This window comes from Mercenaria mercenaria, chromosome 10, assembly GCF_021730395.1.
Source record: "Mercenaria mercenaria strain notata chromosome 10, MADL_Memer_1, whole genome shotgun sequence".
Taxonomy (NCBI): domain Eukaryota; kingdom Metazoa; phylum Mollusca; class Bivalvia; order Venerida; family Veneridae; genus Mercenaria; species Mercenaria mercenaria.
In genome coordinates, this window is record NC_069370.1 from 77,404,240 (window position 1) to 77,548,418 (window position 144,179).

The following is a 144,179-nucleotide window of genomic DNA, read 5'->3' on the forward strand; positions in this document are numbered from 1 at the left end:
AAGAACGTTGTTTTTTATTAGTTTGTGTCACTTTGCAAGTGAATATTAACTGTCAATCAAACAAACCGCAACAGAACAGTGTAAAGGACATGGCGGACTGGCATCGTATCAACATTTTATTGAAAACGATGGTAGGAGTGAGGACAAAGGCCAGCATCTCAGTGAAGGTAATTCAGCCTGGATATCTGGAAATGTTACATTTTCAGATAAGTTTGTTACTTGGCATGGATGCTATACTGGAGGCAACAAAAAAATATGGAAATATCAGATAGCAAATAATAGCATTTATAACTGTTTAGAAAAATGTAGTACAATATCTCATGAAACTATAGGGTACATTGGAATTTGGAATGACTATTGTTATTGTATCCCGCTTGCACAAATAGCAAATATTGAAGCAATACCAGACAAAGAATGTAAACGGCAGCTTATTGAACCGAACTTTTTTTCAAGAAATAGCGACTCATCCGCATCTACAATTAATGTTTATGGTATTATAGACCAAGGGACCATACTCTGGGACTCTCTTTCACCTGCTCCTTTTGATCAATGTGTTTACAGTTGGAAGAAAGATGACAAAATGCGCTATCAGACAGATTCATGTTACACTGTCAAAGACGGTTTCATATGTATAAACAGTGTTTATAAGTCTCTGAATACAAACTGCTCTGCAATTCACAATGATAATTATCAATCACCCACATTTTGTGCAGTCAGCATATCGTCCAAATGGCCGTCGTCTTACAAACAGTGTGGTCAATATCTCGGTAAACTTTCAACTCATATTTATATTGAAATACAGGTTAAAATTGTCCCAAATGTGAACTTTTGGACAGGTATTTTTCGTAGTTTCAAACTAAATGCTACTGACGTTACGAAAGAAAAAAGAGTTTGCTTATCACTTAAGAAAGTTAACAATAAACTTGTGTTAGATCCAGCCGATTGTTCTACTAACAAGAGATATATTTGTGAAGATAGCATTTCTGAAAGCACAGATTCAACAACGTTAAAAACAACTTATTCTCACAAAGAAACTGAATCAGAACCAAAAAGCAGTTTTATGACCACAACAGTAAGTAAAACGAATACTGATTACTTTGTCACTTTTTTCTCATCTCCAACTACTATGTTAAGTAAAGATAAAGAAACTTCAGACGGAGAAACAATACCCACTAGCATATCTATAGCTACAGGTGTTGTGTTAACACTCATCTTTGCTATAGTAATAACAGTTATGACATGCTTAATTTTACGAAAAAGACGCAAAATACGAAAAAGTGGACCTTATAATAAAACTAGATCTAAAGATGTTCATAAAACGACTGCTACTGATTTGGGCATCAGTGCAAGATCAGCAGCGGCTTCTCACTGTGTTGCACAATCACAAGTACTAATACATCAACATAATGAATCAGCGGAAGAATGTGCATACGCAACTCCTCACAAAGCGCTGATACAACATAATATACCCGAGTGCGAATATGATAGAGTAGATCTTAATGCTCCTGGAAAATCAACTGATAATACAACCAGCACGATGCCAGTGGATGCTAACGTATATGGCATTCATTCAGGCATCAGACATGACGGTGAGACTGGCGAATATGACCATCTACATGCCGTTGGTACTAAACAACTAGCACAGCCGAGGGATGGAATATATAATACAACGTCAGCAGTAAATGATACCTATAACGTACTGAGGTCAGAGAGTAAAGGAAAGTCTACTGACCGAACTATTGAAAAACAACCTCAAGTGGATGAAACTTGCGCCACCTACGACAAACTGGATTAGTTTGCAGGGATGGCCCTGAACTATGAATTTATTCTTTTCTTTTGTCAGGTTAACAGTAGATATTGTAAATATATTTTGTTATAGTAGTCACAATATTTTTTTTCTAATAGTCATCAGCGAAATGATGCTACCATTGGTAAAGTATTCTCCCCTCAAACTGTTGTGACTCTTCAAAGGCACCAGTAATGTTATTATTGCTTCTAGAAGTGTCGACTCGTCTGTAAATTCAAGCTTAATATGATAAAACCAACAAACGTGCCTACAATTTTTACACCAACGCTATTTTATGAAGAGCTAGTAATATAGTTCATAGAATACACCAATATTATTATGTTACCAGATATTCCATTTGTATATTTTATGTGTATGCATACAGTACAATTTCAAAGGTATATATTCTTTACTTTTAAAGCAGTACAAGTCAAAATATATGTTGTTTTAGATTTTTGAAAGAACTTTAATTAAGCTGTAGACAGAAATAATAACAAAGAAATTAAATGTGTTCCAGGTAATGTTTAGCAATGCAAACGCCCGCGTTATCTGTTAAATATGTGACAATGATCATATCTATAGATTTACAACATAACAGCATACTTTATATAATACTCATCAAAATCATCTAAAATACTACCGATTTATATTCTTAGTATGTTTGAATTTGATACTGTGATGTAGTGTACATGTAAGGGCATATCCTTTAAGGGTTATAAATGTACATTTATGATTATAACGTCTTATACTGTACTTCGTATGTTGTAGTTTAAATTGTCCAATAATATAAAAATGTTACAATAGATTCGTAAGAAAACCATCGGAAACTGAAACTATTGTTTGCGTCCAGGAATACAAAACTACCGTAATATAACGAGATTTCAATGGAGATTTCCGAAAACTCATTCAACAGTTTCCTTGTGTTCAGGAGTAGGTGGTATAATCATGATAGATACGTGGTTATATGCCTATATTTTGTATAAATCATTATACACATGTAAACATCTTCTCTGGACCCAATCAATTAGAAAAAAATAAAATGTAAAAGCTGATTTGTGAGGCATTATAACAGAAATTTGAGTATATATGCAAGTATGCAATGTGTAGAGCAGTTCGGACGTGTATATGCACGCCCGTCTGTACTGCTTTGCGCTTTGCCATAATTGGTCTCTTAAGTTGTGTGCGACGTCTGAGTATGACGTCTCAACGTTATGATGTCAGTGACATCGAGTCATGTTCTTATCACAAATCATGTGCCTGCGTTTAGACCTATGGAAAATTCTATAGATGCTGACAGAATGATACATATCAGTAATATAATTGCTAAATTCCTAAATAAAATTATGTTCAATATGCGCTTTGAATAAATAGAAAAAAATTGATTAAATGAAAGCAACGTTTCATTATAACTCATTGTAAAGTTGATTGACGTTGCTGATATCCGACGTAAAGCTGATGATGTAATAGCTTTTTCATGTCTCTCCATGTATACATGCTAGAAATGTACTGATGTTCTTTTATAATTATTACCAGTTACACTATTCTTTGCTATCGAGACATGATGTTATAAGAATAAGGACAAAATTTTGTCAAAAAATGAGTTGAAAGAGGTCCAAAGGAAATAGATCCTTATTTTTCCATTTTGTTTTTAGTATTTTCGTGTAGAACGGGTGCTTAAATCACATTTTTACACTACTAGTCTGCATTCTACATAGAATGTGACGGTTTCCGTGTTTATACTCGTTTAATCATTTGCTGTCTTACCTCTGCAACCACAGACTTCTGTAAATACACCTTTTTCCTTATGAAATAATCTTCCACCTGACATTCCAACCCTTGAGCAATTCAATGCCGCTGTTTACCCGTTTTTATCTTTTAAATCACTTGTCTTTACCTTCAGTTTATCTGGCGCATTTACTAATAATTTAAGTGTCTTCGTCCCGTTGTTCAGGGGTAAAAATTGTAACTGTAAATGGTTTAGTTTGGTAAGATTATGACAGAAATGACAATCTTATTGCAATTTTGCAGAGAACATGTAGAAAAACTAAAATATTTCAATTTCACTGCTTATAGTGTATTTTTTCCTATAAATTACTAAATTTTAGATTTCAGAGGTGAGATTGGGTATATTTTACAGTAAAAGTGTGTGATTTGAGTGCAGTTTCGAGTGAAAAAAATAAGCCCCATTAAGGAAAAGTGGTCATATATTAGCGACAGCTATTTTAGAGGAAATTTGGCACGCTAGCATGTTTCTGAAAAAGCCGTAAAATCTTCAAGGAAAATTAATTTTATCAAACTGAAACTGGGTTTTTATATGCATTTAGGTTCCTTTTACAATGTAAGTGAAAATAACACTTCAAAGTTTTCCTTAATGGACTGATTACACCAAACAGGAAGTGACTATATATATATATATAGCTACTCAGTGATACATGTGAAGTAAGCCACACTGTTGATGAAACCTGGTATTATGAATCATGTGAGGATGTGGCAACTATACTTTGGTTTAGTTTTATTGCTTATTGTATTGAGAAAAAACCTAGACCATTTTCATTGTAAATTTCCAGGTTTTAGTTGTATTCATTGAGAAAATGTCTACATACACGTAGTTGCTTAAAGTCTTGTTTTATGAGAGGATTTTTAGAGGGTGATGTTTTTCAGAACATATTACTTTTTCTCATATGTAATATAACATATGTCACTGATTTTTTTTTTTGATTTTTGATAAAGAGACATGTTATGCTAAATGACCATGTATGTTTTTCATCATTGAAATGCTCTAAAGTATTGAAAATTAGGTCTCAATATTTCGTTGTTTATCTGAAATAAAGAAGGAACTGAATTAGTATAAGTGTAACCTGTTAAGGGTTACAGTAATGGGATATTTTGTTGTGCGGGTATGAGCAAATATGCGTCTTTTAGAGTAGCAGACCACCATTGACTGGCATTTCACTATTCAACCCCCTATTTTCTTTCTATTTTTTTCGTCAAATTGTGGTAGTATTTTTATGAAAAGTAAGTGTAGGGAAAAGTGATGTTCTATAAAAACAAAGAGAAATATCAAACAGGGAATGTCACGCACCAAAAGCGCAGCCTCCTCAAAACGAACCCCCCAGCACGCAAACGCGTGCACCACACACACACACACACACACACACACACACACAGTCAAAGCTTACACATCAGGACAAAACGAACAACACACACACACACACACTCAAAGCCAACACATAAGGACAAGACGAACAATAAGCATACACACACGCGCGCACACAAAGTCAACACACAAGGACAAAACGAACAAAGGTACGTAAATCAGATCTGAATCGGTCGGCTTTCATATAAAGCAAAGAAGGATTTGAATTAGTGACCTTTAACCTATAACGTATGATTTGAATTTTAGATGTCATTTATTCTTGTACACCAAACTTAAGTCCATTAAAACTATTATATATGCTTTGTAAAATACGTCAATAAAATGAACATTTTTCAGTATCACGTGTTGTTATACTTTAAATTTCTTTTTTTATTCTTAGAAAAATTAGTGTGCTCATACTAGTTGTTTTTACTTCCAATGATTTTTGTTATTTTCGCATACGAAGGACGTAACAAGTTTGCCATTCCTGAAAGTATTAAAACTTTCCTCTATTTTCAAAAACTTTGTACAGTCTCTCATTCACAAATTCTGGTTATCTTTCTTAGAAATGACAATGACATCACTAAACCTTAAGTATGAAAAACATAGGTGTACTTTTGTAAATCAAAGGGAACAAAATGAGGATGTTGTTACGAAAGGATTGTTGATTTGCAAGATAATCTCTCACATAACTTAATGTTTTCCCTAAACGAAGCAAATTAGCAGTCATATTAGTGAGGATCGTAGAAATGCACTTGCGATACGGGGAAACCCTAGAAGCCACTTCGGCAATAAGCTCTCATATCATCTTTCTTCTGTTTGTTCAGTTTAGTCTTATAACGTATATATGTAAAGAAGATGGTGATTGTCATCATGATGATGGACATAAAATTCCTCCTCCATGAACTTTAGTATCAGAGCTTTTAAACGACTACTATGTGCGCTTTCTCTAAAAAATATAAATATACATATATATTGGGTCTATGTATTGTTTAAAAAGACCCAATGAATGGCAAAAAGAGACCCAATAAGTGGAGAATGACCCGGTAATTACTGAATGAATCTCATTGGAGACCCAGTTAGTTGTTAAAGATTATGTCAATGCCGCTCCTAATTGTTTGTATTATAAGTTATAAATTATTTTGATCATCACGGAGTTTTTCTATGATTTATGTTCTCAGTACTGAATTTGTTTGTAAGAACTGTTGATATCTGAAATATCTACGGGTAACATTCCTTTGTTTAACCCTTTCCCTGCTACATTTTTATAATGAACTTGTCCATCTTTCACTTTGAACAGTACCATCTGGTGCATGCCAAAAAGATACTGACTGAATGGTGAACAGTGCAGATCATGATCAGACTGCACGGATGTGCAGGCCGGTCATGATCCATACTGGTCGCAAAGGCAGAATTAAATGTGTCCAGCATGATATGGATAACTGATTTTCTCTAAATGCTTTCGATTTCGATTTAGACTGTACAGTTACAAGCTAATATTCGTTCATTAGAATATAAAAATAAAAGCATCAGAATAGTCTAGCGTTTCGTCCATTGTTCTAGGCTATTCCAACATGTGTATATAGTATAAGAAAAACTTTAAGGAAAAAATATGTATGTAGCATTGACTTATCATGATATTGTTTGTTATCACATATTTTCAAAACTATACACATTTTGGATTTGTTAAACTAATTATTGATAACCATGTTCAATCTGTTACATTTATTAATGTTGATGGTTACTGTTATATGTATCACATTCTCTATGTATGTAAATATGTTCAGCTCTTCATGTATATTAAAGGGAAATAAAATATCTATCTAGTATCAGAGTTTTAAAATGACTATGTGCGTTTTCTTTCAACTGTTTTACATGTAATGCAGTGTGTAAATGGAGAACTCAATTAATGATTCGGACGACGAAGCAAGATAGTAGAAAACGTTTCTCAAGTTGTGATGAATAATCAACATCCAACACTGAATGCTGTCTAATCTAATTGCATATAATATACACCCATGTAAGTTTCTAACTGGCCACATTACATAGTTTTTTAAATACTTGAAGCAAACTATTGATAATAGAATTTTGCTTATATTCCAACAGTACTTCAACAAATACCATTAAATTTATTTGTCAAGCTATATACCCACCAAACGAAAGTCACACAATTGGAATATGATTACTTCCCAGGTGTTTGTTCCGCTCCATTTTGCAACAATACCCTCTGGAATCCCCTCTGTGTTAAAACATGTATGTGTTAAAGCGAACATTTGTCGAATGTTTGTTTATTTCTCAGGCATGAAATTTTATAGAACACGCTATGTCTGTTTAAAAGTTTACATTTGAACATAGAGCTATATGTCTATGGAATAACTGTCTTTTATTATCTACCAAACGCATTCAACCAATCATTGTCAAACTGCTATCCTATTGTAGTGGGAATGAAGGTCACAGAGGTCGTGAGAGGTCATCTGTGGAGCTATTCAGCCAATCAGCAGCAGAGTCGGGCATCATGTGACCGTCACAGCCAATGACAGTGAAGGACGAAGGGTGAACGACCTCTTCTGATTCTGGACGCCATTGTTTGTTATCGTATCATTATTACAGCAGTGAAAATCCAGGCTAATCCTTGGTAAGTAGGCTGCAATTTGCATTGTTTATTCTGCCATTAGAGTCAGGAACATCTCCTGCCTCTAATTGGAGTGTTCATCCAACATAGCGAAGGGTATTTTCGCTATATTGGTGTCAGAAGTAATCGCGAACATCTCGCCTGGAAATTCCCTAGTAGGTCCCTGTCCGTTACGTAGTAGAAGGCGAAAGCCTTTGAACTGTCCCTTCGGCCAGGTTTTTATTGAACAGGTTTCCTGTGTAGGATTAGTAAAGGTTATTTCTGTAATTTCTAGCCCGGTTTAGACAGCCTGTGGGCTGTCGGAAAACAGGGGAATCACGGCGATTTGCTGACCCCGGTCGGTGCCGCCATTTTGTAGTGGTCGCTCATTGGGGTTGTAGTAAGTCAACCCTCACTGTTTCTTTGTCATTCCAATTACGTTCGATTTAACCTTAAGTAACTTCATTGGACAATTTTCCTTTGCTTTAGGCAAATCCTAGAGAGTCTGGTTACCATTAACTCCGGGAGTGTACACCGGAAGGGCTGTTACAGTAATTTCCCCTGGGTATTTAAAAAAAATAATAAAAAAATTCTAAATTCTGATTCATAAATTAAATTGTTTTGTTTCAGAGTGCTAGATTTCTACATCATTTTGCAATCTGCAATACAGTATACATCTGGACCAATTTCGGTTTGGAAACTCGTCAAGGGCATCCCTTACTTTTAACACGTAAGTCTTTTGGTTTGTTTGGTGCGGCAGCTTCTGCCTTTGGCACTGATTCAGTGCTGCACTTATTTGTATAATCTATTTTTATTCATTATTTCATTGTGTTACGCTGTGGTTACCATGGCTGCTAAGATAGCTCAGGCTTCCAAGCAAAAAGTGAAGATAAATTTTGAGTCTATCGACGGGCTCAACGCCTCGATCCCAGGGGTTGGGAAAAGGGGGGCGAAGGCAATTGGGCGTTTCCGTAAAAAACACGGAAACATTACGTTAGACAATTTGGAATATGTTCCAAAATTGAAAAATCCAAAGTATATAGCTTTGTTTCTGGACTTTTCTCCAAACCCTGATTGGGGGGATAATGTAGTTACGTCCCCAGTAGCTTGGTCACCGGACGACTCGGACAATCCGGATGATCAGGGGGAGAAAGAAATGCTCTTGGAAGAACAGGCTGAGGCAATGTTTATTATGGCACAAGGCTTGGGGATTCAAGATAACCCTGGCCTTGGTGAGGGGCTTATGGCCAATATACCTGAGGCTAGCATGTCTGAATCAGTCAAAATATCCTCTGCTCAGGTTCCGGAACTGGACAGCCAGTGCTCACCTAAGCTTGAAAGCTTAAACAAGGGGTCAAGGGAATATTCTCAGGGGTCTGTTCATTTCACCCCTGGGCGTCCTGCGGCCATTCCTAAACATTTCAAGTCGTCCAGTCGGATGCCGACGATGGGACACTATTCTAGTTATAGTGAAGATACTGATGATGACCAGCAATTTATGCGGGGGTCAGCTTATGGGCCATGGTCAAACCCCTCGTTAACCCCCACACACTGGCGGGGTGCGGATCCTAGGGGACCGTTACACACTGCCCCTCCCCCTCCTCCCTCTTGGCCGTACCAAGGCTATTATCCCCCTGGTTTGGGATATGGATGGCCTCCATCTGGGGCACCAGTGCCCCCACCTTCTCCATACATGGCACCTCCCCATTACATTACTCCACCTCCAGTCGTCACGGCTGCGTACACCCCTCCAAATGTGGCTGTCACAGCTGCTTACGCTCCCCAGACCCCAGTTGTAACCTCTGCACCTGGTTCCCCTCTCCCATCATCCCCGGTGACTCGTCATCATAGGGATGTGCGACTGCCAAAGGCCCTACAATATGACGGCCAAGGTGATTGGCAAAGCTTTAGGGCCAGATTTGAGAGATATGCGGTGGTTAATGGGTGGTCTGATGATCACAGTAAAGATCAACTATGTTGAACTTGATTGATAAAAGCCTGTGGCCAATATGGGCTATATTCAGTCTCGTCAACCGGATTTGAACGCTATAAACACTTCTAGATAAAATTAGAGCGTAAGTTTGGGGAAATAGTTACCCGAAACATATTTTATCAGTTAAACTCTGCCTACACAGTCATGGGGAAGCCTAGAAGATGGGGGGGCGGATCGGGCCCTCCGGTAGCTATAAGGCGTATCGTAAAATTAACCGGAAAGTTACGTGAATCCCAGCTATCATTAATTTTTTGTTTAGTTTATTGGATCCAGATCCAGGGGAATATTATCTAATATACGTTCCTGCCACTTGCAAGAGGCTGTCGACAAAGTGAAGTGGTTTCAAACATAATCAACGGCATACGGGGTAAAAGCCCTGTTGTGGGACGGAAGGTGTTAAGAATGACTCTCTTGCACCCAGTGGTCCGAGCAGCTCGAGGGTCAAAGCCCACGATAGCAATAGGTCACGACCCAATGGCAGTCTATGTCCTAGTCGCCTCGAAAAAGCTTGAGCATTCCTCTCCAGAGCGCCCCAACGGGAAGGGAACCTCCCCTACCCTTAAAGAACCTAGTAAAGTCAGTACTTTATCACCCAGGAAGATTCTAAAACAAAAGTCTTCACTGTTATGTTTAAAGGCAGTTGAACAATTAAGTCCAAAACGTGACCAGGGCGGACCGCACTCTCCATCCCCTTTAGGAGATCCGCCGGTAACAAATTGACATTTTTTAACTGCGGCGGGGTACCATCTCATTCCGCCGGATTGCCCAAAAACAGATGAACGTTCTAGTAGTCTGTCACCGCCGATAGGCGCTGTCCTTTAAAGGATGATGCAAATGAGGGAACAGTCTCTGGTCACAGGGGCCCCAGAGTGGCTTGTGGCAGATGCCACCACCAACATTCTGGTGTCCCATGGGGTTTGCAGGGCTACGGTCGATGTTGTTCCCATCGGAGCAGATCAAGTCAACCATAGTGTGGAGGAAACTTCACTAAATCAAATAGGGCTGGGCCATAGTGGGGTTGGGGTTGACACATCTGTACTGAGCCATCATTCTCAGAATTCCGCATCGTTACAGGATGTGAGTCCTGATCCCTTTTGCCGGGGGAGGCTTTACCTGTGAGGGCTATCCCTCCTCAAAACGCGATCTGAAGTGAACCCTTATGTATGTGAGGGCGCTGAAGTCTGATCTCTATGTTAAAGTTGCAGTGAAGTTGGGGGAAACGGGTTGATGCTGTGGTGAAGACACTGTCTGCCGAGATTACTCTGCATTCTGATCGCCTGTATTTAACACGTTCTGTAAGAGACCAACCGTCCTTAAAAACAAACAAAAAAAACAATTACACTTATGACGGCAGGCAGGGATATGCCTATTAGGGCCAAAATTGTAGGTCCAGTTTCATTAAGGATTGGGGGGCAATGGTTCAAGGAAATTCTGTATGCCGCCCCTATAGTGATGACATGTAACTAGGGTTCCGATTTTTATCTATTTCGGGAACGAGCTACGTGAATTACTTCGCCGGAGGTGTTGGACTTTTGGCAGTTGGGAAGTCCCCTAAAAATGGTTGGTGTTTCCACCCGATAGAGTGTGCCAGAGTGACATCGTAAGCGCATCTGTAATCCACCGAGGCAATCGCTAGACCCATGTGACCTTTTGGCTCTGGGGTTAGGTGTCTAGTAGTGTTCTGTGTGTGAACCTCGCATGGTTGAGAGTTATGATTCCGTGGACTTTGCATAGTGAGGGTAGTAATCCAGTGCTAGTCGCGGTTAACTGTCAGACAATTTCCAAGTAGTATAAAAGGCCAATGGCTGGCCAACGCGCCAGTGTCCCTGGATGGCTATCGGAAGAGGGGACTCTGTCCTCAGATGTGTCACCAGGGAACCAGCCTAATGCCTTAGACAGCTAAGGCCTGCCAGGGGTTATCAAGGGAGGGGTGGGGGTCCGGAACATATAAGATTACCTTTATGAAAAGGAATACGAAAGGCCGTAAAGTTAGAACAAGGCAGGAAGTGATAACCTTTTCCTATTTCAGGATGTTGTTTTGCGCGAGGGGATTTAGATTTGGGAGAGATTAAGGGCGGCGTAACATTTTCTATTGACCGCGGGAAGTGCACGTCCAGTAAAGCAAAGGGATGCGCAGAACCCCAGTGGGTTTTGCATACAAAGGAAGAAAATCACCTTACAAAAGGTTGGAGGCGGGCGTGAATTAGACCGTCTTTTCGAGTCGGGCTTCCCCGCCAGTCCTATTAAAAGAGGGATGAGAGGGGTTCGCTGGTGCGTGGACAATAGGGCTTAAAAAAAACGCGTTTCCGCCAAAGATGTTACCCGTTACCTAGGGTGGACGAACTGCCTGGACACTCTGGCAGGTTAACAAAGCGGTTTAGCAAGTCAGATGCTAACAGTGCCTACTGCAAATTTCAATTAGAGAGGATGAGACCGCCACAAAAACGAAGCATTTCTACAAAACTGGGTCTGTTTGAGCCATGTCCAATGGGCTTTGTCTTGTAACCCCCAGGGACTTTTGGCCCGTGCCATAAACTGTAATCCTTAGAGGTTGAATTGGAAAACATTTTTTGTGGGCTTTCCTTGATGACTATCCTGGGGTTTGGGGGCTGATTTCCAAGTCCCAATCTACAGAACTGCGAGGGGCTTTTGAGTCGCTTAGGAGTATTGCTTAAGTTGAAGGCTTCGTAAAGTGCGAATTCCTTTTCAGAAACGGGTAGATTCCTAGGTAGGTGGGTAGTGGAAAGGATTCTTTGGAAAAGGATGTGGACGGATATCAAAAGTAGTGAGGACCTGGCCGCCCTTAGAAATCTTAAAGAGCTTCGAGAAGTTCTTAGTTTTGGCCACTACCACAGGTGTTGTACGTGATTTCGCTAAGCTGCAGTTCCGTTGTATGCCTTGCACAGGGAGGGTCTTTCAAGTGGGGTTGATCAACAAAGCTCTTTGACGCTCTAAAAAGAGCACTATTAGTCCCCATGCTACACTACCGGATACCACCTCTGAATTCATATTAATACGGACGCCAGGAACTTGCAGTTGGCGCTGCCAACTGTCGCAAATGCAAGGGGGGGCGTAGAAAAGGTGATTGCTTACGGTAGTTGCGGCGCTCTTACACACAACACCCGCTTTATGTACCACACGGAAGGAACTGTATAGCTGTGGTGAAGTTCACCAGGCAAGAGTCCGCCATTATTTGTTAGGTAGCCTTTCTAGTGCGTACAGATCATAGTAATCTGGCGTGGCTATTGAGATTTAAAGATCCCCAGGGCAACTACCCGTTGGTAGAAAGGAATAACAAAGAAGAAAAAAAAACTAAGCCAGTACCCTATGGTCAATTAAGCACAACCGGCAAACGTCACACAAATGCCGACGCTCTATCCAGGTGGGGGGACTGAGACCTCCGGGGTCTGAAGTTAAGAATTGGGGGATTGATTGTAAGGACTTCCTATTTCCATGTAGTACTGTGCGAGAGTCCAGATACTTGGGGAAATTTCGTTAACCGGTAGATGACGACGAATCCGTTTGGGGAAGTAAGGCCATCGGTTGGCTTAAAGGAAAACAGAAGGTGCCCAGAGATTACAGAGATATTTCTTTAATGGTTGGGGGCAGAAGTCTGTTTTGAGGGAAGAGGGTTCGACTCATGACGCTGTCTGAATGACAAGAACAAGGGGGGGTGATCCAGGAGAGGGTAACAGTATTATCAATATAGAACTCTAACAGTAAGTCCCAGCAGTTGTTGCGTTTCCCCATAGAGGACATAAGAGAAGGCTCAACACGACCCCGACCCTTGAGTTTTCTAGCTATTAATTGACTAGAGACAGGGGTAAAAGCCCTCACAAGCTGAACTGGCCCTGGGAGTCCTGGTAGAATTCTTTATGGCTAAACGGCAACGGTTAGAGCTGAGGAGGGGCCCCTTTATATAACGCTAATCCCGAGGGAGGTGACAGGAGGCCCTAATAGTCCCTAATTCCTTGCAGATGAAGTTCTTAAGTTTTGTCATGATAGCCCCTCCGCGGGACTACAAGGGTGAGAGAGGGACATTGCACCGCCTAAATAGGAGGAAGTTCTTCTTTTGAGTATAAAATGGACAGAGTGTTAGGAATAAGTGGAGTCGTGTCGAGTGTGGAACCGTGAGTAAAATAGTCACTTCGGTGGGCAAGGGGGAAATGAGTTTTGTTAGCCATGCTCCTATGGAGCGGGTACATGTGGAATTTCCGTGGGCCCCCTGCCAAGACCACTTTAAAGGCCAATGAGTATGTTTGGTCATGGTTGATCAGTTCACCAAAGTGGAGGCGAGTTAGTCCCACCTTGCCGCCATGACAGCGTGCAATCACAGCTAGGGCAGCAGTTAATGAGTTCTTTTGCCGTTTTGGTTTCCCTTTTGGAAATTTTCTTTCTCAGATCAGGGGGGCCTCAATTTGCGAAAGTGGTCTGTTTTAGGTCCATGTGCGATGGTTCTCAGTAGCCTAAGGCACGCACTACTCCTTACAGACCGTCTGCAAATGGCCAGGTGGAACGGTAAATAGGTCATAAGTGGATGCCGTAAGGTGTTATTACTGGGTCAGTTCAGAACAAAATGGATGAGTTTTCTCCCACAAATCGCGTCAGCGATAGGCATCTGTCAATAGGCCTCAGGTTCACACCCAACCGTCTAATCTGGGAGGGAAGTTAATACCCCGTTACACGCTAAGTATGTCCCCTTCTAAGACAAGCGATAGCACCAGAGGGCAAGAGGAGTCCACTCCACCAACTTGGTGAAAAACTAATGTAGGCTCCATAGGGTCGCGAGCAGAGTCTTAAACCTCCCAAACATAAAGAGTGATTATGACCTCCGGGGGGTGTATAGCGCATAGTTTTGGTTTGGGTGATGTTGTGTAGTTCAGATACTGCTACCGTGAAAGGTAAGTGCCGTAAACTGATGAATCCTTGGAAGGGAACCGGGGGGTATAGGTGAGGGGACTGTCAGATTATGTATACAGGTGAAATTGTCAAATGCTGTGTTTACGGCACATCACGACCGATTGACAACTGTAATGATTGAGGGAGCTGCCTGGGTGGGTCAAGAATTTAAAGAGTCTGGGGGAAAATGGGAAGGAACCAAGATACCTCTGATCGAAGTGTTTGCTTGTGTCAAAAGACCGTGGCAGGGCGCTTCATGATTAGTGTGACTATAGACGCATGGTATCATGGTCATGCATCAATATATCCACCTACAGAATGCATTGAAGATAAGAAGTATCGGTGTGATTAGATGTCGTATGGGGATAAAGTCGGGGGAAATCCCCTCACAGTAATTTGGTTTGTTTTTCTCAGGTCATGAGGCAAGCCCTCCTTTCAGGATCTGGACCGCGTTGTCAGATCCAGATATTGAGAGTTGGAGACGTGAAGATCTGGATAGTCCCCAGAAACGTCAAGCACGGGAGATACTCGGTCTGGAGGCAACTCCCCTATATTTTGGGTCGAAAAGTCCCCGATGTTCCTTCCTTTAGGCCAAGTTAATCCGGCCTACCTCTCCAAAGGTCCAGACTTTTCAAGACAGTCCAATCAAGCCCCGGGGTTAGAAACTACATTGCAGAGGGGGGGCTCAGACTGAGTCCGTAGCATCTTCTGGGCGCGGGTTCCATCGGTAACATCAGGTTACCTGCTGAGGCGCGATGACATATCCCTTGGAAACTGTGGTTGCCAAAGGGGATAATGCTGATTCTGAATCCATGGGTCCCTATCCTAGCATCTGTCCAGGCTACCCGACTCAAACAGCGACCTCGGAAAAACCTGCATACAATTCACCCCGTCAGGGTTATGGGTCACACCCCAGTTGGGCGAGAATTCACCCACATCTTAGTAGTATTGAATAGAACGGGGGGGAAAGGCCGCGACTTCCCCATTTCTGACTCTCGACCGGTAAATCAGGAATCGGAATCATCCCGAGGAGCCGTGGGGTGGGGCAATACAAAGACGACTGGGGAGGTATTCAGCTCAGTCATTGAGTCCATCCATGATCTCCCTCAGAAGCAGAGAATGCATCGTGCCCACTGGGTCTGCCCTGTAGTTTTGGGTGTGGGGGTTGTGGTCAGATGTGCCTGGCCCATGTAAGAAAAGCAGCATTTTTCCTGCAGTTTTCGGACAGGGGCACGCACCCTACCATTCGTTAGGCAAATGGCACGCCTCATCATGGCGAGCACAACACGTAAGAGTGGGGGATGGATCCTTAGCACTCTACTACGTTACTGACAGACGATACCCGTTCACGTGAATAGGATTGGTTGCAGCCAGGTAGAGGCTTTAAGCAATTTGCAAGGGCTGGTGTTGGGCCACTGATCTTGTCCCCTTTCAAGCGATCCCCTGAATTCGCCGTCATGTTTGCCGACTGGAGTGTTTAGTGCGGCAATAAAGCTGTTGCCAATCCATCAAAGAGGTTACAGGTCCAGGAGGGGTTCGCACTGAGGAGGAATAGTTCATGCTGAGTTAGGGAGTGGACTTCGGGCCAGGAAACTCTGACGGCGTATAGTGTGTTTTGGTACCACCGGGACCCCAAGTTCTGGTGCCCAAGGATTAGGTCAACCAAATCAGGGAGTGGGTGCCGTAGGCGGAGGTAGAATGGGTGGTAAGCGGGGGGCATCATAAGGGACCCAAAGTTCTGGGCGCAGACAAACCATCACTGAACCCAGGGTAGTGATCGCAAAGGTCGAGTGTCGCCAGATCCAGGGTACAAAGGTCCGGTACCGTCCAAACCGAGGTTACACGACCGATTACGTTGCCTTTTTGTAGAGGAGCCCCAGTAAAAGGGGTTACTTGCCGTGTCGTGACTCACTTTACACACGACCGGCTGTGCAGGTGATATGGGGTGCTACGGGACCCAGCGCCCACGGTTTTTTGGCAAAGCCATGTAGGGCTACCCCAGCTGACTCGGTAGAGGTTCATGGGGCCGGTAACCTCTTTCTGTGATCCAGGTTTTTCCCTTCTTTAAACCCTGGTTGCAGACCCTAATGGACTGTTAGGATTGCCTCCACAGTTGGAGTGCACCCGAAAGTGGTCGTCGAATTTGAGGGAGGTAAGCTTGAACCTTTAGAATCCCCTCTGGAATTCAGGTTATCTTGCGGGTATGGGGAGATCGGGCTCGATAGAACCGTATCCCCATCTTATTGGTTGGCCATGAGGTGTTGGTAAAGGACCTTTTGTACCGTGTTCCCCGCCAAGGAGTATGTTCTAGTGGGCACGCCTGGGGTATGCCCCTGACTCCCTTTAATGAGGAACCGGGGTTGGGGGGGTGGGGGTTAGGGGGTTGTTGTATGCGCTGCTAGGTTTTGTGCTCTGCCGCAGGGAAGTCACATAGGAGTTCCAACTCATTGGTGGCAAGGGACCGACTTATGGCTATGAGCTGACTTGACGATTCCCCAATACCTACTTTAGTATTATTATGGGGTTCAAGACATTTTTCACAGACAAGAGGGCTGGTGAAGTGCTGCCGCCATGAGACTCTGCTGGAAGTCTGATGGCCCGCTTTTCTCTCTCCAGGGTTTAGGGACAAATGGCCACATCTTCTTGGGGGCCCAGCAAGCTAGTGCCAGGTTTTGGGGACAACCCCTGAATGCCTTATTGCACGACCACTCAAATGCCGAGGAATTGTTTCTTCGGATCCGATGAAAACAGCCCATAACTGTTGCGGGTATCTCAGGATGGGTGGGGATACTAGAGTCAATATGGGTATCCCATGACCGTTACTTGTAAATACTATGCTTTTTCCTCTGGATGTTCCTGAATTAATGTTGTTTGTTTTGGAGGTCATGTTGGTATCCCCATGACCTAACTTAAACTATCTGTTCTTTTTTTCTCTGTTGTCCAGAATTAATGTTGTTTGTTTTTGGAGGTCCCAGTGTGGGTAGCCCATGACCTTAACTAGTAGATTTGTATATCTTAGTACCTGGATATCTTCGTCTGTATCAAGATGAATATATTTACGTTATTTAGTATTCTAAGAAGCGGGTGTTAATACTTGCGTTATTTAAGGGAACAGTAAATGAGGTCAATATGGGTTTCCCATGACCTTAAACCTTTGTTTGTGGTATTCAGTTTACTCCCTAGTTTAGGCTGGGATAACAATTCTAGGTCAAACTGGGTTTTTTCCCATGACCTTGTCATTTCTGAACTTAGCTATGTGGTTGCCCTACATGGAAATTTAGGATAGCAAGGTTTTTTGGGTACTCTGGGTCATCCCAGAGAGGATGTGGGGTAAAAGAAGATATATGGGTATCCCATGACCTTCAGTAGGTGCCCTTTTGTTTCCATCCACGGTCCAAACAGCCCGTAGTCCTCTTATTTCCCACCTTGGGGACTGGTTTTTAGAACTGGGGAGTGTAGTGGAATGGAGTCACAGAGTCTCGAGAGGTCATCTTGTGGAGCTATTCAGCCAATCTAGCAGCAGAGTCGGGCAGCATGTGACCGTCCACAGCCATGAGAGGAAGGACCGAATGGGTGAACGACCTCATCTGATTCTGGGACGCCATTGTTTTTGTTATCGTATCTTTTTTACAGCAGTGAAAATCCAGGCTAATCCTTGGTAATGTAGGCTGCAATTGAATGGTTTTATTCTGCATTAGAGTCTGAACATCTCCTGCCTCTAATTGGAGTGTTTTCATTCCCCAACATAGCGAAGGGTAATTTCGCTATACTATATTGTACTGTATCAAATCGAGCCAAATGTCATGATGATATCTCCGCAGAATGTGTTAACATTATGATTATGTAAAGACAAAAACCTTTCCGTGTTTTCTTAGATTCTTGTCTGTATGTTTGACTCGGGTATTAACTCGTGTTTTTCGAAAGTATTTTATCTCACTAACAGCACCGCCAATCCAGACCGTGACCTCCTAGATTCTTTACTCAGCCTTGATTCTTTGCATATAACAGACATCTACACTCACATCTAGGTGGAGGACGAATGATTTAAGACTTGAAATTACCCGGGATATTCAACCTCGCAACCTCAAATAGTTCACGTAATTTACGATCACACACGAAAACAAACAAATGACTATGTACGAATATACACTTATTCAAACTTCTAAATACCTCCCCGCCCGACCAGCGATATTTCTTGCAATATTTTTTCATATAACATTTAGTTATTTGACAAAATTTTCCTAATATATTTAGAACAAAAATGTTCTAAATAAAAATTAATACATTCAAATGTCAAAACAATTCAAAGAGACCTATCATGTCTATTCCATCACTTCGAATCCTCTTTACAATTTAAAAAGTCACAAAAATACAAAAAAATTGTCTATAACTAACAAGCGAACGAATATCCGTAATGTTGCAGAAAAGTCCATGACAGAGGCATTGTAACAGATTTCTATGTTAGAATCAAAACTCAAAATCCATTGGTTCATAATATGACCAAACAGATAACGAAAACTCTTGCGACCAGTCCCTTTAACAAAGATAACTGCAATACGTTTATAGACAATGGCATTTTCTCCACTTAAAACATGACTTCTATACTTACTGATCCGGAAACGAACCACTCAGTTATTTGAAATAGATTAACAAAGACACGGGACGGGGCGAACTACTCCTAAAAGACGGGAAGTGTATCTTCGTATTGGGTATATTCAACTTTATTGTCGGCTGGACGATTGTCTAATTTAGAAATTAACAAAATGAATGTTTATTTACGCTATTTTGCTTTAATTTGTTTACTTACTCAAGTACAGTCTGGAATTGAAATTTGGAAGGCAGCTCGAACCAGTCAAAGAGCGCGAAATGATGTGTTCACCAAAAAGTGGTGGACTGGCATCATTTGAATCATTTTCTTTTGACAGACGAAGTTAATTTACACTAGAATCACAAGATATTGAGAAAATTTAGGTTTACTTGACGACGAGGCAGTTTGGGTCAGTGGATTTGCGGACTTCTCATCCTTTGTTAGCTGGCTTGGGTGCTTTCATTTAAATGAGTCGAGCGGTGTCAAGTTCACATTAAAAAGGGATGGTAATTTTTTGTACGAATGTTTAAAGAGCTGGTCAAAAAATATCGTAACAATTATCATGAAACGCAAATAGCATCGATCGATTACTTAGATTTTATATCGAATAAGTGTTACTGCTTGAACCAGACCTGATTCCGAGAGATGGGGCCTGACAGCAATGTGAACATAAAGAGCTTGAAGTGAATTCGGGTAGGAGAGAGTTGAGTGACATAAAATCTTACTGGTCAGTAAGTGTGTATCAGATATTTGACGGCAGGATTAATTGGAAATATTTGCCAGCAGTTCACCAGTGTGTGTATGGAATCCGCTCTAAAGATGTCGAAGATCCACAATTTGGAACTGCCTCTTGTTTGTCTGATTTTACATTTATCTGTGGAAGCTGCGTATCATAAGGCTGAAATGAAACTTGTAGGTGTATTTCACAACATAATAATTTAACGACTCATTCAAGATAAGTTGTTGTTAACAAGACGTCCACTTGATAGAAGCATACCATCATGGCCGAGACCATTAGGGGAAAACTTTTTGATAATACTCCGACGAGAAATATGGAGCCATTGCGACAGAGAAATAGTAAAACACCTTACTGGACCGCATTTTTGCGCACATTTAAAGACAAGGTAAGTCCGAGATCTGAAAAATCCAATGCATATCGCCAAATCGTGTTTTAGCAGTTAAAAGAGTGTGGTAGCAAGACACTTGATAGACCCTGACAATGTGTTCCAGCGAGAAACGATTCTTGTACGGACAAAATAGCAGGCATCATAAAAAGAAAAAACCTACAATAGTGTCGATGAGAATTTTAAACAATAAGTATTTCATCGTCTTTTGGGGATAAGCAGTCTTTTTGTTTGAGCCTTCACAATAGCTGTATTTACTTTATTCAAAGTCAAAACACAAAGATGTGCGAACAAAATAAACCTGGGACAGACAGAAACGATAAAATTATGCAACGAACATATTACACGATGGCACAAAACTGTGTTTCTTCTTTCTTCCGAAAAAAAGAGAGATAAATTCAGAGGAAACAATAGATTTACAAAACACAGAGCATATGATGTAATAGGTATTGAAATTCCGCCGCGTGCGGTGTATCGGAAGTTTCGTCGAGTTCCGGGTATCTGAAGAATATGACAAAATTAATTTAAAGGCATACGTGGAAAAAATTATAAAGATACAATATCTGAATACAAACATTTACAATCATACAAAGGAAGTTGATACTTATGAAGAGCTAGAGTAGTAAATCAATCACCACTTTGTGAAAAAACAGGGTATATCTAATGAAATATCGGTGTAGATGACAATAAGCTATCATGTAACGTTTTGAGATGAATGCATGTCTTTATTGTTGAACACTGTATCCCTGACGTTTTTGATTTTGAATTATAACTAACAATCCGAAGGAAATCTCGGCAAATATCGAAAAGCGGTCAGATTTTTATATAAAATATGAAGGGCATTAGTGTTTAAACATACTAAAAAGCTGGAAATAAGTGTACCACATGCTCTTTGATTTTTATTCATAAAATCGATTTTGAAAACAAATTTTTTTTATCTTTAATTTCAACTACCCATGGTCCAGGATTTATGGATGCCATCCAGTTCGTCATTTTTCTCTGCTATGTGTAAAAGTGTTATAATGTGTGTTTATTGATATTAAACCATTCATTCCGAAAACCCAAGTGCAAGCGATTTCTACTGTAAATAGAATGATATATTTTGAAATGATATTATTTCATTTTTGGCATAATAATAAATGGATGGACCCACATATGGTTTTTATTTTTCAATAATTTTGAAGCAAAAAGTTGTTGTTGTAGTGCTTATGCAGACGATATATCATCGCCGGCGTGATCATCGAATATCGTGATCATAGGTTAAAGTAAATGAATAATCATTGTCGTTAATTTGTATACGAATATTTTATCTCGACAAAGGTAAATATACATTCGCAGATGTAAAAATAGTGCATTGGCCGTCAGTTAAGGCTAATACCGAGGAATTTAATTGAATGTGTTGTGGTGTATATACAGGTTGGAACTACTCTGCATATAAAGCTAGATATTTCTAATTCTACGGATTATGTTGGGATGGCTGGCCAAACGGGCTTGTAAAATCGGCATGCGTTATCATTTGATGGGGCAGGCCGTAGTGTATGATGTTAAGATAGTTTACGAACTTAATGCTGTAGCCGACATCAAGGCGTTCCGTTTTAATTTGACGCTATCCGGCAAGGTTTATAAAAAGCTTTACTAGTCAATAGCCTGATGATGGTTATAGCTACTTTAACTGATCACATCTATTTAATATTTTAAACGTGACCTTGTCGGGTAGGTCTACATTTTAAAAATGGGATCTGTAGTCTTTATCCTTAGTTAAAATGGTGTATATCGGGAACTAAGATGTGTACAAGTACATGGCGATACCGTCGTTAATTTTTTTTATTTCGTGCCAATCTGGAATGTTTGCGCTGATAACAGTATTTGGATATATTATATTATTGGGCCAGCACAATAAATACTGTTAATGAATAACGCGATTCTACAATTTAGCTAACTTCTAATATACCCTTTTAACGCTAAATATGTTAAAACCAAGTTTACGTGCGTATTTATAATGAACCGTTGCGAAGAACATAAACTGGTATTGGAGAGTTACTGCCAGGTACACGGCTCATTGTGCTGCAGAGAGTGCATCACATCAAACCATGGAACTTGTGAAAATATTATACCTCTAGGTGAAGCAGTCGCCGGAAGCAACGTCACTGATGAGGTTAAAGAAACAGTTAAAGTTCTAGAAACTCTTGTAGCAAAGTTTGAATCAACAAGAAATGGAGAAAGAGATTCATTGAGGTCTGTGGATACACAAGGAAAGGAGCTTGAGAAAAGAGTGAAAACGTTTCGACAAAGTGTTGATAAGATGCTTGATAAACTTGAACTGTCAATGATAATGAAAAAAGATGAACTAGCCGGAGACGAGGTAAAAGTTATAAAACAAAGATTAGGAGTTTGTGAAACTGCAATAGAAAATCTAAAAGATGGACTGCAGAAAATGAAAGCAATACAAAGAGGCAAAAATGAACAAAAGTCTTTCATAGCAGTAAATACAGTGAAGGTTCTGAAAAACAGGTATGAAGATATTCTGGATGAAATTGTTGATGGGAAAGGTACCTTTAGTCTCAACTTCATACCAAATAAGGACCTCGTGCAAGCGCTTGATAGTCTGGGTTCTATCAACGTTAAATCAACCATTCGTCCTGCTGAAATTTCAAAGGATGATAAATTAGAGCCAAAGCTGGCTAAAATAGCTGAATTGAATGTTCGGGCACCCTGTGACACATCAGTATGCACAATATCTGGATGTATTCCTTTTTGTGAAGATAGACTTATACTTGCTGATGAAACAAACAAAAGTGTAAAAGTTGTCGGTCCTGATAAAACTGTAGTCTCGTGGATTAAGCTTGATTACTCCCCTTGGGACATTGTTGCACTGTCTGAGCCAGATATCGCTGTCAGGTGCAGCTTCTCTGAAACAGTCGAGGAAAACAACACAATTTACATACTAACTGTCGCTAAGGAGATAACAGAAAACAGAAGTATCGCTGTTGATGGCCGTCCAAGAGCCATTGCATATGACAGTCCGAAATTGGTTGTAGCTGTTTCGAAAGACGATAGAATTTCTATTTTTATCTTGCACGAAAAAGATGGGAGTGTATTAAAAACCATTAAACCTCGGAAGAACATTTTAAAGGAGCCGCAATACATTTGTCTTGATCCAGAAAGAAATATGATATTCATATCTGATTTCTATAAAGGTATCACTGCACTCTCTTTCGAAGGTGTTGTGATCTTTGATCGTGTCAACGGAAACACGACGGAATATGGAGGAATAACTGTAGATGATAGCGGAGACGTCTTTGTGTGTGCTGGAAAACCGTATGGAATATATAAGGTGGCTGTTGACGGGAGTGGAATGACGCCATTCGTCACGTGGGAAACAGAAGACATTGACCCACAGGCTTTAACCTATTGCGAAAATAACAGAACGTTTGTTGTTACTTCGTGCAACTCGGATAAAGCATTCGTATATGCTTACGTGTGAACGCCGTTCACGTGACTTGAAATACCAATTATACAAAATGTCAAGAAACACTAAAATGACTGAATTACTGCTTAGAAGTCTTTGTAGATGCAAACAAGTGGACATCGCTATCAAATTTTATCCTTAAATCATCGTTTGCAGTATTGGTTTAAGTTTTTAATATGCATGAAAATAAACTGCATTTTATAAAAATAAGGCAACTTCTTGTCTTGGTATGTGATGAGGAACTAAATATGTACCTTTCTGTCAGCAATCACGTGTTAGAAAAGAATTGGTATCGACTTCCGCTTCTTGTCCTAACAAAATCACTGTTTCCTACACACTTTTCTCCAGGTGCTCTTAATTTCTATTACGTATTTGTACGGTCCGTCTTTAGCGTTTTCCCGACTATATATAGTGTATGAGCGTATGTTTATATAAAAACTGCTACTTATCAATTCATATTTTAACCTATCCCACTTCCGATCATATCAATCTCTATCCGGACTTCTCTCGTCTGCCACTAAATCAACAGGGATAGCCATAAGGTATAGAACACAACATGGCAAAGATATCCCCGTGTGTGAAGCAAGCCCTAAAATAAAATTAATGATTTATTTCTAAAGTTGCCCAGTTTAGTCCGATGGTTAACACGCAATGAATAGTTAATAGAGTACAAGATGTATGCAACTACAGGTTTTGAGCAAGAAAAAAGGTAGTTCACAGTCGTCTGGAGGAGGCGCCCATATGAGTGCTCTCGCACGCATGCATGCACTTTTAAAGGACAGGCGCAGCGGACCCACTGGTGCATTTTGTAACACACCGAGCCTTAAACATACTTAAATTACTAACTTCACGTGTACAGGTGCTTCACACGCGCACTTTGTTTTATAGGGCAGGCGCAGCGGATCTGTGGTGCATCTACTCCTGAGCTCTATATTTAGGACAGCCGGTGGAGTCACAACCAAGGGCGGGGGCCGTGGCCGTAAAGAGGGACGTTTACCACCTCAGCTTACTATTTTTCATCGGACGCAGAATTTGGTATTCCAACGGGACTACGACAGCGGCATGACAAGACGCCCGTCTCGGCTCAACGATCGGAGATATTTTTGCCCATATGGGACTCCCGGCGGCGAGTATAAATAAACGTACTACTACTACTACTATGGTGCATTTCGCAGTACGTTGAACTTGGGCTCTTGAGAGTTTGAACACCCGTCCCTTCAACAAACTAAAATTAAACTTTCGGATAAGAGAGTCGTGTATGGGTGTTTCACAACTGGTACACTAAAATACATTGAAGCATCTACAGAGTTCTATATCTTGCACTGTCATCAAACTAACACATTCATCCACATAGGTAGCCGGGGGAGACAAAATACGCACACACAGAAGTCCAGACAGTATGTTCATGTAAATACATAGACTTTTTGTACATGGAATACTAGACGGGAGTAACTGTTATTTTTATTCAGAAAGTTTAGACATACAACCATAAAACATGGCACAAGATCTGTATAGATTTTAACTTTAAAACTGTGTTTTTTTTTCACATTATTGAAATAATGTGCACCTTAAAATTATATGTTGTATCCTAATGAAGGTCTAGGTTCATATTTAAGGCATGATTAAAGAACATATTTTGTATGTTTGTTTTGGGTTTAACGTCGTTTTCAACAGTATTTCAGTCATGTAACGGTGGGCAATTAGCCTAACCAGTATTCCTGGATTCTGTACCAGTACAAACCTGTTCTCCGCAAGTAACTGCCAAGTTCCCCACATGAATTATCAGAGGTGGAGGACGAATGATTTCAGACACAATGTCTTTTATCAAATAGTCACGACGAACTTGCGACCTCGCGATCCGTAGACCAACGCTCTCCCTACTGAGCTAAGCGGGCGGATTAAACACATTTTACCTTTTATCATATGTATATTGAATGTTCTGTAATATGTATATTATCATACATTGTATGCTGTGTATATTGACGGGACCTCAATAATATATCCATGATACACAGATAACAATCTGATATTTGACATCTGCCTTTATGTGACTAGAAGACCACAAAATACAATCTGATATTGTTCGTCACGTAATATTTTAATGTCCATAAATAGAAAGATAAATAGACAAAATATGGATCACCTGTGAACATAATAAATACATTTAAATACATTAAATAGACACTGAACTTACACAAATATTAATATACACACCATATAAAAAGTAGGTACATACTGCTAGAACAATTTTGGGAAGAGATTGGTTGGGCTTATATAAATGAAACATATTTAATTCATAGATAATTAAGATAAACAATATATCTTATTTTGACAGGAGCATTACGTATTTTTTGTCGTTTTTTTTGTAAAAGAGAAAAAATAGATATTAATATTCATCCATTTGCGACAATAGAAAAAGAATGTTACTTCCAATTTCCGTTTTTAAATTCACAAAACTGACAAAAAGTTTTTATGTTATATTAAGAGAAAAATGTAACCAGAACAAATCAGTTCAAAACGCTTTTAACTTATAGTTCTATCATATTTTAAGGCGACTCTGAAACAGGTTGAATGAACAAGTATCATCGTAAATTTGCAAACGTGAATGACTTAAGTTATGAAGTTAATGCAACATTGTTCTGCACAATATGAATTAAAAGAGGACTGCATCCAAATTTACATCTTTTCCTGAAACATATAAAAAATCTTTAATAGAAGTTGTGAACAAAGATTAAAAACATAACATTCACGCTTTTTTTTTATTTAAAAACGCAATTATTTGTATTCAAAATAAACAATCAAAGCGCTGTGCGGAGCAATATTCGCTAGAAGACATCTTTGAAGATGGCGGTGTTGAATAAATCTGTTAGGGTTCAACAGGAACGGAGTAAATAAGTGTTTAAAACACGACAGTGATCACGACTTTTGCCATCATTGACCTTTGATCCTATGACCTCAGAATCAACAGTGGTCATTTACTGCCAATGGGCAATATGTTTGTCTAGTGTGATACAGCAAGGTGCTCTCAAGACATTCAGATGTAATGGTTTTTGCCGCGTATAAAAATCAAATAAACTTTGCAAATTATAACAAGTGTGCACAAAAAGGGACAAGGCTGTACATAACATATTAGAAAAGTCCACGTTAGAGAATGGTGACTATCTGTATATTAATGTTGATACTGAATTGTTACGATATGATTCTGTGATGTGCCTCTCAAGGCATGCCTTTGTAACTATGTAAAATATTTAATTAATTTATTACTATGCTGACACCGGGTTTACAAAACCGGAAACGGCTATAAGTCATTGTGAATGAAATTCCATGGCACACGTGGTAGAACTGTGATAAATTGTCTTTTTCTTGGTTTTAAGTCTGATTTTAAATTCGGTGATGACTTTAATTTTAACACAACTAAATAGAATCTATGTTATGCAATCTGACTAAAGTACTCGATGTGTAGCGTTAATTAGGAGGTGGTTTAGTCAGCATTATCTATCATCACTATTCAAAAACAGAAACATTTAATGAAATGCTGAGTGACTAAGAACACTAAAACGTCCTGTGCATGTCTAAAATTTATTTCTCTTTCTTCTCCAGCACGCGATCACTACGACAACGATGATTATGATGACAACAAGGCCGCCAACTCCTGCTCCTATTGCTATTGTCCTTACAGTGTTGTCTGCCTTTACTGAAAATATAATTTTTTTAAATATTTGTCAAACAATCAGACTTTTTTCTTTTTTTCTATAAGTACATCGATATTAAGGGTCATATGAAAGTTCTACATGTTAAATAGGTTGGGGAAAAAACAAATACCCTAAGTGACTTGTTAGTCTCTGGTGGACACCGGAGTGAAACCAATTTATAGGCTTAAAACATATTCAACTGCAATTTTGAACTGTGAACGCCGAAAACCTCACTATTAGACGTCATGGTTATTTTCACTTGAATAATGTGGCCGAGAATCAATTTACTGTGGCTGCATAATGCGACACAGAATGACTTTTTTCAGGTAAATGATACACTCCTTTCAATATGATAATTACAGATCTACAAAACAATATACGAATATAAAAAAAGAGTCGATATACCTTTTAATGCATGTGACCTCAATGTAAACTTACAATAGACAGGAAACATAACCGAGAAGAAACATGATAAGCACAGCTGAATCTCTGTTACCTCCCTTCAATTACAATATTTCTATTATAATTATTCCAACATATTTCACGAATTCCGATTGTTTTTCTCTTGTAGTATTCATTTTCTGAAAACGCTGGTGACAAGTGTCATTTATCTTCGAAACTTTTAAGGACATTTTCTACAAGGCTTAACTTGACTACAGGTGTATTTCTTTCATCAATGATTGGTCAGTTAAGTGTGGCAATTTTTCTAGTTTGCAGATAAAATTTGGAAAAAAATGGTCCGATGTAGGACTCGCACCCACAACACCGAGACTGACAGCTAAAGGTTTTGTCCGCACAGCTACTTGCACATGCGACACTGGGTAAATTGTAAAGAAATGTATACGCAGTAGTTATGTCGCTATTTAGTTTCGGACACCGAGAATTATTTTCGGAAATATAAGGAATATTCATGAGTGCCAGGTCTTACGAACAATTCAGGTTATATGACGACGTTTCGGTTTTTGACGGTGGAAACACACTAGGTACCACTTCGAGCGTTTAACAGGCACAGGTGGACACCTTACACCTGGGTAGACCCACCGACCTCCCGCACGCCAGCTCGTGGCTTCCTCACATGAAAGAATTCTATACGAGGTTTTAAACCTACAGCACTGACGGACAAGTGACTTAAAGCCAGGTCCTAAACCACTCGTCAATGATGTCCTCTTACGTAAAGAAAGGTTAGATTGATTCAATCGATGCTTTACATAAAGACTATCAAAGCAGCCATGTAAGTAATTTTCCAAAGTGAAGAAATGATACGAATATGTGCCTGCATATCAAGAAAGCTTTGAACGCAGCATAAATAAAATTGTCTATAAACTGAACAATATGTATACTCCTACTTACTTCTTTCTGCGCATTTTGGACCTTCAAATTCATCCACGCAGCCATCCATACAGTCACCGGTTAAATAGTCACATTTCTGGTTGGCACAATTTCGGCTACACTCCGTACTACAGTTACTATCCCAGTATGTACTGTTTACACATCCATGCATACAATAGCCAGTTGTCTCATTACAAACTCTTGTGTCTAGATCAACAGGTCTGAAACAGTTGGGACTGCATGGGTTCTGACAGTCGGTGTCCCAGAAATGAGGAGTGCAGCTGTTTAGGCAGGAACCAGTCTGGCTACACTCGCGCTTTACACAACCTTCACTACAGGAAGCCATGCATTTTGATCCCGTCAGTACAGGAAGAACACAACCACTGCTGCATGTTCCTGAAATTTGAATAATTTAATTATATAAAACAAACAATATAGTCTCGTTACAAACTCTTGTTTAGATTTACACGTCTTAAACAGTCGTGGTTGCATGGTCTCTGACAGTCGGTGTTACAGAAATGAGGAGTTAGAGCAGAACCGGTCTGGCTACACTCGCGCGTTTTTGTTTTTTCAGCTGAAACAGATGTTCAAGTTTGAATCTTTAAAACATGTCCTAGGAAGTATAAAAAGGTTTGTTTTCCTATTTGACCTACATCAATAACTAGGGATTGGGCTATTTTAACTGAAGATACTTAAAAAAACATACAATTTACTGTTGTGTGAGATAGTTTAAGAGCGAAAGATATTTTCATCTTTCATGTTCATTTCAAGGTTTTCAAATGGTTTTGTAAACGCATTTCATCTATTTCATAATTCCATTTGATCACTGAAATTTCCTAATATACTTCACTGCTATATTCAAATAGCTCACTGAAAAAAAGACATGTAGAAAACTGATTATCTTTACCATCAACAGCACTGCACGTGTTTCCAAGGCAGGTACTGCTACACTGACTCATGCACGTGTCACCATAGTAGCCAGGCTGACATCCGAATTCACATCGTCCGTCTGTCTGTCTGCATACTGATAATGAAGAACTTTCATTCCTAGCGCAATTCTCACTGCATGGCTTACAGTCCCCATCACTCTGGTAATAGTCCTTCACACATTCGCTACATTCAATAGCGGTTACACTGAAATAATCGAGAGAAAAATCATGACAGACAGACAGACAGACAGATAGATATAATTGTGATATTTAATAAAACCCATACTGACCTCTTTTCAAAACGAGGCGCTATTTATTAGAACAAGACCAATTTTCCATGTACACCTTCGAAAAAAATATCGTATGGAGACGCCGGGCAGTTCAAACAAGAGTTCTCGCTTCAAAATTCATTTTGCGTAAAACACAAAAGTTCGTATTCAGGGATACATAATTAGAACGTCATTTAAAGGAAGTCAGTCTGATTATGGTCAAGTGACAGCTTTGTCTAAATCTTAAACACTTGTACTTCATAAATTTAAAAAGAATATCACCTCAAGTATTTTTAAAATTTGAGTTTCAGTCCTGAATTACCAACTAAGGCTGATCTTTTTCTAAGTACAGACTAGATAAACATATTTTGCATAAGAAATGATTCGTGTACATAAGAACAATTGCATTACACTTGTAAAATAATTATACTGTTTATACTAAATTTAGTAACTCTGCATGTTTGTAAAAAATATTGTTATCTCCCTTTGCCTGTTTTGGTTGTATGAAGATAACAAAGTAGTCCGAAGCTACGTGCTGTTTGGTGCAGTCGCAAATATAAAACTTGAAATTATATCGGAAAGAAAAAGCAGTGTTTTCAGCTTTATCAAATACTATCAAATTACAAATTTTACAACTACTCATATGGTCTAACTCTATTTAAAAGATACTTTTATTCCTTGAATAAACTTTTTAGTGAAGACACGAAATGTATACAAAAAATTAGAAACTATATAGCATAAATGAAATCTATTGTAATGGACAATTTCAGTTTAAAACCTTTACGGCAGATGTATGATTTTAAACAAACATGAACATAATCATTTACGTCTTAAAAGTACTGGTTACCGACATTGACAGGTTTCTTGATTCAACAATATTGCAGTTTTATCAAGTGTGTATACTTTGCATTCATAACATATGTCTAACGCCCTCTTTGGTTATATCAAAATTTCAACATTACATTTATCTTAACAATGTCGAAAATATATAATTATATACAGGACCATAACCACACATTGATTTTAAAGTAAAAGGTAACAGAGATGAAGATTTTTCATAAACATTTATCAAATATTTTCCATGATTTATTTGAATATTAGAAAGAAAAATATCTATTTTCGCAGTGAAGAAGATCAAATATATATTTCCACTGGCATTGAACAAGAAAATGGGTAACATTCAGTTAAAACGTGAAATGAAAACTAAATCAGTTTCTTTCACATCCATTCTTTAACGCCATCGTATTTATTACCTGCTTAATTAAAAGCGAATTATCGAAATATTTGAGTGAAAAATGAAAATAATTTACTGGTAAGAAACTAAGAAATACGTAGATTTCGTAGTTTTGTGTGTATTTTTGTGAATTTTAAAGGGACTGGTGCCGTAAATGAATGAATATAATGGAATGTTTCAACGTTGCTGAAACTTCAAAAACATAAAAACTTATTGTTTTTAAAGTGCACCAAATTTAGAACAGAAATCATGAATGTTTAGAAGATCTGTAAAAGTGTACATGTAGTTAGTATACATGTTGTACATGTTATTAGTGTACTTGTAGTTACTCTGCAGGAGCTACTTTCAGTTATCACTAGTATGCAAAGTTACCTAAAACTCCAAATGGGTAAATATAAACTCTGAAGATGGTACACTGTATTTCAAACGTAGCTTTAACGAAACAAAATAATATATTTTCTATTATCCGGTCGTTGTGCACCTATTTTAAAAACCTTTCTATGCATACAGCTGGATTCTGATTCAGTTGTTACACAAATCAAAATCATGTATATTTTATGGAGATACTACTACTTCAAAGCATTTTACAGCAGCCTCGTAACGGCATTCAGTTATACAGTGATTCAAATCAATAAAACTCAAGGACTAATTTCCCTGTTGACATCAATATTTTTGTGAATGAAACAAGTGACCTCCCTAAAGTGATAATCAGCTGGTTTTTAACCAGTATCATCATCGTCATAGCTTCACAATAAATAATGGACTGCATATATTTGTCATTCAATGAACTAAATAACAAGAAAAAACACAGTATACTTTGTACATACACATTAAAGACCCACCACGACCTAGTGACCTACTTTTTTCACCCACAAAAACTTCATGAAAATCATTCTTATAATACAGGTAAAATACAGCTATTCTTCAAGTTTTCAGGTGGACAATTTAGGCCCTACCTGAATAAATGTGTTTTCAAAACTTCATCTGCAAACTTGTTCAGTCAATCTCTTTAAAGCATATTTTTCGGAATATAGAGGAATAACTATCTTTACACTGTAGAAACAAAATGTGATTGAAATTTTAACTAAATACACTGATTTATGTGCATATTGCTACATTAATTCAATAAAATGTCAAGACATTAAACACATGGTCTTGGCTTTATTTATGTCACTGTCAACTTGTAACTAGATACTTGTTATATCTCATTTTCTTCATGCAAAGCATGTATAATTACCATCATGGAAATACAAAAGACTACAGTTATTTTGTGGTGCCTCTTTAAGTAATCTTCTAACGCAACACTTAAATGTGTTTTGCAAATATATTTTAAACTACTGAATCAGTAGTTCAGAAATTTTACCACACACTTTGAGAGATCTTCTGTTAATAAGATTTTAAATTATTTATCATAATTTTAATGCCTTGTCCCAGTTTGGAAAAGTCACAAAATACGGATTATTATAGCAAATATATATCTCATTTATCATAGTTACTCGGTAAATTGGAATTATTTAAAACATTCGTTTCAAACTGCATTTTTTAAAGAGACATGCAAGCTAATTGGTCCTATACCAACTTCTGCAATCTGACCCCGTTAAGTTGAAAATATAAACACAACTCGTTTGAAAGGCTGAATGAAATATTTGAGGAGTGTTCTCTCTCTCTTGATGTTAATTTCTAATGTAAGAAAACTGTTATGAAGATTTTGCAGTCATGACCGAAAGTTTATGGGAGTAGCTTAAATGACATTGTACGCTGTATTTAATGGACACAAACGTGTATATATTTAAATTCCTCAAAATATGCTCACACGTCCAATGTTTTTACAGCTTTGACAAAAATGGTTTTATTGTACGTTTTATGACTTCTTTTATGTTAAAATCAACTTTTCTTGTATATTTATGTCTATGTATGTGTTGTGACCTTTTAAAAATGGGGCGTGGTCGTAAAAAGAGTAAAGATGTTTACCAAACGGCTTGGTTTTCGCACTTACGTTAAAACATTTGAGTCATAAATCCATACCAAACTTCGATACATATTATAAAGCTTGTTCAGCCAGCAGAAATAAAGCTTTAACCTTTAATAAACCGCTAATAAAAGAAAATCATCGAAGGCAATATGTTACAGACGATGGCAATATGTTACAGACGTGACAATATCAGTAATCATACACCATATGGCTGACGTATAATTATTTTTAACTAAGGAAGTATCATTTTCCTTTTGCCATAATACTTTCTTCTTATAATGTATTTTTCTTTAGAGCTTCAGTTTTTCTTAATATTTTTAGCGGTTAAATATGAATACAATCATTTTAGCAAAGCTGTTGAGTGACCGAATGCTGACTTTGAAATAGTTTGTGTCAAGTAATAATGATATTTAGCGTGTAAAATTGCTCTTGTTCGTTCTGTTTCGTTCGTTTGCATTTCGAAAGAGGGCCGCCTTTAACGTCATAAAATACAACTCTACTAGTATACTGTGTGGAAGACGGGTTCTGACTTTATGTTTAAAGGACTTATCCTACAATAAATATTTTTTTTATAAGATACGTGTCTACAACAGACCTTTGCTTGTGACCAATACTGACCGTTGTAAACCAAAACGTTTCTGTTGCAGTCTTGTGTTCATACTTTTTAGTTGTCTATTTATCTATCAGTATTGTTTTTTAATATTTACCTCCCCTGAGTTATTGAACAGTCCTTGCAGTATGAGCAACACTGAATGTTACATTTCGAACCACCATACCCCGGCTGACATCCATCTAGGCAATCACCAGTGACGTTATTACATGTGGGCCCCGTGGCTGGCTGTGCACAGAAGGCACTGCAATCTCCTTCGCTTCCTGAAAAAGAACAATTTACATATGAACAGTTTTCGAATGACAGCGCACACCCATATCTGTAGCCAGCATTGGAACAATAGCTTTTGTATTATCAGACAGAAATCGTTTTGTCCATCGGTTTCAGGTCGAACCCATGCCGGCGACATCTGGCTGGTTTTTGAGAACTTCTTTAATTTGTTAAAGGACACACAAACATAAACAGTTGGTAGCGACAGAAGTTATTTGGCATTTCATACACACAACAGTTGTTACAAATGATGATTATTACATGTACCTAATGAAGCCAACTGCAGTTCACCATGCAACTCATTTTTAAAACGTCTTAGATATGCCCAACGTTGTTCAGCTTGTACACATATGTAAATTGTACATTTAGCACAGAAATATTGATTTTTTATGTTATTTTCACTCTAGATTAGATGAACCCATTATATAAATTTAGCTTTAAGAATATTGTATACTGCATCTTCGTCTGACCGCTCTATTATCGATTGATAGAATATACAATCCAATATATTACCACTGTTGTGCCTCCCAAAAATGGGGAGGTGGGAGGACGAGGATCGTATCAGAGTTGCCTATGTACGTCCGTCTGTCCGTCTGATTTGTGTCGTGCATATCTCAAAAATATTTAATCCAGGGTCAGCAAACCTGACAGGTTTACCATTAATCAGGAGAAGTTGTGCAGCTGGTGTTCTAAAGCTAAAACAGTTATGGTCTTTCACTTAGTCAAAAGTATGCATAAAAAGGGCTAAACGTTTGTGTCGCATATATCACAAAAAGTATTTGACCTAGGAATTAAGCGTATACTTGCACCTTGTGCACCTTTTTGCTTTTGTTTGAGATTTCACTCAGCCAGGCCAGATTATGGCCCTTGACTTAGTCAAAAACATGCAAAATATGTTGTTTAGCAAGTATCTTGAAACTTATTTGACTTAAAAGTCATGAAAAAATATAGAAATATTATTATGCATGTGAAGTTGTGCTCCTGGTGTTTGTTTCGGACAACTGTCGGTCAGACTAGGGTTATGGCCCTTGATATATGCAAAAAAAAGGCATAATGTTTGTATCGCATCTCAAAACGTATTTGACCTACAGTCATAAAACATTACAAGATTATTTGCAGCATGTGAAATTGTTTGGGCTTTCACTCAGCCAGACCAGAGTTATTGTCCTTAACTTAGTCAAGTCAAAATACACAAAAAGAGCTTAGAAGTTTGTGTAAAATATATCTTAAAATATTTCACCTAGTCATGAAACCATGTACAGTGACTGAAAGTAAGGTCAACAGTGTCCTATGGACACACATCTTGTTATTGATATTTAAACTCTCAATATATATTCTTCGGGGCATGTTTAATTAACATTAATTTCTTGCAGTTTCCTAATCGCCACAATTCCAGTCTGAGTTGCAGTTAAATATTACACCGAATGGTCTATGTATACAAACAAAGAACATAACAAACGTATACGTGTTGATCATGACGTTATCATGTTGTATGTATTAATTTAATTAAGCAAGTAAGATATGAAGGCTCATATCTCATTGTGCAATTATCATTATTTAAAATCAAGGTCAATGTTTTCTTTTGGTTAGTTATACTCGCTTTCAAAATCTTACACAAATGATTAATGAGAAAATACTCATTTCGCCGAAATATGCAATCTGACTAAAGTACTTGATCTTCTAAACGAAGATCTGAGAACGACCCATTCACATTCGTCTTCTGTATATTTTGGATTTCCAGTATTGCTATTTTTATTTTATCCAATCAGACGACTTGTTCGAATGTCAAAGAGTAAGAAAAATTGCAGTCATTCTAGGGCTCGAACCCGGGACCCCTCGCTTACAAAGCAGGTGGCCTACCGACTGAGCTAGCCGGCTATCTGATACATTAGGACATAAGAATTGTAAATACCAAAAGTCAAGGCTACAGGTAGATTTGCAAGATGTTGTAAGTTAGGCTCTGATTGGCTAGCGAAAGGGTCGTCAGAACGAGGCTATGAATAGGTCGTTCTCAGATCCTATGCGTAGCGTAATAGGAGATGTACTTCAGTCAGACTGCCGAAATATGATACTGTACGGTTAAATTAATTCACACATTTAATGGGTAAAGAGCAAATTGCAAGTGAAGTTGTTTTCTTTACCACCCCAACCCTATTTCCCGCCTCCAAAGGGCAGTTCAAACAAAAGACAAGCTCAACGTTATGCCCGAGCTAGTTCTGGCTACCATACTTTAACTGATCCAGGATGCTCGCGTAGATATCCTAGGCAGCATATGAATTTCTCTGAGCTAAACTTTTTTAGCTATGCCCGAGCCTACTCTCGTTCAATTTGGTTTATGTTAGAGCGGTAGTGCAGTCCTAACAAAGAAGACGGTTCAAATGGTCAATGAGAAATAAAAATATTGTCTTTGACATTCGGTCAATGAAGAATTTAGTCCAACTATTGTATAGTTTAGGCCAAACACCCGATTCCAGTTTTTATTTGTTTAATAAAACTTGAACTTGGACTAATATAAATAAAACATGTGTAAAAAAAATACTTAAAGGTATGTGTACGCCTTAGTACGCCTTATATTAGTACGTCATAGTCGGAAACAAGAAAAGGTGAAGGTCTTACAGACACCGAACAAAGAGAAATCATATTAGAATCAAGACTGAAAAAAAAAACACGTATAACCTGGGAAGATATACAAACATACATATCTTGACCCACGAAAAAGAATTTTTACATTCAGTTAAACAACTGTAAAGGAAGATAGTATTTTGAATCCTTACCTTCAGCAAAGAAAATTCCAAATTGACTCAAAATTACAAGAAGACATAATTTTCCGACGTCCATTTCGAAACGTTTTTTTTGTTTTTTTTGTTTTTTTGTTACTAATTTATGTATGTGCTACATTTTTGTCATCTCTTCTATTTATAGGTTCGTAAGACTTGTGTCATACCCAAATGCAAAATGAAATTTGATACAACAGTGTTTACAATCCTGTTCATAAAATGGTTTCCGTCATTATGAACTATTGATTTTCAACTGCTGAAACGTATTAACGTTACACAGGTGTGTTCGCGCAAACGGAAAAACTTGCTCTTTACGGTAAGAATATAATAACTAGTATGTAATCTTAAAAAAGAGACAGGATTTGTATGGTTACAAGAAAAAAAAACAAAAAATTCCCTGAGGAAGGCTTAACGCCGAAACGTTGGAAGTTAATAATTATCTATGAACAAACGCTACACGTGTTGTTGTTGATTTTTCTTATATGGTTACAAGACAATTAACAGAATAAGCAAAGCCTTGGAGTGGTTTATCATCTAATTTACCACGGTTCACGGGCGTAGAAATTGAACCACAAGGGCGTTAGCTCGAGTGGTTAAATACTGAAGCATCTGAACGATGAACCGTGGTAAGTATACGATGAATTACAAGAAGGCCTTGGTTGTTTTCATTCTGACATGCTCATTGACATATTTTAATAAATATTATGCTGGGCTTCATTTACCCGTGGAGTAATGTATTGGACGTCATGCTGCAATTTGACGTCGTAGTGTTCTCTTACCGGTCCGCGCGCAACCGTTGTTTATCGCAGATTCTAATATGCTTTTCTTTGTTAAAACACTCTTGTGCTAGAATGACGTCACGTTAACGTGTGGTGACGTCAATGCTTTTGTTGCGACAAAGAAAGAGCGCTACTATATTTTATCTACTGTTTTAGATTAAGGGCATATTAGAATCGAAACGATTTATAGCAAAACCGTGTTTTAAAACTATCTATACACTCGGGCAGAAATACGTCGTACAAATAATTTCACTCGTGTTGCGCCCTCGTGAAATTATTACGCCCGACGTATGACCGCCCATCGTGCATAAATAGTGTTAAACATTCTTTTGCTATAAATTATTTCTTAAATATTAGAGCTTGGTTTCCTTCTTTTTTTACCTGGAAATCAAATCGAGCCATGTTAGAATGTTGTATAAAGTTGTATTTTCAGAGAAAATATTTTATGCCATTTATTTTATGGAGACGATACAATTTATTATGTTGTACTAGTACGAGTATTTAAACATATGGTGTCTACAAAATACTGTACGAAAACATCATTTTATGCCAGGTTTGACTTGTTATTTGTATAAACATTCAAGTCTTAACATATTCCAGACATATCTACATTCAACTGTTGTTTTTTTTTTTCTTCTTCTTTTTTTAATCAGTAATTTAGAATCAAATGTCCGACCTCCACATTACCATTTATTTTGTTTTACACAGCTCCACTGTGTCCTTCCAATGGACAAACACCGGCCAAAGGTTTATCGGGAATTACAACAAAAAAAAAACACATACATTAAAAAAGATGATTACTTAATTTCATTGGAGGTAAAAAGGAAGAAAACACACGAATAAAGACAAAAATTAATTTATGTAATTACAACAAATGTTTTGCTATTTTGACTACGGATCGTTGATTTTTGATAAAATGTAACGATTTTACATTAAGTAAGCTTACAAATTAACTATTGCCAAAATATTTGTCAAAAGTCCATGTATTATAGAACTGGTTTAGTTCGTAAAATGTAAGGGGTCTAGATGTCACGGATGTATGCGTAAACGATCTTCTCCCCCCGCTTCATATGTGACGTCGGCGGGCAACTGTGTCGCCGTTGTTACGTGCATTGTTGCATTAGTTTTATTTAAACTTGTTTCGATTATACCCTGGCTATAAATGACTACAACAGGATGTTCAGAGAACGTACATTTCTTTTTGATTAAGCTGCGCCGGGCGGTATTATTTTATTCTATTTTGAGACTCTTTCTCGTGTTCATTTTTCATTTATTTTAGGACCTACTTTTCTCTTTACGACAATATCTTAAATGTCAAGAAAAGTGTTTACATGACAAAAAGCTTTTATGGCTACACTTGAAGACTACAGTATATGAATTACCGTGTAAGTATTGGTTTATTGGAAGTCATCGAACTAGGGCAACAACCGTCAGTATAATACTTTTTTAAACTAGCGTGTTTACTGTTTACATGTAGTGCAGAAAGGGCGTGTAATGAACCAATTCAAACACTGTCGAGTGTGTTAGGAAAAGCCATTACGTCTATGGGGATTAAACCAACGACTTCTTGGATACCGCATAACCTAATGATTAGTAACCATCAGTCGTATCAGAGAAAGTATCAGCGCTTAAAATTTCAGATTGAGTTCGTTTTCTTTCTCTAAAATTTAAAAAAAAACAACACACACACAACATTTGTATTCAGCTGTATTGCAAAAGAAACGAGTGAATGAAAGCAAAATAGTATGGTTATTTTCTTTATTAAGACTACAATTTATGGTAATACCGTCGCCGCCGGTTTAAAACCATATGGGCGAACATAATAAAATCTTCGTCCTATAAAACATCATTGTTTTATGAAAGCTGTCCTTTATCATAAACGACTAATATCGGAAACTGTTGTGTAAATTTTTTCCAAGTTACTACCTGTGACCTCAGACCTTGCAGTGATCAGTACTGTTGAGAGAATATACAATTTCACCTAGAACATCCACGATCAATAGAGCAGCATAACATTCTAAGACTTTCTCAGGAATAATTAACATACATTTATATAATGTCTTTTCAAGCATTAAGCTTATGACGTAATTTTTGCCCTTTTTCGTTTAATAATGCTCATTTCTTTCTTATTTTGTGTTTAATATATTCAACAGTTATTTATCCATTTTAAAGGACATAATTGTTAAGGCTGGCCATCCAACGTGACTTTTCCGTTTGGTACACACGGGAAAAATAATTCGATTTAGGTATCATGTTTGCTAATATCTTGTTTATTACTGGGTGTGTGTGTGGGGAGGTGGGGGGGGGGGGGGATTAATATGATAAAAAGTTTCTAAGACAGGAAAATGAGCGCTTTCCTCGGTACAAAGCGTCCGTCACGCATCCTTAAAAGATAAAGATATAAGGGTAGATTTCACGGAAGCACAGTTCATCCCCAAACACAGCCTTAAAGTAGGCCCGGAACAAAAAGAAACTGTAACGGAAAAATACAGTTAAGTAGACGGGTTGCTTCAAAGATCCAAGAACAAGTACATTTTGATTATATACACACAACTGGGGATGGGGGTAAGTGATATACTAAAGGGTGCGGGTATTTGGGGAAAGGGGGAAAAGCAAGGAGTAATATTCAACAGGGAAAGCCACACTTCTAAACGCAATCTCCCTATACAGTAAATCACAGCAGCATATACACACACACGCACGCAAGCACGCACGCACGCACACACGCACACGCGCACGCGCACGCGCATACGCACACGTACACACACACACACACACACACAGACACAGACAAACAAACAGACATGCAAGAAAAAAATCCCCGAAAAAAAAACCCTCTCAAACAGCAAACAAGCAGGAACACGCCCAGGGACGGCTGGCGGCCAAAAATATGGTGGGAACGATAGCACACTCATAATAAGAGGAGAGTGGCGCAATTGCAAGGGGCGATAGGGCTAGGGTGAAGAGAGACGGAGAAAAAAGAAACGCCAACAACAAACAAGGCGACATCCGCAATACAGAATACGAGACAAAAAAAAGTTGAAAATAAGGACACCACACTGGAACGGTCAGTAACCAGTATCCAGTATAAAGGAAACTGAGGCTTCGCACTTACCCTATTTTCGAGAAGTTCGACAAGACAGTGTGAATAGAATAACTCCCAGCTGAGAAGAGTTCCCGATAATATTGTTATAACTTCTGACACAACCCTTTTGTATATCTACATTGATGTATTCATGTATGCTTGTTGTATGTGTGTAACAGAATATGTATATATATATGCAATGAAATATGATTAAATTAAACTGAGAAAGGCTCTAACATTAGCGACAAATACCGAAACATATGATGTAAAAATATAAATAGGGTCAGTCTAGGGTATAATTACACCAATCTACCCAGCAACTTGTCTGAAGTCAGAGCACCAAGAGCCTAACTGTTACCGGCTTGACTAAGCAAGCTGCAAGGAAAAATTCCACTCCCTCCGTCCGTTTTTGTAGAATTTAAGAGGTCTTACACATTGAGTCATCGCACCATCAAATAGGAAAGCGTAGCGACAGTATTCTTCACAGAATTAAGAATAAAAATATCTACATTGTGTGTGTCTTTGTCCAGGGTGCACACACGTGCTAGAAATAATGCCCGTACTACCGGGCGTAGGGTCATTCTCCATAAAAACCTGGAAATTCGTCGTATGACATATGACTACATACCAAAGTAACAGATACTACCGTATGTACCGGATACGAACTTTTAACTCACACTTTTTTTACATAGTTACTTCCCCTACCTATAACTACACCATTTGTACAGGTAAGCCAGATCGGTATCAAAATCATTAAAAGATACTATTCGTAGTCTCTGATAACAGATACACAGTCTACAAGGTAAAGATTAGACTAGCTCCTAGACTATGATATATATTTTTTTACATTTTTATGATTTCAGGTAGTGAACTGAGCCAGTCTATATCCTATGTCCAATCAATAATTTTAACATCAGTCCTCATTCATAATTTTAACATGTCCAAAACATTGCGGAATGATACTAATTTCACTTGGGTAATGATTACATTTTACTCAGACTTTATCATAGACTCCCTGTGTAAAATCTCAAACTTTTAACTAAAATAAAGGTATTAAATCGATATAATATTTCAATGAAACTTCACAGTTTTGTTGTTTGTAGCATCATCTGGGGCATGTGCAGTGAAAAATCTTAATTTGATTTCTAAAACAGTGTAATATTTATTTCTAAAGTCACTATATGTTCATTGTAAATATACTTCTTTATACCCAAGTGGAAACTGGCAGGTACTCGTAAATGCAGCTCTCTGATTGGTCAGTTAGAAGCCCTAATGTACTGTGATGTCATGATAAAGTTATGAATAGAAAATCTCTAGAACAGACTGGCTTTTGTCTCTATGAACATTAAAAAGAAAAAAAATCATGGAAATATCTTAATTACCAGTGTAGTGGCTAGTCTAGGTAAACATTAACCAACACGTTACATTCTCTAGATAAATAATTGGACGTGAAAAAAAAAATCATTTTACTTTCAGTTAGAATTAATCTAGTCCAAATAATTTACTCTAAGTTGAATACAGGAGCCTGAAATTCTATCCAAAAGCCAGGAAAAGTCTTTATATGAAAAAAAGACCCCCCTCCTATATAAAGAAAAACACCAGGAATGCAATGTATTCACACCCCACCCAGCAAGAGAAAAAAAGAAAATTTCAAAGTAAGCAGTGCGAGTGTTCTTGGGTGGCATAATTATAAGTCCAAATAATTAGATGTGAAAAAATTGTCATTTTACTTTCAACATTTAATATTCTGACATTTTACGTTTTTACTATCGAAGCCTTTTTTGACGTCTTGACGATAAGTATAAAAGAATTGTAGCATAAATTTGATTTCTAAAACATTATTAAATCGGTAAACTTTAATCCTAGATGAATAAAAATACCTTTTCTTCAATTCTGCAAGGTTAAAATAATTACTATTCATTATTATCCACAAAATGTCACTTAATTTATTTGACATCGAATGTTTACATTTGCCGTGCCACCATTTTGTTTCTAAATTGAAAGTATAAATTAAATTTGATTGGCAGTAGATGAAAAAATATTATTTCCCGCCAAATATTTTCATTGTAATTTTGATTTATTTTCACCGTAATTGTGTATTTTTGATTTGTATCCTTATAAATTTTAAAAGTCTCTTCTGAAAATAAAAGGATTATAGACATTTGTAGTTTCTCTTGATGGGATAGAGAAAAGATAACATTAATTTCGTTCAAATAGTGATTCTGATATGCAAATCATGTTTACATCTGGAACACCCTCGGTTATTGCCGCTATTCAAAATTTTCAACGGACAGAATACTGGATTAATTAATTGGATAATAAATAACAAATAAGGTAAAATTTAACTTTTAATTGCTGCCATAAACTTTGATAAAGTACATTTATGATTATTCTTCACACTCAATGTGAAAGTTTCAGTCATTTTTGCCAGGAAGTCGTTAAAAATCCTTAAGATCAAAAAATCAAATCTGAAGTGATTTTTGTGCTATACGTTATTTCAGTTCAACGTTAAGACCTGACATAACATGGAAAATAAAAAATGTAAAATATTAATTTAAATGAACTTATAAAGTGATGTCAGGTCTTATATTTAGGAATAGTGTAATTATCTAAAGGCAACTCAATTAATTGCTTAATTATGCGGGACTGTGCTTACTGGTCGCTTCACCGTATTAACTAACACAAAATCAACGATTTCAACAACATTTCGGTCATCGTCCAAGCCATTGTGGGATGTCACACCTTCATGTATATTTCTGCGCCGGAGAGAATACAAAATAATGTAAAATAGGTCACGAACTTTGACATGTAAACACCACTTAGGTGGCACGACTCAAATACCGCAAAATTAGTGATGATGTCGAGTATACATACATAGAAAGTGTATAATTTTTCCTTTCCAATGATGTATATAATTATTATCTAGATTCCTTAAAAAACTTTCAAACTATGGTAATTGAAAAATTCAGAGGTTTAACATGCATGTACTACATATTGGAAAATGGCCAATCACAGGTAAACACATGCGCAGGGTGCAGAATCATTGCGCTGTAACGGTGTTAAATCACTTAGCAGCGTAACTTCATATGACCTTCCTCTTCAGACTTAAAACCTTAATAAACAACATTTTTGGTCCTACCACAAACATAAATGAACAACTTTAGTTCATTCTCACACTTAACAAACATAATGGCTAGACCTACAAACTGAGGTAACTGAAACCCTTATCCCATTCAGTGGGGGATACCAAATTTGCTTATTGGTAAAGTTTTGTATGTAAGCTAGTATCTTAGTAAACACATGGACATTTCTTTTTCTCCTATAATGAAATTAATCATTTCTTGTCTCATTTTCCTTCAGCTACAGAACTGATATGAAATAAATGATCAGGACCCTGCCAAGACAAGCAAAATGAGTGTGAGTAGGATAAATCAGATCTGTTGCAGGAAACTATTTACACTACAGAAGGCATCAAAACATTTAGTTGTCCTAACCCAGTACTGCAGGGAAGTTCATACTGACCCTCGCAGACATCAGCACACCCAGGCTTCATCGTTTGAAGGGGCAACAAGAGAGTTTGACTTTCCATTTGCCAGAGCTAGATTAGGTACTTTTGTACAAGAGGCTCCTGTACTTGGGAACCAATACCTTGAAGATGCCACACTCCAGTCTTATTTAAAGAGGCATGTACCTGAGCATGTAAGTCAGCAGAACTTTATATTTCAAGCATGTTAAACAAATTCAGTACTCAGAAATATCTTTAAGATTCACCATACCTGTTTGAACATACATGTATATTTCCTCTGTTTACAATGGCTGTAATATGTTTAGATATTAAAATGCTCTCAGTATGAGATTATAGTGTTTCTTAACTTTACCATGTTTACTCACTCACTGAAATTATTAAATTTTCTTAATGCCATTAAATTGCAAGTTACAATTGGATCCATTTATGTTCACAATCATAGATTATTTTATCAACTTAAGGCAGTCCGTGCTTTAATTGATTTTTAACAAGTTTTTAATAATTATCTTACTAGCAGTGAAATGGTTTAAATTTTGGGGAAAATGCATAACAAGAAAGTGAAGAAACTCATTTTTAGTACTGTTTTTTTGCTCAGCTTTTTCATAATCCTGTTTTTTTTATGTACAGGTACTGGGAGAGATAGAGCCAGACTTGGTGAAGTTTGGTAAGAAAGTGGCAACAGAAATGTATGATCTAAGTTTACAGTGTGAAAAAGAACAGCCATATGTAGAAAAGTTCACAGGTATTGTAGAAGTATGGACCAATGTTCATCAGTGTCTGAAATTTAGACCTACACTAAAGAGTGCCAAGAATTCAGAACGTTTTGCATTAACAAGTTATATTACTGAAGCTGAGCTTTCTTTACTTATAACTGGTACATTTAAAATGAAAATTGTGCTTGAAAGTTTAAGTTCAAATGTTGATGAAAGGCGGCCCAAGTTGTAGTGATATATAGGCTAAAGTTCAGTGATCTTTTTTTATCCAATAGTTAGTGAGGGATATAAAAAATGACCAGTTCATTTTACATATTTCCATACTGCTAAAACTGTCTGAGTTATTAAGTTGTTCAGTAAAAGTCAAATATTTGTAGTGTATTTTTAGCTCACCTGAGCAATGCTCAATTGAGTTTTTGTGATCGCTCGATGTCCGGCATTTGACATCTGTCTGTCTGTCAACATTCAGCTTGTGTATGCTATAAAGGCTATATTTTTCAATTGATCTTCATGAAATTTTGTCAGAATGATTACCTTGATAAAATTTAGGCCAAGTTTGAAAATGGGTCATCTGGGGTCAAAAACTAGGTCACTAGGTCAAATAAAAAAAAAACCTTGTGTATGCAATAGAGGCTGTATTTTTCAATTGATCTTCATGAATTTTGATCAGAATGATTATCTTGATGAAACCTAGGCCAAGTTTGAAAATGGGTCATCTGGGGTCAAAGACTAGGCCACTAGGTCAAATCAAAGAAAAAACATGTGTATGCGATACAGGCAGTATTTTTCAATTGAGGTTGATGAAATTTTGTCAGAATGATTGCTTTGATAAAATCTAGGCCAAGTTCGAAAATGGGTCATGTGGGGTCAAAAACTAGGTCACTAGAGAATAAATGACCTCAGACATGTGTCTTTTGTCTTGTCATCTATAGATAACATTAGCCATGCCATGGATTGAACTTACAACCTTTTGACTCATTGTCTTTTGTTATTTCTGTACTAAGCAGACAAGTTCAAAATGTAATAATTATGTTTCAACCTAACATCAGGGCAAATGGAAGGTTTGGACTCCATGATAACTGTGAATATAGTGTCATTCTACTTTCATCTAATAGAAGCACATTATATCCCTGTCAGCAAAGTTTATAAATTTAATAAATCTACTTAAAAGTTTAACATAATACATTACATTTAACAGGTCTTGTAACTCATTTCATGCAGCAATTATGAAATTCAGAACAGTACACAGAAGGCAAGATATATAGAACTGTGTTTAAAGTGGTATTGAATCTAATAAAAGATATATAGAACGGTGTTTAAAGTGGTATTGAATCTAATAAAAGATAATAGACCTGTGTTTAAAGTGGTATTGAATCTAATACAAGATATATAGAACTGTGTTTAAAGTGGTATTGAATCTAACAAAATAATGGAACAAAATCTGGTTATTCACAGGTTGGGGAAACCTAGTGGATAAGCTTGTTACAGGGCCGGCATGGAAGAGAATGCATGATATCTCTGCTGAGGAAGGTCTTATTGCTATATCATATGAAAGGAAATATAGAGAGTACAGGTAAGAAATAGTTACATTTCAAAGATGAACTTTTCACAGGAGTCTGTGGTGCCATAGTTAGTAGGTTGGGCTATAAAGTGAGCAACCCAGTTTCCATTCCAAGTTGTACACTGCTGGTGTTCAGTGCTGGGAAATGACTTATACTGGTAGTTACCAGAAAGATTGACCTATACTTGAAGCCTGGGAGGTAATTGTGACATCTGCCATGGACACTTGTTCAATCCATTTGCGGTGGGGGCTATGTTAAATAACAACCAAACCTTAATTGTAAGTTGCGTATATTTTCTTAAAAATTTGCAAAGAGAGCAAGTAATGCATTCAAGTGCTAAGCAGCGTAATCTCTGAAAGTATAAACAGCTTTGAAATTTGAGTTTTAGTAACACAAATGTTGCTGTCATCTGTCAATCTGCAAAAAAAAGTGACGCAGAAAATAACAAATCTACAGTTAAGACCGCAGCAAAGGGAAGTTGTTGTATAGGTCTGCAACAATATTAAGAGCTGAAATCCAACTGTACAATGTACTTCTATACTGTGAGATCAAGTGGTTGAGGTAACTGATTAAGAATCACTTGCCTACCACCTGTGTATCTTCAATCAACTCTTGTCATGATATTTCTCAGGTAGTACTGGCATTTCTGTTGTGGCTGGCATCAAAATTTAAACCATTGCTGAATTAAACATGTAAATATGTTCAGTGTAACACAGTCATAATTTACTATATATTGAAATGTACCAGACAGCTAAATAATTTTTTATATCATTTTTGCTTATTACAAGTGTATGAATAGACTCAGTGAAACCAAGCCTGATATTTTACTTACATGCATTTCTGTCTAGTAGCATTTTCTTTTAGATTTATTTCTATTCATTATACATTATATACAAGACTTGCACAAGAGAAATATCAAATGTTCAGTTATATAACTTTTACTGTCTGATATTGATAGGTTATTAACTTTGTATAGAAAAGTATGTACAAGTTCTGCAGCAGAAATATTGCATGACTAGGAGCACAGTATTATTTCGCTATAAAGCAAGTGCAAATTTCTCGATGGAAATCTAATAATCATTTTATTACATACATATATACCTGTACACATATTGGTACAAATGTATTATAAAAATGTTATGAATTTGTTCATTAACCTGCATAAAATTTACAATACTGACATAGATCAGTTATTTAATGCAACGATACACATTAAAATGACATGTTGCACCCAATATCAAATTCAGATAAAAATTTTGGCATTTCCGGTTTCATCATAACTTCACCGAGAACAATAAAAAGTATATAATAAACATTTATTTTAGACTTTAAATTGTTGTGCATCTTTATCCCTCCTAACTTACCCAGACTAAACACAACTCTGAATGTACTTGGAAAATTAGCATGTTCCTGGTTTTGCATTTGTTAGTTTGTCATTTCAGACAATTATTGTTTTCTTTCAGTCGTTTATATGGTTTAGTGAAGAACTACCTGAATGCTCCAAGTTCTGGACTTTATTCATGTCCTCTTGCAATGACAGACGGGGCCGCTAAAATAATTGAGGTAGGTTCTTACTATAGATTATCTTTATGACTGGCAAGAATTATATACATGTGATATGTGTGCATTTAGTAGATGTTCTCGTATCATTTTTCCCCTCAGTTCCAAATAACAGCTGACACCACAGCAAGGTGGTTAGGTATGCTGATGTTCAATCACTTTTCCAGTGCCTCACCTTGGTGGGAGCCTTGCATATAAGGATCTTACATGTCTGCCTGTGTAAGTCGGGTGTTTCCCTACCCGACAGACAGTGTGGAATGAAAAACTGAGCGTTAGTGATGTTTTTAGCTCACCTGTCACAAAGTGACAAGGTGAGCTTTTGTGATCGCGCAGCGTCCGTCGTCCGTCGTCCGTCCGTGCGTGCGTGCGTCCGTCCGTAAACTTTTGCTTGTGACCACTCTAGAGGTCACATTTTTCATGGGATCTTTATGAAAGTTGGTCAGAATGTTCATCTTGATGATATCTAGGTCAAGTTCGAAACTGGGTCACTTGCCGGTAAAAACTAGGTCAGTAGGTCTAAAAATAGAAAAACCTTGTGACCTCTCTAGAGGCCATACTTTTGAATGGATCTTCATGAAAGTTGGTCAGAATGTTAGCCTTGATGATATCTAGGTCAAGTTCGAAAGTGGGTCAGCTGCGGTCAAAAACTAGGTCAGTAGGTCAAATAATAGAAAATCCTTGTGACCTCTCTAGAGGTCATATTTTTCATGGGATCTGCATGAAAATTAGTCAGAATGTTCATCTTGATGATATCTAGGTCAAGTTTGAAACTGGGTCTAGTCCAGTCCAAAACTAGGTCAGTAGGTCAAATAATAGAAAAACCTTGTGACCTCTCTAGAGGTCATATTTTTCATGGGATCTGCATGAAAATTAGTCAGAATGTTCATCTTGATGATATCTAGGTCAAGTTCGAAACTGGGTCACATGCGTTCCTAAACTAGGTCAGTAGGTGAAATAAAAGAAAAACCTTGTGACCTCAGTAGAGGTCATATTTTTAATGGGATCTGCATGAAAATTGGTCACAATGTTCATCTTGATGATATCTAGGTCAAGTTCGAAACTGGGTCAACTTCAGTCCAAAACTAGGTCAGTAGGTCTAAAAATAGAAAATCCTTGTGACCTCCCTAGAGGCCATATTTTTCAATGGATCTTCATGGAAATTGGTCAGAATGTTCACCTTGATGATATCAAAATCAAATTTGAAACTGGGTCACGTGCAGTCCAAAACTAGGTCATTAGGTCAAATAATAGAAAAACCTTGTGACCTCTCTGGAGGTCATATTTGTCATGGGATCTGCATGAAATTTAGTCAGAATGTTCAACTTGATGATATCTAGGTCAAGTTCGAAACTGGGTCATGTGCGGTCAAAAACTAGGTCAGTAGGTCAAATAATAGAAAAACCTTGTGACCACTCTAGAGGCCATATTTTTCATGAGATCTGTATGAAAGTTGGTCTGAATGTTCATCTTGATAATATCTAGGTCAAGTTCGCAACTGGGTCACGTGCCGGTAAAAACTAGGTCAGTAGGTCAAATAATAGAAAAACCTTGTGACCTCTGTAGAGGCCATATTTTTCATGGGATCTGCATGAAAATTGGTCAGAATGTTCACCTTGATGATATCTAGGTCAAGTTTGAAGCTGGGTCACGTGCGGTCAAAAACTAGGTCAGTACATCAGATAATAGAAAAACCTTGTGACCTCTCTAGAGGCCATATTTTAAATGGGATCTGCATGAAAATTGGTCAGAATATTCATCTTGATGATATCTAGGTCAAGTTCGAAACTGGGTCAACTGTGAACAAAAACTAGGTCAGTAGGTCTAAAAATAGAAAATCCTTGTGACCTCCCTAGAGGCCATATTTTTCAATGGATCTTCATGAAAATTGGTCAGAATGTTCATCTTGATGATATCAAAGTCAAGTTTGAAACTGGGTCACGTGCGGTCAAAAACTAGGTCAGTAGGTCAAATAATAGAAAAACCTTGTGACCACTCTAGAGGCCATATTTTTCATGAGATCTGTATGAAAGTTGGTCTGAATGTTCATCTTGATAATATCTAGGTCAAGTTCGAAACTGGGTCAACTGTGATCAAAAACTAGGTCAGTAGGTCAAATAATAGAAAATCCTTGTGACCTCTCTAGAGGTCATATTTTTCATGGGATCTGCATGAAAATTAGTCAGAATGTTCATCTTGATGATATCTAGGTCAAGTTCGAAACTGGGTCACGTCCGATTCAAAACTAGGTTAGTAGGTCAAATAATAGAAAAACCTTGTGACCTCTATAGAGGCCATATTTTTTATGGGATCTGCATGAAAATTGGTCAGAATGTTCATCTTGATAATATCTAGGTCAAGTTTGAAACTGGGTCACATGCGGTCAAAAACTAGGTCAGTATGGCTTTAAATAGAAAAACCCTGTGACCTCTCTAGAGGCCATATTTTTCAATGTATCTTCAATCAATATTATTATTATTGATTATTATTCAATTATGTCTTTATCTTTTCAGGATTCTTCAGTTGGGGCACATCTTACCCAATCTCTGTCTGAGGAAGAGAAAACGTTTACTTATTAGAATTTCTGCATTAATGGCAGAAAAATCATTCTTGAAATGCTCTTAAATTCTGCAAAGACAGAATTGTACCCATTCCTAAAATTTTTGACTTGCAATTATAATAATAGAATGCTTTATTATCAGTAATCGCAGGCTTCAGCCGTACCGGGTAGGTGCCATTGGTAAAAAAAGACTGTGTTGAGCGACCTGTGGAGTTTCCACTTTTTCTATTTGCTAAATTCTGTCGATTGAATTTTTTTAGCAGAAGTCCTCAGCTTTTAACAATTTGCAGTTTATCAATATAGATTATAATCCTTGCACAATAAGCATATATAAACAATAATTTCTGTTTACAATTACCAATGCAGAAAAGGGCCTCTTCCAGGGAGAATACTTCCTGGTTGATCATGGTTATCACTTTATTGTTTGCTTTATTTCTTGCATACTTATAAATTTTTGAAAGTCGTCTCGATACTAATATACTTTATTTGAGACGTATAGATTAAAAATATTTTCTGGTGATTGTCAAAGTAAGTTCAGTGTAATCATAGCTTGTAAATGGACTTTTAGATTTTGAAATTTCTAGCTTTTGCTCATTTATGAACATGTCATCAATCTTATTTTGACTAACAAACTTCTCTTTTTCTTCTAGTATCAACCTGAGCCTTCTGAATTTATAGAAAACACTTTTTGTGACAATTTACCTACATTATATTTATTGTGTTAAGACTTTGTGACTAAAAAGCTGATAGTGACAGACTGATTTTAGTGAATTAGTGATTTTAGTGAATTAGTGATTAATCAAACTGATAGTGACAGAGGAGTGTTAATAGTGATTCTACTGTGGAAGGAGGTGATCTGTTTGAGGACTTAGAGTGTTTGATTTTGATTGACAGAGCAGAAGATAGGGGACTTTCAGGAGTGAGGTAATATAGTTTGAATGTAGACAGAAATATTTCTCCATTCCATGATTCGCAATTCTCTGATATATGTTTAATATCATGGTCAGTACTTAGATGAAAATAGATGATAAAGTAAAGCAGTTGTGTGTTCGTCATTTTAACTTTTACAAGCGTGTACTTTCGAAGTCTTCTGATAGTTGATGTATGCTTTAGACGCACAGTATAACTCCTCAAATCAAGGTCACTGAACACCAAGTTTTAAGAACTACATGACATGTGATATGTCAACCTTTCCTGTAGAGGTTTGGTATTTAGCTTATTTGTCATGTAGGTTCCAACTTTCCTTGCTACTAGAGTCCAAGCTTATAATTTGAAATGGTTGTATAAAGTTTAAAATATTTCTCTGTCTGCTAACAAACATCATATACATGAAAAGTTTATTTTATTGTCTGGTAGAGCGAAGTTGCATCATGTATAACTTTAAGCATAGATAACTTGTTTAACTGAAAAAAGTTATCTTTCATATTTATATTACCTAGGATGCCAAAGTTAAGACAGAAGTCCTGTAGCCAAGCCAGGAAGGCTAAAACTGCTCTAATGAGAGAGAAAAGAGAAGCAGATAGAAGGGTTGACATCAGTGATAGGTACATGAACACCAGCATGTCTTTGATACCATTTAGTGCTTACAGTTGTATATTAGCATTTTTTTACTTATTAGACTTCAAGAATGATTTTCTTCGAAAACCATGATGTTAATTTATGATTGCATTCCCCTGTCACTATTCATAAAGATAATTATCCCTATGCAAACACATATTGAAGCAACATCTATAAGGAAATAGGGCGAGTTATATCATTGAAGGCTCTAGTTTAAAATTTATCTGTGCCCTGTGTTTATGTTTTTCATTTTAAAGCATTTTGAGTCAGACAGAGAAGTCTTTCTGAAAATGCACCTTTTTGTTTTATATTTTCAGGTCTGTGATTAAGTTAAATGGTTGTGAGAAGATTGGTGTCAATCCTGATGCAGCTACGCCAGATGAGGGTCGGCATGACCCTACAGGTCCACTGTGGCCTGTGCCTAACGTCGCTTCTGCGTCTGGGCCATCTGGTATGGGTACAGATGGACCTTTTTGTCTGTCTGTGCAGGGCACTGATAAGCAGATGGGGGTCAATGCCCACCTCTCTGAGCCCTCTGGGCCATCTGCGCCTTATGATTTGCCAACTGATACACTTGATGATTTACCAAGCTGTATGCAAACTGTTTCTAGTGGCTTACCAAGTGAAACCACAAAGGAAACTGATAAAACTTTCCAGTTCCATAACACTATGTGTTCATCTGAAATAGAATCATCTGTTTTGACTGGTTGTGAACTTCCATACGTGGCTGTACCAGTCTCAAGACCAGCGGGTTCTGATATATTCATCCTAGGCTCATTTCATCAAGGTGAAAGTATTTTCAGTGTAGAGTCACGTGGCAGGCAGTGCACATTAAATGCTATGTGTTCCTTGATTCATGCTAATTATTCAAGGTTGAATAGCAGCAAAGACTTGGATAATGTTCTTTTAGATGAGGATTCATTATACAAGAAAAGTGTCACAGAGCTCCAAAGAACAAACAGATTTAGGAATTTCCTGTTAAATTTTGATGAACTACCTGTCAATATTAATATCATGAATAAACAGATTTCTGTAACCAAGTTAGAGGTTATCTCTGGTGTTTGCACACAGCAGTTTGCTACAATGAGTTTGCCTTCTCTTTATCAGTCCTTGGATACTGCATTTACCAAGTCCTCTTACTTGCTCCTTATGATGGGATCAATTTGTTCTGCAGTGTTTAAGAGGGAAGACCAATATTTCTTTTTTGATTCACATTCACATGGTGCGACTGGATTGTCCTCAGAAAATGGAACATCAATACTCATTTCTTTCCATCAGTTACAAGATCTTGTTACATACATGTATGCCTTATATGACAGTATGTTGATTGACATAACAGCGCAATTTGACTTATTGCCAGTGCGTTTTGCCAATGTATTTTGTGAACCAGCAATGAGTTTAAGTGAACAGAAAGTGGAATTGGTCAATGTTGTTACTGCCACTCCTGGTTTAAATGAATGGGAAACTGTGACAAATAAGAGGAAAAAGAAGTCTCCTAGTCATCATAGTACTGCTTGTGAAAAAGAAACAGCTTCGCAAACATCGAACTGTGATTCTTGTGAAACACTCATAGGCAAGTACTTCAAAGATCAAATGCAAAGAAGTAAATTAAAGCAAACAAAAAAACAAAAGATGCCTTCAAGGACAGTTTACATGAGAACTTACATGCAGGAGAAAAGACAATGTGAGGAATTCAAATACAAGGATAAACAATATTCTCTGAAATCAAAGCGCAATGCCAGACAGTCTGAAGAATATCAGAAGAAAGATAGACAGCGCTCGCTTCAGTCAAAGCGCAATGCCAGACAGTCTGAAGAATATCAGAAGAAAGATAGACAGCGCACGCTTCAGTCAATGAGCAATGCCAGACAGTCTGAAGAATATCAGAAGAAAGATAGACAGCGCACGCTTCAGTCAATGAGCAATGCCAGACAGTCTGAAGAATATCAGAGGAAAGATAGACAGCGCACGCTTCAGTCAATGAGCAATGCCAGACAGTCTGAAGAATATCAGAAGAAAGATAGACAGCGCTCGCTTCAGTCAAAGCGCAATGCCAGACAGTCTGAAGAATATCAGAAGAAAGATAGACAGCGCACGCTTCAGTCAATGAGCAATGCCAGACAGTCTGAAGAATATCAGAAGAAAGATAGACAGCGCACGCTTCAGTCAATGAGCAATGCCAGACAGTCTGAAGATTATCAGAAGAAAGATAGACAGCGCTCGCTTCAGTCAAAGCGCAATGCCAGACAGTCTGAAGAGTTCAGAGAAAAAGAGAAAGAGAATGAGAAGATGTCGAAAAGAAGGGCGAGAATAGTAGAAGAATTTAAGGTTTGGGAAGCAAAACAAAGAAGAGAGAAACGAACAAGTGATGACATTAAACAAAGAGAACTTGAAATACAAAACAAGTCAAAGAGAAAATTGAGATCAAATCCATATAATTTAGAAAAAGAAAGAATTGCAAAACAACAATGGAGATTAGATGCAAGGAGTAAAAATGCTGAAAAGGTTATGGATAGGAAAAGGAAAGTTCTAAAGAGAAAAGATCCTTCATTTTCAGAAGCTGAATTCTTGCAAAGAAAGAGAAGACGATGTGGACAAGATATTGACACTTGTATTGATCGCTTTCAAGAAAGAATATCAGTTGGGCCGCTATATATATGCAGTTGCTGTCATCAAACATGGTTCAAACACAGTGTGACAGAAGTAAAATATTTGACTTGTAATGAGAAAGAAAAATTTGTAACAGGGGTGGTATCAGTCGATAATAAAGAATGGGTTTGTAGAACATGTAAATCTAGTATAAACAGTGGTAAAGTACCGAAATTGTCTGTTTTAAATGGGATGAAGTGGCCATGTAAGCCAAAGGAGTTGGAACTTTTCTCATTAGAAGAGCGTTTAATTGCATTACGCATACCATTTATGCAATTAAGAGAACTCCCAAGAGGTCGCCAGTTGTCAATTAAAGGAAATGTTGTAAATGTACCAGTTGATATTCAACCTGTAGTAAATGCATTACCAAGACCTTCTGATGAAAATGTTACGGTGCCAGTAAAATTGAAGAAAAAAATGTCTTTCAAGTCATGTGCTTTCTCTGAAAATGTTAGACCCCACAAAGTACTTGTTGCCTTACATTGGTTAATGAAAAACAGTGAACTTTATAAAAATGCTAATGTTGAAATCGATGAGCATTGGATTGAAAGTGTAACAGCAAACAGTAATCAAATATTAAATGAATTCTTTGAGTCTCAAGTGGAAATGTTAAAGGATACCAGTTATGAACATTTTGACTCTTGTATGGCTGACCTTTTGGAGGAGTATACTTATGACCAAGATTACAGCACTTTATTGCGATCCTGTTTTCAAACATTAATAAAGCATGCATCAAATTTTGACGTTGAGGACTTTGAAAATGTTTCTGCTGAAATTCATGACCATTTTACATGTGAAGAAAAATCAAGACATCAAACTTTAGACATTACAGATAATAGTGAAGAGCTGTATGATTCAGATGCAGAAGAAGTCGCACAGGAAAATGTTGGAAATATTGACACTTTACTAGATGATGCCAACCTTGAAAATCGAAACATGACATTTACATTCGCACCAGGGGAAGGTCAACGACCACTTAGCATATTTCAAGATACAGATTCAGAATATCTTTGTTTTCCTAGTATATTTTGTGGTAAAAGGCGTCTTGAAAACGAAGCAAGAATTGTGCCAGTAAATTATAGTGACATTGCAAAATGGGAGTTGAGAAGCCAAGACAGAAGGGCTGCTAAATGTGTGCCAAATATTTTCTTTAAACTGAAAAAGATACAAATGAAGCAGCTGAATGATAAAGCCAATCTTGCTGTTAGAAGATGTCGAACAGGTACAAGTAACGTGACTGCAGCTCAAGTAATGAACTCCGAGTACATTGATAATATTGTCAGAAATGATGAAGGTTACTATTTATTTAAACAACTTCGAAACTCACCTTCTTATTTGGAGTCTCGAAAGAAAGATGTATATGCAATGCTAAGACAGTTAGGTATGCCAACATGGTTCATGTCATTGTCTTCTGCCGACACTAGATGGACTGATCTTTTGAAAATGTTAGCTACTTTAAATGATAAGGTCAACTATTCTGATGAGCAAATTGAAGGACTTTCATGGGAACAAAAGATTAAACTTATTCAGTCAGATCCAGTCACTTGCTCTAGATATTTTGACCACAGAATACAAGAGTTTATTAATACAGTTCTTAAGAGTGAGCACAAACCACTTGGAGAAATTGCTGATTATTTTTACAGAGTTGAATTTCAACAGCGTGGGTCTCCACACATTCACATGATTGTATGGGTAAAGAATGCACCAAAATACAAAGTGGATTCCATTAATGACTTGACCACATATGTGGATCAGTATTTGACATGTTCTATCAGTAATCCAGCTGTTGGTTCACTTGTAGAAATTCAAACTCACAAACATTCTAGAACTTGTAGAAAAAGAGAAGACAGACTTTGTCGCTTTGGTTATCCACTACCACCAATTCCAAATACTATGATTTTGGAACCTCTTGAAATTGACAGAGACAAGTACCATAAATTATATCAGCAGTTACAGAAAAAAATGAATGATGAAAAAGATGGATACAGTATGTCATATGAGAAGTTTTTGACAAATGTTGTGCAAATGAGTGAGGAAGATTACATCAAATGTATCAGAAGTTCATTGAATTCACCAAAAGTATTTTTGAAACGTCATCCAAGTGAAATACGTGTGAATTTATATAATGAACATGTGTTGAAAGGTTGGAGGGCAAATGTAGACATACAGTTTGTGCTAGATCCTTATGCCTGTGCAATGTATATAGTGTCATATATTAGTAAGTCTCAAAGAGGTATGAGTAATTTGTTACATGCAGCTGCCAAAGAAGCGAGAAATGGAAACTTGGATATTAAAAGACAAGTAAGACATATTGGAAATGTGTTTTCAAATAGCGTTGAAGTTAGTGCTCAAGAGGCAGTTTATTTGGTCCTTCAAATGCCCTTGACCAAAAGTACAAGAGATGTCGTGTTTATTAATACATCCACTCCAAATGAAAGGGTCCAGTTATTGAAACCTGCCTCTGTACTTGAAAATATGCCAGCTGAATCAACAGACATAATGTCTGACAATGTTATTAAAAGATACTCAAAACGGCCAAAAGTATTGCAGCATTATTGTTTAGCGGATTATGTGTCACTGTTTGAAGTGATTTATCCAGATGGAAATGGAGACTCTGATGAAAGAAATGATGATGAAAATAATATGGAAGTAACAGATGATGAGGACTTAGAGGAAATTGAAACAGTTATAACTTTAAAAAGTGGAATCAAAATCAGACGTCGTCAAAACTCAAAAGTAATTAGATATGTAAGATTCAGTCGCAAAACAGATGAAGAAAACCATTACAGAGAAAAACTTCTATTATTTCATCCGTGGAGAAATGAATTAACTGATCTGCTGCCAGCAAATTTCAGTACATACAAAGAACACTATGAGTCATTGAAAGAAACAGTTGACCAGAAATGCTCTTATTATGAACATCATGCAGAAGAATTAGAAATTGCTAGAGATTTGGCAGAAGCAGAGTATGATGCATTTGATGAAATAGCTCCTGGAACTCAGCAAGTAGAAGCTGAAACTGCTGAAGAAGAAACAGTAGAGTCAGAAACATTTATATATTTCAATCCTGATAGAGCAGTTGAGCACCGTGAATATGATATTGGCATTGAAATTGGATGTTCTGTCAGTGCTCCACAGATACTTTCAAATGAAAATCTTCTTTCTGATGAAGACTATAGATCTCTATTGCAATCATTAAACATAAAGCAGAAACAATTTTACAATCATGTTATACATTGGGTGAAAACCAAAGATGCACCTTTATATACTTTTCTCTCAGGTGGTGCAGGTGTTGGCAAAAGTGTAGTTATTAAAGCATTATATCAGACCTTATATAGAATACTTAATCTGAAAGAAGGCGAGAATCCTGATGACATTAGAGTTCTTTTATGTGCATACACTGGAAAAGCTGCATTTAACATCAATGGTTCAACCATTTCATCTGCCTTCAAACAAAAATACAAACAAGCAAATCAAACATTAACATGTGATGCTTTGAATACTTTTAGATCTAAGTATAAAAACCTGTCAGTTGTGATCATTGATGAAATATCAATGGTAAGCAATGGAATGCTAAACTTTATTAATCAGAGACTGCAAGAATTGAAAGGAACAAGAATACCATTTGGAGGTGTAAGTAATTGTTTGTGGAGACTTGTTTCAGTTGAAACCTGTGAGTGGTGATTGGATATTTAATGATTTAACTCGTGATGCAGAAGCTCTCTCAATAAACCTGTGGAAAGAACACTTTTCATTGTATGAATTGACAGAAATTATGAGACAAAAGGATGATTTGAAATTTGCAGAACTTTTAAACAGACTTAGAAGCAATTGTTTGACAGATAATGACAAAACTGTTCTAAAACAGTGTGAAATAAACACAGATGCACAAAATTACCAGAAGGACTCGCCACATCTGTTTGCAGAAAATTATTACATGCATATATTCAATGAAAAAATTATTGATAGTTTAAACACGCAGAAAGTTTTAATACCATGTCATGATTCTGTCGTTTTCCCAAAACTTTCAAATGAAAAACAGAAAGAAGCCATACAGAAATTGCCAACAGATCCAAACAGAACAGCAAATTTACATTGTCAGTTACTAGTTGTAGTTGGAATGATTTATGATCTAACAGTTAATGTAGACACTGAAGATGGATTAGCTAATGGAGCTTCTTGTATTGTAAAACATCTAGAATACAAGCAAGTAGAGACAAATCGACCAAGTGTCATATGGGTGCAGTTTGATGAGGCAAAAGCTGGAAATGAAACAAGGACAAAATATAGAAACCGAGGATTTTACCATTCAGAAATAGACCATAATTGGACACCTATATTTGACATTGAAAGGTCTTTTACATACAACAAAAAGACATTTGAAAGGATTCAGTACCCTTTGCAACCGTCTGCTGGGCGTTCTGTTCATAGAGCACAAGGTACTACTTTAGAAAGTGCTGTAATTGACCTGTCTCAGCGAAAAACACGGAAAGTTCCACACCTACATTATGTTGCATTGAGTAGAGTTAAATCGTTAGATAAGCTACAAATTCTAAATTTCAATGAGCAAGCTTTACAAGTTGATCAAAAAGTAAAGACTGAAATGGATAGGTTACAAAATAGTGCTAGACTGGAGTTGTGCTATGTTCCTTTAGAATCGGTGGATTCAACATTAAAAGTAGCTTTCAATAATTGCAGGTCTCTACATAAACATTTTAAGGATGTCAAATATGATCATACTCTCATGTCATCACATATATTTGGTCTTGCTGAAACACGGTTGTGCTATTCTGATACTGATGCTGAGTATGATATAGATGGCTTTCGCCTGATACGAAATGATCAATCGTCACAATCACCAACTCACAGACCTTCACATGGAATAGCTGTATATGTCAGAAATGAAATGAATATATCTTCATATTGCTCGTTTAATTCGGAAGATTGTGAATTCACAATTGTGAAGATTGTGCAGGGTAATCAAGAAGTGCAGATTGTTGTGTTATACAAATCTCCAAGTATGTCTGACAGTATGTTTCGCACATTCTTGAGAGATGAACTGTTACAAAGAGTAAGTGTGTCAACACCTATGGTTATTTTAGGGGATTTTAATATTGATGTAGCGGTTAAATCTAGACCTGTTCTAGAGTACTTATCAGAATCGCTGGTGTGTGAACAACTTGTAAATGAATCAACAACTGACTATTTGACAACTTTAGATCTTATTTTTTCAAACCTAGACGCTACAGTTGGGACAGTGGAAACCTATTGGTCAGACCATAAAATAATTTATTTGTATAAGAAATAATAAACAAAGTAAATTACTATTCATTTGTGCATCCTTAATGTGTTTCTTGAAAATATCACCCGTTTGGCTGTCTTACAGTGCCAACTTCATAAAAATATGAAGTTGGTACTGTATGGTGCTTTTGCTTTATGTGGGTGGGCACCATAAAAACATAACAAGGGAATGTTTCCACTATTTGAAATAGCTTAATAGCTCACCATCTTTAAGAATGGTGGGCTTGTCAAATTGAATTTTCTAATCAGTCTGTCAATATTACGTCTGTTGTTGCTTCTACTCTTGAAAAGACAATTATTGTACCCCCCCGACAACAAAGTTGTTAAGGGGGTGTATACTGGTTTCAGGTTGTCTCTCTGTCTGTCAGTCCGTCTGTCTGTCCGTAGACACAATCTTGTGCGCACCATCTCTCCTCATCCCCTTGACACAATTTAATGAAACTTCACACAAGTAGTCAGTAACAACAGTAGTTGTGCATGGGGCATATTAGGTTCTTTCAACGACAGAAATTGCAGAGCTATGGGACTTTGTTTCTTGTTAATATACTATGTACATACAGTCTGCATATGCAATCTTGTGCGCGCCTAAACTTCCGAACCCTTGCACACAATTTAATGAAACTTCACACAAGTGATCAGTACCAACCCTAGTTGTGCATGGTGCATGTTACGTTCTTTTAGATGAATATTCTGCATAGTTATGGGACTTTGTTTTTGTTACTATACTGTATACATACAGTCTATATACATACAGTCCACATAATTATGCGATCTTGTGTGCGTCAAATTTCAATGTACTGTGTCAGTGCATGCTGGGGTTACATTCATCACCTTTAGTGATAGCTCTACTTTCTCAATTTAAGCAGTCAGTGGAATATTGCCATTTTACAAATCAATTTTTTAACAGATGTGCGAAGTTTTAATTGGTAAATTCACTTTTTATAGTTTAAGTTATTTATTGCATGAACAAGCTTGATGTATCATTATGTTTTACATTTATCAACTTGGTCAAATTTGTGGTATGCAACAAATATTTGGTTGTTATGCTTTCTATGTTTCAAAGCTTAACAGTTATTGCTATCATCAATTAGACCAATCATTTTTGAACATTGTCAGCAACATGCAGTGTGTATTGTAAAGGTATTTTCATTTTATTGTATGAGAAACAATTGCTATTTGTGTCTTACAAAAACTTTACAGTTACTGTTGTCTCTCAGTCATTGGTTAATGTCACCAATACCTGTAAATAAGACAAATATTACAGTGCTTATAGAATGAAAAACAATTGACATAGTGTCTTTAAACTTGTATACATAAGTAAATGATTTAAATTTAATAGGATTGTTAAAAGAATTATACTATGTAATTTATGTATATATTATGTGCTTGGCACTGATGTTACTATCTACACAGATCACATTGTAGCTCTTTCATGTTAAAGTTTTTTAAGTGTGTTTGTTCATTGCTTGTGTAATGCCTGTTTCTGTTTGATACTGTTTTCATTTTTGTGTTTTATCAACATATTGTCATTGTATTTGGCATTTAACATCACAACACAATGTTTTTGCCAGTCAAAAGTTAAATAATGCTAAATTACCATATTTTACCTTACTTTAACTTTGGCCACATGTAATTAAAAATATCAACAATGCAATAATGTATGCAAAAGTAAAGGTTCAAACTGCAACAACATTTTTATTGTGTTGAATAATTATGGACAATATAACATGCATAGAAAAAAAATCTTCATCTTTGACCTAGCTGTTAAAACCCAGTATCTGCAAATATGAAACATGTTCGATTGTTATCAGTACATATATCATTGACAAGAACTAGCTTTTGAAGACAATGACAGCATATGATATAATTGTTTTTGAAGAGGAACTGTTTTGAATGTAAGTTGGATGTTGTGAGGGTCTTCCTCCACCATTAAAAGCTGGAAAGTCGCCATATGACCTAAAAAATTGTGTCGGTGCGACGTTAAACCCAACAAAATAAAATAAAAAATGGATGTTGTGAGATAGTTTTGTATATGGCTGTTTAGTTATTACTGTACTGGGGGCACTAGGTGCCGTATAAAGTTGAATTTACTTGTAAAAACAAATGCTTCTATGAAGCTGTACAACATGCGGGCATATCAGTGGGAATTTCTCTGTCTATGGTATGGATCTTTCAGGGATGTGGAGATATGCCTGTGATCCTTCTATTTGACAATATACTAAGCTCGCAATGCAAAATACCCAGTACTAATAGCTCTCTACAACTAAAAAGATATTGGTTACTTTTTAAATCAGAAACATATCATATGCTGTTCATGAAAAATTATAATTTGCATTTGATACACAAGGCTTATATTGCAATGTCTATCAAACAATCTAGCATGTTTAATATCACATACTGTGGGCAAACATATCTCTTATTTATATATTATTTAGATAAAAAATGCCAGCTTGTATTACAAATACTATATTATAATGTATAATTTCTGTGGATATCATTATTCACAAGATTTATGTCAGCAATGTGATGCTAGTTAAATAAAAATATATTTATAAACTGTAACAATAATTACTCTTCTTGTTATTTCCTAGGACTAATAATGTCACTTGCTCAACCAAAGCAAAAGTAGTACTGACACTCTAAAGGCCATATTTACATGAACCTTGTACAGAGATTGTTGAAATTACAATGCCCGGTTGAAAAAAAGGCCTAGCCCTTAGTAGTGTGAATTTAAGTTCAACATAATTACCCGAGAGGTTACTCTTTATTATCTACAGATGGTGGACTAAACAAATCGCCTTATCTCCATGGTCTGTCCTTCCGTCTATTAACAATTTTTGTTATGGCATCTACTCTGAAACTACTTGGTGGTTTTCAATGAAACTTAGCCACAATGAACTGGGTTGCGTTTGAACAGGTGAGCGATTCAGGACCATCATGGTCCTCTTGTTTATCGAAGCTGTCCTGAGGGTTGGAAAAAAGCTGTCTTGCACAGGCAGACATTTTAGATCATTTTTCTTGCCTGTCACATTCAAAACAGATCATGGTGACAGATAGATCTGGGTATTTCCTGGCATTTATAGTTTATGACGTCATGATAGTGCCAGTACTATATGAGGTCACCTAAGTGCATGTTATTTAAGACAAGGCTTTTCCTTCAAGAAAGACAAGGATGTCTATCACTGGCATGTGCTCGGACAAATGTATACTTTCCACGCTAGGTAGGCAAGAATTTGTCATCAATCAAGAAATCATTCAGCTGTCTTGCAGAAGTTTGGTGGTTGTTCCAAGGTGCCCTTATTTGAAATAATGCCTAGTTGGGCACTTGGTGTCTATCTTGAAAAACATTATATGCCTGATCTTACCCTGATATTAGCTGTTGTGATCTAATACCAAAAAACAAACAAAATCAAATTGAATAGAGGAAAGTGGTTTTTAATGTTGTGAATCCAGCTTCAGCTTTGGTCTCATGTAAGTTGTTTCCGTCTGGAAGTGCTTGAAACCATAGCAATAGACTACTTATATGTATATCTATTGTTAATTTTGTCAATATAAGTGCTAGGTGTAGATGCTAGCTACTTTTACTAATTTCTCTTGTCTTGAAATACTGACATGTTAACTAAAGCCAACACTACAAGCTGAAAATGGATTGCTGAAGATTCCAGAGTCTGATGACAAAACCCAAAAAATAGTAGAGGCATTTATCGTCTGTCATCTGCTTCATTTGAGGAAAAAATAACTAGTAAGGACTGATTTGACACATAAAATTCTTCTTGCATACATAATTTATATCATATAAAAATCTTGAACGTTTACACTGTTTTTAGGGTCTGCAGGATGTTGCACCATGGTTAATGGACAAAGCTTATCCTAGATTAACTAGCAGAGATCCTGCTTTGTTCTGGACGTCAGGCCAGTGGATGACAGAAAAACGTGGTGGCTCTGATGTGGGTAAGTTATCCCACTCTTCTAAGCGCATGATTGTCACCTGTAACATTTCCTTATAAATTAAGCTGTGCTATGACTAACATTTTTTTTCTGCCAGTTATAATTTTATTTTATGAATCCTGTTGATCTGTTTCTACTGTTTTATAGCATGGATTTTGTAGATAATATCCTGCTGTTTAATTTTTATTGCCAGAACAGTTATCAAAGATCTGGCTATTTGGATATCTCCCATCTGCACCTACAACTATGTATAGAATCTTTTACTGGCTTGCCATTTTCAACTTTATTTTTTACAAACTTGGGGGAAATTAACTTTCATAAACAGGGCAGGTGTTGAAGGCTGTAAAAAACATTAGAGTTCCAGTTTAGCTTGTATCATCTGCAGAGTAAGTGTTTGAACTTCCGTAAAATAACTGTTATTGAATCGAAAAGTGTACAATAAGGAACATTAATTTAATAGGAACTACAGGAGTATTTCGTTTATAACTGGTTTTATGTAAATATAAAAACACACAAATCTACAACATAAATGTAATTTGTTTGACTTCATTTACAGCACCTGAAATTTGTCTGATATGTTAGAAATTATGTAGATTGAAACTTTGCACCTTTGACTGATGTCTCACACAATGCTATATGACATTGTAAATTATAAAATAAGATACATGTAATAGTCAGTCCTGAAAAAAGTACCTTATCCTTATTTTGGAGTATATTGACAGTTATGTAAGCTTTCCTTATACTCTATGTTTCAGTGAATTTTTCTACAGCAGATGTCAGTAAATTGGTGCATTAGACATTGAGTTTGTTAGACATTCAGTCAGTGTTAGTAGTTGAGTATGTTACTCATTCAGACAGCAAATTAATCATTCAATCAATGATTTCAGCAAATGGTACAGAAACAGTAGCAGTTGAACAGCGTGATGGTACATACAGACTGTATGGTTACAAATGGTTCTCCTCGGCAACTGATGCTGATATTACATTCACTCTAGCTAGAGTTGTAGATAGACAGGGAAATACCATTCAGGTAATGCATTTAGATACTTAAGAGTGGTTTACATTCTGAAACATCCAAAAAGAGTATACATGTAGATGCCCATTTGCAGCTAAGTGGCTGAATTATTTGCCTCTTGTGTCACTTCATTTATGCCTTGCTGGTGTTCAGTAGTTTAATGATTAATGTATAGACTGTTCATTTAAGGAGAATCAACATAGTAGATGGGTAATGACAATCTCCATGTGATTACCGACCATCTTGCCGACTCAAAATAAAATTGATCTTATCTTATGATTACATACTCTTGTTTGGTAATTTGGCATTCTTCAGACATGAATATAGTTCAAAACATTCATGGCTTCCCAGAAGGAATAGGGAATCCCGAAATTGCCTAGGGAGAATACATAAGTTGCAGATTGTCATTATGGGTCCACTGCCTTAAGATACTAGGCTATTTGCTTGGTAAGATTGGGTATGTTGTATCCAGTAAAACAAGAAATTTGTCATATTGTATTCTTATTATGGGTAAATTCTTATTATGCTTAACATCACACTTCTATAGTTTGTGCTATACTCAGCACTTGTTTTCTGGGCTAAGCCAAAACTTAAGAAAGAAAAGTCAGTATTAAAAAGTATTTGCCGGAGGTCCACGCCATGACCTTGGGTGATAGTTTCAGTTTTAAACCACAAGGCATTCAGTAAGTGTTTTGCATTGGATTGTGACTATTGGGGCTGCAAAGGTAAGACTAAACAAAGGTACCGTCAAAGTGGAAAAGTTATCTGTTCTTGTTTTTACCATATACTTGTCATTATATATATATATATATATATATATATATATATATATATATATATAAATATTATATATAATATATATATTTTAAATATATTATATAAAATATATATATATATAAAGTATCCTAATTACATTCAAGCTAAAACTGTAATGCGATAATCATGCAAGAAAATGGATAGTTTCAGTTTTAAGATTTTAGAAGACTTTTGGCAGTCTACTGGGAGAGTCAAGATGTTACCCATTGTATCCACAGTTTACCCAAGTTTTGGCAGTGTGTTTGTTCTCATGACCAGGACATGTTTAACTCAATGTTATATAAAATTAGTACACCACTATGTTTTACATTTTTTAGATTATTTGTATTTAAGGGAACAAAGGGTTTATCATTGTTTTACATGGAAGTTCATAACGAGGATGGTTCACTGAATAACATGGAGATTATCAGGTTGAAGAATAAACTAGGAACTAGACAGCTGCCTACAGCGGAATTGCTCCTTGATGGATGCACAGCTTTCAAGGTAAAAGCAATATGTTCTTGCCTATGTTATGAGACATTTTTTAATATTCAAAGGAAGTTTGTATGAATCCATTATATTAAGTAGAGATTCTTTTAATCTTTAATGAATAAATTATTTTTGAATCAGGTTTTTCAAATCCGGAGACATTGTTCGAAATTTTAACTAGTGATTAAGCTTGCAATAAATTTTAGGGTTATATTTTGACATTTTACGAGACAAGTAAAACAAATGTTTGCAGTAAAGTCTATGAACTCGAAAAAAGTCCTTTCACATTATGATAAAATAAAAAAAACATCAGACTAGTGTTTCAAACAAGACTATATCAAAATTTAACCCATGATTAGTTTAACAGCCAGTTAAACTTTCGAAAAACTTGGCCCTGTATGCCATATAATGTGTATTATCGTAGCTTTAGTTGCAGAATTGCTGGTAGTGAGTATTGAGACAACTCTTTCATTCTCCAAAGATAAAAGTTATCATGTATTATTTAAACAGATACAATGTATATCCTTAGTCATTTATCCTCTGATATATTTGAGTTTTTCACTGTGTGACAGAAAAAAAACCACCCAAATATAGAAGAGAGAAGCAATTGAAGTTTCAAGACTATTCAGATTAACCTCTCCAAGAAAATCAGACATCTATTTCAAGCGTTGATATAATTTCTGGTACTTTATATCATACAGTTCGTGCAGTCTTTATCTGTATTAGACTTCACTTTAAGCCAAACTGCACTGCTAATATTTAGCTCAGTTGCATTCTAAGTTTTTTAAGGATTTGAAGATTTTATTAATCAGCTGATAAAAATTAACTTTATGTTTTGTCACTTTGTATATATACTTTGTAGGTATCTGATAAAGGGAGAGGTGTTCCAGCCATCAGCAACATGCTCAAACTTACCAGAATACATAACTCTATAGCAGCTGCTGCCACAATGAGACGGTATTTAAACATTTGTCCATTCTCATTCTGTCATCTAACTGACTGTTTTATATCTGTAGGTATCAGAAAGTGGGAGGGGTGTGTCTACAATAACTAACATGCTCAAAATAAGTAGGATACACACTTCTATAATGGCGATCGGATCTCTTAGACGGTATGTTCTCATATACTCAAGACTGCTGCAGCTTTACTTGTTATGTCTGTTTTCCTGTAGGGTATGTGTAAGGGATGTGGTTTTCCTGTAGGGTATGTGTTAGGGATGTGGTTTTCCTGTAGGGTATGTGTTAGGGATGTGGTTTTCCTGTAGGGTATGTGTTAGGGATGTGGTTTTCCTGTAGGGTATGTGTTAGGGATGTGGTTTTCCTGTAGGGTATGTGTTAGGGATGTGGTTTCCTTACAGGCTAAGTAGTGACTGGTACACATCTTGACCTTTGCTTTTCAATAATATCATTATTTGTCTTACTTCCCTGCAATATGTTGCTGCTATTAAAGACTACATGATATTATATTTGAAAATGATCTTTTGCAGTTTTTAGCTCGACTGAAATTTTTCAAGTAGTAGAGCTATATTTGTCACCCTTTTGTTGGCTAATTTGTATACATCCGGGTCACAGAAGTTTTGGTTGTAAGCAGTTTTGTCTAAAACTATTAGGCATATGCTCAGATGAGTTTTTGTGATCGCTTGATGTCCGGCGTCTGTCTGTCTTCTGTATGTCGTCTGTCGACATTTAGCTTGTGTATGCGATAGAGGCTGTATTTTTCAACTGATCTTCATGGAATTTGGTCAGAATGATTGCCTTGATGAATTCTAGGTTTCGAAAATGGGTCATCTGGGGTCAAAAACTAGGTCACTAGGTCAGATCTAAGAAAAACTTCGTGTATGCAATAGAGGCTGTATTTTTTAATTAGTCTTCATGAATTTTGGTCAGAATGATTACCTTCAAGTTGATGAAATCTAGGCCGAGTTCGAAAATGGGTGATCTGGGGTCAAAAACTAAGTCACTAGGTCAAATCAAAGAAAAACCTTGTGTATGCAATAGAAGCTGTATTTTTCAATTAGTTAGAATGAAATTGGGTCAGAATGATTGCCTTGATGAAATCTAGGTCAAGTTCGAATATGGGTCATCTGGGGTCAAAAACTGGGTCACTAGGTCATATCTAAGAAAATACTTGTTTAAACTCAAGAGACCACATTTTTAGTCCAATCTTAATAAAAATTGACTAAAGTATTTGTTTCCTTGAAATCACTAGGTTAAACATGTTAACACTGTTATAGTGTGTTTCTCAGGTGAGCGACCTGGGGCCATCTTGGCCCTCTTGTAAACATAGAAATTTTGCTTTAAGTTTTCCATGTAAGCTTGTTTCTCAGGCAATACTCAACCAGATGTTTTCAGATTCTCCAGATGTCATAAGCATCATGACAACCTCACATGACAAGTTTCATAATTCTAGAGCTTATATTTTAGCAAATCTATTCCCCTTTTTTAAACTTTTTCAGTTTTTCCTAAAACTGTTATATTTGACGATACTAAGTAGAAGGGCTTCAAGAAGTCAAAGCACTGTCATATGACATCTGTTGTTCCTTTTGTATATTTAGCTATTTTTTTTTCAATAAAAGATCTGATGAAAAATTTATGAACCATAAAAAGATTGCTTATGCACAATTTATTTTCAATAGAAATAGATTATTATAAGTATCCAACATTTATTTTTTTCCAATTATTAAAGTGAAACTCAAAAAGTGTGTAGTTAAGTCTAGACTATAGTACTGAAATGAATTCACTTGTAAATATTAATTTAAGGAGAATGGTCCATATATGTATATTTATGTCTTTCTATTTCATGGGCACGTTTTGATTTTGCCTTCGTCATCTATCATTTAGCTTGTTCACGCATTTTCTAAAAAAAAAAAAGGGCTAGATTTTAGATTTTTAATGAAACTTGATAGGAGTTATTGCTATGGGTTGTTGTGCAGGTCATTTTTGAAAGAAAAAAATACTTCTATACTGTTGGTTTGATTTTGAGTGAAACTTCATAGGAATTATCTGTAGCCTTGTTACAGATGCATTACGTGTTTTGCAGTTGAATGATTTTTCAGTGAGTTATTTCCCTTTGACTTGTTATACATAAATAGTACATAGCAAAATTTCATAATATTCGGTATGTTTCTTCATAATAGAGATCATTTACTGCCACATTCTATTTCCTTAGAAAAAAACCTGCCTTAGCAAGATCAAATACATAGGGAGACATATGTTGTTTTTTTTCAAAAACAACCATTTTATTTGTACAGTGGTTAAAGCACTTTATGTATGTCCATAATCTAATTATATGTTTTGTTCTATATATAGAATGGTGAACATGTCAAGGGACTATAGTACAAGAAGATCAGCATTTGGTAACCTGTTGAAAACATACCCACTTCATCTACAGACACTTGCTAGAATGGAGGTAAATACATGTTATAATACAGTCTAGCTTTTGATAACAGCATCTGAAGAGGAAAGGGTTGCATACATTTCTCTAACAGTCACCCAGTGTTATAGTAAATCAGTATCTTTAGAGAAACAAGCTCTGTAAAAAAGAGTTCAGTTTTCCTTGTTGTGTTGGTTTCAGGGGTTGCTCTGTGTTAGATGTTATTTGGTTAGTGAACATTTTGCAAAACAAAGGGGAAGCTATGGACTGGGCAAGTTATATAGTAACCTGCAAGATCAAAGGAACCACCTAGGTCAAGTGTTTTAAGGCCTCTGTGTTCAGATCACTTGCCTGCACTCTGATGCCTAAAGTATTTGGAGGAGTACCTTCAACCAAAGAATGAATTATTAATTATATGCTTCACCAAGCTGGAAAGTCACCATATAACCTGTGTATGACATAAAACCAAACCAAAGCAAACAAAAAACACAAAAATATTCAGTTAACTTACCTTGAAAGCTAATACTGTTAGGTCATATGTTGTTACCACAATGTAAATGCATAATTGTACATTTCATTTTGGAAATTTGATGATATGTGATAGCAGTATACAAATGTAGAACTAGACAATCGTTATGTACTTTAATTGACTAATTTGAATTTCTTTATCTGTTATTTAGTACTTACTCATATATTTACTCTAAAAATGAAGGATTATGCAGTGAAGTTTGTTTAAGGTTGAAGTTAGAGGAGCAGTCATACTATGTCTAGAGAACATGAGGCTACTTGGTAAAGAGGATGTTAGTAAAGCAACAGAAGATGAGCAGAATTTACTCAGGCTGCTGGTACCACTGTCGAAGCTTTACAGCGGGAAACAGGTACATAGTGATTGAGGAACAGTTCTGATGTTTCTCACTGTTGGCTTTTATTTATAATATCTGATTTTTCAGACACTTTCCAACATTTTGCAGCTGTTTTATATATTTTATTTTTAGCTCGACTATATGATGTATGGAGAGCTATCCTACTTGACCAAGCATTGGCGCCCTACCGCATACACATTTTGGTTAAAGTTTTGATGCACTTTATCTTTTATCTTTATTACTTGATGGATTTGCTTCAGACTTAAAAAAGTTGTTTCCCTCAGCACCCACATCATATGGCACAAGGGTCATAACTCTGGCACCAATATATCATGAATTATTGTCGCCCTTCCGCATCCACACTTTGGTTAAAGTTTTGATGCACTTTATCTTTTATCTTTATTACTTGATGGATTTGCTTCAAACTTAAAAAAATTGTTCCTCATCAGCACCCACATCATATTGCACAAGGGTCATAACTCTGGCACCATTATATCACGAATTATCCCCCTTCCCCCTCCTTTTTACTTAGAATTTCAGGTTTAATTTTGGTGCACTTTCATTTTATCTCAGTTATTACTAAATGAATTTGATTCAAACTTAAAATGGTTGTTCCACATCATCACCCACATCATATGACACAAGGTCCATAATTCTGGAACCAATTATAAGTAAATTATGCCCCCTTTGACTTAGGATTTTATGTTAATTTTGATGCATTTTCACTACATCTCTGTTATTTCAGAAGGGATTTGATTCAGACTTTAAATAGTATTTCATCATCATCACATACATCAATTGACACAAGGGCCATAGCTGTGGCACATGTATTTTATGAGTTATTCCACTTTTTACTTATGTTTTATGCACTTTCCCTCTATGTTATAACCAAACAGATTTGATACAAACTTTTAACAGTTGTACCACATCATTATCCGCATCATATGACACAAGAACAATAACTCTTGCACCAATATTTTTTTCTTTATCCTCCTTTTTGCTTAAAATTTCCGGTTAAAGTTTTGATGCGCTTTCACCTTATCTCTGTTATTACCAAATGGACTTAGAATAGTTGTACTACATCATCACTAGCCTGGGAATCCAGTCTGACAATTTCTAACTTTTTTTCTACCTGCAAATTGACAGCCTGGTGACACCTGTTTTCCGATCGCAGCGCCACCTATATTACACCCGAAATAAGCGGTTGTATGTTAAAGAACGATAACATCTGAAAGCAATAATTCGTGGCTAAAAATAGAAACGGAATTCTCACGGAAAAGACAGATCGGAGTCGTATACTTAGGAAGGTTTCCGAACATTTCCGACCATAGACAAATGACAGTTTGTACATCTCATAGCTTTTCCAACAAATTGTAACAATTTTTAAATATGTCATAATAAACTTTAATGTGCGTCATAGCTACCAAATTGTAAGATATTATATTCATTAATTCAGACCTAGTGATCTACGAAAATTGCCGAATTTTCTACTGCATTGCCTCGTTTTCACTTCAGACAAGCGCAAATATATCATAATTTATGTTAATTAGGTTATTTATAGAAAATCGATAATCGGTAGTTACATGGAAACTCCTTCAGATTTCCCCAGGCGTTGATAATATCAGAAACTTGATGAATGCCAATTAACACTAATTAGCGCAAATTAAGTGGAATCTTTCATGCATAGATATTAGGTATGATTTCTTCTGACAAAGCAAAAATATTATCAATGGCTTCCCAGGCTACATCATTACCCACATCGTATGATACAAGGGCCATAACTCTTGCACCAATATTTCATGAATTATGACCCGTTTTTACTTAGAATTTCAGGTTAATTGTGGTGCACTTTCACTTTATCTTTGTCACAACTTAATGAATTTGATTAAAACTTAAATTAGTTTTCCAGGTCATCCTTCTCATCATATGGCACAAGGTCAGCTTAATTTTGATGCTTTACATATCCCTGTTATTGCTAAATGGATTTAATCAAACTTAAAATGGTTGTTCCACATCATCACTCACATCATACAACACAAGTTCAATAATGCTGGCACCAGTACATTCTGAGTTTTGCCTTCTTTTTATCCCCCGACGAAAGTCGGAGGGATATAGTTTTGGCGTTGTCCGTCCGTCTTTCTGTCCGTCCGTCCGTCCGTCCGGAGCCATATCTAGGAAATTGTTGGGAATATTTATTTAAAACTTCATATACTTGTTCACCACTATGAGTTCTTGCGGCCCGTCAAGTTTCAGTCAGATTTCCCAAGTAACACCAGAGTTATGGCCCTTAGAAGTTTCTAGTGTTAACTATATAGGGTACTATAAATATGGCAATTTCTGTATCAATTTTTGATATATTTGACCTTGAACTATGAAACTTTAACAGAATTTAGAGCACTATAATGTGGTTGTGCACACACAATTTCGTATGGATTTCTTTTGTAACTTCAGAGTTATTGCCCTTTAATTGTCTAAAAATCCACATATTTTGTACATAACAAACTTTCCCCTTTGGCGAATTTCATTAAATTTCTTTCATTCTTTTCTGTGAACATTTATTATAAACATGTGAAGTTGCGCACCCATACCTGGTCACCCACTTGCCTTGGTCTCCCGGGGTGACCCCGGGGTCAAAATTGACCCTGTCCCAATGGTCACTTGATTTTACATAGGAAAATCTTCAAAAAATTTCTAAAAATAAACCAGAAGCCCTAGAGCTTAGATATTTGACTTGTAGCATTGCCTGGTGGACCTCTACAAAATTTGTTCAACTCATGACCCCCGGGGTCAAAATTGACCCCGCTTCAGGGGTCACTTGATTTTACATAGGAAAATCTTCAAAAAATTTCTAAAAATAAACCAGAAGGCCTAGATCTTAGATATTTGACATGTAGCATTGCCTAGTGGACCTCTACAAAATTTGTTTAAATCATGACCCCTGGGGTCAAGATTGACCCCGTCCCAGGGGTCACTTGATTTTACATAGGAAAATCATTAAAATTTTTCTTAAAATAAATCAAAGGGCCCAGAGCTTAGATATTTGACATGTACATTGCCTAGTGGACCTCTACAAAATTTGTTCAAATCATGACCCCTGGGTCAATTGACCCCGCTCCAGGGGTCACTTGATTTTACATAGGAAATCTTTAAAAAATTTCTAAAAATAAACTAGAAGGCCTAGATCTTAGATATTTGACATGTACATTGCCTAGTAGACTTCTATAAAATTTGTTCAAATCATGACCCCCGGGTCAAATTGACCCCGCCCCATGGGGTTACTTGATTGTACATAGAAAAATCTTCAGAATTTTCTAAAAATAAACCAGAAGGCCTAGAGCTTAGATATTTCACATGTAGCATTGCCTAGTGGACCTCTACAAAACTGGTTCAAATCTTGACCCCCCAGGGTCAAATTGACCCAGCCCCAGGGTCAAATTGATCCAGCCCCAGGTGTTACTTGATTGTACATAGGGAAATCTTCATTCATTTGCTAAAAAATAAACCAGAAAGGGCCCAGATCTTAGATATTTGAAAAACATTTCCTAGAAGACTTCTACAAACTTTGTTCAAATCATGACCCCCGGGGTAAAATTTACCCCCCCCCAGGGGTTTCTTGATTGTACATCGGAAAATCTTCCAAAAAATTTCTAAAAATCATCAGTTTGACATTAGAAACCCTGTAGCTCCCTATTACTCTGGGAGCGATCCAGGGTCATCATGACCCTTTTTTTCAGTTTTAATTTTCCATCAATATTTATAAAACAACATGTGAAAATTTTGTTTCCCCTCCCGTTCCCCCGCAACCCCCACACCCTTAAAAAATAAATATATATACATATATATATTTCCATTCCTTTTTTTTTGTTTTTTTTTTTAAATTTCAAACCTTCAACATTTTAAATTGTGATGCACAAGCCTTGCCCTCAGTCATGTTCAAGATATCTTACCAGTGTTCTCATAAGGACATCTGTTTTTTTAAGTTTCAAATGTAAAATGTTAAACAACAACACCTGGTGCCAAAACCCTCAAAGACAATATTTCGTTCCAGTTAAACTTCAAGCTCATATTTCAATTAACTGCATTTAATTTTAAAAGCTAAGCTTATTACAGTAAGCATATCCCATTCAAAATAAATTCTTTAGTGAGGATCAAAGTATCAACATTTATTATGTACTCTTTAATTAAATATTTGTTTTCTGTTAAATTGATTTTGACTAATGAAATTATTTGCTTCTTATTAACATCCTTAACTTATTGCCGGATATATTTTTTTGCCATTCCTCACCACAAACCCTTTCGGTGGGGGATACCAATTCATCGAATTTGCTTGTTGCTAATAGAATTTCCAGTTCAAGTTCTGGTGCACTTTTGCTGTTTCTCCATTAATTCTAAACAGATTTGATTCAAACTTAAAACATTTGTTCCAAATTATTAGCAACATGATATGACACATGGTGCATTACTTTTGCAGAAGTTTCCCATGAATTATGTTCCTTTTATACTGATTTAATGTTTTGAGACTTAAGCTTTTTTCCAATATCTTCATCCACATTTGGGTCATTAAACACTCCAGTGACAGCTCCAGCTTCCTCAGATGTACCCAATTTCACTATCCAGCATCAAAATAGTCAAGTGCGCTGTCTCCTGTGACAGCTGTTATTGTTACAGTCCTGTGGTATCACTTTATATTGTAGAAGAAACATTTTAATTTACTGAAACTTTCAGATTTAAAATCTAATAAATTTTAATTTTCCACTTCCTACTGCAGGCATTACAAGTAGGTACTGAGGGCTTAGAGAGTTTTGGAGGTCAAGGTTACATAGAAGATACAGGTATTCCTGCGATGCTTAGAGATGCACAAGTAAGGATATTTACAAATTTTTATTAATGACAGAAATTCTGTTGGTTTAGTTGCCTGCTGTATGGATACACAAGGTATTTACTGTAATGAACAGTTACAAGCTAAATGTAAGTTTAAGCCTTTCTAGTGGACAAAGACTGTGTCAGGCATTATTACAATTTACATGTCCTCTCTTGCCATCATACTTTTGTTGCTTTATCAAGGACTGTATGCAAACCTTTTTAGCTCACCTGTCACATAGTGACAAGGTGAGCTTTTGTGATCACCCTTCGTCCGTTGTCCGTCCGTCCATCTTGTGCATCCGTCCGTGCGTCAACAATTTCTTGTCTGCACAGTAGTGGTTTCATTTATGATTTCATTTTAACTAAATTTGCACACAACTTGTATCACCATAAGATCTCGGTTCCTTTCTTGAACTGGCCAGATCCCATTACAGGTTCCAGAGTTATGGCCCCTGAAAGGGCCAAAATTAGCTATTTTGACCTTGTCTGCACAATAGCAGATTCATTTATGATTTTATTTTAACCAAACTTGCACACAACTTGTATCACCATATGATCTTGGTTCCTTTCTTGAACTGGCCAGATTCCATTATGGGTTCCAGAGTGATGGCCCCTGAAAGGGCCGAATTAGCTATTTTGACCTTGTCTGCACAATAGCAGCTTCATTTATGATTTGAATTTAATCAAACTGGCACAAAACTTGTGTCACCATAAAATCTCGATTCCTTTCTTTAACCCGCCAGATCCCATAATGGATTTCAGAGTTATGGCACCTGAAAGGGCCAAAATTAGCTATTTTTACCTTGTCTGCACAATAGCAGCTTCATTTATGATAACTTGCACAAAACTTGTATCACCACAAGATCTTGGTTCCTTTCTTAAACTGGCCAGATTCCTTTATGGGTTCCAGAGTTATGGCCTCTTAAAGGGTTCCAGAGTTATGGCCCCTTAAAGGTCCAAAATTGGCTATTTTGGCTTTTGCAGCCATACAGAGACTTCATTTATGGTTTGATTTGATACAAACTTCCAAAATATCTTCAACAACAATAAATCTTTGGATTCCATGACAAATCAGATCCATTTGTAGGTTGTGAGTTATTTTATATCTGATTACCTCCCTTGATTGTAATCAAAAAAGGATTTATATCAGTAAGTACTTATAAAACTTATTTGAAATTTCATTATTGTCATTAGTTGGACTGAGCCAATGAGGGTAGATAACTATGGACTGATTTTATGTCAGATTACCTCCCTTTTGTTAACTTACAATCATTTTTTTTATTACTTCCCTTTTACATTACTATAAATAGCTTGTTTTTAGTAAAATTTTTATTATTGGCCGTAGGGAAAAACTGAGAAAACTTTCTGTGGTACAACATGGAAGTACCTCCAATTTTTAGGTGTATTTTGACATATCTGTACCTTGTTTAAAAATTTTTTTTTTTTGGGTTTAATTCTTCCCTTGTTGCCCTTTCCCTGTCCTTTGGACTTAGTATATTTTTTCTGAGGACCTTCTTGTCCTCAAGTGCAATCTGTTGATTTCTTCCCTTTTATTAATTCTGAGTGAGGCACAGTAGGGCAGGAATAAAGCATCAGACTCTGAGGGGTGTTTGAGAGCCTAATTTGACAGCAGGTCTCACAAACTTGCCAAGTGGCAAGCCCTGGTCGGAAGTCCAGGAAGAGAACATCTCTACAGTCAGTGTAAAAAGTGTAAAATAAATATGTTTAAAGTCATGCTTATCTCTAAACAGTAGTAGTTTGAGCAAGTTATCAACAGTTTTGGTCAACACAATGTAACCTTTAGCTGCTGGCGGCAAGTTTTTCTGACTGTGCAGGCTGATCATGGTCTGCACTGTTCGCTATTCAGTCAGTAAATTTTCAGTGAACACACCTTTGAATAATAAATGGTATTGCCCAAATTGAATGATGGACCAGTCCATTTTAGAAATTTATCAGTGTAAAAGTTAAATAATTGCATGTTCTTCTAGTTGTGATACTAAGTTTTACTTTGAGGGCACCTAAAGCATCAGGTACAAAACAGATTTAGTCAAAAAAGTACCAGATAGTCAGTTTTAGATTAGTTTTCAAAGTATTGATAAAGCTTGTCTTAGGTTCAGTATTTAGAAAAAGCTATTACCAGTATTCTGTAGTTAATTGAAATCTGTTTAAGTTTTGAAAACAAATAATAAAAAATAAAGATATTTTAGCATTTGAAACTAAAAATTCTGAATTTCACATGACAAACTTGTGGTTTAACTGGTTTTAGGCATGCCAATATAACATGTATCCTTTATTCAATATGATGATTTTCAAACAGGTGCTTTCAATCTGGGAAGGAACTACAAACATTCTGTCACTGGATGTTCTCCGTGCGATTGCAAAATCTAAAGGTCAAGTGCTTTCATCGTTCAGCAAGGATATCAATGCTCGAATGTCAGAAGTCAGAAACGAACACCTTGCAGCATCAGCATCTAGAGTTACTGATGCCTGTGAAGACATAATGAAGTTTATACAGGACAATACCACAAAACAGAATGTTCTGGAAATGGCTGCAAGAGACCTTGCATTCAGTCTATGCAGAACTTACACTGGTGAGTGACTGATCTGTTTATATGACCTTGTTAAGAAGTTTTTATCTTGACTATACAGATCGTATGGAGAGCAGTCTTACTCACCCTTGTGTGTATGTCCGCATTCTTGGTAAAAGCTTTGATATATTTTCATTTTATTTCTGTTATTAATAAAGAATTTTCTTCAAAAAATAAAAGTTGTTCCTGGTCAACATGCACATTATATGATATGGGATCATAACTCTCACATAAGTTATTCATATACAATTATTGCCTTTTTGTTAGGTCGATATGTGGATTTATCGACCTGATAAAAGTGATATCGACCGAGGGTGCAGCCCAAGGTTGATATGGCTTTTATCAGGTCTTTTTAAATCCACATATCGACAAAACCTAAAAGGCAACAATTGTTTTATTATTAAATCCAGCCTACTTAGAAGTATATTAACATTAAATACAAATATCTGCAGCCTTTAGTCATTTTCCATGGTAAATTGTGTACAACGTCGCATTGTTTTGACGTCAAACCATGATGACATCACAGATGAAGGTCAATATGTGTTTTTGGCTCCGCCTTCGAGTCAGTACAACTTTTTATCATTGACCATGTGACTACATCTAAACCAATGGAAAGGACTATAATTATAGATTTGATAAATAATTATATCCCTTTTCCATTTTATATTCTATAAATGAAAAAATTAAGTACATTTGCCACATCAACATATTATTTGGCCATACAGGTACAGAGAAAGAGCCGTATATGATCAACTGTTTTATATAAAACACATTTCAGAATCAAAATTATATGTCAGAACAGTGTTTTACCTTATTCATTTACTCTGGATCAATTATTTGGCATGCAGAAAAACTTACTAAATGTTTATACACACCTAGATAATTCTGCTGGACACATAACCCCCCATGTTTTTATATTATTAAAGTACATTTACTTTGATGTCACTTCAACATACTATTTCCGGAGCCATACATGCACCTGATAGTACTTCTGTATTTCATCCAGCTGTTCACATAAGAGACGTTACAACTGAAATAAAGTCCAGTTGAAACTTGATTATCTCAGACACGGTTATCTCAAAATACGGGTTATCGTGAAAACGTTTTTCAAAAACAAGTGAAATGTTTGGTCTCTTGAAATTCGAGACTCTGAGTATCAGCTATATATTAGTGTCATGTGTTGATAAATTTCAACATACCAAATCTGTTAAATGCTGCTTAGAATAATTTACTTGTGATACATTTTCGTGGCATAAGATCCATAACTTCGAAAGAAAAATTTTCTTCCCATTGATAGATAAATTTTGTTTTGGTACACCCCACCTGAATCTATTTTTCTTTAAAACTCTTCAGTTGTTTGAATTCATCTTGTCAGTTTAGAAACTTTAGTTATAAAAAGTTTGTTTTTGTTTTGTTTTGTTTCATAGCTCTAGTTTCCTCAGTTGTACCCTGTCTCACTGTCAAGCTTTGAAATAAGCAAGTTGGTTTTCTCCTAAGACAGCTTTAAATTTATTGATTGGTTTTGGCATGCTTTACAGTCAATAGTTTCTGTAAGGACCACTCTTGGTAAATGAAAACAATAGGCCTAATGTTACCTAAGTTGCTTGCCCGATGACAGAAACACAAGTATTGCTGTTTGATTAATTTTGTGTAAATCTGGTGCAAACCAGTGCACTTCCAGACAATATAATTTTGGACAGAGAAGCTTGTTTTATGTTTGGATGATTATGTGCAAAGTTGGAGAAAAGTTTAACATATAACAGTCTCTTTTCTCTTTTTTGCAGGAGCTCTTCTTATCGACCATGCTTGTAGTGAAGTTGGTTCTGCCAAGGATGTTTATGTTGCTCAAAGGTAAAATACACAAAGTTTTTGTTCACAGTGTTAAGTGTCACAGTCACTCTCAATCGCTAAAACCGTTTATATGGTTCATCAGGGTGTGTATTTGATTCCCCAAAAGGCTGTTTAAATTGTTCATCATCAAGGCAGTATATTTGGTTCACCGCAAAGATAGCTTATGTGGTTCACCATCTAGCCTGTTAATGTGGTCCACCTCTAAGACATCTTATTTGGTTCACCACAAAGGCTGTTTATTTGGTTCACCACCAAAGCATTTATGTGGTCCTCTATCGAGACTGTTTACATGGTTCACTGCAGACAGTATTTGCGGTTCACTGTCAAGACTATAATGTGATTTACCATCAAGGCTATTAAATGTGATTCACCGCTAAGACATACCGCTTATGCCTTAAGGGCTGTTTATTTGGTTCTATGCTAAGGGTATTTATTTAGTTCACCATTAAGGCCGTTTATTTGGTTCACCGCTAAGGCTGTTTAATTGGCTCACCCATAAAGGCTTTATTTGGTTCATCGTAAAGGCTGTTTATTTGGCTCACACATAAGGCTGTTTATTTGTTTCACCATAAAGGCCGTTTATTTGGTTCACCTTAAGGGTTGTTTATTTGTTTCACCATAAAGGCCGTTTATTTGGTTCACCTTAAGGGTTGTTTATTTGTTTCACCATAAGGGTTGTTTATTTGTTTCACCTTAAGGGTTGTTTATTTGTTTCACCATAAAGGCCGTTTATTTGGTTCACCTTAAGGGTTGTTTATTTGTTTCACCATAAGGGTTGTTTATTTGTTTCACCATAAAGGCTGTTTATTTGGTTCACCTCTAAGGCTGTTTATTTGGTTTATCCCTAAGCCTGTTTATTTGGTTCACCATAAAGGCCGTTTATTTGGTTCACCACTAAGGCTGTTTATTTTGTTCGTCCCTAAGACTGTTTATTTGGTTCACCATAAAGGCCGTTTATTTGGTTCACCTTAAGGGTTGTTGATTTGTTTCACCATAAAGGCCATTTATTTGGTTCACCTCTAAGGATGTTTATTTGGTTTATCCCTAAGCCTGTTTATTTGGTTCACCATAAAGGCCGTTTATTTGGTGTTCACTGCTAGGGCTGTTTATTTGGCTCACTATAAAGGCTGTTTATTTGGTTCACCTTAAAGGCTGCTTATTTGGTTCACCTAAAGGGTTGTTTATTTGGTTCACCTTAAAGGCCGTTTATTTGGTTCGCCTTAAAGGCCGTTAATTTGGTTCACCTTAAGGGTTGTTTATTTGGTTCACCTTAATGGCTGTTTATTTGGTTCACCATAAAGGCTGTTTATTTGGTTCACCGCTAAGGTTGTTTATTTGATTTACCGCAAAGGCTTTTTATTAACTCACCTGTCACAAAGTGACAAGGTGAGCTTTTGTGATCGCGCGGTGTCCGTCGTCCGTCCGTGCGTCCGTAAACTTTTGCTTGTGACCACTCTAGAGGTCACATTTTTCTTGGGATCTTTATGAAAGTTGGTCAGAATGTTCATCTTGATGATATCTAGGTCAAGTTCGAAACTGGGTCACGTGCTGTCAAAAACTAGGTCAGTAGGTCTAAAAATAGAAAAACCTTGTGACCTCTTTAGAGGCCATATATTTCACAAGATCTTCATGAAAATGGGTCAGAACGTTCATCTTGATGATATCTAGGTCAAGTTCCAAACTGGGCTACGTACCTTCAAAAACTAGGTCAGTAGGTCAGATAATAGAAAAACCTTGTGACCTCTCTAAAGGCCATATTTTTCATGGGATCTGTATGAAAGTTGGTCTGAATGTTCATCTTGATGATATCTAGGTCAAATTCGAAACTGGGTCACGTGCGGTCAAAAACTAGGTCAGTAGGTCTAAAAATAGAAAAACCTTGTGACCTCTCTAGAGGCCATAGATTTCATGAGATCTTCATGAAAATTGGTCAGAATGTTCACCTTAATGATATCTAGATCAAGATCGAAAGTGGGTCACATGCCGTCAAAAACTAGGTCAGTAGGTCAAATAATAGAAAAACCTTGTGACCTCTCTAGAGGCCATATTTTTTTTGGGATCTGTATGAAAGTTAGTCTGAATGTTCATCTTGATGATATCTAGGTCAAGTTTGAAAGTGGGTCACATGCCATCAAAAACTATGTCGGTAGGTCAAATAATAGAAAATCCTTGTGACCTCTCTAAAGGCCATATTTGTCATGGGATCTGTATGAAAATTGGCCTGCATGTTCATCTTGATGATATCTAGATCAAGTTCGAAACAGGGTCATGTGTGGTCAAAAACTAGGTCAGTAGGTCTAAAAATAGAAAAACCTTGTGACCTCTCTAGAGGCCATACTTTTGAATGGATCTCCATAAAAATTGGTCAGAATGTTCACCTTGTTGATATCTAGGTCAAGTTTGAAACTGGGTCACGTGCCTTGAAAAAGTAGGTCAGCAGGTCAAATAATAAAAAAAACTTGTGACCTCTCTAGAGGCCATACTTTTCATGGGATCTGTATGAAAGTTGGTCTGAATGTTCATCTTGATGATATCTAGGTCAAGTTTGAAACTGGGTTACGTGCGGTCAAAAACTAGGCCAGTAGGTATAAAAATAGAAAAACCTTGTGACCTCTCTAGAGGCCATATTTTTTATGAGATCTTCATGAAAATTAATGAGAATGTTCACCTTGATGATATCTAGGTAAAGTTCAAAACAGGGTCACGTACCTTCGAAAACTAGGTCAATAGGTCAAATAATAGAAAAACCTTGTGACCTCTCTAGAGACCATATTTTTCAATGGATCTTCATGAAAATTGGTCAGAATTTTTATCTTGATAATATCTAGGTCAAGTTCAAAACTGGGACACATGAGCTCAAAAACTAGGTCACTATGTCAAATGATAGAAAAAACGACGTCATACTCAAAACTGGGTCATGTGGGAAGAGGTGAGCGATTCAGGACCATCATGGTCCTCTTGTTTAGTTCACCATCAAGACTGTTAATGTGGTTCACCACTAAGACATCTTATTTGGTTCACAGTAAAGGCTGTGTTTTAGGTCACTGTCAAGGCTGTTTATATGCTTCATCATAAAGTTGTTTATTTGATTCACCAGTACAGCTGTTTATGTGAATCACCTTATTTGGTTTAACGTAAAGGCTGTTTACATGGTTCATCATAAAAAATGTTTATTTGGTTGACCACCAAGGATGTTTATATGGATCACTGTCAAGCCTGTTTATTTGGTTCAATACCAAAGCTGTTGATGTGGATCACTGTCGAGCCTGTGTAGTTGGTTCAATACTAAAGTTGTTTATGTGGATCACTGTCAAAACTGTTCATGTGGATCAAAGCAGTTTGCCATCGATGGTTCAACGCAAGGGCTGTTTATGTGGTATACCATAAGAACTGTTTATGTTGTTCACCGGCAAGGCTATGAATGTGGTTCACCTCCAATGCAGGTTATGCAGCTCAAGAATAATTATTTGCTTCAACTAACTGGAACACAATTAGATGGATGTTTGTCTTGTAAAATTATCCATCTCTGTAATAGTAAGCTTTTTGATCCAAGTCTGAATAAATATTGACTATCAGTTGATATCAGATTGTCAAATCAACTAAGCTTCCCTTATTAGCTCAACTATTCAAAGAATAGGTGGAGCTATGGACTCACTCAGGCGTCTTCGTCTGAGTCCTGATTTGGTTAAGTTTTTGTATGTAAGCTGGTATCTCAGTTATCACTCATAGGAATGGATTGAAACTTCACACACTAATTCACTGTGATAAACTGACTTTCACTGTACAGTTTTTATAGCTTTGTTGCTTCTTAGCTCATGATGAGCTTTCATGACCGCTCAGTATTCTCAGTATTCTGTTGTGGGTCCGTCAACATTTTCTAAAAAATCTTCTAGAAAAGCACTGGGCAGGATAACACCAAACTTCACAGGAATGATCCTTGGGAGGCCCCCTTTCAAAATTGTTCAAAGAATTGAATTCCAAAGACAAACTTTAAAAATATTCTTGTCCAAAACCTCAAGGCTCTATGCCTTGATATTTGGCCTGTGACATCATCTTATAGTCCTCTATCAAAATTATTCAGATTGTGCCCCAGGGGTGATGAAAAGAGGCCCCGCCCCGGGGTCACAAGTTTTACTTATCTATCTATCTATAAATACTGCATGACACCCTTGCGAGTATTTTATGCAGGTGCGCGTCAGTGCATAAGAGTTTAAAAGCAGGAATGTACAGGAGAAATAAAGTAATACATAATGTATTTGTAAGAACTTGAGACAAAGCTGATAGTGCTAGTAAAAAGGCGAAATGTACAGTAAAAGGATTAAAATCAGCCTGGTCACTCAGAAGTCCTGGTCCAGTTTGGTTACCCCTTGCCTAAACTGGTCCAGGGTAGGTGCCTGAGCAATGTCAGCCGGCAAAGAATTCCAGAGAATGATGGTAGCCGGGTAGAAAGAGAACTTGTAATAATTACAGGGTGTTTGAATATGCCGGAAAGATAGGGAATGCATGTGTCTAGTGAGCCGGGTTGGAGGTAAAATATAAGATGGCATTGGCACTGCAACTTAGACTAATATAGGAAAAAACTTTAAAAATCTTCCTGTCAGAAACCACAAGACCTAGGCCTTTGATATTTTGTATGTAACATTCCTTTGTGATCCTCTTCCAAAATTGTTCAAATTATGCTCCTTGAAATTTGGGTGACATGTACAGTTTAGCACACCGATCTTAAAATGGACTTTCAGTGACCATGAATGTAACCCATTGACCTACTCTCTTGCGTTTTAAGATACAGCCTTGAAATTTGGATGAAATGTACAGTTTTGCATGCTAATCTTAAAACTGACTTTCAGTGACCATAAATGTGACCTACTGACCTATTTTCTTACTACTTAAGCATCAGGAACACATAGCTCATATTACTCAGGTGAGCGATCCAGGATCATCATGACCCTCTTGTTTACAAATTATATCTCTTTTAAGACTTAAACAATTTATGGTTAAGTTTTAATATGTCAGATTGTATCTCAGTATCCACTAATAATGATGCATCAAAACTTCAAACAATTGTTCACTGTGATAATCTGACATGCATTGCACTGGTTCCATAACTCTACTTAACTTCGCATATTTACAAAATTATGCCCGTTTTTTGGACATAGCAATTTTTGGTTAAGTTATTGTTAGTAAAACGGTATCTCAATACCCATTAATTGAAATAGATTTAAACTTTACACACCTGTCCACTGTATACTGGTTCATTAACTCTGATTTATAGTTTTACAAAAACTATGCCCCTTTCTCTTCTTTTATATTCATTAATTAACCTTTAGCCTGCTGGCGGCAATTGGTTTTGCCTTTGCAACCAGTGCAGACCAAGATCAGCCTGCACATCCATGCAGTCTGATCATGGTCTGCACTGTTCGCTATTCAGTCAGTAAATTTTCAGTAAACACCCCTTCAGATGATAAATGGGACTGCCAAAATTGGAAGATGGACCGGTCCATTATAGAAGTTTAGCATGGTAAGGGTTAAAAATGCTGGTAAATAGTCAAGCGTTTTTAGGGAAACTACTAGGTTTTTTGCCTTTTACTTAAAACATTTTATTTTTAAGATTATGTTTCGCAACCTCTTGGGAAAGTTGTGTTTTCCCAGTCTGACTAAAGTACATATCCTATTACGCTACGCATAGGATCTGAGAACGACCTATTCATTGCCTCGTTCTGACGACCCTTTCGCTAGCCAATCAGAGCCTAACTTACAACATCTTGCAAATCTACCTGTAGCCTTGACCTTTGATATTTACAATTTTTATGTCATAATGTATCAGATAGCCGGTTAGCTTAGTCGGTAGGCCACTTGCTTTGTAAGCGAGGGGTCCCGGGTTCGAGCCCTGGAATGACTGCTCATTTTTCTTACTCTTTGACATTCGAACAAGTCGTCTGATTGGATAAAATAAAAATAGCAATACTGGAAATCCAAAATATACAGAAGACGAATGTGAATGGGTCGTTCTCAGATCTTCGTTTAGAAGATCAAGTACTTTAGTCAGATTGGTGTTTTCCTTGCAAAGCATTTTAGTGGTTCTTCTTCTTATGCAGATGGTGTGAAAAGGAATTAGCATTGGTGAAAACTAACGCAAAACTTGGACAGTATAGTGAAGATTCAACAAAGAATGATTTTGATCTTGTGTTTGAGTGTTACCACGACAAGGATAGACTGTAGAAGTACAGGATGGATAGTAGAAATATGTGTTCTGTATTTAATTATGCCAGATTGACTGTGATCACTTTTAATATAGGCCTGTGATGATTATAATTGTGCTAGCAAAATAGTGAGCAATTTTTTTTCATTTCATGTAAATCTTTCCAACATTTATCTACCATTGTCTATGGTTTCATTTAAAAGCAATCCATTTTAGCTTGTCAATACGAAGTATGTGGAGAGCTATCCTACTTGCCCCAGCGTCTGCAGCAGCGTCCTTCTGCACCGGCACCTTGGTTAAAGTTTTGATGCACTTTCTCTTTTTTCTCTCTTTAATTACTTGATGGGTTTGTTTCAAACTTCTAATAGTATTCCTCATCATCTGACACAAGGGCCATAACTCTCCCACTTCTATTTTATTAATCATTTCCCCATTTACTTTACTTAGAATTTCAGGTGTAAGTTTTGATGCTCTTTCACTCTATCTCAGTAGTTACTGAATGGATTTAATTCAGACTTAAAACAGTTGTTCCACATCATCACCCACATCATATAACACGGGTCCATAACTTTGGCACCAATTTTCATGAATTATGCTCCCATTTTACTTAGAATTTTAGGTAAATTTTGATGCATTATCACTATATCTGTTAATATAGATTCTGAAGAGATGTGATTCAAACTGCTAATTTGTCAGCCGGTCAGTACCTACAAACCAGATTGCCTACAGGTCACATTAATGACCCAGTTTAGTTCATAATTACACTCAACAATCCTTGTGGCAAGATCTACAAACTGATCTAATATAGTATATATAAATGACTTTGACCCCCCTATGAATTTCTTCTTCAAACTTAACACCTTCATTAACAACATTTTTGGTCGTACAGCCCACATAAATGACCCAATTTAGTTCATACTCACATTCAACAAACCCTGGTAAGGCTTACAAACTGACCTATTTATAGGTGACATTGACCTTATTTTGATCTTCACCTTAAATTTTTTAAACCTAGAAGCAACACTGTTTGTCATACACCTTTGGCATGACTTTGTGTTTTGAAAAGACAGCTCCTTGTTATATATAACCTAAATTACATAAAGGCAACAAGAAACACATTTTCTGGAGAAAACAGTTGAAAGCTTTCTGATTTAATGAAATTTTGCCAATGCTGTCAATGTGGTTATATTTATATGTGATAATATTGTGGGTAAACAAATGTAATGTGATTACATTGTGATTATCATGGGATTACATTGTGATTATCATGGGATTACATTGTGATTACAGGGTGATTATAATGGGATTACATTGGGATTATAATGTGATCATAGTGTGATTATGTTGGGATTATCATGTGATTGTATTGTGATAATTATGTGATTACATTGTGATTATCATGGGATTACATTGTGCTTACAGGGTGATTATAATGTGACTATATTGCAATTATAACAATTCAAAAAAGTACTACTAGAAAATGTATGCCAAGTTTTGCATATATAAATATATTACTCAGGAATTCTGTATTTAATTGCAAACCAGAAGTATTTGAATTAATAATATATTATGATTTTAAAAACTGTTAACACAAACATGATTATGCACATTTTAATGTGTAGTTCTGGTCAAAAGTGTATAGCATGATATGCAAAAACAATCAACGCTGTATTATTTATTCATTGTTATTTACACAGTTTTGATAATACAATAAGAGCATAAATAATCTTCATGTCTTTTTATTATACCCCTAGAAATGAAGTTAAAAGAGAGGATGTCAGAGTCAACATATGGTAAATGAAGCTGCCGTTCCGTCCATTGCAAAATATTGTAGCATTTAAAAACTATCGTTATATATATAATGTCTTCAGAATTTCAACACCTTGTACTACCATACGTCTGACCCTTAGAACAATAAATAAATGATTGGGTGTTTGAGAAATAAGAAGATTGTGTGTAAAATAGCTGCTAGAGAAATTTGGGAATATCAGCAATTTCATTTACTAAAAGTCGACAATTGAGTAATATTGAAAAGTACAACAAAAACAAACAGTTGTTTTACAAAAATGTACGAAAGATCACATCACGAGTTGTTTTGAGAAAAGATACACAAGTATTTGTAGTTTTCACTGTAACATTGGTTTATAGTTACTAAAAAGAATCTTTCAACAATATTTATGTGTAAAAAAAGCTGGTAAAAAGTATGAATTAAAGTGATCAGCAGAATTGATTGATGGGCCCATCTTGCAGGTGTTCTAACGACTGTCTATGCCACACTCTGATTACATTTTAAACACCTATGTTGAAACTATGTTTGAAGGACGTTTGAGTGCTGACTATTCTCTATTCCCCTACAAATGTGTAATCTCTGTCTGATTATTCACATCCAGTATTGGTTCATTTGTCAAGATGATTTCTGTTCCTATTTTCTCATGTTCAAAGACTACAATCTGAAATAAAAAAATCACTATTGGTAACACACTCAAATATCCAAAAGGATCAAATTTCAGAATTATTTAATGAACAGACATCACTTTGCAATTCTACATTAAAATAAGTGTTAAACTGTCTGCTATATCTGTCCACTACATCGTCTCTTTGTGGCGAGCCTCCTTTGCAACCTGTGGTGCTTGCTGTTTATACTGTGCTCTATGCTTCCAGGAATCCTGTTCTTACCTGTTAACTTTTATATATTATTTATTAAGCAGTTCAGTTTCAACATGCGTTGATAGTCGGTAGGGTTCGCCGTAAAACCCAACTCATTCATACATTCTGTTAAAGAACTCGTCGAATCAAATTATTCTCAATAAAAGTTCGTGATGGAATAAAATCTGTTCAATATTGGTCGGAATTCAGTTAAGTCTCTATCTTATCTTTCTAATGTCCATTTTTATATCTGTGAAAAAGTGCTCTGCTTCTTTTGTTGCATTTTTTATGTTCAAAGGACCCCACAGATTTTCTTACTACAAGATGTGTAAAGTAAGTGAAGACTTATATAAGTGACTGCTTAAATATTCTATATCACCATTACTATTTATATAAGCATTTTAACAATAGACTCAAGCACACCAAATCTGATATATTTTTTGTTTGGCTGCGTCCTGTGCTCTTTGTATTTTATTCAGTTATGCTGGGTTTTTATTAGATTAAGTGGTTTAAGCTGCCGACAATCTTCTGAAAAAGAAATAAAGTTTATATTTTACCGAATTATTGCCTTGCTTCAACACTGGTGCTGGTATATACAGCGTTTGTTGTGGTCCGATGATCCAGTATCGTCCCAAATTGAAACCATTCACAAACGCGATTCCTTTACCCCAACCCTGAAATATATTAGGCAAATACTTACATTCAGAAGGAAACTGGCACAGCAAGAGCCTGTTGCAGTATAAAAGTACATTCCGTACCCGATATCGCTGGCTTACAGAAGTTATAGCGGCTCGACCCACGCGCCAGCTCGTGCCGGAAAAATGAACAGAGGTGTGGGTGGGGGGGGGACAGCAGTAAAAGTAGCCATATGACCTAAATTGCGTGGTGTTACTCTAAATACAACAACAAAGAAACAAAAACTTACCTGGTATTTTGAGTTGGTCAAATGAAATCCCAGGCGATGACCTTTGTCAGGAGCGGTTGCCAGGATATTTATTTCATGACAAATAGAAGTCTTAAGTAGCTTGTATAAAAAGATGTCTTAATAGGAGGATATTATTGTCAATTTCATTTGTTTACCAAGCTTTGTGTGAAACACAAAATATATATATATATGCTTAAACATACTAAAACTATTTTTCGTAATGTATTGTAACGCTGGCCATACACAATATCAAGTATTATCGACTAAAATTCTAAAAACTATTGAGATACATGTATTCCAAATACCTTCATATAGATAAAAGTATCGTTGACTTCTTCAGTTATGTTCAAGGTTGCCCTGAACAAGGCCGGAACAGTGGCACCATTCGGCTGTGTTTGCCAGTCTTCCCTGAAAATAGACCAATCAGATATAAATAACCTTAGGTTTGAATTTGAGCGCCATCCTACGTTATGGTGAACATTGTTTTGGGTAAAGGAATTTATTGATACGACCAATAATTTTATTTGTTTACACATTTTTTTTCACCTACCCGAGACTGAAACTGTTGCAGCCGTTTTCATGGGAATTTTGTTGACTGTGTTAACATAAAGATCACGTGCTGTTATACACCTTTATATATACATGTATATGGGTGTTCCGTGAAGAACCATAAGCGTATTAGGGCCTTAGAAAACATAACTAGATAAGCTTGAAAGCAAATGAACGCTTGCTGATGTACACGTTTTATACTAGAATTGGGTGGACGGATAGCTCAGTGGTTTGCACACTGGCCTTCCAATCCTGAGGTCGGGGTTCGATCCCCGGCAGCTACTCGGGAATTTTCAGAAACGCTTTTCAGTGTTTCCCACCCAGCTAGAGGTGTACTGGTCAGGAACCCAGGCAATCCTTGCGTGTATCGGTGCTATACACTGGGCACGTTAAAGAACCAGGATGTCTATTCGCAACGAGCTAGGCTAAGTTAGCCGGACAAGCCTGTATCTGATTTCTGATCTCCCTGTGGGGGCTTTGTCTCACTCTGTCCCTCTGGTCAGATCGCTCTGTGTCTGTACTAGTAGAGGATTATTTCGCGCCCTGTGTGGCTGCAGTTGCTGTAAAGCGCCTTTGAACGTGTTTATCATGAAAAGGGCGCTATATAAATCTGGTATAATAATATAATATATAGAATAGCGTTAACACATCATCTGCTGAATCATTCGGGATTCGTTATTTCTCTCCTCTAACGGACTCGGGCGCCGAACAAAATCCCTCGGGGATTCTGCAGACTTGATAACATTAAATATCGTGCTTTATCACTACAAGTTATGGTCGTTTGATATGATATACATCTCTAGATAGTAGACGTATTAACTCTTACCTAGTTACTGTTTCATTCTTGAACTCTAGAGGAAATATTGTAAAGTTTGTGATGGTTGTGTCGTCATACTTCACGTAACCATTGATACCTGTGAAAAGATTCAACGGTAAGGTTTTGTGTGATCATACGAAGATATAGACGCATGTTGGCACATGAAGAGAAATGCTTGTATGTGAGTTTTGTACATGTCACCAAAAATCATTGGCAAACACTCGAAATTCTGTGACTAGAATCTGGTAAGCCTGAAGTCCAATCTGTAAGCCTGATGCTATGTGTTTTAAAGGATGAAAATGAATGATGCTTAAATGCTTTTGTAATATTGTAACATTCGTCGTTTGTTAACGTCCGTTCGTTATAAAAGCACTATAAGCATGAATATTATGCATTATATTATCACCTTTTCTTTCCGAGTTCAGTATGCCTGTCTTCTCTTCTGCGTAGTTGACTCTTCCGTGGTTTTCAACCAGAACGTCTAACTGAAGGTCCTCCTGGAACAAAATGTTTCAAGAAAACAACCCCTTTTTGCTTTGAAAATTCAGCCCCTTTTTTTTACAACTTTTTTTGTACAGTTGCCCCATTTTTATAATTGTAAGCGCTTCAAAGTTTAAAACACGATTCTTAGTAAATCGCGGTCAAAAGTTTGTACTATTTACGGTCGTATTCTACATTAAATTTTCCCGGGGCAAAAAGTCGAGACTTAAAGCCTTTTTCTTCAACATCGGGCAATGGGTTGTTTATTCCGAAAAGTATTCTTAAATAAACTTAACCTTTTTGACTTTAATTACCCTAATTTGCCCCTTTTATAACTTTAAATCAAAAAGATATCTTATACTCAAAAAAATGAATTTTTTCAAATGAAAAAAGGTTACGTATATTACTTTCGAGTCTTTGAGGGGAATTTAACGTTAGCTGACTCAGATTCCCATCAATGTATTTTATTAAAACCTTAAACTTTACTAAGAACATGACATTTTTTTTACATTGGCGATATCTCCCAAAACATTGACTTTTTAGTTAACCCCTTGTGTATCTGAAAGACCCACAATTATTCCCCATATCGGCAAAAAAGCTTTTAAGGGAAATGAATTTCATAACGCCATCAATAATAATGAAAGAGTTATTTCGCATGTCAGTAATTATTAATATCTAGCTCTTTCAGTAAAATGTTCCCTTTGACCCCCCTATTTTGCATTACAAAAATATCTACCCCAATTGACGTTAATCACGAACTACATTTTCGTAATCAGTAATACAGATAACAATTTTAAATACCTAATCTTACCTAGAAAAGCTTTTTTAAATTTTTTATGCTTGACTAGTAAATATTTGTGGTAGTGCGCAAATAGTATGCCTGGCTAAGGACACACGTCGCAATGCGAAGTTTCGAAAAAAAAAAAATTGTAGCTTTTTTAATCCCCTAGTCGACTTTAACGCAACTGAAATATGTCAGTAAACCCTGGCTTGTGGGTTTGGTACCCTTTTCAAATGCAAGAACACGAGTTTCCAGGTATTATGCACCTATATAAAATGTAGCCGTAATTTTGTCCATATTTGCCGTGTAGTTTTAACATTTCCATGGGAACAGCTTCTCTTGACGTTATCTATGTACGCAAAATTAAAAAAGCAAAATCAATGATTATGACGGAATAACTAGAACCATTCTTTTTAAAATATAAGCTTGCAATGATAATAACTCGCCACAAAGACATAAAGTTTTTTTATTTTTCTTTGTAGACCTAATTCAATTTACACAAAACTTGCATTAATTTGGGCTTCATATTTTCAAAGCTAACACCGGTATGTATTTAGGGGAAAAAAAAAATGCATTAAATTTCCCAGCTAACTGAAAACTTTTCAATGCATTTTTAACCAGATTTTGTTTTCAGCAGTTACTGGGTTTGTTGACGTTAGGGAATTTTACAAAGGAAGGTATGAACTATCGATCAAAAGTGCCTGCTATTATTTAAATGGTTTTGGTTCTGCTTCCAAGTGTTCCATAAAGTTTTTATTCTACGCAACAACATCTTTAGATGCCGTTTTTGCGACTGTAAAATTATTCCCGTACTTGAACTTGGGTTGAAATGTTTGTTTTGTGGAGTTTTTTCCGTTTCAATAAGAACCCATTTAAGCTGAGCGGGGGAGGGGTAAAAATTTGATACTTTTCTGACCTTTCTGAACAGCTTGATCAAACCGAGTCTGCTGTTACGTTACTTGGTTACGTTTTATGCTTCCAGAGTATCCGATACATTCTTTGTTAACGATTTGCGCGGTCAGCTTACCTTTGTCTGTGTCGGTGAACCCAGAAGACTTCCGAATGAGCAGTATCCGTCCACAGAAACAGAACCTGCGTACAACAATAAGTAAAGTGCATGCATATTACATTTCAATGTTCAGATAAAGTTTTATACACGAGCTATCAAACGCGACATTTGTCATCTACCTCTGAAAGTCACACAGTCAGATTAAAATTTTGTTAAATCCCAGCTTTTATGCTCCCAAAGACGGGGGCATATAGTAATTACTTTAGATTGTTACGAACCATATTCTTATATCTTACTTTAAAAGGGTTTGGGTAGACAAGGGAGGGCACTCCTCATTGGGACATTCGCCCCCCTTTCTAGAGACAGCATTTTTTACAAAAGCTAAAAATATGTAGGTAATAGGTTTACGCATTCTATAGGTTATCTAGTAAAACAATATAAATGGTTTTACCGTAAGCACGGGGAAATTTAACAGAATTTCTGGAAGAGTTCCTAAAAAAAAAAAGGAAAATTCTTTATACCAAATTCACTGACTCTTATTTATTTTTATATCATCTTTTAAATTAACGCAAGAAAAACATGTTTTTATGTTTAAACAAACCCCGGAAATGAACAACCCCCGAGAAGCTGAATACATCGTATTCGGCGCAAATGTTTATAAAACAAAGGGAATGTTAAATTGTACAAAATTAATGTTTTAAATTTTTTAAAGTGCCATTTTATGTTCCAAGGTTTGGAAGAGGGGTGTGTAAAAACCCTATAAAAAGAACCTTTGGGAACCCGGCAAAAAGGGAAGAAAGACCTGGGTTTGATGGAGTCTGTTTTTCCCCCAAGCACCGGTAAAACTCTAACCAAATAGACGATGAACATTTTTCTTGCCCGGAATCATTCCAGATGTAACAAATCTTTTGGTTTCTATTTACTGTACGACACAAATTGTTTATTATACCCCTTTAAAACCTCAAAACCGGGAAAAAACTTAAAAAATTAAACGCGTTCAATCATAAAAATGTAAAGGAAATAAGTTTGACCCTAGTACAAATGCCTTTGGGGGCGTATATATTTTCCAGAACTTTCCCCTTGTTTCAATATTTCGGAGTGTATCCCCTTTTTCGACAGAAAAGCACGAAAACGCAGAAAATGACAAAACCAGGGGTTTTACTTTACAGATGTTAAAAACCTTAGCGGGGGGAAAGGATTTTGCCTTTTGCGCCCAAGCGACCAAGATCACCCCTGCACATGGTCTGAAATTTTTCGCCATTTGTCAATAACGTTTTGGTACACCCCTTTTAAAAAAGGGGTTAAAATATCCAATAAAGATTTGTCTTGAGAAAAGGGAAATAATGTTTGTTTCGGGCAAGATCAAAACATGTAAATATCTATTTTAAAACCAGTCAACACCCGGGGGCAAGCAGGGCCCCGACTATGTCAAATTCTGGGGGATAAGAGGAATTAGCACCAGAGGCAAATTTTTCGCTAGTGGCAAATGAAAAATTTTTAAAATCTTTTTTTACGATTTTAAAACGGAAAAAAAATTTTGATCTTGCAAAATTAAAACAAACCTTTTGCTTTTTTACCCATATTTTTTTCATTGGTTCAAAAAGTTTTACGTTTTTTTTGGGCTCCGTATGGGTTATTCACTGAGAAAATTTTATTATTTCACTGGAAAAAAAACAAGGGTTATTAATTTGTAAATCTGTCCCATTTTTTTAAAAAGGAGAGAAAAAGAATGAAATGCCAAACCAAGCTTGGACGTCCGGCTTATTTTTAGTTTTTTATTCCCCACCATTCATGAAACCAAAATTGCCCCCCATGAAACTGTAAAATTTTTATGGAGGGTTTGGCTTTCGAATGCTGTCAGGCTCTTTTAATCGGAAAAAAATTACCTCAGCCTTAGGGTTACGACAGCAGAATTTTAAAATAAAAAAGGGGAAAAATTTTTTAAAAAAAGCAGTTATGGTTTTCTATTAACCCCTAATATAGTAACGAATCTTTTTACAATTTTTTTAGGTTCTTTAACAAGAGTAGAAAGGTAAATGAAAAGGGGGGATAATTAAAAAATCTTGTAATAAAATTTTCCCCCCAGACTTAAAGCGTTATGCCCAAAAATTAAATTTTTTAAAATGGAATAATTAAAAAGAAAAACTTGGTAGAGTTATGGTTTTGAAACCTGCCCTTCCCCCCTTTTAAATCTTTTTTGTATATAAGAGTTTGCTGCACGCACATGATGCTTGAAATCATCCGAAGTAAGCAAAATGATTATAGATCTTGTCCCCTTGCATTTTCCCTTAAATTTTTTCTGTTATTATGTGAAATTTTAATAAAAGTCCAAAAAGATTTGGGGTTTGCCCCGGGGACGAAAGGTTACAGGCGAATAGAAAGATAACCCGAATTTTGGTATAGAAAAACAAACCCTTAAGGCCAATCCCCCATTTTCTGATCCCCAAGATCAAACCAGCCTGTCCAAAATTTTGGGGGCCTCAGGGAAAACACTCCATGCGGAATTTGATCGAATCCCTCCCCCCTCAATCATTTTTTTAAATTTGTGGGGGGTTTGCATCAAAATTTTGAGGAGAATAAAAATGGAATAAGTTTGAAAAAGAAAAATAACATTAAATCATTCTTTTTTCCAAAAATTTTACGCATTTTTTAAAAAGCCTTTTCCACGGAAATATGGGGCTATTGGTTTTCTAGTTTAAGTTTAATTTCACGTTTTGTGCAAAGCTACTAAAAAAAAGTAACGCTTTGGAATTTCTTAAAAAAGTATTTTTTTTATTTCTGCGTGCAAAACACATATTCTAAAATAAAATTTAAATGTCTTCTTGATAGAAGGGGGTCTTCTGTACCCCATTTATTATCCGATGGGGAAAAAATTCTGTTAAGTTATGTTGAATGAAAAAAGCTGGAATAAATAAAAAACAGGTTTTACCACTTTGAACTTTTGACGAGCTTTCCCCCCTTTGTCCAAAATTGTAACAGCGCTTTATACATTCATTCATATAAAAAACAGCGCTTTACCAATTCTTTTCTAATATACAGCGCTTACCACATTTTCATATAAAATAACACCCCCTTAACAAGTTTCAAACTATAATGAAAAAGCCTTACCCCCTTTTTAAAACCTTTAGCGAAGCGCTTTACCCCTTACAGACAACGCTTTCCATCTCCCAACCTAAATGACAAACCTTGAAAACCTTTTTAGGCAATTTTTTACAACTTTCATGCCATTATGCCATAGACGAAATGACTATCTATATAGAAAAGTTTAAAAACCCCTTAGATTTCAAAAACAGCCGAAATTTTTCAAATTTAAAGGTCACCTGCAATCTGACTGTTTTTTTTTTTGTTGTTGTTTTGTTTTGGGTTTAACGCTTTTTCAACATTTTTCAGTCATGTAAGGTGGGAGTTAACCCAAACCCGGGTTTTTCCGGATTTTGTAGCTTTTAAAATGTTTTTCCCGGAAGTAAAGCCCCCTTCCCCAATGAATCAGGGTGGAGGACTAATGATTTCAACAAATGTCGTTTATCAAAGCACGGGGGAAAAAACATCGCCCGAGGTCGAATCACGACCCCCGGGTTCGTAGATCAACGCAAACCCCAGAGCTAAGCGGGGGGCTTCAATCTGACAGGGGTGCCAATATAGGGATTGTCAAAAAAATAATCATGTGTTTACTGTAACGTGCATTTTGATATTCATTATGTAAGAAATATCTATCTAAGCTTTGTAGGTGCAATAGTTCTTTTTTAAGAAATATAGAACTAGCGTAAATTTACGTTTTTCAGAAACTTGAGATGCTCTATATCAGAACTGTAGGAACCAAACTCGTTCTCAATCTGAAATGCAATAATTGGTCCCCTCTGGGAAAACTGAAAGAAAGTAAAATGTCACATTTGAAGACTCTTAAAAACGTCTAATTTTTACATTTTTTTACTTTTAAATAATTTGAAATATAATACCTATAGATTTTTTGCAAAATAAACCCGGGCCTTATCAGATAACAAAAAAAAACTGACTTAGGCAGAAGGCCCAAAGCAGTATGCGATCGATTCTGTTCAAAGGGAAAGAATATTACCCCGTGTTGTTTGCTTTCGCTCTTGCAGGCCCCTTTTTATACATTTGAAAAACGGTAAACATGAAGGTATTTATCAAACTAATAAAATTTTGTTATTAAACAGTGAATGCGAACCGTTATTTAATTTAGACATATCAAATGATTGGTACATATTAGTTGGGCAGAAATATCTAGGGCATTCTGGGGTTTAGAAAAGGTCGGGAAAACCTAATGGCCACTGCAGGGTGACATTTGTTTTTAGAATACCATATGTTTTTTATTACTTTAATGGAAGAGTTTTTTCCTGCAAGTCTTTACCCCTGGGCAGCAAATTTTTGGAAGAAAACTTTCCCGATCTGTATACCTTTGTAATTTCTGCGAACTTCATGTTGGGATCATTAGCAACCACGAAACAAGATGGAATTATTTAAAAGTCTTCTGTTTTAGTTTTTTTTTTTAAAAAAAATAATGAATTAAAAAATCGCTTATTAAACAACGAAAAGGGAACACGGAAAATTTAAAGGGCTCAGTTATTATCAGTATTAGCATTTTGATTTGTTTAGCCAAGATAAAACTCCCGTTCCCCTTTTTTTAAACTGGGTATTTCGTGGGGATATGTTTTTTGTTAGATTTCATGTTTGACTTTGATTCAAAACTTTCCTGAGAACTTTTTTTTTAAATTTGGTGTTTTGGAATATATCATTCTTTAATGACCTTGCATTTTCCTTTCATCGTATATTATAACATGTTAAAAGTTTGCTCCGAAATGACTTTTTGAAAAAAACATATCGCAAGCAAATATTCCGCACCGTTAAATGGACCCTGTATTTGAAGGGAGGCGAGTCATGAAAAAACAAAATTTTTTAACATACGCCGGGAAGCCTCCAAAAGCCCCCCCCGAGCGATGTAGGTCCCGGTCGGGGTAAACACATTCAGTTTCAGGTCTTGTGCTAACTTAATGAATTTTCTGTAAATAAAATACAATATGTTTCAGTTACAGAAAAAAAAATCATAGTTCTGTTATTGAGAAAACACAAAGGGGTTCACGTTACAAAATTTATTTTTTGACCGCTTCCGCAAAACATTTTCTAATACCTTACGCATTCCCCCACTTTTTTTTTTTTTTTTAAAAACTTATATTTGATAATTTTTTTTTGATATCAACAAAATTTTAGTTTATCAAAGATGAAACATTTGAGTTGAACTTTATACTGAAAACCTTTGTAATGTTTATGCACCCCCCAAATAGTTTTAAACAAAACGTTTGGGTTGAACATTTTTCTTGGAGATTTTAAGGACTTTTAAAGACTACTGGTTATTGGTTATAACACCAGGTTCCTTCAAATTAAACTGCCGGTATTTTTATGAAATTCCATGGCACATTGAAAAAAACAAAATCATGTCATCATATTTTTTACCTTTAAACAACCAAAAAATACAAAAACAAAATTTGCTATATTTTTTACCGTGGTACGCAACATACTAGGTTTGTGACAACCCCAAGATGCATGTGCCATTTTTACTTTTATTAGACTTTTTAAAAATTTCGCAAACGAAATATGTTCGTTCGTTAAAAATTTTGAAAAAAAAAAAAATCAAACAAATTTTTTTTGACACAATGAACTGATAATGAGTTTACGTGCAAAAAACCGTCGAACCAGAAACCACTATAGTTTTTTAACATTTTTTCGAAATAAAAAACGTATTTAACTTACGTTTCTACCGTGTTTAGTCCACACGCCTTAACTTTTAACAGTCTATCTTCCCAATATTCCGGAAATGTCCGAAAAAAGTGGGTGCTCGAAATTTCTTTTTAAAAAGGGTTCCATCCAAAAAGAAAAATACCCCTTTTAAAAATTTTAAAGCCCTTTTATTTCATCTGTATTACCTTTTGAAAAACATTAAGTTTTTCTAGTTGAGAAACTCTGTTCAAAGTGCTTCTCTTTCAAGTATGTAGATAAACCAGCCAAACAAACTATGTTTATTTTCTTACACCATCAAACGAGTCCGGAAGAAGCGAATTTTAAAATAAGAATGAATTTTTTTTTTGTTTTGTAGGTCAAAATTTATTTTTGCAAAAGTAAATATTGTATCAAGGGGGGAAAGGGGATCTCTTGCTATTTAGGTTGTTTCTAAACTATTAATAAATTTGTGTTGTCAGCAGGGTGTGGTGGAAATGTAAAATTTTCCCTTTTTAAAAAATCTTTTTGGGAGTATTTTGGGTTGGAAAGTGTAAAAAGAATAGTATGCTTGTATAAAAAAAGAATTAAATTAAATGTAGGCTGGGGTGTCCATCGCAATTGGGGGGCTTTAGGGGTTTTGACCAAATTTTGCAAAAAAAAGGTTTTTTGAAAAATTTTTTGAAAATCTAGTATTTTTTTTTTAAAAGGTAGCTACTTGAAAATGAACTGTTTTATTATTATTCGAGCCGATAAGTATGGACTTGTGAGTTAATTATGCGCTTTTTGACATTTTACAGAATGGTTTTTGGGAAAAAGCGAAATCCAAGTAAATGAGTTAGACGTGCTAAGAAACGAAATTTATTCCCATTCCTGTTTGGGACCCTTTCTTTTACAAAACCAACTGGTTCTGCGTAAAATTTACACGGACTCGTCAAATTTGTTCTACTTTTCTTTTTTGTTCCACTAAATTTTTTCGTGTCAGCTATGCTGTAATATGAACAATCAAATTTGTGACGAAGCTAGAAGAATTACACAGTTTAAATTTGAAACAATTTGCAAAAAATTTTTCCATAGAAAAAACTACTTACGTTTTTTCAGATTCATACCACTGCCTCAATTTTTGCAGTCTGTTTTTCCCGATGCTGGACTGTCCGGAAGTAATGGACGCACCACTAACTATGCGAAACCTTGTTTTATTTTTAAAAAATCCCGATTTTCAAAAATAAGTGATCCAAATTGGTAAGCGTCGTCCTGAAATTTTCGGGGGTCTTTGATTTTACAGTATTTTGTGAGCGATCAATGTTTTCAGCGTTGTTCGATTTTTCCAGTGTTTCCATGGTCGGTGCCCGAGATTTACTTGTCAATTTATATGTCGGGGACGGGTTTGGTTGTTGTGCGATATTTCCCGGGTTTCCTTGTGCCGCCAAGGGTTTCATCCGCGTTATTTTGCCCGTAACTTTTCAAAAGTAGAAATATAAACTGGGGCAGCTAAGCAATTAAAAGCACAACAACAATTTTAAATGACGCTTTTCCCGGGTTTTTTCGAAAATTTTCCATAGTAGCTGTTTTAAAGTAAAAAAGCTCACGTGAAAAAGATTTTCAAGTTACATTAAAATTTAAAGTACTTGGGCAGTTTTCTTTACTCACTAGATTAAGATTTGGGGGTTACTGATAACCAAAATTTTAACCTTTTTTAAATTTTAAACTACATTTTTAAAGTATATTAAATCTGCGATTTTGCCCCTTTAAAACCCGGCTTAAAAAAAAAACGAAACTAATATCCTTTTTTGGGCAAAATCTGAAAAACGCTCAATGGCATGGTTTCATACCGGACGACAATGGCCTGACCCCTTTTTTGTTTTTTTTTTTTAATATAAACGTTTTTTGGGTTTCTTTTTTCATTTTTAAAATGCCCCACCAAGTCGCGTAAATTTTAACACTGTTCGCCCCATGTATTTCACAAGACTTGTGCTAAAGACGTGCCATGGAAAGGGCTAAATTTGCTCGGTAAATGCAATCCTTTGAAAATGAGTTGCAAATAACTGTCTCAAGATCCGCGCAGGAAAAAAGACAGTATTGACACCCCTTTTTTCATATACGATTACATAAAATTTAAAATTTCAAATTTTTAAAAAAATTCGCAAAAAAACCCCGGGACTTGTCAAAGTGAAATATAGGGTTTATGGTCATTCTGCTTTAAAAAATAAAAAAATAAAAACATTTGCAAAAAACCCTTTATTCAAAGGTTAACCTTTGGAAAAGTTTAAATGTGTTTAGATTAAATTGTAATTTTCCTTTGTGAGATTTTAAAGGTTTTAAAATTTATTAAAGCTTTTTTTCCAAGGCGGGGAGTATTTAGTTTGGGTTTTTTTTGAGTAAAATGTATGCGTGAAGACGATTTGCCCTTTCGATTTGAAAATTTTTTTTTTTAATATCTACCTGGCCCCCTGACAAAAACACCGATAAAAACATAACGGGGAAAATAATTTTTTTAAGAAAAAAGCAGCAAAGAAAAGAAAACAAAGGGGCAGAAAAAAAATCATTTTTTGGGGGTTGGAAATTTTCCCTTTTGTTTTTTTGCGCCAGAAGAAATAGTTTTGACAAACGTGTTTTTCCTAAAGTTAAAACATGTAAAAGTGCATTCCAAGATATACGTTTTACAAAAATTTTTTTTAAATTAAGCATTCCAAACATTTTGTTCTGTGTTTTAATAATTCCGTTTTTAATAAAAGAAAAAAACGTTCCCCTCCCCGCTCCCCCACGCAAAAAAAAAAGAAAAAAAAAGAAAAAAAAAAACCCACACACACACACACACACAAACACTATAATATCGTCTGCTGTACGGCACGTATTTTTACAAGTTTGCTTTTTTGTGGTTGTCTTTATTTTTAAAGTATGGGAATCTCGTTTCGTTGAAATTTCAATGTATATAATTTAGACAACTAAGACATTGCTATGTATAAAACCATCGAATCCCGAACCCGTGCATGTTTTAAATCTTAACCCCTTCACTGCTTTGGTTGTACATATTTTTTTCTAGTGAAGTTATATTTTTGGAAAAATAAGTACTTTCGATGGGGATTTTTTTTTTTTTAAGTCTTAATCCTTTAATCATTATGTTAAATTTTAATTATTTAAACAAAAGTCCCAAAGCCTTTTTATTTAACTGTTTTAAGCGGATTATGAGGTCAAAGATTTTCGTTTTTTTTTACACTATTCCATTTTCGTTTGTTATTAGTGTTTTATTGTTGTATTTGCGGAGTTTTCGGATTTCTGTGGAATAAAAAATAAATAAAAGATGACCAAGTGAGTTTTGTACAAAATGTGAACACAGTGCATAAATAACTACTCTTGAATTAGTTTGACACCAGTGTTATCAACGAATATATCAATGGATACATATGAGCTAGACTACTAATCACAAACAGTTTTGATGTTATTTAGACTGTGATTTTTATAAATATAATGCCGAACGTTACAACGAATACAGGCGACCAAGCCTGGTATGATGAACTGGTCGATCGTAAGTATAGTTTTCATATATCAGAATGCAGGAAGAAAATACCGCACCATTGTGTCAAAACCAGCTCCGCATCATTAATGCAGACAATAACGTTCAAATAAACGATATTAATGATTAAAATTGTGCTTTATTGAATATCGTTTATAATTTATCTGATACCGAACTAACGATGTTAACCGCGGTGATTTAACCAGTGGGACATTGTTTCGAGATGAATTAATTTTGTTCGTACACTGTACTTTTTTTTACATAATTCGTACTTTAAGAGCCTGTAACGCTTACATGATTGAGTCAAACAAACGTTATTATTATATTGTTGATGTTTAATTCTGTCTCAGTTTCCTCTTTAATTATCGGACTTAGTTCTTTAATTATCGGATTTACTTCTTTAATTATCGGACTTAGTTCTTTAGTTATCGGATTTACTTCTTTAATTATCGGACTTAGTTCTTTAGTTATCGGATTCACTTCTTTAGTTATCGGACTTAGTTCTTTAGTTATCGGATTTACTTCTTCAGTTATCGGACTTTGTTCTTTAGTTATCGGACTTAACTTAGTTCTTTAGTTATCGGACTTAGTTCCAATTGACTATATAACAGTAATTATTAACACTGATAACTGAAGGTCAACTGTTTCATTTTTTTTTTTTTTGGTGTAAGTGTTCAATTTCCTATGTTTTCTCCCCTATATATGGACTTTTACTTGTTTACAGCAAATGTCGGGGTTGTGAGTGGAATGTCCAATGCATTGTTCTTTGGGAGTATCATTGGAGGTTTACTGGTGATCTGTGGAATAGGTGGACTTATATACCACTGTAAACGGTGCGTATTTCTTGTTATGGGCACTGTCCAATACTTGTAAGGATAACATATTGACGGTTCAAATAAAATTTACCTTGGCAGTATACGACTTTTCTGCGCAGAATTTCAAAAAAAAACATACTTCAAAATTACGCCGTCGTCAACTGTTTCAAGACGTCTTCGTAATATTTTTCATCAGAAAAAAAGTATAATATGTGCTTTTTGGTAAAAAATAACCTATATAGTGTTTCATGCACTTTTTGAAAAATCCCTTGGATGAGATCCCTAAAGAAGATAAAGAAGCACTATTCCACTGAAATCCGAATTTGACAATGACCATGACTGAAATAAAATTGAATAAAATGGAAGCAGATACTGTACAATCTGATATTTCCAGGAGGCTAACAGTTCGACATTTTCAAACTTGAAAACGAGCATCCCATGTATAGGTGATTCACGCCTGTCACACTCAAGAGCTAGGGAAGCTTCTAGTATTGGGGCGTCCTCTGTATCCTGCACTATCCTCGAACTGAAAATTGCAAACAGTTTTCTGGAGGAGTCGCACATACGGGTTTCCAATGGCAACTGTAAATAAGGTTTCAAATAGTATAGAACGTTTTTATTATCTCGTGTTGCCTCCAATGTTCTGTATTGCCTGAATGTACATTATATTTGTTATTTTGTGCGGATTAAATTAAATCATGGTCTTTGTGTTGTCTTGGTGTTATCATTAATGCAGTTAAGTGTTTCACAAGCACATGGAGACATATCAAATGCATCCAAAGTTATGTGTTGTATTCAGACATCTTGATGTTATGTTCCCTTTCAGTGACATTGTTTGCATTTAGCTATATCATAAACTTCATCTTTATAATAATGATCGGTAATTTCAAATACCTTGTGGACTAGTTGCAGTATCATGAGTATTCGTTTCACAGATCGGGCTCTTAAAAATAGTCTATCATACCCGTCATTTTGCACCCTAGTGACAATATGACGCTTTTGATTGAAGGTCGAATAATAATGATAGGGAAACAGAAAAAAATGTCAATATTCTTTCCCAAACTAAAATCGGTTTTGGGTGACGTCGGGACCGTCATTTGTTACCTGGCCTTCTTTATGCCCTTTTGTTAAATAAATTAAAGGAAAAGATAAGACGAGGTGGGTTCGACTATCCGGTTTAATGTTCATATTAAACTAAATGATCTCAGTGCTTGTATATTTAGAAAGTAACACTTGCTGTAAAGTTCTATCAAAATCAGCTTGATCATATACATAATCTTGTACATTTTCTCATTTAAAATCCAACTGAATGTGTACTGTAATCTGGATCTCACTGATCTCTCTAATCTCCCAGATCTCAAGCTCTGAAAATAAGTACAAGTGCACTCAATACTTTTTGCAAAGAGATCATTAACATACAAGTATACAACATACATTTAAACTATACAATAATCATAATTATACATTCATCATGATACATTACAACTTCAATACATATAATAATCATCAAGCAATGTAGCACAAATGGGTGCTGGTATTTCCTGTCTAGTTGCCGGCTCAATGGTTATTTAATTAACATAAAATAAGTAGAACCCATGAAATAACAAAAAGATAACAATATCACATAGTTTACATATAAAAATACATACCAATTGTGGATTGGGCTCTTTGTTGACCTCACAGACACACACACACCAAAAATGTACTTTCTCAGTGAGCTGGTTACTGACACTGCCACCATGTGTTACTATAAGACTGCAAAACAAGGTGTACAATAGAATAGAAACAGTGATGTCTTAGAATTACTGCAACAAGTTAATAATATGCCACCATCTTAGAATTCATCAATCATGTCAACAATGCATGTACATGAATTAAATATTAAAAACACAATGCAATTAAACACAGCTCATTTGCAACTTGTCTAAGAAATAAATTGCAAGGCAACAAAAACATTTCCTAACCTCAAAAGAATCCAAAACTCCTCCATGAACATAAACTATATTATAATGGAACAATTCCACCTGTCCCCTTGAAAACATGTCGGACAACTGAATAAAAAGCGGGGTCATGTGACTAAAATTCATATAACAGCGGGAACTTATTGTAATGCTTGACTGGTTGCTACTAAGAATTGGTCAAAGGGAAGCAACTTCTGAATAACTTAAGATCCAGAATAATCCACCTTGTTACATACTTCCCGGCTTTGGGAAAATGACGTCCCGTCATTGTCAAGTCAAACAATGTAATACAAGTTTAAAATTGATAAAACAACTTTACACCTACATTTACTACAGATGTCTTACTATACACAATACAATATACTTATCTCTAAGTCTTCCTCATATGTTAAGTCTAAGTAAGTCTACTTTAGTACTTCCTCTAAACATAAGACTTTTCTACTGTTGCTCTAGCAATTACTTATTACAGTATTCTAGCAATAAGTACTTATTATATACCATACTGAAGAATCCAGTATCAATCATACTGAATTGTTAGCTATAAACAATACAAAGTGTCAAGTATACATAATAAGTTGCCGAATACAACTCATATTAAGTTGTCAAGTATAAATCATACTAAGCTGACAAGTATAAGTCTACAATAAAACTGTTTTAATTTAGTATGATATTGGAACAAATCTGTTGCGTGCATATTTGGTGAACATGATATGCGGAACTTCTTCTTTTTCTTCCCTCCTCTGAAAAGAAATGCGTCCTCGCATTAAAATATGGTTAACTTAAAATATATCAAAGCATGACAATATACTGCAAGATTCATAATAAAATACATGTTAAAATCTGCACCTGAAATTTATTTCAAGATTGCATCAACAACCTTTTTTGCTGTATCCATATCTACATTACTTAATACACCAGATGCAATAACTGTTTCCAGTGCTTGCAATCTGTGATCATATGGCCTGTTGTTTATGACACTATGCATTTGGTATTCTTTGAGTTTTTCAGGTAATCTCCTTGGTCTATCAGACCTTCTAAGTGGTTGTTGTGGTAACTGTCTTGGTTTTCTTTTCTTCACCTTAACCTCTTCAGTCCTTTGATTTTTTACTTCATCTTCCTTTTTCTTTACAACAGTATCCTCTACTGATAAACTCTCATCTTCTGTAATGGTGGTTTCTGCTTCTGTATCTGCTACACTCCTATCTGGTCCTATGTCCTCATCCTCTATCAATATCTCAACTTCTTCCTGTGTTCCAGTATCTTCCTCTGTCTCTATTTCTTTGTAATCAACTTTTGATTCTGTGGCCTTAGAATCAGTTGAATCACTATCATCAACAATTACTATTGTTTCTTTAACAGTTTCTTCTTCTGCTTCTATATCAGCATGATCCAAGTTTGACTGATGGGCGTCCCCATCTAAATTTGTCTGAGGTACAAATATGTAGTCATCATCTGAATCATCTGTATCTGTGACGTCACTTATTCCTTTCTGTCCGGATGCATCCCCTTTATCACTCTGGTTTGCAGACTTCTTTTCTCCATCTTTAACCTCATCTACTTCTTCCGTTGCTTCTTCCTGGTAGTTAACCGGGAATAAATGGTTTCTGTGTAGCGTCTTTTCACGTCCTACTTTTGATCTGACTCTGTATACTGGGATGTCTGTTCTTGGCTGTTCTATCACTGTGTATATGTCCTCTTCAAACTTGTCAGCCAGTTTATGTTTCCCTTCACCATGTGATAAAATCTTAACCAATACTGTATCTCCCACTTCTATGTTGGCTCCACGTACTTTCATGTCATAGTACTTTTTCTGTTTTTCTTTGGCTTTGTCCATATGTTTTTCAACTATCTGTCTGGTTTTGTTCATTCTTTCTTTTAAGTCTTCTATATATTCTTGAGCTGTTTTGTTGATACTGGTGTCCTCTTTGGCCTTTTCAAACATGGAGTCTATTGGTAACCTTGGCTTCCTACCAAACATGAGCTCATACGGTGATACTCTTGTCGTCTCATGAGGCGTACAGTTATACGCATAGACTAGTGAATTGATGTATTTCTTCCAATTGCTTTTCTGTGAATTTTCCAGTGTCCCTAACATTTCCAGAAGTGTTCTATTAAACCGTTCAGGGCCTGAATTCCCTTGAGGGTGATAAACTGAAGTGTGTGATTTTTTCATGTTAGTCAAATCACAAAGTTCTTTAATGAGTTCAGATTCAAAATTTGCTCCTTGGTCAGAATGTAGTCTTGTAGGGATTCCATAGTTGATGATAAAATTGTTGTAAAATGCTTCAGCTGTAGTTTTGGCTGTTTGGTTTCTGGTTGGTATGGCTACAGCGAATTTGGTAAAGTGATCAGTGATGACTAAGATATTGCCAAAGCCTCCTTTTGACTGTTCCAATGTCAAATAGTCAAAACAAACTAACTCCAATGGATAGGTAGTGTGTACATTAACCAGTGGAGCTCTAGAATTGGTTTTGCTTTTTCGCCTTAAGCATCTGTCGCAACTGGAAATGAACATGTCTATGTCGGCTGTCATTCCTGGCCAGAAAAATCTTTCGCGTATAAGTCTAAGTGTACGCTCTCTTCCTGGATGTCCTACATCTGTATGTAAACCGCGAAGTATTTCTTCCTTGTAGACTTCAGGAATACACAACTGTTCCTTCTTGGTGGTATCTTCTTCAATTTCTCTGAACAATATGCCTCGTTTGATTTTCAGTCGGTCAAAATTCTTCTTCATGATCTGGTCTTTCTTGTTGTAACACTTTGTCGGTATGGTCTTGTCTATAACTGCGATTCTCCATTTGTCTATTATTGGGTCTTCCCTTTGCTTCCGTCTTATTTCTCGCATCTCAATTTGAGCCATCGGTTGACCAGGGTCTTCAGTTACATCTATTATGTTGATGTTCATGCTCTGTAGAGTCTCAATGTAGGGAACTGTTATTGCACCACATATTGCCTTCACAACACTATTGTCTATTGTCATCATCTCTTCATTGTCAAGTAAGACCTTCTCGTGAGGATATCTACTCATTGCATCTGCATCTGCGTTGTTTATTCCAGGACGGTAAAGTATCTCAAAGTCATACTCTCCGAGAGCTGATGCCCATCTTTGGCCTGTTGCGTCTAGTTTCGCAGATGTTAAAATGTATGTAAGCGGGTTGTTGTCGGTGAAGATGGTGAAATGGTTGCTTGTCAGGTAATCGCTAAATTTCTCCGTTACTGCCCACTTCAATGCCAAAAATTCCAGTTTGTACGCTGAATAGTTCTTTTCTGATTTTGAAAGGGATCTTGAGGCGTAAGCGATGACTCTTTTGTGGTCTCCTTGCTGCTGGTAGAGAACTGCTCCAAGTCCTGATGTTGACGCATCTGTATGCAACTCGAAAGGTTTTGTGAAGTCGGGGTAAGCTAGTATCGGTGGAGACGACAATGTTATCTTTAATTCTTCAAAAATCTTCTGTTCTCTATCTGTCCAGTTCCATGGTTTCACTGTCTTCTTCTTTGCTCCTTTCTTAGATGTTGGGTGAGGTACTAGTTCTGCCAGAGGTCTTGTTATCTTGCTGAATCCTTCAATAAACCGTCTATAATAGCTCGCAAATGATAGAAACGAATGAAGCTCATCAGGATTCATCGGTGTTGGCCAGTTTCGTACTTTGTCGATCTTGTCAGGATCTGTTTCAATTCCTTCGCTTGTGACAACATGTCCCAGAAATGTTACTCGTTGTTTAAAGAATTGGCACTTCTCAGAGGCTAATTTAAGGTTGCAGGCTTTTAATCGTGTGAGAATCAGATCCAAATTTTTCAAGTGTTGATCGAAAGTGTCGCTGTAAATGATAAGGTCATCCAAATAAATCACGCAGATTTTCATGTTGAGATCTCCAATACATTCCTCCATGAGTCTTTGGTACGTTGCCGGGGAGTTTGTTAAACCGAAGGGCATCTTGTTGAATTCCCACAAACCTAAAGGTCCCACAGTAAAACTAGTTCTTTCTTTGTGTTCCTCTTCAACCTCTATCTGATGGTAGCCTGACTTCATGTCTATGGTTGAAAAATATTTTGCCCCATGTAAACAGTCGAAAACTTCCTCTATTCTAGGTAGTGCGTATGAATCACGAACTGATTTTTCATTTAACATTCTATAGTCTATGCATAGTCTAAGTTTTCCTGATTTCTTCCTTACCAGCACTATGTTTGATGCAAATGGTGACTTTGATGGTCTGATGATGCCACAAGCCAAAAGTTGTTCCAGGTGTTGACGAACTTCTTCGATCATTGCGGGTGGAATCCTTCTATGTCGTTGTTTGAAGGGTGTAGGATCTATCAAATCTATCCTATGCTTTACTCTGTTGCACTGTCCTATGTCCATGTCCGATGTAGAAAATATATCCTTGTGTTTCATCAAAAGTTGTCTAAGTCTGGTCTTCTGTTCATCATTCAACATGTTACTTTCATCCAAGTTCAGTTCTGTTACAATCCTTGTCCTTTCCCTATCCAGTTCTTCTTCCTCTAACTTATGTAAAACTTCATCTGTCACACTTACAGGTTGCAGTTCACATATGATTTCCTTTGGTGCTATTGTTGCTGTATTGGTGGTAATGTTAGACAGAGTTACTTTCATGGCCATGTTGTTTCCATATTCATATCTGACAAGTCCTGGTGTTACATCAATATATCCAGGTAGAGTAGCATCTTCTGTCTCCTGAAGAATAGCATTTGTTACAGGATGGTCTATTTCCTTATCTGTGTATACATCAATGGTGATGCTTTCATTTGGTTTCACCAAAACTTTATGTGGAACAGCGCTTCGTACTATAGCAATCCTATTCTTGTTTTGCTGTAGTTTCTTCTTTCTGAGTACTATTGTCCTAAAACATAAATACCATGGTACATGCAGATTACTTTTCTGTAGAAACTGTTCTCCAAAGTTGTTCTTGCATTCCTCAACTAATATTTCTAAAATGTTTGTTCCTAAAATGACTGGAGTTCTTGAAGAGTAGTTGGTGTCTGGTACAACTAAAAATAAACATGTGTGATCCTGGGATTTTGGAAGTCCATTTGGTATGTTGATGTCAGCCTGTATATATCCTAAATACGGTAATTTTGATCCATCTGCGCATTCAATGTGAAGTATTTCTTTAAGAGGTTGTAATTCTATGTCTGTAAGATGGTTCTTGTAAAATGACTCTGCGATTAAGCTACAACTACTTCCAGTATCTAAAAGTGAAGATGTGAGATGCCCATTGATAGTGATATTGGCTTCATTAGTGCTGCCAAATAGTTTCGGATCTTTGTTTTCATTTGTGCCCGAGTTCGACCCATCAACTAGAGCACTTACTCTTTTAAATCCTTCTTGTCGTTTGTTGTTTTGTCGTTGTTTGCTGATTTACTAATGTCCTTGTAATCCGTCGGACAATTTCTGGCCAAATGTCCTCTTTTATTACACCGGTAACATGCACCTTGAAATGTGGAAGATGCTGTTGGTCGTGTCGGTCTATAATCATTTCGACCTCTACCTCCAAATGTTCCTCTGTTGAAATGGCCTCTTCTGAATGGTCTACTTCCATACTGGTACTGTGGTCTTGGCATTTCTTTGCTGTCCTTTTCTTTCTGTAACTGATCTACTTTCTCATTTAGTTGCTTGAGCATTGATCTCAGTTCCGTCATTTCACTTTTATCTTCCTTCTCTATCTTCTGAGCTGAACTACATGTCTTTGTCTTTCCATCTGCTGACTTCATCTCTGCCTCTAACTTTCTCAACTCTATTTTGAATCTGTCATAGTCGGGTATGGTCTCAAATTTATATTGTGCGATATGTTTCAATTCAATCCTTAGGCCTTGATATAAAACTTGTTTGAGCAAATCCTCTCTTCTGGTAATAGCACCTAATTCTATGGCCTTTGAATACAAGTCCTCTAGTTTGGCTGCGTAATTATTGATGGTATCCAATCCCTGGACACACGAGTAGAATTTCTTCATTATTGACTCCTGACTCTCTATGTTTCCATAAGTACTATCAAGTTTCTTCAATATATCTCGGATACTAATGCCTGTTCCGAGTCGTCTTACTATGTCGCTTGCAGTACCCCTTAATGCTCTTCTAACGCCTAGCATTATCTGAGCTTCAGTGAAAACCTTTTCACTTAACAAAGACTGTATCTCATATTTGAAGGCTTCGTAAGTAACGTCGCCTTTATTGTCCTCTCCATAGAAATTGGACAATTTTGGAAAATGGTATGACCCTCCATACCTAATGGGTGTACTGGACACTGAGCTGTCTGGTGAAGTACCATCAACAGCATGACCTGTTACCAACCCTCCTGATTTCATTTTGGGTTTTGCACCCATTGATGATTTCAATTTATCTACAGACTTCACTTCTGTATCTAATGACAAAGTTTCTAATTTAATGACAGGTTTGGTAACGGTCTCTTTCGTCTTTTCTGCCTCTTTCTCCTCCTCACGTTTATTAAAACGTTCTAAAAATTTCACCAAGTCTGTTGCCCCTCCAAGTTCTGGATGCAATTTCAACTCGTGAAATGCTTCTAACAACTTAACATCTTCTTCCGATAATTCTAATGACTCTGTCTCAACTTCCTTAACTGGCGTCTCTGATGCCGTAGCTCCAGCCTCACCTACCAAGGCTTCATCAGCTTCTTTGGGATCCTTCAATGGCATGATTTTATTTTCAAATTCACAATAAACCTGGACAACAATAGAATGTATAAAAGTTTCAAATACAAATGCTTAAGCAAAGTATTTTGTTGTCAATATTATATATTGTTCAACAAGCGATACACTCTTACAATATACTTAAGTCACTATTGTAGTGTCTTATTTTTTAAAGTATTTATTACTTAGATCACTCTTGCACCAACTCACGTAATACACTAATTGTATTGATAAAGTTCACAGATCAATCACTTCTGCCTACAGCACAATTTCAATTATGATAATCTATTAATGCACAATGTTCAAGTGTCTATATATGATTATCTGATTATCACAAACCGTCTTTTTAATCAAAATCTCACTTCAACCTATTCAAACAATCACACTCCGCACTAACTCCAGGTACAAAGTATTCTTTCACAAATTATCTCACTAAGCTTTCTATCACAAAGTCTTGATTCCCCAGTATATCTCACTGCCGCAATGTTCTAAGTACAATTTGATATAATTTAATACCAAAATACTAACCAACTTTCTCTAATTCCTTTTATAATTGCTGTGTGATTAAGTAATCACAAACGAATAATGCGTAATCATTCAAATATTGTTTATAAGTATTTCTAATACACCAATTAGACTTTTGTGTCTAAGATACTATCACTTCGGTAGTCACTTTATGATATTTACAATAAACACCAACTGTAAACGGTAACTAAACCGTAATTGTTCACTTAATACATAAAATATTTCCCAAAATAGTTCAATCTATGAACAATTCTATTAATATTTAATGCTAAATGCCAACAAGTTGTTGTTGTTTTGCGTTATTGTTGTTGTTGTTGTTGTGTTGTTGTTGTTGTTTGTTTGTACAAACACCAACCACTGTACGTTTATAAGTGAACAGTCACAGTATAAACCAGTATTAATTAAAAGACTTCCAAATTAAACAATTCCCGATGTGTTATAACACTTTAATGTTGATGAGCCTTTTAGGCTTTCTGTATATTTGCCGAATTACTATTGTTAATCGACTAACCAATCGACCCGATAATTTGTGAAGAGTCACAAATTTATTTTCAATTCAATATATAACTAAGTAAGACAACAGTGTAAGTCAAGCTAACTATTGTTTTATTTAATTTTATTATTTTATTTATTGTCAAATAAATTTATCAAACCAAAGCACAAAAGAAAAAAATTAATTCAATCTTTCCAAGTTTCAAGTAGCTGCAATATTCCTAAAATTGCCCAAGTCCAAATCTAAATCTAATTTATATAATCTATTCAATTAATTTTACAATGTACCTTTCTATTTAACTAAATCAATAAAATGATTCTTATCTATACTATTATCTATGATATTTAATCAATAAATGTCTACTTATAACTATCTGTCAACTAAAACTACCTAAAGTACAGTTCTCTAGTTTCTAGATACCCTTTCTATATGTTGATACTAAATATAATTACAACTGACCTTAGACTGGTTCCCAATTGTCTATTTTTATAAATTGTTACTAAATATAGCAGTCAGGTGGTTGTCACATGGTCAAAATATTTTTATCAGCCAATGAGAAACGAAGACAGAAGCACCTGCTCTGTGATGTCACCTAATCAAGTTCAACTCCACGTGGTAAAGGAATGCCGTCAATGAAACAGCTGATTGTGTGTAAATTAATACAACACACAGTAATCCTTCAGAATAATAAAATATTGACTTAAAATGTATCTGACCTTGAATAAACCAGATGTTACAATGTATAAAACAACTATAACACTGAAATTTAAACCAGAATATCTTAATGAATGGACTGAAGTGAAAACCACAAATTCAGAAGTAGGTCACACCTGAGCTATGTAATATTGCAAACAGAAAGTAAATATGTTTACTTTCTTGACTGTAATAAAATCTTTACACTTTTTATATAAAACTTAAATTCTAAAATGGCAGAATATTGAGAATTTAATGGAAGAAAGATGCTTATTAGAATATGGAGATATTTAGTAAAAGAACCTTCACCAGGATGGGAAATTAATGTTAAATTAACTAATACAGTGAATGTTTTCTTTCACTCTGTACAATTACAAGATCTCACTAAATATAAGAAACTGCAGTTTATTTTGTAAGAAAGTTCAAAGCTTAATTATGTAAAGAGCTGGAAAACAGCTATATATAAGATAATTTAGTACTTAATAAACTGCAATATCTTGATATTTCACTCAATGTATACTCACAATCCGTTGAATCTGTAACTTGATCTGGCCACTAGACTGTTATCAATGAGCACTAATTAAAAAGTGTCTCTAAGTAATAAACTTCACTTGTAAAATTTTAAAGCACTGTGTCTCTGTCACATCTCATAACTGAGTTATTGTCAATGTTTATATATTGCCGTATTTGACCGAATCTGTCCCTGATGATCGTCTTAGGAAAAAGCCTCTCCAGTCTCCAAATGGTAGGTACGGAAATCTTCTCCACGATGAAAGTTCCTATGGTTATCAACCAATTGTAAGTTCTGCTCGATAAAGCACTCTGTTTTCCTTCCAAATTGCTGAATAATGTTTGGACGAAGTAACAAGTTACTTTGTAATCCTCCAAATCAATAAACGAACCCTTAGTTCTTAAACTTGTTCATAAATTCTTAAAACTTCATTTCACGAGCATGAAAATGCAAACGTCACTTCAAATTTACTTATTAAAGTGTTTAAAATGTTCCAAATTGTCTAACACTGTTCATTCGATAGGAAAATTTATGCACGAAAATGCAAATGTCACTTTACTTAAATTGTAAAACAGTTTAAAATGTTCCAAGTTGTCAAACACTTCTTCACCGGAAAATTTAAAGTTCACCGGGATTAAAGACTGCACTTTTTGTTTCACTTAAAAGTCACTGAGATTAATAAAAACATGTTGGGCGCCAGATGTTACCTGGCCTTCTTTATGCCCTTTTGTTAAATAAATTAAAGGAAAAGATAAGACGAGGTGGGTTCGACTATCCGGTTTAATGTTCATATTAAACTAAATGATCTCAGTGCTTGTATATTTAGAAAGTAACACTTGCTGTAAAGTTCTATCAAAATCAGCTTGATCATATACATAATCTTGTACAGTTTCTCATTTAAAATCCAACTGAATGTGTACTGTAATCTGGATCTCACTGATCTCTCTAATCTCCCAGATCTCAAGCTCTGAAAATGAGTGCAAGTGCACTCAATACTTTTTGCAAAGAGATCATTAACATACAAGTATACAACATACATTTAAACTATACAATAATCATAATTATACATTCATCATGATACATTACAACTTCAATACATATAATAATCATCAAGCAATGTAGCACAAATGGGTGCTGGTATTTCCTGTCTAGTGGCCGGCTCAATGGTTATTTAATTAACATAAAATAAGTAGAACCCATGAAATAACAAAAAGATAACAATATCACATAGTTTACATATAAAAATACATACCAATTGTGGATTGGGCTCTTTGTTGACCTCACAGACACACACACACCAAAAATGTACTTTCTCAGTGAGCTGGTTACTGACACTGCCACCATGTGTTACTATAAGACTGCAAAACAAGGTGTACAATAGAATAGAAACAGTGATGTCTTAGAATTACTGCAACAAGTTAATAATATGCCGCCATCTTAGAATTCATCAATCATGTCAACAATGCATGTACATGAATTAAATATTAAAAACACAATGCAATTAAACACAGCTCATTTGCAACTTGTCTAAGAAATAAATTGCAAGGCAACAAAAACATTTCCTAACCTCAAAAGAATCCAAAACTCCTCCATGAACATAAACTATATTATAATGGAACAATTCCACCTGTCCCCTTGAAAACATGTCGGACAACTGAATAAAAAGCGGGGTCATGTGACTAAAATTCATATAACAGCGGGAACTTATTGTAATGCTTGACTGGTTGCTACTAAGAATTGGTCAAAGGGAAGCAACTTCTGAATAACTTAAGATCCAGAATAATCCACCTTGTTACACATTCATAGAAGGTTAAATCATTAAGCGGCTGAAATAATCATTTGGTGCGTCGTCGTGAAGATAGAACTTGTCTTGCTTTTGGTTATACATGCAGACTCAGACATCTTCATCATCATCATCATCATCTTTGATAATGGCAAGCAGTCCTGTTGGACTATAATGGCCATGCGTGGGGGTTAGTAAAGTGAAAGATTATCAAGCCTCCCAAGCTACTCAATCCACCCAGGAGGACATTGACAATGTGATAAAAAATAGTGCAAAAACCTATTCAAGCCCTTAAAGCCTATACATTGCATAATCTACTATGTACATGGTGAAGAAACAAGAGAGTTAGTACTGTTAAAAGATAAAAGCATATATGTACTGTCTAGGGGATGTGTGGTAACACAGTCAGTCCCGACTTAAACACAGCGTTTGAGTCAGCACTGACTAAGTGCACCGGCAGTGAGTTCCATTCAACTATTGTCCTAGGGAAAAATGAGTACTTTATGTAGTCAACTGATGAGTGTGGTATATGATATGCTAGTTGATGGTGATGTCTGGATGTTCTTAATAGTGGATCCATATATTGTAAAGGTATTATGTCAACAAGCCCATAATGTATTTTATGGAAGAGGCTAAGACGGATGTTCTGTCTCTGCGCTCTAAGGACTCCCATTGTAATTGCTGTAGTAATTGTGTTTACAGTACCCGGCGACTTTGAATAGTTGTTGGTAACAAACCTAGCGGCCCTCTTTTGTACATTTTCTAATTTCTGCTTGTCATTTAATTGATAAGGGTCCCAAACAGAAGCACAGTATTCCAAGGAAGGTCTGACTATTGATTTGTAGGCTGCTGCTTTAGTTTCAGCTTTGGCAGAATGTAGATTTCGTTTTAAGAACCCAAGATTTTGACTGGCCTTATTTGTTATTTTGCTAATGTGTGGAGACCAAGAGAGATTAGATGAAAGTTCCACACCGAGATAGGTAGCTTGTTTGACCTCAGACAAGGGTTGGCTGTGAAGAAAGTAGTCAGTCATGACTGGTTTAGATCTAGGTGGGGTAATGTGCATGATGTGGCATTTGTCTACGTTGAAGGCCATCCTCCACTTCCTCTCCCACCCTGCCAGTCTGTCCAGATCTGCTTGAAGGGTATGTGAGTCCACAGCTGAGCGTATTACTCTATAGATGATACAGTCATCAGCAAACAGTCTCACATCCGAACGAACACTGGCAGGGAGGTCGTTTATGTAGAGAAGAAATAGAAGAGGCCCTAAAACGGAACCCTGGGGGACACCAGAATCAACTGTGGCTACAGACGACATAGCACCATCAACAACTACTTTCTGCGTTCTATTACTGAGAAAGGCTTTTATCCAGTGATGAGCATTGCCTCTGATACCATAAAATTAAGCTTGTGGAGGAGTCTTCTATGGTCTACTACATCAAAAGCTTTACTAAAATCCATTATAGCGACATCAACCTGGCCTTCCTTTACAGACTTGACAAGATCATGAACAAAGCCCACAAGTTGGGTCTCACATGATCTACGTGCTCGAAAGCCATGCTGATTGTCAACTATAATATCATTTGCATCCAGATGATCAAGGGTGTTACTAACTACAATGTGTTCAAGTATTTTGCATGCAATGCATGTCAGTGACACTGGCCTATAGTTGCTAGGTTTAAACTTCTCCCCTTTTTAAAGACAGGGGTGACATTTGCCTGATTCCAATCAGATGGTACGAGTCCGGACTGTAATGACTTATTGAAAATGAGAGTGAAAATTGGTGCTATTTCATCAGCACACTCTTTAAGAATTCTAGGTTTTATGGCATCTGGGCCAGCTGCTTTATGGGGATTTAGTCCTTTAAGTAGTTTAGAGACGCCATTTTCAGAAACTGAAATATTTTTCATGTCAGGGTAAGGACTGTTTCCAAGGTCTGGGAGTACAAAATCATCTGGTTTGGTAAAAACAGAGGAAAACTGTTAAACTTCTGTACCTACCATTCAAGTTGCGTGAGTAGGAGGGATGTTAAAAATCAGGTACGGGATTCAGCAAAAATATAACAGCAGTGACATGAACAGTTTTATAAAAGTATAGGTCAGAAAAGTAGAATTCAACACAATCAACCTTCAGCATAATATATCAAGAGCAGCCAAGCCACGCAAGCTTCAAAGAGCGAACTACATTAAACTATCTTTTATAATAACGTTGTATTGAGAATTGACGATGTCGTATTTCTTATATATTTTCAATCTCAACATACCATAACAAAATTCAAATGTATCACTTTGAAAGAAAGAAAATTGTAAAGTCCGCTTTAATGCTATAGACCGTGTATCATTTACACCTCAATATTAAACGTTATGTTCTGAATGAACCACGTTTTGGTCAAGCTGGAGAATGATAGCGTTGTAGCTAACTTTGGTGTGGTCTTTAGCTCCATCTCTCCATCGTCTACCTTAGTCTGAAAACACAATTATCATAAAGAGTCAACAAATTATTTCATATAAATATATTTTGAACAACTGCGAATTGATAAACCACTTTACGTCCTACTAAACAGGCGGCTGTGGATTCAGTATCGGTGTATGACAACTGTTCTTCATGATGATTTAGAGACTCTGCATTCGACCCGATGTACGGTAAGGCGTTACGTCAGGGACGGGTATGCAGACTTCATTACGGCTATGCAGATCTGGATACGGACGGTTATGCCCGTCAAAAACACTTTAAACAATACATGCACTTGCACGAAATCATGGGGCACCGTTGGAAAACAAAAATAATATAATTATTGTGTCTAAATTTACTGTATCTAAGAAAGAAGAAAGTATTTGATTTCGTATAAACAACATTCGTGCAACAATATCAAAAGTGGCCCTTTCTGCATGTTAACACCCACAATCTGAAGTCATCCATAAAAAATGGAATCGTTCAAAAAAAAAAAAAACAACTTTCACAATTGAACATAAGAAAAACAATTTAAATGAACATTAAATTACAACTAAAACTATTTTTTCTGGCTGTAAAGATCAAAATTTATCAACAAAATTATATTATTTTTCCTGGATTTCAGGATATTTCAAATACAAATCAGGAACTGTATTTTTATCGGGAGGCGAATTACATTTTAGCGTAGGCGGGTCTGTTTGACTGTTATATTCAGATGTTGAAAATAAACCAAACAATCCATGCAGTTAGAAATTTGATAACTGATAAAGTATACAGCAGTTGGTACCTGAATGAAACCTTTATACGATCTGAACACGATTTCCATAGTTTCTCCTTCTAATACTGTCAAGTAGTACTGTACCCCGGAAAAAGTTTTCAGCGTGGCAGACATCAATTTTGCCATGTACGTAACATTACTGTACACAACCCATTCGTCTTGCAATTTGACATCAAATCTAAAATGGAAATTATATTTACACAAGCTTGAATCGTCATGAAAATCCACTTAATGTCGTGCATATTTATATAAAATGGAATAAAAGTTTCCGCAACACGTTATAAAATGTGCTTTATGTCATAGAGTTCCAAAAATTAAACGTCTTAAAAATAATATTAATAAATGCGCGGAAAACACTAGAATGTCTAGCGTGTAACAACTGGGTACATGAAGAATGTACTGTTATCTCAAAGGGTAGGTTATTTATATTATTAAGTAAGGTAAGGTCATAAAATTGTGAAATTGATGTTTTGAACTCTGATATAATTTTTATTTAATCATTGCCTTTATTACTCTTTTGCTTTGTTGACTTTTAGAACTGTTAACTTATCTGAAATATTAAGTTGTTAACATTATAAGGGCAATAGACCTGTTAATATTACCTGACTAATAGAGCTGTTAAAATTATCTGAAGTATGAAGCTGTTAAAACTATCGGAAGTATAAAGCCGATAATATTATCTGGCTTAGGGAGCTGTTAACATTATCTGAGTTTAGAGATGTTAACATAATCTGAAGAATAAAGCTGTTACTATTATCTGGAGTATAAATCTGTAAACGTTATAAGTGTCATAGACCTGTTAATATTATATGATTACAGAGCTGTTAACATGTTCAGAAGGATCAAACTGTTAACATTATCTGAAGTATGAGGTTGTTAATATAATCTGACTTAGGGAGCTGTACACATTGTCTGAATATTTCACTATATCATTTGAGAAGCAGCGATTGCTCCAATATAAATCGCTGTATGAATGCATACCTGTTATTTAGGCTTCATTTGTACTAGTTTTAAACTGTAGATATAAAGCTTTGAAAGTGTATGTTAACTATTTCGAGTTGTCTTGAATAAAAAAAGTACTGTTGTATTCTCTAGATACAGTAAACCGACTCCTAAAAATGTAATGCATAAATACTCTTTTCCTGGGAGGCAAGATGAATTACTGAAGCCTTCTATGTAAAACTATTTTCAAAGTTTCCTGTAAATTATATGCTGCTTAACAGGCGTATTTTTTTTTAACATACGTAACGTAATTTTTTTCTTCATAAGTTTAACAAATATTTTCTTCAAATATCAACAAATATTTTGCGGAATTCATCATCTAAGTCATAATTGCAAGACGTACAATTTCTTTCACAAAGTTGTATGCAATACCTACCTAACAGACAATGAACGTGTCAATCTTTTAGGTTTAAGTTTTGAAAATATCAATAAGAAATGAAATTACACAAAAATCAGTGCATAAAAAATCGGAGAAAAAAACACAAAACACACATACACATACACACACACGCTTTTGGCATCTATAGGATGAGCCCTTCAAATGAAAAGATACTACAGTCCACTACACCACGGGGGTGACTGGCTTTCAAACGTAGTATTTTAAGTTTATCGTAATAGTGTGTTGAACTGAAGTAACATAATAATTTCACAATATTCTCAATACCAATTTCAACTGTACGTACGCGTTTACTTGTATTATTTAATGTTACCGAAAAAAAAAAAAAACACAAAAAAACGGAGCCATTCGCGGTACATATAAAAGAACCTAAAGAACCTTAATCATTATGAATCGAACATAGCAACTGTACTTTCTATTGATTTATAGTGTGCATTTCTACGGAAGTCTGAAAATGGTATGGAACTTACAGCGCGTAAAGGTCCTCCGGAACTGTGACATAAATTGTCAGAGAAGCTCCAGTATCAAAAGCAGACGGGATCGTCCAGTTGAAACCAGACTCTGTAACTCCGATCTGAAATATACAACAGTTTCATTAAATACACGTGTGTAAAACATGTTGATATGTTTGAGCATTTGTGGTTGTTGGACATCAAAGGAGGCGTGACTGTTTCATAGCTGGGGTAGGACTATATACACCACTGTTCTAATCATATGTATGTACATTTACCATGTCGCTATATTCACCATGATAACTGTGTTTTTTTATGTTTTTACATTCACAACGAGTTTTTGTATTTACCATAACTGTAACAGTGACTTTGAGTTTACCACGACTTTGTACATTTACCCTAACTTTGATGTAATGATTATGTAAATGTTGGTACATTCACCACTGCTATATGTTTACCGTGACTATTCCTCTAAAATGCCTATATATCTACTTTGATCTGACGTTACAATGAGTATGTTAACCAAGACTGGCATTTTCCATGATTTTTCACTTGCCGTGACTCTTCATGAAACGGGGGCCTCCGTGGTCGAATGGTTAAGGTCGCTGACTTCAAATCACTTGCCCCTCATCCGCGTGGGTTCAAGCGTCACTCGGGAAGTTGAACTCGTCATGTGAGGAAGCCATCAAGCTGGCTTATGGAGCGTTGTTTTTTCTAACCAGGTGCCTATCCTTGATGACATAATGTACGAAGGGGCACCTGGAGTCTTCATCCACCACCAAAGCTGGAAAGTCGCCATATGACCTGGTAATTTTGTCGGTGTGACGAAAAACCCAACAAAACAAACAACTAAACTTCATGGAATGCGAATTAGCAAACAATCAATAAACACTTAGTATCACCTTACTTGATACCTTTGTTTTAGCACAACTGATGTGTTGTTTAAATAATAAATTATGTTTTTGTAACAAATCCCTTTGCTAAAGAAGAACGAAGAGGAGGATTTAAGAAATTGAAAGAAAGAGAGACGTGAACATTTATTTGTCTTAAAAGAAAGTATCGAAAAACGCCTTTCAAGAGAATATTTGTGCAAAGTTATGGTATCACTTAACGATTGTCACGGTGACAAAATATATGGCATTCCTCTTGCGGGTTTTCAGCCTGATAAATGAAAACTCATCGAAACACTATACCAGACATAGACCAGTCAACTAGTACTAACCAGTAACTCGAAACACTATATCAGACATAGCCCAATCAACTAGTACTAACCAGTAACTCGAAACACTATATCAGACATAGCCCAATCAACTAGTACTAACCAGTACCTCGGTAGAACTACAGACTTTCAACAAGCCAACTGAATAACTTCCCGACATGAAAGAATATTACATTAGTGAGGCGAGAGTGCTTCGAACTCAGCAACAGTAACCAGTGCGTTTCATAAAATCTAATTTCGCGCATACGGATGTCGGGATTTATTTAGATCTACGATAATAGATTTGTGAACAAAGGACAAAAGTTGTTTTTTAAGGCTTCAGTTTTATTCTTATATTTCTCATTGTTTCAGATTTCACAGAATGCTATTCCTTACCTTTATTTCAAAGAATATGATAATGTGTAAGTTCAAGTCTATCGGATATCCAGATGACAGTTGCTTTTATGTAACGGATTTGTTCCGATTTTCTTTTTCAGGAAAATACGCCGGTACAAATATTGCCATTGGTTATTTGTAAATGAGGCAGATATGGTCAGACATAAGATAGAAACCACGATTTTTGGTCAATCTGGGCAAAACTGGGTACCAATCCTAATGACAAATGGAATGTTTGTTTCAGTCTTTTAAGCTAAAATTGTTGTAGTTGGGAAAGTTAGAATTGAAAACCCTTGAACGTTTTCATAACACCATAGTAGTATAGGGGCCGGTTTGGCATTAAGAGTGCGCATGCGTGAATGACGTCATGCGCAGCGGCCATTTTGAATTTTATTTTTAGAATGACATCATCTTCCTATTTTAAGAATGACCTCACTCTGCTATTTATATCTCCCAGAAGTATATAGAGCTGACTTACATACCTATCTAGGGCGTGTTCGCGCACATTGAGGGTCAGGTGCTCAGCCCTAGACGGGGAGATACCATGAAAACAAAATATTTCAAGAAATCAAATAAATATTAATTATATTTGAACATATAGATTTATCTATAACGTAATTTTACATTGTATGGTAAAACAAAGAACTTATTAAAAATAAGCAAAATATTTATTATATTATTAATTAAACCAATTAAGCTTTTTTTAAGATACTACGTTAGAAGTAACGTTAACTGAAAATAAAGTATTACATTTTTGCGACGATGTTTCCCCCTTGGCGTCCACTGCCCAAAATGACTCTAATCATAAGCGTAATAGTACTAAATGCGCATGCTCGGACCTATTTTTCATAATGACTTCATAAGCTATATTTAGATAAGGTCATGGTCCCATCAAACGTGATCATGGTCAGAATGTCTAGCGTGTGTTGATTTAAGGCCGGATAGACGGAACAATAAAAAGAAAACATGTCAAAGTTAATCCCTTTAAAGTCGCCACAATGTCCTGGCGTGTATTTATTTAAGAGGGGATGCGTTAACAATACCCTATTCAACTGTCAAAGTTAATCCCTTTAAAGTCGCCACAATGTCTGGCTTATGATGATTTTGGACGGATGCATTAACAAAGGCCTTTTGATTGTCCAAGTTAATCCGTGTATTGATTTACGGGAAGGGAGGGCCCATCGGGTCTGGGTCGCTATGGAACCGAAGTGCCTCTTTCATACCATCATGATATGATGTTAAAGAACATTTTTCTTAAAAAATTTGCGAACATTTTTAATGACCATCCAGATTTTTTAAAACCAGTAAAGGGCTTTTTTAAGAAGGTTGCTAAAATCATCAAAATAAACGTTTCAGGGTCCATTTTACATTTTAGGTATCTGACATTTCTGAAAAGCCCAAAGGGTGTACTTTACATAAACTAGGTGCCAACCGGAAATGAAGTCATTAAATTTCAAAGTCATGTACAGACTCGGGACCGGTTACCGTTAGGAAAGATCTTTCCGAGTAGGTTCAGAAAATATGTACAATTACGGGTCTATCTCTATCCGTTTTCCAGATATTGAGGTTTAAACCAGAATTATTCATCCGGAAACACCCGGCTTCATGCCTTTATTATTAAAGATAACCTAGGCATGTTGGGTATCTAACCGAAGGTCTCGACTAGTACTATAAGTTGGTACACTCAAACCTGAAGTGAAATCAATCACGCATAAAATTAAACATTTTCTCCCAACGTCCCTAGACTCGAACCTGGTCAAGTAAGGTACCATTGGAAAGGTCTTTTACAAGACGATTCGACACACCACACACACACACACACACACACACACACACCCCACACACACACACACAAACACACACATACACAGGTACACGTACACACACGCACACGCACACACACACAAGAAACACGCGCACACACAAAGTACACGCACACACCACACACAAGCACACGCACACACGCATACATGCACGCACGCACACCGTACACGCCATTAAACAATATATGTAACATCATCAAATATTCAAAATTTATCAAATCATTCGGGCCTATTACCCAAATACACAGATTGTGTCTGCAACTTCATTAACAGGTATCACAATAAATATATTCCTTGTAGTTTTTACATTTGTCATCTATAGTTTTTAAAAACAACATCTAGTCTCCGAAATTAAAACATGCCAGTTCCACTACGGTGAGATACTCCAACACATCACACAATATTTCATATATATAATTTAGAACATCCAGAATTTTGAATTAACAGATATACACTTCCCAAAATAATCGTACAAGTCTATGCATGAAATTCAACCTTCAGCGGATAATTAAGTATGTATTTTTTGACTTGAGATCGGCTTTAAGATAATGTATGAAGAGAACTGGCCAATGTTGACACTAAATACTTTGAAAACTGTAAAGCGGATTTAAAATTTTGGTCAATTTTATTTACTTTTAGGAGAAACTTATAGAAAAGAGTATTTTGTGGTTTTAAATTTTATAGTCCTTTAGGATACGTCTTAAGTACAGATAGGTTTAGAAAGCCTATTTCGACCTTCTAGGAAAATCGTCAAGATTTTCAAAAAAACATAAATACTGTTAACATTGAACAATCAGTTTTCCCCATTTGTGACATACTTTCTATTCATCAATTCTGAGATGTTAATTTCATGTGATAGAATTCAAAAATCTTTCATTTACATCCCCCCTTCTCGATTCGATTTTTTAACCGTTATCAAGTTATGACGTAAACGCGATTTTAAACCTTCTTTCTTTGACTTTGCAATAAAATCTTGAAAACAGGCAGCATTGGAAAGATCTCGTCGCATAGGTTCAGAAAATGTATACATATTTACCTCTATTAGACCCGTTCTCAAGAAAATTGGGGTTTAAAGATTGAAGTGACGTCACATTTTGGCGGTAAATTCAAATTTCGCAACAAAATTTTCAAAATGTAATTTCTCCCCTATTTGTGGACCGATTTTAATGATCTTGGTGTCAAACCAAAACGCTTGGCGAGACCTAAGTGTTGGTAGCCAAAAACCGAAATGAAATCACTCATGCGTAAAAAATCGATTTTCTCCCTTTTTTACTCAACCGACTATACCCGTGTTTTGGTATCCTACGAAAGGTTTTGACTAGTTTCTATTCCATGTTTGCACTAAAAGATTTTGGGGTCACTCACGCGTAAAATGCGTCAAAGTAAGCTTACCTGATCCTTTTTACTTGAGATCAAAAAGTGACAATGACTCCTCCTCCCACCTCCTCCTCCTCCCCACCTCCCCCCCTCCTTCACCCTTCTCCACTCCTCCTCCTCCTCCACTCCTCCTCCTCCTCCTCCTCCTCCTCCTCCACCTCCTCCCCTCCACCTTCTCCACCTCCCCCTCCACTCCTCCACCTATCCTCCTCCACCACCCCTCCTCCCCACCCCCTCCCTCCTCCTCCTCCTCCTCTCCTCCTCCACCTCCAACTCCTCCTCCTCCTCCTCCTCCACCTCTACCTCCTCCTCCTCCACCACTCCTCCTCCTCCACCTCCTCCTCCTCCTCAACCTCCTCCTCCTCCACCTTCTCCACCTCCTCCTCCTCCACCTCATCCTCCTCCTCCACCACCTCCTCCACTCCTCCTTCTCCTCCTCCACCTCCACCTCCTCCTCCTCCTCCTCCTCCACCTCCTCCTCCACTCCTCTTCCTCCTCCTCCTTCTCCTCCTCTTCCCCAAGAAAGCGTTAGAATGGCAAACAGAATAAAGCAGTGTCTTTTTGATAAAAGATACTTACATCGGTTTCACAAATGCATCAGTGTCCTGTTTGCCATTCTAACGCTTTCTTGGGGAAGAGGAGGAGAAGGAGGAGGAGGAGGAGGAGTGGAGGAGGAGGTGGAGGAGGAGGAGGAGGAGGTGGAGGTGGAGGAGGAGGAGGAGGAGTGGAGGAGGGGGTGGAGGAGGAGGATGAGGTGGAGGGGAGGAGTGGGAAGGTGGAGGAGGAGGAGGTGAGGAGGAGGAGGAGGTGGAGGAGGGGAGTGGTGGAGGGGGAGGAGTAGAGGTGGAGGAGGAGGAGGAGGAGGAGTTGGAGGTGGAGAAGGAGGAGGAGGAGTGGAGGAGGAGGAGTGGAGGAGGTGGTGGAGGAGGTGGTGGAGGAGGAGGATGAGGTGGAGGAGTGGAGGAGGAGGAGGTGGAGAAGGTGGAGGAGGAGGAGGTGGAGGAGGTGGAGGAGGAGGAGGAGGAGGAGGAGGAGAGGAGGAGGAGGAGGAGGAGGAGTGGAGGAGGAGGAGGAGTGGAGAAGGTGGAGGAGGAGGAGGAGGAGGTGGAGGAGGAGGATGAGGTGGAGGAGGAGGAGGTGGATAAGGTGGAGGAGGAGGAGGTGGAGGAGGAGGAGGAGGAGTGGAGGAGGAGGAGGAGGTGGAGAAGGTGGAGGAGGAGGAGGAGGAGGTGGAGGAGGAGGAGGAGGAGGAGGAGATGTGGAGGAGGAGTTGTTGGTATATACAGTAACTCGTAACACCTTCAATCATGGTTAAATTTACTTTACGGTTTATATATGACGTGTGATCCCTGAGTGATCAATCAGAATGGTCATATCATTAGCCAATAGAGCATTGCTATAAGTTATACTGACTAATCAGAACGTTGCTTTGGCTCTATTTAATTATATTTTCCGGGTGAATTCGTTCATTGTCACTTTTGATTCAAAGTGAAAGGATCAGGTAAGCTTACTTTGAGCATTTTACGCGTGAGTGACCCATATTCTTTTAGTGCAAACATGGAATAGTACTAGTCAAAACCTTTCGTAGGATACCAAACACGGGTATAGTCGGTGAGTAATAAAGGAGAAAATCGATATTTTACGCATGAGTGATTTCATTTCCGGTTGTTTGCTACCAACACTTAGGTCTCGCCAAGCGTTTTGGTTTGACACCAAGATCATTAAAATCGGTCCACAAATAGAGGAGAAATTACATTTTGAAAATTTTGGTTGCGAAATTTGAATTTACCGCCAAAATGTGACGTCACTTCAATCTTTAAACGCCAATATCTTGAGAACGGGTCTAGATAGAGGTAAATATGTATACATTTTCTGAACCTATGCGACGAGATCTTTCCAATGCTGCCTGTTTCAAGAGTTTATTGCAAAGTCTAAGAAAGAAGGTTTAAAAATCGCTGTTACGTCATAACTTGATAACGGTTGAAAATCGAATCGAGAATGGGGGATGTAAATGAAAGATTTTTATGAATTCTATCACATGAAATTAACATCTCAGAATTGATGAATAGAAAGTATGTCACGAAATGGGGAAAACTGATTGTTCAATGTTAACAGTATTTATGTTTATTGAAAATCTTGACGATTTCCTAGAATGGTCGAAATAGGCTTTCTAGAACCTATCTGTACTTAAGACAGTATCCTAAAGGACTATAAAAGTTTTATAACACAAAATACTCTTTTCTATAAGTTTCTCCTAAAAGTCATAAAATTGACCGAAATTTAATCCGCTTTTACAGTTTTCAAAGTATTAGTGTCAACATTGGCCAGTTCTCTTTCATACATTATCTTAAGCCGATCTCAAGTCAAAAAATACTAATACTTAATATCCGCTGAAGGTTGAATTTCATGCATAGACTTGTACGATTATATTGAAGTGTATATTCTGTTAATTCAAAATTCTGGATGTTCTAAATTATATATATGAAATATTGTGTGATGTGTTGGAGTATCTACACCGTAGTGGAACTGGCATGTTCAATTTCGGAGACTATGATGTTGTTGTAATAACTATAGATGACAAATGTAAAACTACAAAGGAATATATTATTGTGATACCTGTTAATGAAGTTGCAGACACAATCTGTGTATTAGGGTAATAGGCCCGAATGATTTTGATAATTTTGAATATTTGATGATGTTACATATATTGTTTAATGGCGTGTACGTGTGTGCGTGCGTGCATGTATGCGTGTGTGCGTGTGCTTGTGTGTGTGTGTGTGCGTGTACTTTGTGTGTGCGCGTGTGCTTGTGTGTGTGTGCGTGTGCGTGTGTGTACGTGTACCTGTGTATGTGTGTGTTTGTGTGTGTGTGTGTGGTGTGTGTGTGTGTGTGTGTGTGTGTGTGTGTGTGTCGAATCGTCTTGTAAAGACCTTTCCAATGGTACCTTACTTGACCAGGTTCGAGTCTAGGGACGTGCAGAAAATGTGAATTTTATGCGTGATTGATTTCACTTCAGGTTGAGTTGTACCAACTTATAGTACTAGTCGAGACCTTCGGTTAGATACCCAACATGCCTAGGTTATCTTTAATAATAAAGGCATGAAGCCGGGTGTTTCGGATGAATAATTCTGGTTTAAACCTCAATATCTGGAAACGGATAGAGAAGACCCGTAATTGTACATATTTTCTGAACCTACTCGGAAAGATCTTTCTAACGGTACCGGTCCCGAGTCTGTACGATGACTTTGAAATTTTAATGACTTCATTTCCGGTTGGCACCTAGTTTATGGTAAAGTACACCCTTTGGGCTTTTCAGAAATGTCAGATACCTAAAATGTAAAAATGGACCCTGAAACGTCTTATTTTGATGATTTTAGCAACCTTCTTAAAAAAGCCCTTTACTGGTTCTAAAACTCTGGATGGTCATTAAAAATGTTCGCAATTGTTTAAGAAAAATGTTCTTTAACATCATATCATTGATGGTATGAAAGAGGCACTTCGGTCCATATGCGACCCAGACCTGATGTCACCTCCCTTCCCGTACTCAATACACGGATTAACTTGGACAGATCAATAGGCCTTTGTTAATGCATCCGTCCATAAATCATCATAAGCCAGACATTGTGGCGACTTTAAAGGGATTAACTTTGACAGTTGAATAGGCTATTGTTAACGCATCCGCTCTTAAATAAATACACGCCAGACATTGTGGCGACTTTAAAGGGATTAACTTTGACATGTTTACTTTTTATTGTCCGTCTATCCGGCCTTAAATCAACACACGCTAGACATTCTGACCATGATCACGTTTGATGCACTCATGACCTTATCTAAATATAGCTTATGAAGTCATTATGAAAAATAGGTCCGAGCATGCGCATTTAGTACTATTACGCTTATGATTAGAGTCATTTTGTCAGTGGACGCCAAGGAGGAAACATCGTCGACAAAAATGTAATACTTTATTTTCAGTTAACGTTACTTCTAACGTAGCTATCTTAAATAAAGCTTAATGGTTTTAATTAATAATATAATAAATATTTTGCTTATTTTTAATAAGTTCTTTGTTTACCATACAATGTATATTACGTTATAGATAAATCTATATGTTCAAATATAATTAATATTTATTTGATTTTCTTGAAATATTTTGTTTTCATGGTATCTCCCCGTCTAGGGCTGAGCACCTGACCCTCAATGTGCGCGAACACGCCCCAGATAGGTATATAAGTCAGCTCTATATACTTCTGGGATATAAATAGCAGAGTGAGGTCATTCTTAAAATAGGAAGATGATGTCATTCTAAAAATAAAATTCAAAATGGCCGCTGCGCATGACGTCATTCACGCATGCGCACTCTTGATGCCAAACCGGCCCCTATACTACTCACCATTTATGTTGTCAATTTAACTAGCGTAAAGCTAAAAATATTAATGGTTTATTCATCCAACTGATGTCGAAACATAACTCCTTACGTATGCTTTCCCCAGATATACAGGCCCCGGTCTCATTCCGAATCACTGGATACATGTATCGATGTTGCGGATTGTAATATATGATTTTTGGTTATACCAACAAAGCTCACTGACACACCTTCATAAAAACAACTGGTGGTTTCAACACTCAAGAAGCATACAGAAATACCAGATTACACGTATCAACAGAAAGTTGTTATAAGATTTTGACAAGTAACCACATTGAACCTGTGGAAGCCCCTAGAGGATGAACTGAAATCGTTGTTTCCGGTGGTTATAGCATATTTTGTTGAAAATGAAACGTGCAAAAGAATGGGCTGTATTTTTTGAAATTATTCACGATGGATATTCTGTAGTAGATCAATAACATGGAGTGAGCCAATTATTTAGGGATGCTGTTAAATTAGGTCAAACCGATTACTTTTACACAGTACTGGTACCCCCAAAAACACTGTATATTAGATAGTCGTATAAATTTCAATTTTGAACATAATTACCGTACATCTGAAAAAAATGTCAGTGTAGAGCGACTTAAATCATGCGTATATTCCGTTTTATTTACCGTTTCTTGTACAGCTAAATAAATTCTTTCCCTCCCCATCCCCACTCCCCTCCTCTAAGAAATAAATATATACATATAAAAATTGAAAACTACTTAAATAAATAATAAACACGTGTAATAATACTGTGGTTTGTGAAAAGCCAATCTACTTCCTTTTTCGAAGACGCAAATAACACAGATATCGTTCTGAAATCTTTGTCACGACTCCGTTACCGTAGATCGTAGTAAATCACCCCACATTGCTATGTGTAATTAACATGCTAAATACATATCACCTGCCTGGTCAGAAAATATTGTAACTTCTGGTAATTATAGTTTAGTTCTAGTCTTGCACAAGTGGATATATTTATCGCAAGATATGTGCTGACGTTTTTGGCGGTACAATAAAACATTAAAAACACGAAGTTTGACTAAGTCTGCTTTCCTACAGTCTATCAATAGACATCTTTGTTGCAATAACATTGTATGACGATATCCGATAGCTAAGTTTATCTTTATATGATTAAGAAAATATAAACTAATCGTTATGTGTGTTTCTCCTCTTTATATGAGGCTGTCAATTTCAATAAAAGAAATACAAAATGCTTTTTATTAAAGCAGTCCTCCTGCCAATTTGTTCAGTGTCGAAACAATTAAAACTAAGTTATGTTTTACCTAGGAAATATCAAAAGCTATGATGTTATCATACTCCTAGAAAAAGAAATAAATATTACACTGTAAGACATCTAGATCAGAAAACAACAGACCTGGAAAGAGAAATTCACTCAGAAAAGCCGATCATTGACTATGATGTTGAATAAGTGTCACAATATCTTTGATGAACGATCAAATGGGATATTACGCAATAAAGCCAATCAAGAGGAAAAGCACTGTGGGTAATCACATGATCAAAATAATCTCTAAACCAAAAAAAAATCTATGAATAAAATGGAATAATATTGAAGCAAATTTTGCTGTAAATCAAAAACGAATCCTACCATATAGAAACATAGATGTGTCCTAAAACTTCATAGCACCTTCTGATTATCTGGAACACTTCCTGAAACTGGCTCAATAATTAAAACATATTCATCATTATTTTCAATTACATAATTATTTAAAAATTGTCATTAGTCATACGTTATGCTATGTTTAAATTTCAAATTTTATCATGATAGGAATTGTATTCATGTTCTTAAAATATAATTTTGGTTTAGAGATTATTTTGACCATGTGAAAAGGGCGTATTCATCTAGTTTAGATATGGATTAAGATATCTGATTTATTTACAATATATTTACACATATTGCACTGCATTCTTTATTCATAATTATATCTTATAACACCATAAAATTCATTAAGCGTTAACTTGCCTGTTTCGATTTTCTCAGCTATCATTAATAAACCAGTCCCCATTTATTTACTAAGAAAGAGAGAAAAGAATGATAAGTCTGAAAATACCGGTGGATGAAATGTCTCTTGGACCATGAGTTTCTTCGCATACGCAAACCCTGGTTCTATAGTTTGATTTCTGGCCCATACATGAAGCAAGCCTTGGCATTCTCCACTGTGGATAGAAACCCGTCCTCCTGCAAACCTATTCTGTAATATATGTTAAAAATATTTATTTCTTTGTCGGCTAAAAATATTTGTTATGAAGTGAGCATCATACGAAAACGTTTCATGTTATCCGTCATCCTACACACTTTTTTTTTAATTATACAACTCGACTCTGCCCCCTCTCTCATTTAAAATACGGACCCAACATATTTCCGTGCAGGGTCACTGACAAACTAACGTATTTAAAAAATATTAAAAAATATCAATAAACAATATTATGATATATATGGAAAGGAGACATCACAAGTTGTAATTATGACGTCGTTCAATGCTTTTCAATCTCATCATGAACCTACGTATTGGTTTATCCATGCTTTGGTGGCATATTTCTGCATACGATAACCAGATAAGTTTCGCGAAATATTGGTGTTAGTGCCCACTTTTGCATAAGAAAACCAGATTAATTTTGCAAAAATGGACCAAACTTTCATGAAAAACGGTGAAGTATTCGTTTTCGCGAAACTTATCTGGTTATCGTATGCAGAAATATGCCACCATACCATGCCATTTGTTGGCATTCATTTGTTGTTATGTTATAGAAGAGTAAAATTTAGGAGAATCACTTAAACGCTAAATTTTAACAAAAATATGATATGTCAAATAATACGGCTGTTAACAATGCCTCTGTAGAGGCAGAACAATAATGGGAACACCATTCATAAAATGTGTACCACAAAACACAAGACGCAGCCAAAACCATACAAATTGCCTTATTTGCCTAAACCGATGTAATCCAGTTCAGTTTATAGGTCTTATTTTGATGTGGGTTCTTTGAAGCCTTATGTTGTTTATAGTTTATTATACAAGCGGTTATCGTCCGTAAATAATAACCTAAAAAAACAAATTTTGGGACATTTGACAGGGTATTTGAACTACATATACATTTGTCCCAAATGTCAGCCAAACGGTCTTTGAAATATCATAATTCATTTAATACGATTTAATGTGTTCATGTTTAGAATTTTATTTAAAGAAAATACCTCCTGCTGTTTTGATGTACGTTTATTCCGGACAACACTTGATAAAAGTGAAATGAAATTCAAAAGCACACTTACATCATCCATATTCACGTGTAAAAGTTGTTATACATATAAATAATATTTAGTACAATGAAAAATCTGTTAAATATCATAAAAAATACCTCTTTAAGAATGTCTTCAGCGCATGCTCGTAGCTTAGGATGTTGATGCAGCATCTGATATGTCACAATTATTATGCCAACACAAGAAACGCGACATTTCAGTGAAAAAAAATAAGAAGATAAACAGTGCTTTACTAAATTTTAATTCCATCTTTCATTTACCACTTCAAGCAGCGCGAACAGAATAAATTTTGAGGTTTATATCTGAGCGGAAGTGCTGATCATAATGACAGTGCGGTTTTTCAAAGCTCAGATTTCAACATTTTAACACTTAGTCTTGCGTCTTGGGCTTTGATATTTTACCGCTGCTGCTAGCAACTTCGTAACAAAGTGTTCTTTCCTTTTGTAATGATCAAAGTAATAAATATTTAAATGCGTAGTCCTGGGACACAGAAAGGTTTATATTTCAAACATGCCGAACATACACTTAAAAGTTACTTGCAAAATATCTAAGCAATTATTCTGACACTTTTAAGATTTCCCTTTATATAAACGAAGAAGGGTCTTACCGTGTATTGTCTAGCCGATTAGAGCACGTTTCGCGAAATGAACTACTTTGGGCTATTCCGGTATACTCCCTTGTATTTAAAACAGCATTTTATCAATGAAATCACGTGATGTAAACAAAGTAGTAGTATAGTAGTAGTAAGTTACGTCGTCTGCATTGGTGTTATAAACAACAACAATGGATTCTAGTGACCAAAGCGCTAATAATTTTCCTCCTGTGGGGGCAATATGTACGATACGACGCGAAATGGGAGAGTGGAGAGTCACTAGATATTTGTTTGATGGTTTAGTGATGAAATGTGAGCTTCAATGTGTTCTGTCAAACAGAAAAACTTCAAGATTTCTGCATGAAATAACTGAGAATTCCACAAGCACCTACCAGGAACTTAATGATTATCTGTTACAGCTGACAGGAATGACTAATGATGAAATGAACAATATTTTTGATGAAGATGTTAGTTTTGATGAAATTGGTGCACAGGAGCCACCAAAAAAAAAAAAAAAGATTTAAAGATGTGTCAACTGAACTGGTGCAGAATCTTAAAGCACAAACAACTGAACAAACAACTAACCATCAAACTAAGTGGGCATTAAAACTTTTAAAAGGTTTGTATATGCATCAATAATTTCAAATGCTTTTTGTAACAAAATTCAGCCTGACTTAAACTGATAAAAAAGAAAAGAAAGAAAAAACAACACATACAGTGTACAGTAGAAACAACATTCCAGTAAGCAGACAAAAGCCTATCTATGTTATTTCCATTGTTTTAAAACACTTTCTGAATCAGTACTAGAAATATAATTTATTTTGAATAAAGTGAAACTGTGGTAATTCATTCATGGATTAATAGTAAATTTATGTGTCAAGTATATAAAATAAATGAAAATTTATGTGATAAGGCAAAAATAATGCTTGATTCTCATACCCAACCTCACAGGTTTATTTATGCAGCAAGGCCATTTTTAATTTCATAAAAGAAAAAATAAATATCTAAATTTATGATTTTGTCCAGTCTACAACTTTTATTAAAATACTCTCCACTGGGACTTGAACCCAGACCTCTTCCTACATGGTAAGGAGCATTCTTACATTGAACTATGGAGACGAAAGCTAAATGTTGTAAAACTGGAAAATACAATTTTAAGAATATTTATATGTACAGTAACCAGAACAAAATATACATTATAATGAAAAAGTGAAAATGTACGGTTATGCCTATTTTCCTTCAATTATTTTATTTCAGAAAATTGGGAATCTTGAAATTAATCCAAAAAATCAAATATAAATTCTTCAACCGAATTGAAGTTATTGAAATAACCTAGAGATGTATTTATTATTTCAAAATTGGATGAGAATATCTTTTAGGAAATAGATTTTAATTTTGTGTGCTGTGTTGGCAAATAAAACATGGTTCTGAGTTCAGATGCATAGTAACCTAACCCAGAAGGCCGAGCGCCTAAGTGATTAATTAGAACAAACTACTGAATGTTTAATTTGCCAATCCTATTCTGTCGCTCTTTTCGCATGAACATGAAAAAAAAGAGTTTCGTTTCTTATATTTACATTATATTTCCTTTCCATTTGTAAACAAGATGATATTATAAATTGTACATATTTTGTGGCATTAAACATTAAATCAGCTTCCCGGCCATTCTGTTCAACACATGGAATAACTGGGACGTCATCTAAGGAACGTTCTCCTTGACTATACGTGGACGTGGTCAAAACAGTGATCGGTTATCAGTAAGCAGCAATGACGTAAATTTGGCGCCTTTCCCTTTGCTGTTCATACAAAATGGACGTCATAATTTTCAATTGAAAAGAATAGGGCAAATGTAAATTTTTGCCATAAAAAAGTGCGCAAAACTAAAATCTATTACCCAAGTATTCTAAAAATCAAATCTAAATTTCAATAAATTTATAGAAATTTATTTGGCTAGATGCTCGCTACAATTTGGAAAATAAAAATCAGATGAGAATCAATCCATTATTTTATAATGGCCTAAGTTGATCATTTTCACACATTTTTTTTTAAAATCGAGAAAATATAAATGGTGCTATATAGTATATGATTGTTTCTCCGTAATAAATTTATCAACAAACAATTAAAATGTAATAAATAATAAAACTATAATTTTCACTTTTCAGACTGGATGACTGAAACAGGCTTGGGGCATAATGACTTTGAATGGCTGCCAACAGATGAACTTGACAGTGTGCTGGGGAATTTTTATGCTGCCTTGCAAACCAAAGACGGTCAGGAATACTCAAAATCAGCTCTAGTGGGAATTCAGGCAGAGATAAACAGACATCTTACCTCCCCAAATGTAGGTCGCATCATTAACATTATGAAAGATCGGGAGTTTATGGCTTCAAATCAAGTTCTAACTAGTCTTGTGAGATCCCTCAAAAGAGAGGGCAAGGATTTAAGCACCCACAAAGAACCGATAGAGGATGATGACATTAGAAAACAATATGCATCCGGGCTCTTTGACGAAACAAAACCTGAAACTCTGCAAAGTAAGGTACTGTTTGACATCATTAGCCAGTTTGGCCGTAGAGGTAGAGAGGGCCTTAGAAATCTAAAAAAGTCTTCTTTTATTGTGAAAAATGATGCAAAGGGCCACAAATTTATTCAAATGGCATACAATGAGGCGGACAAGACCCATCATGGAATTGATTCCAAAGAAAATGTTAAAGCCCCAAGAATGTATGAAAGCAATGATGAGTTCTGCCCTGTTCGGTCGTTTTAGAAATATAGTAAAAAACTTAATACAAAGCTTGATGACTTTTTCCAAATATCTCTAATCAAGGTCACTGAAAATGATGAAACATGGTATGCTGCAAGGCCTGTTGGAATAAATACACTTTGTAACTTCATGTCTACACTGTCAAGAGAAGCGGGTTTGAGCAAACACTATACGAATCATTGTATACGTGCGTACATATCAACAAAACTCTTCACAGCAGGCTTCAGAAACAGGGCCATTATGTCTGTGACGGGCGACAGAAATGAAAAGAGTCTTACCTCTTACATAAAGCCATCCGAAGACGAGCGCCAGGCTGTCAGTCGTGCATTGTATCCAAGCTCAAGCGTTGTTGAAGTTCTTAATCCTGAAAAGGGCACCCCAACAGTAACAACTATTTCTAGTAATAGTATCCCTCCAAGCACTGGAACTTCAACTTGTAGTCATGCACTATCACAGCACACAGTAGATGTCAGTGTTCTCCAGAACAGAGCTAATCTGAACATGTTTAGTGGAAATGTAACCAACAGTTCCATACAAATCAACATGTATTCCAAATAAAATCGGTGTACACTGATTGAACTACAGCTACTGTTTAGTTGATTTGTCAAAATTGTTGTGACACTGCCTCTGTCTGACACTGAAATTCAAATTGTTTACAAGTTCCTGTGTTGTTTTTCAAGTTATCTAATGAATTCACATTTTAGATAACACATCTTTTATTTTAGAATTTATCAATAAATTGTCGAGATTTATCCAAATAATTTGGCAAATAAAATTAACGTTGCACTGTTGAACACGCTTGTTTCACTTTCAAGACTGTAGCCCGGCGCTAGCCTATAATGATTCCATGTATTTTATTATTATTTTTTTAATCCTAGCATAATACAATTTAAACGCTAAAATATTTTGTTAAACTAATCATTTTTATAATGAAACACTTTTTTTCTTATTCAGACACGGAACGTCGTATTCTTTTCTTTTTTGCAAAGTCCTAATTACAGAGGGGGAATTGAACAGCCAAAAGAACGCGTTGCTTAGCGGCAAGGGAAGTAATGCGTCCATTTACGCCTATAAAATGAATCTCGATTAGCCTCCCATCCTTGTGTAATTTGGACGTGTTAGAATGGAAATAGATTTTAGTTTTGAGTGCTGTGTTGGCAAATAAAACACGGTTTTTCGTTCAGATGCGTCATAATTAATCACGAAGGCCTTACGCATCTGAACGAAAAACCGTGTTTTATTTGCCGGGCGTAATGCACAGCGACAAGAAGTAGCCATAGATTTATAGAGACTAGAGTCAGCTTCTCCACAGTCCGTTAAGCAGTGCCATAATTCAGACTCAGATTCAACGGTGGGAACACCTGAAACTGCGCATAATTATATAGATGCCAATTTACAACTAGTCAGTATGCCGTGCAAAAAACCCAAAGTTGGAGTATGTTCAAAATATTTTTACATGAAAAAGGTTCTAAAACATGTACCTTTATAGAAACTGGATGATGTAATTTTGTCATCATTGAGCATTTTGAAATATTCAAAATGGTCACCAAGATGGCCGCCGAAAATGCAAATATGACATATCTCCTAAATTACAGGATATTAAGACAGGATTGCAATGTAAATTTTATTTTTATTGCTAGAGGCTACATAAAAAACATACGGTGTAAAATTTAGAGAAGAAATGCGTTTGAGAAAACCAAAATGGCGGTCAAAATGGCCGCCAAAACGGAAAATTCCTATATACTGCATTAAACACTCTGAATGTGCAGACTTTTTTGACGGTATATGGGTACTTCTAATAATTACAAATGTTTTCAACACTTCTGTTTCTTCAGTAATTTTATAACAAAAAGGTGGATAAAAAGGATATTCTTATTCAAAAGCATAACAAATTGAACATAAAATGCATATAAAATGTAGGTTTGATTTGTGATCAATTTGCTATAAATGCCAATAATAATATATCAAGTGTCATTACAATGTTTCTGCACAAAATTAACTGGTCCTTGGTCTATCTTCGTATTATGTATTTTAAAAAGTACACTGTTATCTGTATGATATATTCTGTTTGACTTTCCAAAGAGCTGTTGAACGATTTGCATATATATATTTGTTAAGTTTTCGTATTCTCCGTCAAAATCACTAGAAATGCATCACTGAGTATTTCATTTACATCCTTCGCATATCATTTTTTGACAGCTATAGTTTAAATGGCAGTTAATTAATATATTGTGCAGGCGAGGTGATCCACAGAAAGCGCGATATTGCACATGGTTGTTCTGATCAAGGAAGGATGATCTTTAGGACAAAGCTGGTGCCAGGGCTGGGGGTTGTCTGTCAGAATTGACATCGCTACAAGCCTCTTGGATCTTTGCTCCATCTAAAATTGATGGCATCAAAATTTGAAGGGATTGGATCCAGACCACTCCATCATATACATGTCTGTATGCGTGCTTCTAACATTTTCAATAAACGATTGCAATGTATATGGCAACGAGTGTTGTTTAGACCTCATTTGAGCAGTTTTGTTTCCCATTTTTCATGTCCAAATATCATTTCTGGAATTCGGCAACATTTTAGCCCCTTTCATTTCACAGCCGGCAGAAAAAAACTGATAATTTCTCCAAATACCTTGTTCTACATCTCTAAGTTTGTTTGGAATGCATCCTCGTTTCATATGTTTGACAGCCGTCGCATTTCCAGCGCCACAAAGTTTGGCAACAGTATTGCATCTAGACAGGATATGAGCTGCTAAGAGCTGGAATGTAATAACTGGAAGTTTGTTTGTTCTTCTACCACACAGGAAAAGACTGGCCGGAGAACATGTGAGCATACTGACGTCATAATTTGACGTCGTATTATAACATAGTGCTAGGTTTTCCATTCTAGTTGGGAAAACCCTGTCTTACACAGGCAGTCATATAAGATCCTTATAGTCTTACATGTTGCTACAACATCCATGATTGTCTGCTGAACACAGTTTACTTCATCAGCAGAGAGCATGACAAATGCTTTAATGTATAAAAGTGCACCAACAAAACGTAAAAGTGCATCAACAAAAGAAATCGGAATGTGTCATCACATGTCACTGTCACAAATTCTGCTCACACGTCAACTGCTGTGGAATAATGACATCAACCTTCTCCTTGCTAGTCATTAAATCTACTCTATCAATGACAACTTCCATTTATATCTTTAAGATTCTTGTGTTTGCAGGTAACCTCTTGACCTTTTCTTTGTGGTGCTTGCAAAGTATGTCTGTTATTCATAAACTGAATGCCATGACACAATCACAGGCATAACATATGACCCTGACAAGGATGCAGGGAGCAGAATATGAATACTGATTGAAGGAATTTGTACTCATTGGACGATAGTGGAATCTGAAGCTACATGTAAGGAACATAAAATTCAGCTAGTTATTAGCTGCTCATGCTAAGTCTGTCTAGATGCGATAATGTCTCCAAGCTAAGTGGCATTGGAAAGACAACTGACAATATACAGTTCAATCTGGACCAAAGTGGATATGTCGACGCAGATATGAACAAGGTTTTTGGAGAAGCTGTTTTGTTGCAACCTGTTAGTGTAAGAAAGGAGCTGAAAGTATATCAGATATGACGTTTGGGTATCAAATATTGGAAAGAAAACCATCCAAAAGATGCACAGACTACAATCATCCTCACCTTCGTCAGACTCTTTCTATGAGAATGTCAAAGGAGGATACATACAGACATGCATATGGAGGAGTGCTTTGGACCCAGACCTTTCAACTTTTGATGCCACCAGTTTTTGACTGAGCAATGATCCAAAATTTAAGAGGCCTGTACGGACGACAATCCCCGAAGACAACACCCACCTTATCTGTTGTGATTGTGCATCAGAATAACCATTTGCAACATCCCGGTGGTATTGTTTTGTAGCTCTCCTCGCCTGCACAATATCATGAAACTGCCATAAAACCTGTACCTTTCAATATAGATGGACGAAGTCTATTGGCGAAATATTCAGTGTTGCAGATGATGATTCTAGTTATTCTGACAGCGACTTCGAAAACTGAAGTGTTCAATGTCCATCGTCCGCTAGCTTTTTGGAAAGTCAAAGTGGATATAACGTATTTGAATTATTGTGTTCTAATATTAAGACAGCAAAAGGATACGTTAATTTTATACAGTACATTGAGGTGACACTTGATAAACCCGCGCTCATCCAAATATGACAATTATTTCATTCTTGCAAGATGTATTGACGTATTTTTGTATTTTCCTGTTATTGATCACTTAATCTGAGCCGATATTGTGTGATGCTTGAAGCGTGACCGTTGCCACCTATGCATGTGTACCTTGTTCTGAAACTCACCTTATACAAAATGCACGGCACGCATTTATAAAAATCAAATGTTATTACATGTTGACGTCGATAACTAGCTCATTAGCAACGTATTCATCAATATTTCCCAACTTTTGCTTTTTAAAACCGAAAATATCAATTCCCAACCACTTATATCGGTATGGGAGAGTCACCAAAATTATATTGGATAGGCTGCGGCTTCAGGGTTTCTTGTTTAACACCATCATGCTAACGCTTAACATTACTTCAACGTCACCTACTTTGGCGTGTAAAATCCATTTACCCTTTTACCATTGGACAAAATGGCCATTTTTATTTATCTTTTAACAAAGACAAACAGGTTTTTGCTATTACTATTCAGCGACGGCAACATATATCCGAATTAAACTTATCCAAATATGATCTTCGTGAACAGTAGTCACGCTTCGTTTAGCACCATTATATCGTAATCTATTATACATCTGCATCTTCTTGAATCAAATTTTTCAAATGCACAGATGAGGCGTTTTAAAGTCCTTGAGTGAATCCTTACTGTTATTTGTAGCTAATTGGTCATAAATCATACCAAGTTATATATATGTTTTGTGTTCAAATTGTAATGCTTTTGAATTAAAACATCCATTTTATCCACCTCTTTGTTATAAAACTACTGAAGAAAAAATTGAAGTGTCGTTAACATTTCTAATTATCAGAAGTACCCACATACGGTAGGAAAACCTGCACATTTAGAGCGTCTAAAGCAACATTTAGGGATTTTCCATTTTGGAGGCCATTTTGACGGCCATTTTGTATCTTTTTCAATTCGTTTTCTTCTTTGTTATATATATATTTGATGTTTATCTAGTTATCTCTGGCAACAAAATGAATATAAACATAAATAATCCTGTCCAAGTCTTCTATAATTTCTATAATTTAGAGGTAAGTCAATTTTTCATTTTTTGGCGGCCATCTTGAATATTTCAAAATGCTCAATGGTGACAAAGTTGCATCATGCAATTTCTATGAAAATACATGTTGTAGAGCCTTTTTATGCAAAAACATTTTGTGCATACTATAATTTTAGGTTAGGTAGCTAATTTGCATTTGACATACTGACTAAATCAGGGACTTGTAATTCTTGCGAATTCAGCCATCAGCTACAAGGCAGCTCTGATTCAACAGTTAATCCCATGCAACATGATGTTGACTCAAACATTTAAAACACTCCCGAGACTATCATATCAATGCTTAGTGGCAGCGACACAATTGCCTAATAAACAAATGGCAAGTTTCTTTAGACTTCATTTGCCATGAAAACGCACCATTTGCCGGATATGCATATACTAACACACAACAAACTAATCCGGGCTATTACACTTCTGGACAATATGTATCGCTGGAACATTGATGAGTATTCAACCAAAAACAGTATCCTATGCGACATCAGCACAATTGCCTAGTAATCAAATGACAGGTTCTCAAAGTTTCAGTTGCCATAAAAACGCATAATTTGCCGAACAGGCTAATACAAACACACAACAAACTAACTCGGAAATTAACACTTTCGGTCAATATGTATCGTCGGACGATTTGACAAGTATCCAACCAGAGACAGCATCATCTGGTATTGATCATCATGTAAACGCTGTTTCAAATGCAAGTGTGACATCAGCTGTGGATGTCCAACAACCACTGTAATCCTACTTCAGCAACTCTGGCCCCGTTATGCAGCCCATTAGCAATGTTCCCGCACATAGTACCCAGTTATCCATGGCTCAACCATCGTCGGAGGCTAATTCACCCATGTCAGGTAATGAAACTTTTATGACATCTATATGTACAGATCTTGCCTTGCATGTTAGTCAAAATATAAGGGGAAAATGTTGGCGAGGAGAGTTCATCGAACTATCTTCATTATTAGAAAAAGATGCAGCTAGTAAAGAAGTTTTTAAATTAGTCAAAGGTGAGCTGTAAGTTAGCTCGCCAACTTCAAAAACAAACGAGATTTTGTCAGTTGAAAAGAGGACTGATGCATTTTAGCTCACCTGAGCCAAAGGCTCTGGGTGAGCTATTGTGATCACTCACCGTCCATCGTCCGTTGTCCGACCGTAAACTTTTACTCTAAACGACATCTCCTCATAAACCGCTAGGCCAATTTCATCCAAACTTCATAGGAATGTTCCTTAGGTGAAGCTATACAAAAATTGTTCAAAGAATTGAATTCCATGCAGAACTATGGTTGCCATGGCAACCGAAAGGAAAAACTTTAATAATTCTTTTTCTTAAGGGCGCTCGCTACAATTTCTTAATTTTTTTCTCAATAATAAATTTTGATGAAATGTTTTGTATTAAAAGATCCTGTTATGATGTATTGAAAAATGAAATAAAAATACTAGGTCACCAGCTTTGTTTCAATTTAATTTTCCCCTAGATATGGTGCTATTTTAAACATTTTTCAAAATTTCTGTAATCCTAAAATATATTTCAGTAAAGTGCAAAAATCAGCATAAATTTGATTATCTAAGTATTTTATAACGGAAAACAATAAATCTTTTTGAAACATGCTCAGAGAAATCAAAAGAACATGATTTTGCAAAGAAAGGAATACTTGTTCAGCAGACCCAAGGGCTATTTTTGCATATTTTTGTCAGTTTTAAGTTGGTTCTTCTGCTATTTTATCGAGTTTCACTAAATAGAATTTAATCAAACTCTGCACATACCTTTGATTATGTCTTATGTCTACCTAATCTAAAACAAAAAGAAAATTGATAGGTCACCATATTAGATTTCGCTTAAATCAAATTACAACGAGGTGGGTGTAGTGGACATTAGTGGACATTTATACAACGCAGGTTGTTACGAATTACTCTTTCAGTGTTTGAGAAAATGACTTAGAAATAAATATATAAAATTATCAAACGGCAGATTTCTTAATAAAAGGATTTTAAGGGGTTTCTGAAGCATTTTGATGGCATAGAACGGTGAAAGTTTATCTAAAGTTTACGAATGTACGGTACGGGATTAGAAACAGCTGTGACCCAATGCAGAGTTTGAGCGCTGGTATAAATAACAGACTCCAGTATATGTCG

The 144,179-nt window shown here is 36.2% G+C and overlaps 5 protein-coding genes across 8 annotated transcripts; 2 read left to right on the forward strand and 3 right to left on the reverse strand.

Annotated features, from left to right (window-relative positions):
- Nucleotides 1–7,369: 7,369 nt before the first annotated feature.
- Nucleotides 7,370–87,688, forward strand: LOC123561068 (acyl-CoA dehydrogenase family member 11-like). 4 transcript variants are annotated; one of them, XM_053516553.1, is made up of 15 exons: nt 7,370–7,557; nt 43,913–44,251; nt 44,706–44,820; nt 46,247–46,364; nt 47,817–47,916; nt 63,805–63,928; nt 64,813–64,955; nt 66,090–66,239; nt 67,087–67,181; nt 69,533–69,632; nt 70,334–70,474; nt 75,228–75,320; nt 77,640–77,913; nt 79,695–79,761; nt 85,857–87,688. In XM_053516553.1, the coding sequence occupies exons 2-15, from the start codon at nt 43,964–43,966 to the stop codon at nt 85,978–85,980; spliced, it is 1,932 nt and encodes a 643-aa protein (XP_053372528.1). In that variant the 5' UTR covers nt 7,370–7,557; nt 43,913–43,963; the 3' UTR covers nt 85,981–87,688. The 4 variants fall into 4 exon arrangements, with proteins under 4 accessions (XP_053372528.1, XP_045209175.2, XP_045209177.2 ...); XM_045353240.2 differs by lacking the exon at nt 7,370–7,557 and adding an exon at nt 41,234–41,354; XM_045353242.2 differs by lacking the exons at nt 7,370–7,557; nt 67,087–67,181 and adding exons at nt 42,817–42,886; nt 67,241–67,335.
- On the forward strand, nt 22,137–23,621 carry LOC123560092 (uncharacterized). The gene has a single exon (XM_045352352.2). It carries the CDS (start codon nt 22,137–22,139, stop codon nt 23,619–23,621), a length of 1,485 nt encoding a protein of 494 aa, XP_045208287.2.
- Nucleotides 26,757–36,855, reverse strand: LOC123561070 (protein draper-like). The gene is made up of 5 exons (XM_045353243.2): nt 36,686–36,855; nt 33,739–33,904; nt 29,535–29,761; nt 28,649–29,023; nt 26,757–27,300 (listed from the first exon to the last, which is right to left on the reverse strand). The coding sequence occupies exons 1-5, from the start codon at nt 36,747–36,749 to the stop codon at nt 27,179–27,181; spliced, it is 954 nt and encodes a 317-aa protein (XP_045209178.2). The 5' UTR covers nt 36,750–36,855; the 3' UTR covers nt 26,757–27,178.
- Nucleotides 87,689–104,385: 16,697 nt separating the features above from the next.
- On the reverse strand, nt 104,386–111,856 carry LOC123532109 (uncharacterized). Its single transcript, XM_053517006.1, has 4 exons — nt 110,695–111,856; nt 105,191–110,527; nt 104,876–104,981; nt 104,386–104,590 (listed from the first exon to the last, which is right to left on the reverse strand). The coding sequence occupies exons 1-2, from the start codon at nt 111,854–111,856 to the stop codon at nt 106,041–106,043; spliced, it is 5,649 nt and encodes a 1,882-aa protein (XP_053372981.1). The 3' UTR covers nt 104,386–104,590; nt 104,876–104,981; nt 105,191–106,040.
- A 2,978-nt stretch (nt 111,857–114,834) lies between these two features.
- Nucleotides 114,835–115,825, reverse strand: LOC123532108 (uncharacterized). Its single transcript, XM_045313464.2, has 3 exons — nt 115,640–115,825; nt 115,325–115,430; nt 114,835–115,039 (listed from the first exon to the last, which is right to left on the reverse strand). The coding sequence occupies exons 1-3, from the start codon at nt 115,669–115,671 to the stop codon at nt 114,860–114,862; spliced, it is 318 nt and encodes a 105-aa protein (XP_045169399.1). The 5' UTR covers nt 115,672–115,825; the 3' UTR covers nt 114,835–114,859.
- Between the last annotated feature and the right edge of the window lie 28,354 nt (nt 115,826–144,179).

Coding starts and splice junctions, on each gene's coding strand:
- LOC123560092 (XM_045352352.2), top strand. CDS start 22,137: ATGAACCGTTGCGAAGAACATAAACTGGTATTGGAGAGTTACTGCCAG.
- LOC123561070 (XM_045353243.2), bottom strand. CDS start 36,749: ATGGACGTCGGAAAATTATGTCTTCTTGTAATTTTGAGTCAATTTGGA. Junction 29,024..29,534: donor CACGTGCAGTGCTGTTGATG/GTAAAGATAATC, acceptor TTCAAATTTCAG/GAACATGCAGCAGTGGTTGT. Junction 27,301..28,648: donor TCCAAAATGCGCAGAAAGAA/GTAAGTAGGAGT, acceptor TTATATTTTCAG/TAAAGGCAGACAACACTGTA.
- LOC123561068 (XM_053516553.1), top strand. CDS start 43,964: ATGAGTGTGAGTAGGATAAATCAGATCTGTTGCAGGAAACTATTTACA. Junction 67,182..69,532: donor GCTGCTGCCACAATGAGACG/GTATTTAAACAT, acceptor TTCTATATATAG/AATGGTGAACATGTCAAGGG. Junction 69,633..70,333: donor AGACACTTGCTAGAATGGAG/GTAAATACATGT, acceptor AGTTTGTTTAAG/GTTGAAGTTAGAGGAGCAGT.
- LOC123532109 (XM_053517006.1), bottom strand. CDS start 111,856: ATGCCATTGAAGGATCCCAAAGAAGCTGATGAAGCCTTGGTAGGTGAG. Junction 110,528..110,694: donor CAACAGAGGAACATTTGGAG/GTAGAGGTCGAA, acceptor AACGACAAGAAG/GATTTAAAAGAGTAAGTGCT.
- LOC123532108 (XM_045313464.2), bottom strand. CDS start 115,671: ATGTTCATGGAGGAGTTTTGGATTCTTTTGAG. Junction 115,431..115,639: donor GAGTTTTGGATTCTTTTGAG/GTTAGGAAATGT, acceptor CTTGTTTTGCAG/TCTTATAGTAACACATGGTG. Junction 115,040..115,324: donor AAGAGCCCAATCCACAATTG/GTATGTATTTTT, acceptor ACTCATTTTCAG/AGCTTGAGATCTGGGAGATT.